General features: G+C 33.8%; 5 protein-coding genes and 1 long non-coding RNA gene across 8 annotated transcripts; 3 read left to right on the forward strand and 3 right to left on the reverse strand.

Moving 5' to 3' along the window:
• Positions 1-38512: 38512 nt before the first annotated feature.
• LOC112287104 (uncharacterized) lies at positions 38513-50088 on the reverse strand. Its single transcript, XM_073536432.2, has 23 exons — positions 49949-50088; positions 49122-49248; positions 48668-48889; positions 48378-48491; positions 47601-47964; positions 47331-47386; positions 46837-47089; positions 46598-46653; positions 46103-46367; positions 45644-45825; positions 45218-45360; positions 44836-44937; positions 44369-44507; positions 44045-44131; positions 43725-43886; positions 43191-43499; positions 42603-42761; positions 42284-42486; positions 41469-42018; positions 40800-41018; positions 40018-40648; positions 39448-39876; positions 38513-39149 (listed from the first exon to the last, which is right to left on the reverse strand). The coding sequence occupies exons 2-23, from the start codon at positions 49167-49169 to the stop codon at positions 38989-38991; spliced, it is 4854 nt and encodes a 1617-aa protein (XP_073392533.1). The 5' UTR covers positions 49170-49248; positions 49949-50088; the 3' UTR covers positions 38513-38988.
• Positions 50089-56315: 6227 nt separating this feature from the next.
• LOC112286360 (uncharacterized) lies at positions 56316-58169 on the forward strand. The gene is made up of 3 exons (XM_024528171.3): positions 56316-56601; positions 57250-57292; positions 57755-58169. The coding sequence occupies exons 1-3, from the start codon at positions 56362-56364 to the stop codon at positions 57895-57897; spliced, it is 426 nt and encodes a 141-aa protein (XP_024383939.1). The 5' UTR covers positions 56316-56361; the 3' UTR covers positions 57898-58169.
• On the forward strand, positions 58161-60616 carry LOC112286362 (uncharacterized). The gene is made up of 2 exons (XM_024528172.3): positions 58161-58345; positions 58711-60616. The coding sequence occupies exons 1-2, from the start codon at positions 58161-58163 to the stop codon at positions 58829-58831; spliced, it is 306 nt and encodes a 101-aa protein (XP_024383940.1). The 3' UTR covers positions 58832-60616.
• An 11453-nt stretch (positions 60617-72069) lies between these two features.
• On the reverse strand, positions 72070-76551 carry LOC141045796 (uncharacterized). Its single transcript, XR_012218224.2, has 6 exons — positions 75058-76551; positions 74584-74742; positions 74301-74409; positions 73699-73821; positions 73295-73468; positions 72070-72673 (listed from the first exon to the last, which is right to left on the reverse strand). It is a non-coding gene; the product is annotated as an uncharacterized LOC141045796 (long non-coding RNA).
• Positions 76552-80048: 3497 nt separating this feature from the next.
• On the forward strand, positions 80049-87088 carry LOC112286782 (uncharacterized). Of its 2 annotated transcripts, XM_024529042.3 has the most exons (12): positions 80227-80601; positions 82170-82330; positions 82516-82902; positions 83091-83432; positions 83560-83833; positions 83927-84282; positions 84405-84798; positions 84910-85036; positions 85160-85329; positions 85465-85617; positions 85772-86184; positions 86301-87088. In XM_024529042.3, the coding sequence occupies exons 3-12, from the start codon at positions 82861-82863 to the stop codon at positions 86901-86903; spliced, it is 2874 nt and encodes a 957-aa protein (XP_024384810.1). In that variant the 5' UTR covers positions 80227-80601; positions 82170-82330; positions 82516-82860; the 3' UTR covers positions 86904-87088. The 2 variants fall into 2 exon arrangements, with proteins under 2 accessions (XP_024384811.1, XP_024384810.1); XM_024529043.3 differs by having other exon boundaries at positions 80049-80275; positions 82170-82902.
• Positions 87089-91422: 4334 nt separating this feature from the next.
• Positions 91423-95238, reverse strand: LOC112286485 (ACT domain-containing protein ACR12). Of its 2 annotated transcripts, none has more exons than XM_024528407.1 (10): positions 94683-95238; positions 94333-94390; positions 93971-94081; positions 93657-93754; positions 93362-93446; positions 92931-92990; positions 92551-92603; positions 92243-92348; positions 92031-92099; positions 91423-91851 (listed from the first exon to the last, which is right to left on the reverse strand). In XM_024528407.1, exons 1-10 carry the CDS (start codon positions 94892-94894, stop codon positions 91789-91791), a joined length of 915 nt encoding a protein of 304 aa, XP_024384175.1. In that variant the 5' UTR covers positions 94895-95238; the 3' UTR covers positions 91423-91788. The 2 variants fall into 2 exon arrangements, with proteins under 2 accessions (XP_024384175.1, XP_024384174.1); XM_024528406.1 differs by having other exon boundaries at positions 91985-92099.
• Positions 95239-115052: the final 19814 nt, after the last annotated feature.

Here is a 115052-nt window from a genome sequence, read left to right on the forward strand (position 1 = left end):
AAAATCTAATAATAATTGATAAAACTCAAAAAATATTATACATCTTTGACTGTTTTTGAGATCTTTTAATCTATGATAGTTTGAATTTTCTTAGGATCCATCATAAGACCATCATTTGAAATGATGTATCCTACAAAGTCAATTTGAGTAGTGAGAAATACACACTTTTCTATCTTGGTATATAATCTTGCATCTCTTAGGTTTTACAACACACAAAAAATATAAATTTCATATTTTTTTATATTCTTAATACAAATCAAGATGTCATCTAAATAACAATTATAAAGTTGTCAAGAATCTTACAAAAGATATTATTCATTAGATGATAAAAGTAGTTGGTACATTTGTAAGTTCAAAAAACATGGCATTATATTTAAAATGTCCATACTTTATTTTTATTTTTGATAATGATCTTATTGAATCCTCGATAGTCTGTACACATCTACAAAGATCCATCTTTTTTCTTCACAAATAAGATTAGAGCCTTGGCTGAAAATTTAGAATGGCATATAAAGTTCTTTGCTAAATTCTCAATCATATATTTCTTTAGGGTAACCAACTCGTTTTGCCATAGCCTATAGATTGGTCCAAATGATAATTGAACTCATTTTTGAAGATTGATAGAAAATTATAAGGATGTTGCTGTGGAAGAATATCTATTGGATTATTTTTAAAGATGTCTTGATAATCTTGCTATTGGCTTGGAATGCCACTTAAAATCTTTTCTCTATCAATAATAGATATGACATGTATAACAAAAAATGGCATTTTTTTTGTAGCATGCATAAAAGTTCTTGCACCTATTAATAATAGTTTAAATATATCAATCTTATAGATTTCTACTTGCCTAATAAAATCTTAAAATAAATTATAAAAAAAATCAAGATTGTAAGAAATTTAATCTATCTGAGATATATATCTTTTTAATTTAGATAATCTTAAAACAATTAGATAAGAAAGAAATCTAATCACATTAAATATTACTAAATTATTATGACCACTAGTTATTATTTCTACACAAATAGTTTCATATGTAACATCTTCAAAAGATAATGAATAACTATTTATTACTTCTACATACATAAGTTTGATTTTCTTAATTAAGAATATATCTTGTTTTTTGAAAAAGTCTTCATCTATAAAATAGGCTAAGGCTTCTGAATCCAACAAGGCTAAGACTTTGTAATTTTTTGGTCCTAAATAAACTTCTATTATAAAACAAGATGAAGGATTTGAAGAGAGAATAAGACCTTTACTAGGAATTGCATAAGATAACAAATGCATGGTTTATATTGTAGTTGGAGAAACTTGTTTTTTGACACATTGTCTTCTTTGGCAATCATACTTCTTATTTTGTAATTGCATTGCTTCTTTAGATAATATTGAGTAATGTGCTTGGATTCTCCATAATATAGGCATAAATCTTCTTGACAACAATGAATCTTTTTTTTCTCAATAAAGAATTTAAAACTTATCATATTAATTTGTTTTGGTTTGGACATTGATGAATAAGTTTTTGAAAACTTAAGAGCTATCATCATTACTTGACTTATTCCTCTTTAGTCAAATCTTTGTTCTTGATGCCTTTTAAATAATTCATTATTACATATAATGGCTTGAATAATAAACTATTTAAAAGATTTTACTTTTGATATTGTCAATAACATATCTTTGACATTGTCCTTCAACCCATATCAAAATTGATAGATAAGGGCTTTGTCATTCCAATCCTCATTGCAAGTGAGGTTTTGAAATTCAGCAATATATATGATAGTTGACCATGATTCTTGACATTAAGATCAAAGCTTGATTTCTATTATTCTTTCTTTATTAATTTATCCAAATTTGGCTATAAGTACTTCTAAAAATAAATTCAAATAATAAAAGAGTCATGAATATTTTTCCATCAAAGGTACAAACCAAAGAGGAGAACTTCCAAATAGAAGTGTACTTATAAATCCAACTTGAATAAATCCATCAAAGTATTGGAAGGAATGCAAACCTAAATAGAGCTTGATTTATTGCAAAAATCCTTGAAATATTAAACTTTTTCTATCAAACTTCTTGAGCATACTAATCCTTGTCTCCATTGTACTTGTAGAAATAAAACTTCCTCAATTTAGTTGTGAGATGGATCTACTTACTTTTTTCAACTCTAAAATTTCTTGATATAAACTCTAAACTTTTTCTATAGGTGTAGGATTATTATTTCCTTATTTGGCATTGATAATGTATAAAATTTTCATCTCAAGAGTGTTAAAAAATTTATAAAGATCTATAATAGTTACAAATCTATTTTAATTTTGTCAAGTATAGCATCCATAATTTTTTTTTCTATTTTAAATAATTTAAAAAATCTACAAGTTAAATTAAAAGAAGATAATCCATAATCTTTAATGTTAAATGAAAATTTCTATAAAAGATATAATTTGCTCTCTTCAAGAAAAAAATCAGTATTAAAAAACTAAATGGTTTGTTTGAAAGTGGATAATTTGCAACTTTTAAATATAACAATAGAAGTCGAATAATCTACTCACTTCTAAAATAGAATAAGAACAATGAATTAGGATTATTATGAAACTATCAAGGATATGAACTTTAAAGAATTGAAATGTCAATACACTCTTATATCACTTGAAAAGACTAAAAATTCACTCAAAGATAATATAGTATTAAATTAGAATGGTTATTACTAAAGATAAGAAGATTAGAAAGTCTTAGAATAAGATTAAAGACTAGAAAGACATTGGCAAGAATGAAGAAGGCTTCACTCTTGTCTCTATATATACTATCCAACTAAGAGCTATATGGTGACATCCTATAAATTTTCCAACTTATGTCTAATTTTACAAGACAAATATCTTAACTTGCAAGATAAGTTTTTTATATATGCGTTACATAATTAGTTTATTCTGTAAGCTATCAACACGTGGTTAATTTATTGATCAAGTTTCTAACCTACTAATCAATTACAAATACATATAAAATCAAAGTTGTGTCTAGGAAGCTTTTAAGAAGCTTATTTAAAAAATATTATGAAATAAATCTACTTTTATCTATATCTATTTAATCATATAGGTAAATATTAGAATAAATATGTATGTCCATAACAAGTGCATATATAAGAAACTTACCTTGGAAGTTAACACACATATTTTTTAAATAGGATATATATCAAAGGTCCTATAGAATGTCTTCACATTGTATTGTAGTAACACAACCATTGGATAAAAAAAAGTAGAGAGTATTTTACAATAAAAGAGCCTAATTAAAAAGATATTATAAAAAATATAGATAAAAGATAGGAAGGTAATAAAATCTTATAGTATTAAAATATCTTTTTATAAAAATAACTTCTATTTATTTTATATAGCTATAAATAAGGCAAAATAAGATAGATAAGAAAAAAAAATAATATAGGTAAATATAAGAAGGATTTAGGAGTTGATTTTAGAAAAAATTATCTCAAGACAACAAGAATTGATATTCAAAGAAGATTGGTTGCAAATTAGAATCAATATCAAACCTTGAAGTACAAAATTGAGTTTATATGCCATTTTTGGGATTTTTTTATATATCAAAGAGTAGAATTTGAAGGTTGAGCAAGTTAGGCTTTTTTGAGTATCAAATTTGAGGGATTTGAGTTTATAATGACTTTTTAAGAGCTTTAAAAAGTTATAGTTTGTTTGAATAATTCTGAATTTTATTAAATAAAATAGAATTGTTATTTTAGACAATTTTATAAATTTTGTAATGGATTTATATGTAGAAATTTATAAATTTGTAAATATAACTATATTTAATTTATATTGTAAATTTGAGCTTAATCAAATGGTTAAGATTTTATTAAGATTTAATCTAAGATTTGATTAAATTTTTTTCTAAGATTTGATTAAGATTTGTTTAAAATTTCATTAGGCTTTGTCAAGGATTATATTACAATTTGATTAAGATTCAATTAGAATTTATATTTTTGATATTTTTTTAAGGTTTTTTTATTATATATTTCTTTAAGATTAATTTATGATTTCTTTATATTTCTTTTGTAAGTTCTTGAGACTTTTTTTGGAATTTAGTTAAAGATTGATTAACATTGTTATAATTTAATTGAATTTTTTATATGATTCTATTAGAATTATTAAAGTTGTCTTATTGCAAGTTTTATTTTATCTTCTATAGTCAAGTGTCTAGTGCATTTTTAAGAAAACTTCACAAAATACAACATAATTTAGTGAATTTGACATGAAAAGCTTGAAGTAGAAGGTGTTTGGAATTTATTTGGTTTCTTAGAATTATAGAAAAAAAAGGTAAGAGAAAAGAAGAAAGGGCTTTGAGTAGTACTTCAATTGATACTTCAAGTAGAATTAGAAGTAGAGCTATAAGTAGAAAACAAGGTATACATTTTAATCACAACTTTGTAAGCATACTTGAGGCTTTTGCTCTATTCATATAACAACAAAATATTAAAGATTGTAAGGAAAGTATGGAAAATAAGGCTTTACAAGTAGTTATTGATAAAATTAATTCAATTGATATTATAAGATATTCAAGATGTTATATTAAAAAAATAGAATTGAAGCATGTTTTTAAGATGGAGATGGTTTGATTATTTGAACTAGCTTTTGCTCCAAAAATAAAAAAAAAATCATATAAAGTCTATTATAAGATATTTTAGAGGTTTATGGAAGAAATTTTTTCAAGCATTGAAAAAATAAATTTTTCTTGGAAGATAGTGACTAGATTACAAAGAAGTCTTTTTTTTAGGGGATAGAAAGATCTAAGAAAGATCATCAAGCAAAAAAATTATTTAAAGAATTTAAAAGATAATATTCTCATTTATCAAAGAATGAGAGACAATTATTAGATCTTACTAAAATGGAGCTATTTTTTTAAGCAATTGATAGAAAATTACAGGAAAATTTGGAAATTTTGCTTGAAGATTAAGAAAAAGAAGTAGAAGAAGAAGAAGAAGAAAAAGAAGAAGAAGGAGGATTGATAACAAACTAGAAGGAAGTAGAAGAAGCAATAAAATTGCTTTTAAAAAAGAAAAAAATAAAATAAAATAAAATAGATATTTAAAGACCATTGCAAGTATTTAAGGTAAAAAAACTTATTAATCATTATATTTCTATGATTCAATCTTCAATAATTTCATCAAAAAAAAAAAAAAAAAAAAAAAATTGATGAAATTACACGAGAGATGAAATATTTTCAAATAAAATTTATAAAACTTGAAGAAAAGAATCAAACATCAAAAACATCAATAAGATAATAATTAGAATCAATGGAAGGTGTAGTTTATAGGTTCATGTGATGTGATACCATGGATTATTTAAGTAGAAAATGTAAAGATTTTATAAAGGTACTATGCAAAGGAGTTTTTTTTTTTTTTTCAAAGGTAGTATGATACACTTAAAAAAAAAAATAGAAAAATTGTAGAAAAAATTTAATAAGGGAGAGATGAAGGTACTTACAAAAGAAGCATTTAAAATCTTAAGCAATGAAGCATCAAAATATGAAGTAGAAGCAAATCCTAGCAAATATTTAAACATAAATCTTGAATTTCTAAAAAAATCTGGTTTTTTGTAATAAAGTGCAATGAATTATGCTAAAAAATAATTACTAGAGATGATTTAAAACATGTTGGAAATAAAATTTTGCAAATTATTGGGTGGAATAATCCAGTAGATGGATTATTAATTCATACTTATATTACAAGGAATCAACATAAAGCATTAATAGAAGAAAAACAAAAGAGAAATGAAAATACTGAAGGGCCATTAAAAAGAACTATAAGAAGAGAAAAATCATGGCAATAAAAGAATCCTATGCATAAAGAAGAAATAGAGAATATTTCTATAAAAATAAATAAATAAATAAATAAATATAAAAGAAAAAGCAAAGGCTTATTTTTATTAATTATAATTGGATATTGAAACAACTATAGATTTGAAGAAGATATTAGAAGAATGGATTTTAGATCAAAATATTGAATTTATAATTGATAAAATTCTACAAATTGTAAAATGTGAATTTCATGAAATTATTATTAATACAAAAAAAAAAAAAAAAAAAAAAAAAAAAAAAATCTATATGTGATATTATAACATCAAATACAAAAGGAAAAAAGACAATGAGAAGTAATGTAGATAAAGAGGACAAAATGCAAAATTTTGGAGATGTTTCACAAGTTAGATTTACAAAAGAAGAAGATATGATTCAACCTTTTAGTTATTATTTTTGAAATCATTTGACAAGAGCTACTATGAAAAATGTAATAAAATTAGAAGATTTAGAAGAATCAATTGTAGTATTAATTGATTATGGTTCTAAAATAAATTTAATATTAAAGAATTATATAAAAAGAAAAAATTACCTATTAATATTAAATAGGGATAGATGATAAGATCAGCAAATAATTCAAAAGAAGATTTACGTAGAGCTTTTTTAAATATTAAAGTGACAATAGAAGATGTTATTCATAAACAAAATTCTTTTGTATAAGATATGTTTACATATTCTATTATATGAAGACAACCATATATTATTGCTACAAGAATGGAAATAAAAGTTATGAATGATGGTTTGGCCTATGTAAAGATAAGAACTCAAGATAAAAAGTGGATGATGTAATTTTTGATTATTTGTGAAAAATATAAAAGAAATTCAAATAATTTGAGGAAGCATCATTTGTCAAGGATATATAAAAAGTTTAAAGATCTTAATAACTTAAAGGATTTTTACTAGAGACAATTGTAAAGTACGGTTGCAATAGTAGAAAGGGTGATGGCTTCTCACTGAGTAGAAGAAATGAAGCTGTTATAGGATTATTATAGGATAGATATATTTTATTAAAAAATATAAATAATTTTAAAAAGATAGAAAAGAAAAATATTAAAAATACAAAACATGAGTTGAAAAAATGTAGGATAATTAATGAAGATGAATGCATATCAAGAATATTTGAAGAATCTTGCTTTGATGATATTATAGATAATTTAAAAATATTTTTGAATTTTAATTTTGAAGGTAATAAATGTGAATTTTAAGCAATTATATGATAGATGAAATAATATATGAATAAGTATGAAATGAAGATGAATAAAAAATATAAGACTATAATAAAGAAAGTTAAATCAATGGCATTGCTACTGTCATTGGATTTTAAAGAAAGAATTGAAAAGGCTTTCATATAATGAATTTAAGAGATTGAAGAAAAATAGGTCTTAAATTCAAGGATGAATTGACATTAGATAGTTTGAAATTTGGCTGTGAGAATTTTTTGACAAAACATGAAGAAGGTGATTGGATTTTAGTTTATAATAATAGTTTGGATAACCAACATAGTACATTACAAAGATTTTCTAGATATTGATTTGAATCATATGTTATGATAGAAGTCTATTAGAATGGTATATATATGTTATGAAAACTTGATGGAATGAAATTGAAGACACCTAAAGCAAAAAAAAGAGTCAAATTACTTAAACAAAGAGAAGTATGTACATATTTTGGTGAAGAATAAAATCTATTAAGTGACAGTAAAATAGGAGTGGAAAATCAGATTGAAGATTAGGAATTTGATCAACATGAAGAGCGTCCTATATCAGCATATTGAAGCATCATATATAAATGTCGAAAGATATATAAGTTTAAAAGAAGGTGGATGTTATGTAATAATATGACCAATAGGTAAATAAAATATTTCTTATTTTATTTTTATAATAAAATAAAAAATATTTTATTATAAAAAGCCTAATTAAAAAGATATAATAAAAAAATAGATAAAAGATAGACAAGTAATAAAATCTTGTAGTATTAGTACTATCTTTCATAAAAATAGATTCTAATTACTTTGTACAATTATAAATAAGGCAAAAAAGATAGAGTAGAAAAACAAATAATAAAGGAATATTTAAAAAAGAATAAAAAATTTATTTTAGAAAAAATTGTCTCAAAAAAATAAGAATTGATACCCAAAGAAGATCAATTGCCAATTAGGATCAAAATCAGACCTCAAGGCACAAAACCAAGTACCTATATTGTTTTCGAGGTTTTTTACAAATCAAAGATTGAGATTTGAGGGCTAAGTGGATTGGATTTTTTTGAGCATGAAATTTGAGGGATTTGAGTTTATAATAACTTTATAAGAGCTTTGCAAAATCATGGTTGTTTTTAGTGACTCTACCATTTGTGAAATAAAATAAAGTTGATATTTTGGATAATTTTGTGAGTTTTGCAATAGATCTATAGATGGAAATTTATAAATTTGTAAATATAATTATATTTAATATGTAGTATAAATTTTAATTTAATCAATTTCTTAAGATTTGATTAAGATTTAGTATAGGATTTGATTAAGATTTGATCTAGGATTTGATTAAGATTTAGGATTTTATTAGAATTTGATCTAAGATTAGGATTTAAGATTTGATTAAGATTTGATTAAAATTGATTTAAGATTTTATTAGGATTTGTTGAAGGTTACATTAAGATTTGGTTAAAATTCAATTAGATTTTTTTTTTTGATATTTCTTTAAGATTTCTTTATCATATATACTTTTTAAGATTAATTATTTATTTCTATATATTTTTTTGTAAATTATTGAAACTTCTCTTGGAGTTTAATAAAAGATTGTTTAACATTGTTATAATTTAATTGGAGTTTTTTTAGGATTCTATTAGATTTATTAAGATCATCTAATTACAAGTTCTATTTTATTTTTTATAGCCAAGTGCCTAGTCCATTCTCAAGCAAACTTCACAAAATACAACATAGCTTTTAATTAGATAGTATATATGGAGGCAAGAATGAAGTATTTTTCACTCTTCTCAATGTCTTTTTATTCTTTAAACTTGTTTTAAGATTTTTTAGTCTTCTTGTCTTTGGCAATAGCCATTCTAATTTAATAGCATATTATCTTCAAGTAAACTTTTATTCTTTTTGAGTGACACAAGAGTATATTGATTTTTTAGTTTTTTGAGATTTATATCTTTAATATCAAGATAACATAATAAAAATAAAGATTTTCAAAAACAACATATTATTCTTTCAATAGATAGAAGATAAAATATGTATAGTATCACAACCTTAGAATAGACTCTTAATATTTGGTGATAATTTTGAAGATGAGGATTTCTCTTGATGATATTTTAAATATTTTTTATGAAGAAAGTTATGAAAGCATCAATAATGATCAACTAAAATGGTACTCTTCTTACTCTAATATAGAATTCTATTAAATATTGAAAGGATCAATCAATAAACTTTAACAAATATAAAGATCAAAAAATGTAGCAAACATAATCTTTGATAACTTAGACTTTTTCAACATAAGGCCACCGTTGTCGAATAACATGCTATCTTACTTGAGAATGCACCAGGCGTCTGGTTATAAAAGATAAATGATGTTTTGCAAGTATCTAAGTAGTCTAGTGGGTTTCAACCATCTAAATACAAACTATTTCGGATTTCAATTTAAAAGCTTAATCCCAATACAAAGTGCTTAGAAACACTATTTTTAATAACTTTAAGATATTATAAGCAAAAATTCTTTTGTTATTTTTTATTTTTATTTTATTTTATTTTAATTAGTATTATTTTTATTTTTTTATTTTTTTATTTTTTTATTTTTTTATTTATTTTAATTTTTAATTTTTAAACTTTAATCCTAGTCAACGAGCTTTGGCAAGCTGTAATTCTCAATCTGACCGTCCGATTGTTGTAAAACTTCTACCACTAGTGTCTTTATAAGGTTTCTAAATGCTCAAGAAGTTTCAATCCAATCTAACTTATAGATTGTAAGAAAATGCCGTAAATCCACACTAATGTCCCTTGACCGCCACCTAAAAAGTTGATGACAAACCTTAACTTGCAATTTGTCCTTTTCCAACTATTAATTCTGATTCAAACCTTGTGTATAGCTTCGCCTTTAAGTCCTCAACTTATTACATCAAAATTCATCTTATTCTAGTTGATAGATCTCCAGATATTACAAAAATCCTAAACAACCCCAATATGTCGACTTCTGATACTTCTTTACACTAATGATCAAATATCCTCTATCCGTACCGTTAGATTAACACAAATTTTTGCATGCACTTGGCATACTCAACCATCTAGACATCTCTAAAATTTCAACTACAGATGTTTTTCTAATTTCACAAAATAGTCAAGAGTACTAGCCTTAATTTTATTGCAAAAAATCCAATTCACCAATACAAATATTAACTTTGAGCAACGATTGTAAAGTCCTTCCAAATCCTATGAAACCAAGTCCTACACCTTTCAAAGGAGCTTAAAGCTAGCTCTTCGATCTCAAAATCTTGATCTCCAAATGCCCTCTTCCTTTTCTTCTCTTTCTTTTTAACTCCATGAGGTTCCCTATTCTTCAGCCCTGGACTCGAAATTGGAACAGCAGACCGTGCTTCCATGGAATTCTCTCCTCTAAGAGGATCTTTCCACGGAAAGGACGTTTCTCTAAAATGGCATAGAGAATGGAATAGCTTGAAATGGAACTGAAGCCTCCATAATCGGGACCTCGTTGGGTTGCCCAACCAAGTCAGGTCTCATATTGGGTAAGAGGCCCGTAACATGACTTGGATTGGATGACCCCGTAATTAGGTCAAATTAGCCCTTTACATCAGGCTCATCCGAATGTTGAATTGGTCTTTTCCCCTTTTGTCGACTCTTGGTAAGAACGGCTTGGACACATTTCACTCGATTTACCGGAATATCTTAAGGATCTCGATTTATTTCTTCAATTTTTCCTTGGCTTTGGATCTACTGATCCCGATTATTGAAATTGAACGAAGCATTACATTGCTGATAAGTATACTCCGACTGCTTGTAATTTCCACACTCGTATGTAATCGTCATTGATTCTGGGATAGGAACATTCACTAGTATAATGACCAATCTGTCTGCAACGGAAACAACAAAGTGGTCTTTTTGCACTCCCATCAGGCATATTGGGTGTCTCTACCAGTATGTACCTACTAGGCTTGTTCCATGTAGAGTTAGAAAATAATTCTAGTTGTCCTGTTGGTATTGAAGGTACTTGATTCGATGACATCGGTGGAGCATATTGCAGATGTCACGTTGTCAAATTATGTACTTTTTTGCTCAAGAATGCGCCGGGCGTCTGGCTGTAGAAGGTAGTATGGAGATTTGCCAATATTCAAGCAGTTTATCGGTTTTTGACTGTTGGAATATAAACGACTGCAAGAATACATCGTAAATCAATACGAATGTCCTTCGACTGCTTGTCGAAGTCCTTTTTGCCCCAGCCGGTAGGTCTCTAGACGTTATAGAGAACCCCGAACAACCCAAACTGCTAATCTTCGATACCGCTTTATACTCACGATCTTGTATACACTGACTATCTTGTTAGATTAATCCAATAAATTTCATTCACTCTGCATACTCAATCCTGTAGACACCCTTTTAACTCTTCTTCACAGACATAACTCGATTTCATAAAACAGTCAAGAGTAATCAAACCCACTTCATTAAAAATCCCGATTCACCATTACAACACTGACTTCAGCAACGATTGCCTCAGTCTTCCCAAAACCCTATGAAGAAAAAAAATCCAATTCTCTATCTTCTTTCCCCGCCCGAAGCATGAAGCTAGCTCTCCTCCCACAAACCCTAATGAAACCAAACTAGTAACCTTGAAAAAAGCTTGAAGCTAGCTCTTCGATCCAAAAAACCCCATCTGAAAAAAAAAACCCCCCAAAAAACTTATTCTCTCCCTAACCTTATCCTCTGAATTTTTTCAATCTTCCGTCTTGGATCTGAAATTGGCTTCCACTGTCAGAGCTTGGATCCAAAATTGGCTCTCGCCGTCAGAGCTTTCTCTCCCATTTTTATCTTTAAGAGATCTTTTTATCAAAAACAACGTTTCCTAAAAAGGCACAGAGAACAGGACAGCCTGAAACAGAATCGAAACCCCGTAATCGGGACCACATTGAGTCGCCCGACCAATTCAGGTCTCATATTGGCTAAGTGTCCAGTACTAAGACCCGGATGTTCCGAAAATTGGCTCAAATTAGTCCTTCGCGTCAGATTGGCTGAGGCTCGTAGTAAGACCTGGATTTTCTCGTAATTAGACTGCATTGGGTTGCCCGACCAATTGAGGTCTCATATTGGGTAAGAGGACCCAGATTGGATTCTTGAAATTGGATCCAATTGGCTCTTCGAACCAGGCTCATCCGTCATGTGAATTGGTCCTTTCCCTTCCTGCTGACTCCCGTTATTGGAATCGAATGGAGCATTTCAGTATGCCCCGGCTGACTGTAACGGGGTGACTGAACCTGGCCACTCAGTATTTGCATTGGAGTTGGTCGTTGCTCCCAATATTCGAGGTAACTGAACATTAATAAAAGTCTCCTTTCTTTATATTTTCATGGTATACTCGTGTTACAACACGACATCCACCCCCTCTGAACATGTGCATCCTCCGGTATGCACCAATTTACCCAATTGCTGTTTGATTTAAAATATATCCTCTACGTCTTTGTCCAGTTCGTCTTCGTCACCTTCATTATCCAAATCACTTTCATCTTCTTGCTGCGAAATCTCTATACCTTCATTAAGGTCTTCCATATTCATCTCCGCATGTCTTCGTTTAAATATTTTTACTCGCTTCCTTGCAATTGGTATTTTCAATTGTGTACCATCTAACTCCCGTAATGAGTAAGTCGCATTATCATGAACAGTTGTTACTACATATGGTCCAAACCAACGTTTTGAAAATTCCCGCAAAGTACTATGTTGATTATCCAGACTATTATCATAAACAAGTACCCAGTCACCTTCCTCGATTGTTTTTGGTCTCAATCGATGTTGCTTATCGAATCGTGCCTTGTTTTGTAACCTTGCTCTTTTTAACCTTTCCAATGCTATCTGGACATCTTCCGTTCTTTGCTCCAATTGTCGAATCCTAATAGCCAGAAGTTCTTCTCTTGTCAATCCATCTTCCCATGGTAGCATACACTAAGTAAGTACATTTTCTTCAATCGGCATAATTGGTTTTCGACCTGTCATAAGTTCTACTGGCATATATCCTGTCACCGAACTATGTGTTGTTCGATCAGCCCATAATGCAAATGAAAAAAGCCGTGGCCACTCTTTAACTTTCCCATTACAAGCTTTAACCAATGCTTTCACAATCGGCGGGTGACCACGTTCGCTTTTCGCATTCTCTTTTGGATTATAAGCAGTAGTCAGTGATAGTTTAACTCCACATCTTTCAAAGAACTTACGAGCTTCTTGTGCATTTAATTTTCCACGATCTGCAGTGATTTTTCCTACGCATCCGTAGGAGCAAATGACATCTTCAAGCAAAAACCTACAAATCCCCTTTGTAGATTTTGTCCTCAATGCTCTTCCTTCTACTTGATTTGATAAATCTTCACGAGCTAAAACCAAATATCTCATCTGCCATAATCCAACCGGCATAATAACCAAATCAACAACCCATTTAAAATGAATAGCCACAGGATACATAGGATGAAGACCATCTCGATGTCGGATATTAGAATACGATTGACAGATTTCACATGACTCTACAAATGAGAGCACATCTCGATACATATTTTTCCACCAATATCGTTCCTTGAGTTTAGCAAAAGTAGCCCAGATTCCTCTATGCCCTGCCCATAAACTATCATGAAACTCCTTTAATAATTTTATTTTTTCTTCCCTTTTGCCTATCACTCGTTGTGGCATCCCAATTCCTTTCTTCGGTCTCTTCCATAAGAATCCATCTCGAAGTAAAAATCCATATGCTTTTTTTCTTATTTGTTTGAATTTTTCTCTAGACCAATTCCCCTGCTTAGACAAGGTATTCAAATGATGACCAATATCCAATAATTCTCCTTCATAAGATTCTTCAAGAAATAGCTTGTCTTCTCTGTTGAGATTTGATATTGAATAGAATTTCAATCCGACGTCATCAATGTCTTCAACCATTTCGTCCTCCCTCTCGTATCTTGCTCGAGATAGCATGTCTACTACTAAATTGTTCTTCCTAGTAATATGCTTAAATTCTGGATTTAGTGACTTAATATAAGCAATCCATCTCAACATTGCAATATCTGGCGTTGAACAGTTAGTAATCATTCCAAGCAATGGCAAGCAATCTATTTCAATTACTACTACTGCCCCAATCAAATAGTCCTTTTCAGCTTTCATAGCCGAAACGACTCCCCAAAGTTCTCTTTTGACTTGCGAATATGCACGCTGACGAATACTTAAAACTTTAGCCCCAAATCGAACTGCAAATCTATTCCCATTTGAATCATCTTGACCCACAGCCCATCCAATGGCAATTGGACTAGCGTCCACAGTAAGAATCACTAGTCTATTGCACTTATAATCAACTTTCCTCAATATTGGAGGTGACATCAATAATTTCTTCAATCTTTGCATTGCCTGAATATGCCTTTCTTTCCATTCAAATCGTTAACCCTTGCGTAACAGTTCATATAATGGATCCGCTATGTGAGCAAAATGAGGGATCCAGATTCGATAAAATACACATGCACCCAAAAACCTGCGAACCTCTGTTAAAGAACCACAATCCTCTTTCATCCTTCCAATTGCATCAACTTTAGTCGGATCTGGTTTTCTTCCGTTGTCGTATTACGTGCTTTCCTGCTCGAGAACGCGCCGGGCGTCTGGCTGTAGAAGGTAGTATGGAGATTCGCCGATAGTCAAGCAGTCTATCAGTTTTTGACTGCTGGAATATAAATGACTGCAATAATGTACCGTAAATCTATACAGATGCTCTTCGACTGCTTATCGAAGTCTTTTTTTTTGCCCCAGCCGGTACGTCTCTAGACGTTACAGAGAACCCCGAACAACCCAAACTATTAATCTTCAATACCCTTTTGTACTTACGATCTTGTATCCACTAACTGTCCTGTTAGATTAACCCAATAAATTTCATTCACTCCGCATACTCAATCCTATAGACACCCTTTTAATCCTTCAATCACAGACGTAACTCGATTTTACAAAACAGTCAAGAGTATTCAAACCCACTTCATTTAAAAATCCCGATTCACCATTACAACACTGACTTCAGTAGCGATTGCCTCAGTCTTCTCAAAACTCTACGAAGAAGAAAAATCCAAATTCTATGTCTTTCCTTCCCCGACCCGAAGCATGAAGCTCCTCTCTCTAATTCCCTTGATCTTCAAAACCCTCCAATGAAACCGAACTGGTAACCTTGCAAAAGCTTGAAAACTAGCTCCCCCCCCCCGATTCCCCCGAAAAAAAAAAAAAAAACTCCCTCCCTAAAACTATATTCTCTCCTAACCTTATCCTCTGAATTTCTTCAATCTTCCATCTTAGATCCGGAATTGGCTCCCGCCATCAGAGCTTAGATCCGAAATTGGCTCACGTCATCAAGGCCTTTTCCTCCGTTTTTATCTTTAAGAGATCCATTTACCGTAAACAACGTTCTCTGAAATGGCACAGAGAATAGGACAGCCCGAAACAGAATCGAAACCCCGTAATCGGGACCACATTGAGTCGCCCGACCAATTCAGGTCCCATATTGGGTAAGATGCCCGTAGTAACCTGGATGCTCGCGTAATTGGGTCAAATTGGTCTTCGCGTCAGACTGGCTGAGGCCCGTAGTAAGACGTGGATTTTCCCGTAACTAGACTGCATTGGGTTGCCCCACCAATACAGGTCTCATATTGGATAAGAGGACCCGGATTGGATTCTCGAAATTGGATCTAATTGGCTCTTCAAACCCGTCGTGTGAAATGGTCCTTCTCATCCTTTCTAACTCCCGTTATTAGAATCGAACGGAGCATTTTAGTATGCCCCGGCTGACTATAACGGGGTGACTGAACCTGACCACTCGGTATTTGCGCTGGAGTTGGTCGATGCTCCTAATATTCGAGGTAACTGAATATTAATAAAATTCCCCTTTTTCTTTTCTTTTTTTATTTTCACTATATATTCGTGTTACAACACGACATCCACCTCTCTTGAACCTGTGCATCCTCCGGTATGCACCAATTTACCCAATTGCTGTTTGATTTAAAATATATCCTCTACGTCTTTGTCCAGTTCGTCTTCGTCACCTTCATTATCCAAATCACTTTCATCTTCTTGCTGCGAAATCTCTATACCTTCATTAAGGTCTTCCATATTCATCTCCGCATGTCTTCGTTTAAATATTTTTACTCGCTTCCCTGCAATTGGTATTTTCAATTTTGTACCATCTAACTCCCGTAATGAGTAAGTCGCATTATCATGAACAGTTGTTACTACATATGGTCCAAACCAACGTTTTGAAAATTCCCGCAAAGTACTATGTTGATTATCCAGACTATTGTCATAAACAAGTACTCAGTCACCTTCCTCGATTGTTTTTGGTCTCAATCGATGTTGCTTATCGAATCACGCCTTGTTTTGTAACCTTGCTCTTTTTAACCTTTCCAATGCTATCTGGACATCTTCCATTCTTTGCTCCAATTGTCGAATCCTAATAGCCAGAAGTTCTTCTCTTGTCAATCCATCTTCCCATGGTAGCATACTCCAAGTAAGTACCTTTTCTTCAATCGGCATAATTGGTTTTTGACCTGTCATAAGTTCTACTGGCATATATCCTGTCACCGAACTATGTGTTGTTCGATCAGCCCATAATGCAAATGAAAAAAGCCGTGGCCACTCTTTAACTTTCCCATTACAAGCTTTAACCAATGCTTTCACAATCGGCGGGTGACCACGTTCGCTTTTCGCATTCTCTTTTGGATTATAAGCAGTAGTCAGTGATAGTTTAACTCCACATCTTTCAAAGAACTTACGAGCTTCTTGTGCATTTAATTTTCCACGATCTGCAGTGATTTTTCCTACGCATCCGTAGGAGCAAATGACATCTTCAAGCAAAAACCTACAAATCCCCTTTGTAGATTTTGTCCTCAATGCTCTTCCTTCTACTTGATTTGATAAATCTTCACGAGCTAAAACCAAATATCTCATCTGCCATAATCCAACCGGCATAATAACCAAATCAATAACCCATTTAAAATGAATAGCCACAGGATACATAGGATGAAGACCATCTCGATGTCGGATATTAGAATACGATTGACAGATTTCACATGACTCTACAAATGAGAGCACATCTCGATACATATTTTTCCACCAATATCGTTCCTTGAGTTTAGCAAAAGTAGCCCAGATTCCTCTATGCCCTGCCCATAAACTATCATGAAACTCCTTTAATAATTTTATTTTTTCTTCCCTTTTGCCTATCACTCGTTGTGGCATCCCAATTCCTTTCTTCGGTCTCTTCCATAAGAATCCATCTCGAAGTAAAAATCCATATGCTTTTTTTCTTATTTGTTTGAATTTTTCTCTAGACCAATTCCCCTGCTTAGACAAGGTATTCAAATGATGACCAATATCCAATAATTCTCCTTCATAAGATTCTTCAAGAAATAGCTTGTCTTCTCTGTTGAGATTTGATATTGAATAGAATTTCAATCCGACGTCATCAATGTCTTCAACCATTTCGTCCTCCCTCTCGTATCTTGCTCGAGATAGCATGTCTACTACTAAATTGTTCTTCCTAGTAATATGCTTAAATTCTGGATTTAGTGACTTAATATAAGCAATCCATCTCAACATTGCAATATCTGGCGTTGAACAGTTAGTAATCATTCCAAGCAATGGCAAGCAATCTATTTCAATTACTACTACTGCCCCAATCAAATAGTCCTTTTCAGCTTTCATAGCCGAAACGACTCCCCAAAGTTCTCTTTTGACTTGCGAATATGCACGCTGACGAATACTTAAAACTTTAGCCCCAAATCGAACTGCAAATCTATTCCCATTTGAATCATCTTGACCCACAGCCCATCCAATGGCAATTGGACTAGCGTCCACAGTAAGAATCACTAGTCTATTGCACTTATAATCAACTTTCCTCAATATTGGAGGTGACATCAATAATTTCTTCAATCTTTGCATTGCCTGAATATGCCTTTCTTTCCATTCAAATCGTTAACCCTTGCGTAACAGTTCATATAATGGATCCGCTATGTGAGCAAAATGAGGGATCCAGATTCGATAAAATACACATGCATCCAAAAACCTGCGAACCTCTGTTAAAGAACCACAATCCTCTTTCATCCTTCCAATTACATCAACTTTAGTCGGATCTGGTTTTCTTCCGTAAGATCCGCATAAATGTCCAACAATTACAACCTCTCGCACTCCAAATACAGACTTCATACCCGATAATGTAAGATGAACTTCTCCAAGCCGAGTTAAAATCTTTTCACAATCTTGTATATGATCAACAACATATCTGCGACACCCCCTCGTATCTAAAGTTTCATCCTTGTCTCCTTCTCTGCACCCTTTTATAGGAACATCATCCAGAAAAGGCATAGTCTTTTCCGGAATAAAATCTCTCAATACCTTATTCATCCCATTCATCATATGCGCAACTGAGTTGGTCGCGCCTTGAAGAAGAGTACACATTCTAACCAATCCTAGCGGTGTCCTCATTGTTGTCATATCTCTACTTCCTTCGACAAGTTGAAATTGATCATAACCTGAATACAAGTCATCCATTGAATAGATCGCCCTTCCAGCAAACGCCTCAGCAAATTCATCCACAATAGGTCCAATTCCTGCATTTCTGACAGTTACAGCATTCACCGGCTGTATATCTTGAATAAACCGTAGTGACCCATTCTTCTTAGGTACCGTAAACCATCGACTAGAATACGGCACAAATGAAGGTTCTAATATTTTCATCTTTATCTTTTCTTTCAATAATTCCACCAATTTAGGTAAATGTGCCCTCGGTACTGGAATCGGTCTTAGATTCCAAGGTACATGCGGTACAGCGAAGATAACCATAGGTGTTATAATATTTGGATCCACACACCCAATTTCATGAGATTCGAAAGCAAACGATCTACCTTGTTTAGCCAACATCTTTTAGAAGCAAGTAATTTCCTCCGACAATAAAGAACCATCAGAACCAATCTTCAATTCTTCAAAAGTCTCTTTAGTAAACTGATGTCCAATACTCATTGGATCTCTTAAACTTGCTTCTTTTGATGCTTCTCCCATTTGTTCTTTAGAATCCTCTGGTAATGGTCCGGCAACAGGCTTTACCTTCTTATCTGCCGTTTTATATCTCGTCTCTACAGTGACTTCTGGTGCTTGAAAAGATTCAAGCATGGTATAAACCTCTCTCGAATGAATCTCAACAATCTTATCACTATCCCCTAACCCAATAGATGTAATCAATTCCAATGAATCTTCCAGTCCATTTTCTTCATAAACATCCAAAATCCTCTCATCATCTTGCAATGTACCTATCTTGCGTAACTGTCCTTCAATATCATATAATCTTTTTCTTTCTTTTCTTTTAAAATCATCAACTTTCTTATACTTAATATTTCCATTCTCCAATATACCAATAAAACTCGCATCAAAGGCACCTTCATCTCGCGAGAGTACTTCCTCTTTTGTACCTCCATAATCTCGCTTTACAGTGGTACCTCCCCAAAATCCTTAAATCCTTCAACAATCTTTGGCAATGGTTTCTCCCTCAACCTATCTCGATTCCGTTCATGGTTAGGAGGTACTGTTAGAAATTGTATAGCTTTCCTCCCATCTTCGCTACGTATCCTTGCATAAGCAGAACCATCGTCAAGTATCTTTGTTTCCATCCGTATTGCCGTGATATAAGGTTGTCCTAAAATCAACGGATAAGACGTTGTATCTTGAACGAAGAAATGTTGCTCCATCGCAACATCCCCAATCCGAATTTTGACATCTGGACAAGCTCCATATAATTCGCCTCATGTGTTATTAGCTGCTCGTATTGCCTATCCATGTTCCATATCAATTGGCCATTTTTACTTCTTATAAAGATCTTTAGACATGAGATTTATTTCAGAACCATGGTCCACCAAAGCAACTATTGGTTCTTCTATATCTCCTACCTTCACCAATACCTCAGTAGTTGCCCTTGCCCAATGCTTTCGAGTATAATGGCTCAAAGTTTCCATTTCCTTGTCACTAGAATCTTCGAAATGTACTCGTTGATTATACCCATTCTTTTCATTTGTTGGTTGCTTGTAACCAATATCAACCTCTTCTTCATCTCTACATATTCTTGCATCAATAGCATGACTCATTCCAGTTTCGCTCATTAATAGCCTCTTTCGCTTAATGCTGTCAATGATAATATCATGAAACTCCTTCTTTGTAATTTCCAAGACTTCTTTCAATGTGAATTCCACCTTAGCGTTTAATATACGTTCTTCCAACACCCCTTTCAAATTTGTTGCCGCTTCAATGTGAGAAAGTAGCTTATAAGCAATTGATTTGCCTTTATCTTTTGTCTCCCTTGTTTTTTCTCCCGATGATGCTGAGGTATCCTTTACAGGCAATTCTTGTGAAGCTGCCTCCCGAGCCTTGTCTCCTCGACTTTGCCTCTTAAAAGAATTTCCTTCTCTAGTATCATCAAAATTTCCTCGTCTTTTTTCTTCCATCAAAGCTTCATGTTGGCTCTTAGCAATATATGCATGAACTGAAAGAGACTCAACAGGATCCTCCCAACCTGTTCTACCTCGTATTGTAGCTGCAGTCCTCAATAACGCTTTTCGAGGTAATTTCCTTTCTTGCATTGTAGAAACGGCAGAAGCCCAAAACTCACTAGTTTTCGTACTTCCACCAATTTCATCATCTACTCTAGCACCATAACTTGCACTTTCTCGTGCTGCTGTTTCATGCTCTTTTAGGTAATCTTGAACCAATGCTCTCATTTTTTCCTTGCCAAAATTGGTTTGAAGAAGATCATCCCTATCTTTTAATGCTATCTTCCCATCTTTCCAGCAAATAATTCCCTGCTGTATCATATTATTAAATTCATTGCAATCTTTTCTAGTGTGTGAAGCATCATCACACCAAATGCATCTTTGTACATATCCTTGTTTTGAAACATTCTTCGAATTGTTTATAGAAGTATTCTCTTCAAATCTTGCCAATTTTATTTGAAGATCTCGCATTCCTCGTATAATTTCTTCCATCACCATATCTGCTTTCTTCGATAAGGATGTCGAAGGTTGAACTGTAGGCATTGTCGGTGGTGTTGTACGTACTGGAGCTTTGGATGCTTGTACTGTTTTTGGAATATTGCTCCTATCCTTCCTCCTTTCTTTTTTTGTAAGCAACCCCACCGCATCTTCAACGTTCTTCCACTTCGTCGTCAATCCTTCATCTTCTTCTTTGTCTTCAAGAAGGGGTTCTAATTTCTCTTGCAATTCTCCATCAGCAGCTTGAAGAAATAAATCAACTTTCTTCGACTCCAATGTCAATTTTTCTACCTTCGATAATTGAGAGTACTGCCTCTCAAATTCCCTTCGTAGCTCTGTTGCTTGCAAATTCTTATTGGGCCGTTCAATCCATCCCAAAAACAGCTTCTTAGTAAAGCGATCAACATCTTCCAAGAAATATTCGTCTTTCAATGCATGTAAAAATCCTCCCATGAATTCCCACAACGATCCGTAATCGATGTAATGTGGTCTCTTATCTACGGTATCATGGCAAGTCCAAATAGTGCAACCATTTTCTTCTCAGAAACCCGATTTAATTCCATTTCACGAACATAACATCTTAAATACCTTGAAATATTCCTCCCATCAAATTGATCAATTTTATTGACCACTGCTTGCAATGCTTTGGTTGCCAAAGCTTTCTTTCGATCATTGCTTTGCTGTTGCTGCATTGACAATGAGAAGGCTTGAAACAAACTAGCAATAGACGGATCCATGTGCATACCTTGTCCTTTAGAAGACTCCCCACCAGAAACTTCTCCCAAAAATCCTTCAAAATTTTTATTTTCGTTTTCCATAAAAATAAAGATAAAATCAACCGAAATCCAATACCTTCCACCTCAAGCTTTCACGTCGGCTTCACCACTTATGTCGTATTACGTGCTTTCCTACTCGAGAATGCGCCGGGCGTCTGGCTGTAGAAGGTAGTATGGAGATTCACCGATAGTCAAGCAGTCTATCAGTTTTTGACTGCTGGAATATAAACGACTGCAACAATGTACCGTAAATCTATACGGATGCTCTTCGACTGCTTATCGAAGTCTTTTTTTTTGTCCCAGCCGGTACGTCTCTAGACGTTACAGAGAACCCCGAACAACCCAAACTGTTAATCTTCAATACCCTTTTGTACTTACGATCTTGTATCCACTGACTGTCCTGTTAGATTAACCCAATAAATTTCATTCACTCCGCATACTCAATCCTATAGACACCCTTTTAATCCTTCAATCACAGACGTAACTCGATTTTACAAAACAGTCAAGAGTATTCAAACCCACTTCATTTAAAAATCTCGATTCACCATTACAACACTGACTTCAGTAGCGATTGCCTCAGTCTTCCCAAAACTCTACGAAGAAGAAAAATCCAAATTCTATGTCTTTCCTTCCCCGACCCGAAGCATGAAGCTCCTCTCTCTAATTTCCTTGATCTTCAAAACCCTCCAATGAAACCGAACTGGTAACCTTGTAAAAGCTTGAAAACTAGCTCCCCCCCTCCCCGATTCCCTCGAAAAAAAAAAAAAAACCTCCCTCCCTAAAACTATATTCTCCCCTAACCTTATCCTCTGAATTTCTTCAATCTTCCATCTTAGATCCGGAATTGGCTCCCGCCGTCAGAGCTTAGATCCAAAATTGGCTCACGTCATCAAGGCCTTTTCCTCCGTTTTTACCTTTAAGAGATCCATTTACCGTAAACAACGTTCTCTGAAACGGCACAGAGAATAGACCAGCCCAAAACAGAATCGAAACCCCGTAATCGGGACCACATTGAGTCGCCCGACCAATTCAGGTTCCATATTGGGTAAGATGCCCGTAGTAACCTGGATGCTCGCGTAATTGGGTCAAATTGGTCTTCGCGTCAGACAGCCTGAGGCCCGTAGTAAGACGTGGATTTTCCCGTAACTAGACTGCATTGGGTTGCCCCACCAATACAAGTCTCATATTGAGTAAGAGGACCCAGATTGGATTCTCAAAATTGGATCCAATTGGTTCTTCAAACCCGTCGTGTGAATTGGTCCTTCTCATCCTACTAACTCCCATTATTAGAATCGAACGGAGCATTTCAGTATGCCCCGGCTGATTGTAACGGGGTGTCTGAACCTGACCACTCGGTATTTGCGCTGGAGTTGGTCGATGCTCCCAATATTCGAGGTAACTGAATATAAATAAAATTCCCCTTCTTCTTTTTTTTTTTTTTATTTTCACTGTATACTCGTGTTACAACACGACACCATAAGATCCACATAAATGTCTTACAATTACAACCTCTCGTACTCCAAATACGGACTTCATACCCGATAATGTAAGATGAACTTCTCCAAGCCGAGTTAAAATCTTTTCACAATCTTGTATATGATCAACAACATATTTGCGACACCCCCTCGTATCTAAAGTTTCATCCTGGTCTCCTTCTCTACACCCTTTTATAGGAACATCATCCAGAAAAGGCATAGTCTTTTCCGGAATAAAATCTCTCAGTACCTTATTCATCCCATTCATCATATGCGCAACTGAGTTGGTTGCGCCTTGAGGAAGAGTGCACATTCTAATCAATCCAAGTGGTGTCTTCATTGCTGTCATATCTCTACTTCCTTCGACAAGTTGAAATTGATCATAACCTGAATACAAGTCACCCATTGAATAAATCGCCCTTCCAGCAAACGCCTCAGCAAATTCATCCACAATAGGTCCAATTCCTGCATTCCTGACAGTTACAGCATTCACCGGTTGCATATCTTGAATAAACCATAGTGACCCATTCTTCTTAGGTACCATAAACCATCGACTAGAATACGGCGCGAATGAGGGTTCCAATATTTTTATCTTTATCTTTTCTTTTAATAGCTCAACCAATTTAGGTAAATGTGCCCTCGGTATTAGAATCGGTCTTAGATTCCAAGGTACATGCGATACAGTGAAGATAACCATAGGTGTTATATTATTTGGATCCACACACCCAATTTCATGAGATTCGAAAGCAAACAATCTACCTTGTTTAGCTAACATCTTTTAGAAGCAAGTAATTTCCTCCGACAATAAAGAACCATCAGAACCAATCTTCAATTCTTCAAAAGTCTCTTTAGTAAATTGATGTCCAATACTCATTGGATCTCTTAAACTTGCTTCTTTTGATGCTTCTCCCATTTGTTCTTTAGAATCCTCTGGTAATGGTCCGGCAACAGGCTTTACCTTCTTATCTATCGTTTTATATCTCGTCTCTACAGTGACTTCTGGTGCTTGAAAAGATTCAAGCATGGTATAAACCTCTCTTGAATGAATCTCAACAATCTTATCATTATCCCCTAACCCAATAGATGTAATCAATTCCAATGAATCTTCCAGTCCATTTTCTTCATAAACACCTAAAATCCTCTCATCATCTTGCAATGTACCTAACTTGCGTAATTGTCCTTCAATATCATATAATCTTTTTCTTTCTTTTCTTTTAAAATCATCAACTTTCTTATACATAATATTTCCATTCTCCAATATACCAATAAAACTCGCATCAAAGGCACCTTCATCTCGCGAGAGTACTTCCTCTTTTGTACCTCCATAATCTCGCTTTACAGTGGTACCTCCCCAAAATCCTTAAATCCTTCAACAATCTTTGGCAATGGTTTCTCCTTCAACCTATCTCGATTCCGTTCATGGTTAGGAGGTACTGTTAGAAATTGTGTAGCTTTCCTCCCATCCTCGCTACGTATCCTTACATAAGCAGAACCATCGTCAAGTACTTTTGTTTCCATCCGTGTTGCCGTAATATAAGGTTGTCCTAAAATCAACGGATAAGACGTTGTATCTTGAACAAAGAAATGTTGCTCAGTCGCAACATCCCCAATCCGAAGTTTGACATCTGGACAAGCTCCATATAATTCGCCCCGTGTATTATTAGCTGCTTGAATTGTCCATCCATGTTCCATATCAATTGGCCATTTTTACTTTTTATAAAGATTTTTAGACATGAGATTTATTTCAGAACCATGGTCCACCAAAGCAACTATTGGTTCTTCTATATCTCCTACCTTCACCAATACCTCAGTAGTTGCCCTTGCCCAATGCTTTCGAGTATAATGGCTCAAAGTTTCCATTTCCTTGTCACTAGAATCTTCGAAACGTTCTCGTTGATTATACCCATTCTTTTCATTTGTTGGTTGCTTGTAACCAATATCAACCTCTTTTTCATCTCTACATATTCTTGCATCAATAGCATGACTCATTCCAGTTTCGCTCATTAATAGCCTCTTTCGCTTAATGCTGTCAATGATAACATCATGAAACTCCTTCTTTGTAATTTCCAAGACTTCTTTCAATGTGAATTCCACCTTAGCGTTTAATATACGTTCTTCCAACACCCCTTTCAAATTTGTTGCCGCTTCAATGTGAGAAAGTAGCTTATAAGCAATTGATTTGCCTTTATCTTTTGTCTCCCTTGTTTTTTCTCCCGATGATGCTGAGGTATCCTTTACAGGCAATTCTTGTGAAGCTGCCTCCCGAGCCTTGTCTCCTCGACTTTGCCTCTTAAAAGAATTTCCTTCTCTAGTATCATCAAAATTTCCTCGTCTTTTTTCTTCCATCAAAGCTTCATGTTGGCTCTTAGCAATATATGCATGAACTGAAAGAGACTCAACAGGATCCTCCCAACCTGTTCTACCTCGTATTGTAGCTGCAGTCCTCAATAACGCTTTTCGAGGTAATTTCCTTTCTTGCATTGTAGAAACGGCAGAAGCCCAAAACTCACTAGTTTCCGTACTTCCACCAATTTCATCATCTACTCTAGCACCATAACTTGCACTTTCTCGTGCTGCTGTTTCATGCTCTTTTAGGTAATCTTGAACCAATGCTCTCATTTTTTCCTTGCCAAAATTGGTTTGAAGAAGATCATCCCTATCTTTTAATGCTATCTTCCCATCTTTCCAGCAAATAATTCCCTGCCGTATCATATTATTAAATTCATTGCAATCTTTTCTAGTGTGTGAAGCATCATCACACCAAATGCATCTTTGTACATATCCTTGTTTTGAAACATTCTTCGAATTGTTTATAGAAGTATTCTCTTCAAATCTTGCCAATTTTATTTGAAGATCTCGCATTCCTCGTATAATTTCTTCCATCACCATATCTGCTTTCTTCGATAAGGATGTCGAAGGTTGAACTGTAGGCATTGTCGGTGGTGTTGTACGTACTGGAGCTTTGGATGCTTGTACTGTTTTTGGAATATTGCTCCTATCCTTCTTCCTTTCTTTTTTTGTAAGCAACCCCACCGCATCTTCAACGTTCTTCCACTTCGTCGTCAATCCTTCATCTTCTTCTTTGTCTTCAAGAAGGGGTTCTAATTTCTCTTGCAATTCTCCATCAGCAGCTTGAAGAAATAAATCAACTTTCTTCGACTCCAATGTCAATTTTTCTACCTTCGATAATTGAGAGTACTGCCTCTCAAATTCCCTTCGTAGCTCTGTTGCTTGCAAATTCTTATTGGGCCATTCAATCTATTCCAGAAACAGCTTCTTAGTAACGCGATCAGCATCTTCCAAGAAATATTCGTCTTTCAATGCATGTAAAAAAACCTCCCATGAATTCCCATAACGATCCGTAATCGATGTAATGTGGTCTCTTATCTCCGGTATCGTGGCAAGTCCAAATAATTCAACCATTTTCTTCTCAGAAACCCGATTTAATTCCATTTCACGAACATAACATTTTAAATACCTTGAAATATTCCTCCCATCAAATTGATCAATTTTATTGACCACTGCTTGCAATGCTTTGGTTGCCAAAGCTTTCTTTCGATCATTGCTTTGCTGTTGCTGCATTGATAATGAGAAGGCTTGAAACATACTAGCAATAGATGGATCCATGTGCATACCTTGTCCTTTAGAAGAATCCCCACCAGAAACTTCTCCCAAAAATCCTTCAAAATTTTTATTTTCGTTTTCCATAATAAAAAGATAAAATCAACCAAAATCCAATACCTTCCACCTCAAGCTTTCACGTCGAGTTCACCACTTTTGTCATATTATGTGCTTTTCTACTCGAGAATGCTCCGGGCGTCTGGCTGTAGAAGGTAGTATGGAGATTTGCCAATATTCAAGCAGTTTATCGGTTTTTGACTGTTGGAATATAAACGACTGCAAGAATACATCGTAAATCTATACGGATGCCCTTCGACTGCTTGTCGAAGTCCTTTTTGCCCCAGCCGGTAGGTCTCTAGACGTTATAGAGAACCCCGAACAACCCAAATTGCTAATCTTCGATACGGCTTTATACTCACGATCTTGTATCCACTGACTGTCTTGTTAGATTAACCCAATAAATTTCATTCACTCTGCATACTCAATCTTGTAGACACCCTTTTAACTCTTCATCACAGACGTAACTCGATTTCATAAAACAGTCAAGAGTAATCAAACCCACTTCATTAAAAATCCCGATTCACCATTACAACACTGACTTCAGCAACGATTGCCTCAGTCTTCCCAAAACCCTATGAAGAAAAAAAATCCAATTCTCTATCTTCTTTCCCCGCCCAAAGCATGAAGCTAGCTCTCCCCCCACAAACCCTAATGAAACCAAACTAGTGACCTTGAAAAGAACTTGAAGCTAGCTCTTCGATCCAAGAAATCCCATCTGAAAAAAAAAACCCCCCAAAAAACTTATTCTCTCCCTAACCTTATCCTCTGAATTTCTTCAATCTTCCGTCTTGGATCCGAAATTGGCTCTCGCCGTCAGAGCTTTTTCCCCCGTTTTTACCTTTAAGAGATCTTTTTATCGAAAACAACGTTCCCTGAAATGGCACAAGGAACAGGACAGCCTGAAACAGAATTGAAACCCCGTAATCGGGACCACATTGAGTCACCCGACCAATTCAGGTCTCATATTGGCTAAGAGTCCAGTACTAAGACCCGGATGTTCCCGAAATTGGATCAAATTAGTCCTTCACGTCAGATTGGCTAAGGCTCGTAGTAAGACCTAGATTTTCCCGTAATTAGACTGCATTGGGTTGCCCGACCAATTGAGGTCTCATATTGGGTAAGATGACCCGGATTGGATTCTTGAAATTGGATCCAATTGGCTCTTCGAACTAGGCTCACCCGTCGTGTGAATTGGTCCTTTCCCTTCCTGCTGACTCCCGTTATTGGAATCGAATGGAGCATTTCAGTATGCCTCGGCTGATTGTAACGGGGTGACTGAACCTGGCCACTCAGTATTTGCATTGGAGTTGGTCGTTGCTCCCAATATTCGAGGTAACTGAACATTAATAAAAGTCTCCTTTCTTTATATTTTCACGATATACTCGTGTTACAACACGACAACGTACAGTGGTATAGCTTGCAATGGGGTGACATTAACATTAATATTGGCACTAGAATTGGCCATTTTTTCTAACATCCAAGATGACTAAATATTAATAAAATCTTTTTTATTTATATTTTCACCATATAGTCATGTTACAACATGACATTCACCTCCTCTAATCCTGTGCATCCTCTGGTATGCACCAAATAACTTAATTGTTGTTTGATTCATAATATGTTCTCCAAATCTTCGTCCAAATCCTCTTCATAACTTTTGCTATCCCAGTCAAATTCATCTTCCTGTTGAGAAATATCTATGTCTTCACCAAGATCTTCTATATTAATTTTTGTATATCTTTGTTTAAATATTTTTACTCGCTTCCTTGCAATTGGTATTTTTAACCTTGTTCCATCTAACTCCCACAATGAATAAGTTGCATTATCATGAATAGTTGTTACCACATATGGTCCAAACCATCGTTTAGAAAACTTCCTTAAAGTACTATGTTGATTGTCCAAGCTACTATTATAGACTAAAATCCAATCACCTTTTTCAATTGCTTTAGGCCTCAATCAATGTTGCTTATCAAATCGTGCCTTGTTTTGTAACCTTGCTCTTTTTAACCTTTCTAATGCTATTTTCACATCTTTCGATCTTTGCTCTAATTATTGAATTCTAATAGCTAGAAGTTCTTCTCTTATCAATCCATCTTTCCATGCTAGTACACTTCAAGTAGGTACTTTTTCTTCAATTGGCATAATTGGTTTTTGACCTGTCATAAGCTTAATAGGCATATATCCCGTTACTGAGCTATGAGTTTTCCGATCAGTCCATAATGCAAATGACAAAAGTTGTGGCCATTCTCTAACCTTCCCATTACAAGCTTTAACTAATGCTTTCACAATCGGTAGGTGACCATGTTCACTTTTTATATTTAACCCATTTAAAATGAATAGCTAGAGGATATGTAGGATAAAGACCATCTCGATGTCATATATTAGAATATGCTTGACAAATTTTACATGACTCTACAAATAAGAACACATCTCGATACATATTTTTCCACCAATATTGTTCCTTAAGTTTAGCAAAAGCAGTCCAAATTCCTCTATGTCCTACCCATAAACTATCATGAAACCCCTTTAATAATTTTTGTTTCTCTTTCTTATTGCCTATCACTCTTTGTGGCATTCCAATTCCTTTCTTTGGTCTCTTCCATAAGAATCCTTCTTGAAGCAAAAATCCATATGTCTTATTTCTTATTTGTTTAAATTTTTTTGTAGACCAATTTTCTTGCTTAGTCAAGATATTCAAGTAATGACCAATATTCAATAATTCTCCTTCATAAAATTCTTCAAGAAATAGCTTGTCTTCTTTGTTAAGATTTGATACTGAATAGAATTTTGATCCAACATCATCAATGTCTTCAACCATTTCGTCTTCTCTTTCATATCTTTCTTGAGATAGCATGTCTGCTACTAAATTATCTTTTCCAGCAACATGCTTAAATTTCAGATTTAATGACTTAATATAAACAATTCATCTTAACATTGCAATATCCGACGTTGAACAATTAGTAATCATTCCAAGTAATGGCAAGCAATCTATTTCAATTACTACTGTTGCATCAATTAAATAATCCTTTTGAGCTTTCATAGCCGAAACAACTTACCAAAGTTCTCTTTTGACTTGCAAATATGCACGTTGATGAGTACTTAAAACTTTAGCTCTAAATCGAACTGCAAATCTATTTCTACTTGAATCATCTTGACCCACAGTCCATCCAATAGCAATAGGACTAATATCCGTAGTATGAATTACTTGTCTATTACAGTCTTAATCAATTTTTCTTAAAATTGGAGGTATCAGCAATAACACCTTTAGCTTCTGCATTGCTTCAGTATACTTTCTTTCCCATTTAAATCAATAACCCTTACATAATAATTCATACAATGGATCTGCTACATGAGCATAATAAAGAATCCATATATGATAAAATATACAAGCTCCTAAAAACCTACATACTTCTATTAAAGAGTCACATGAATCCTTCATCCTTCCAATTGCATCAAATTTGCTTGGATCTGACTTTCTCTCATAAAACCCACACAAATGTCCAACAATAAGAACTTCCTGTACTCCAAATATAGATTTTACTCTTGAAAGTGTAAGATGAACCTCTTCAAGTCGAGTTAAAATCTTTTCATAATCTTGTATATGATCAACAACATATTTTCCACACCCCCTTTCATCTAAAGTTTCATCTTTTTCTCCTTCTTTTCATCTTTTGATAGGAACATTATCTAAAAAAGGCATATTTTTTTCAAGAATGAAGTCTCTTAATACCTTGTCCATTTCATTCATCATATGTGCAACTGAGTTAGTAGCACCTTGTGGGAGAGTACACATTTTAAGTAATCTAAGTGGCGTTCTCATTGTTGTTAGATCTCTACTCTCATACGCAAGTTGAAATTGATCATAATCTGAATATAAATCACCCATTGAATAAATTGCCCTTCCCACAAACGCTTCTCCAAACTCATCTACTAAAAGTCCTATACCTACATTTCTTATAGTTATTGCATTCATTGGCTACATATCTTGAATAAAACATAACGATCCATTTTTCTTAAGCACTGTAAACCAACGACTAGAATATGGAGCAAAAGAAGGCTCCAAAATTTTCATTCACATCTTTTCTTTCAATAATTCCACCAATTTAGATAAATGTGTCATCGGCACAAGAATTGGCTTTAAGTTCCAAGGCACATGAGGTACTATAAAGATAACCATATGAGCAACAACATTAGGATCTACACATCCTATTTCACGAGACCTAAAGATAAATGATTTACCTTGTTTCATAAGCATTTTTTTAAAATATTCAATTTCTATTGGAAATAAAGAACCATCACATCCAATCTTCAATTCTTCAAAAGTCTCCTTTATAAATTGATGTCCAATCTTCTTTGGATCTCTTAAACTCTCTTCTTTTGATGCTTTTTCCATTTGCTCTTTAAAATCTTCTGGTAAAGGTCTGGCAATAGGTTTTACCTTTTTATCTACTGCTTTATATTTTGTCTCTACAATAACTTCTAATGCTTGAAAAGATTCAAGTATAGTATAAACCTCCTTCGAATGAATTTCCACAATCTTATCATTATCCCCTAACCCAATAGATGTAATTAATTCCAAAGAATCTTCCAATCCATTTTCTTCATAAACATCTAAAATCCTCTCATCATCTTCTAATGTCCCTAACTTGCGTAATTTCCTTTCAATACTATATGATCTTTTCTTTTCTTTTCTTTTAAAATCATCAACTTTCTTATACATAATATTTCCATTCTCCAAAATACTAATAAAATTCGCATCAAAGGCACCTACATCTTGCGAGAGTACCTCTTCTTTTGTACCTCTATAATCCCGCTTTATAGTAGTACTTCTCTAAAATCCTTAAATTCTTCAACAATCCTTGGCAATGGTTTCTCCCTCAATCTATCTTGATTTCGTTCATGATTAGGAGGTATTGTTAGAAATTGTACAACTTTCCTTCCATCTTCACTATGTATCCTTGCATAAGCAGAACCATCATCAAGTACTTTTATTTCTATCCGTAGTGCTGTAATATAAGGTTGTCCTAAAATCAATGGATAAGACATTGTATCTTGAACAAAGTGATATTATTCTATTACAACATCTCCAATCCAAATTTTGACATCTGGACAAGCTCCATATAATTCACCTCGTGTGTTATTAGCTACTCGTATTGTCCATCCATGTTCTATATCAATTGGCCATTTTTGCTTCTTATAAAGATCTTTAAAAATAAGATTTATTTCAAAACCATGGTCGACTAAAGCAACAATTGGTTCTTCTATATCTCCTACTTTCACCAATACTTCAGTAGTTGCTCTTCTCCAATGCTTTCAAGTATAATGGCTTGAAGCTTCCATTTCCTTATTACTATAATCTTTGAAATGTACTCATTAATATAAATCCATTCTTTTTATTTGTTGATTGCTTATAACCATTATCAACCACTTCTTCATCTTTATATAATCTTGCATCAATAGCATGACTCATTTCAGCTTCACCTATTAATTGCCTCTTTCGCTTAATGTTGTCAATGATAATATCATAAAACTCCTTCTTTGCAATTCCCAAAATTTCTTTCAATGTGAATTCTACCTTAATATTTAATACACGTTCTTCCAATATCCCTTTTAAATTTGTTGCCACTTCAATATGAAAAAGTAGCTTATAAGCAATTGATTTATCCTTATCTTTTATTTCTTTTGTTTTTTCTTCTAATGATGCTGAAGTATCTTTTATAGGCAATTCTTGTGAAGCTGCCTCACGAGCCTTGTCTCTTCAAATTTGCCTCTTAGAAGAATTTCCTTCTCTTGTATCATCAAAATTTCCTCATCTCTTTTCTTCCATCAAAGCTTTATGTTTGCTCTTAGCAATATATGCATGAACTGAAAGAGACTCAACACAATCTCCCAACCTGTTGCACCTCATATTCTAGCTGCAATCCTCAATAACGCTTCCCTAGGCATTTTTTCTTTTTGCATTGTAGAAATGGCAGAAGTCCAAAATTCATTAGTTTCTATACTTCCACCAAAGTCATCATCTATTCTAGCACCATAACTTGTACTCTCTCATGTTCCTATTCCATATTCTATTAAATAAGCTTGAATCAATGCTCTCATACCTCCTTTGCCAAAATTGATTTGAAGGAGATTCTCTGTATCATTTAATGCAATCTTTCCATCTTTCTAGTAAATAATTCCTTGCTGTACCATATTATTAAATTCATTGCAATCCTTTCTAGTATGTGAAGCGTCATCACACCAGATACATCTTTGTACATACCGTTGTTTTGAAATATTCTTCAAATTATTTGTAGAAGTATTTTCTTCAAGTCTTGTCAATTTGATTTGAAGATCTTGCATTCCATATATAATTTCTTCAATCTCTATATCTCCTTTCTTCAATAAAGATGTTAAAGGTTGAACAGTAGGTATTGTTGGTCGAATTGTATGTACTGGAATTTTAGGTGCTTGTGCTGCTTTTGAAATATTACTCCTATCCTTCCTACTTTCTCTTTTTGCAAGGAAACCTACTACATTTTCAATATTTTTCCACTTTATTGTCAATCCTCATCTTCTTCTTTTTCTTCAAGAAGCAACTCTAATTTTCCTTGTAATTCTCCATCACTAGCTTAAAGAAATAATTCAACCTTGTTTGGCTCTAATGTCAATTTTTCTACCTTTGATAATTGAGAATACTACCTTTCAAATTTCCTTAGTAGCTCTTTTGCTTGCAAATTCTTATTAGGCCGCTTAATCCATTTTAGAAATAATTTCTTAGTAACATGATCAGTATCCTCCAAGAAATATTCGTCTTTTAATGCATGTAAAAAAATCTCCCATGAATTTCCATAATGCTCCATAATTGATGTAATATGCTTTCTTATTTCCAGTATCATGGCAAGTCTAAATAATTCAACCATCTTCTTTTCAGAAATCCAATTTAATTCTATTTCTTGAACATAATATCTTAAATACTTTGAAATATCTCTTCCATCAAATTGATCAATTTTATTGACCACTATTTGCAATGCTTTGGTTGCTAAAGCTTCTTTGCGATCATTGCTTTGTTGTTGTTGAATAGATAATAATAACGCTTGAAACATACTAGCAACAAACGGATCCATGTACATACCTTGTCCTTCATAAGAAACCCCACTAGAAGCTCTACTTGAAGCTCCTCCCAAAGCTCCTTCAAAATTTTTATTCTCGTTCTCTATAAAATAAAAATGAAAATAAACAAATTCTAATACCTCCTACCTCAAGCGTTTTACATCGGGTTCACCACTTATGTCGTATTACATGCTATCTTGCTTGAGAACACACCTGGCGTCTAGTTGTAGAAGATAAAATAATGTTTTGCAAGTATCCAAGTAGTCTAGTGGGTTTCAACCATCTAAATACAAACTATTTCGGATTTCAATTTAAAAGCTTAATCCCAATACAAAGTGCTTAGAAACACTATTTTTAATAACTTTAAGATATTTTAAGCACAAATTCTTTTGTTATTTTTTAGTTTTATTTTATTTTATTTTTATTAGTATTATTTTTATTTTTTAATTTTTTTTTAATTTTTAATTTTTAAACTCTAATCCTAGTCAACGAGCTTCGGCAAGCTGTAATTCTCAATCTGATCATCCGATTGTTGTAAACCTTCTACTACTAGTGTCTTTATAAGTCTTCTAAATACTCAAGAAGTTTCAATCCAATCTAACTTATAGATTGTAAGAAAATGTCGTAAATCCACACTAATGTCCCTTGACCGCCACCTAAAAAGTTGATGACGAATCTTAACTTGCAATTTGTTCTTCTCCAACTGTTAATTCTCATTCAAACCTTATATATAGCTCCGCCTTTAAGTCCTCAACTTACTACATCAAAATTCATCTTATTCCAGTTGATAGATCTCCAGATATTACAAAAATCCTAAACAACCCCAATATGTCGACTTCTGATACTTCTTTACACTAATGATCAAATATCCTCTATCCGTACCATTAGATTAATACAAATTTTTGCATGCACTTGGCATACTCAACCATCTAGACATCTCTAAAATTTCAACTATAGATGTTTCTCCAATTTCACAAAATAGTCAAGAGTACTAGCCTTAATTTTATTGCAAAAAATCCAATTCACCAATATAAATATTAACTTTGAGCAACGATTGTAAAGTCCTTCCAAATCCTATGAAACCAAGTCTTACACCTTTCGAAGGAGCTTGAAGCTAGCTCTTCGATTTCAAAATCCCGATCTCCAAATGCCCTCTTTCTTTTCTTCTCTTTCTTTTTAACTCCATGAGGTCCCCTATTCTTCTGCCCTGGACTCGAAATTGGAACAGCAGACCGTGCTTCCATGGAATTCTCGCCTCTAAGAGGATCTTTCTACGGAAAGGACGTTTCTCTAAAATGGCATAGAGAATGGAATAGCTTGAAATGGAACTGAAGCCTCCATAATCGAGACCTCGTTGGGTTGCCCAACCGAGTCAGGTCTCATATTGGGTAAGAGGCCCATAACATGACTTGGATTGGATGTCCCCGTAATTGGGTCAAATTAGCCCTTTGCATCAGGCTCACCCGAATGTTGAATTGGTCTTTTTTCCTTTTGTCAACTCTTGGTAAGAACGGCTTGGATACATTCCACCCGATTTACAGGAATGTCTTTAGGATCTCGATTTATTTCTTCAATTTTTCCTTGGCTTTAGATCTGTTGATCTCAATTATTGAAATTGAACGGAGCATTACATTGTTGATAAGTATGCCCCGACTGCTTGCAATTCCCATACACTAGCATGTAATAGTCATTGGCTCTGGAATTGGAACATTCACTAGTATAATGACCAATCTGTTTGCAACAGAAACAACAAAGTGGTCTTCTTGCACCCCCATCAGGCATATTAGATGTCTCTACCAGTATATACCTATTAAGCTTGTTCCATGTAGAGTTAGAAAATAATTCTAGTTGTCCCATTGGTATGGAGGGTACTTGATTTGATGACACCAATGGAGCATATTGCTGATGTCACGTATGGTGGTATAGCTTGCAATGGGGTGACATTAACATTAATATTAGCACTGAAATTGGCCATTGTTTCTAACATCCAAGATGACTAAATATTAATAAAATCTTTTTTATTTATATTTTTACCATATAGTCGTATTACAATACGACACCACTATTTATAGAAATTATTCTTAAAAATATATATATTTATATATATATATCAATATTTATCTAAATAAAGAGAATTAGATAGAAGTATGTAAATTTGATAATATTTTGTAAAGAAGTTTCTTTGAAGCTTTATACATACAAATTTGACTTCTTAAGTATTTATAAGTCGTTGATAGGTTGAAAACTTATCAAATAAGCTGGTTACATGTTCCACCTCTTTACCACTTCCTTCACAAGTTGGCAACATATCATACATATTGGCCATGTGGCACATATGTTGGAAATTTGACTTTCAAATTAAACATGTATTCTACAAGTTAGAAACGTGTCGGACAACTAATAGAATGTCAACCATAGTTCCTTAATTAGATAGTATATATAGAGTCAAAAGGCAAGGCCTTCTTCATTCTTATTAAGTCATTTTTTACTTCTAGTCTAGTTTCAAGAATATATGGTTTTTTTGTCTTTTACAATAGATATTCTAGTTTTTTCTTGAATATACATATTTACTTATTTCTTTTATATCATCTTTTTTTAAGATACATTACACTTATTTAATTACATTCTTCAAGTTCTTTTCCTTAAAATCAATGTTGTTTTTATATTTCAATTTGATAGAATATTTATAGGAGCATCTCAAATATTATTTGAATTCTTAATTACTGCAACTACCTTAGATGTTGAAATTGTTAGAGAAGTTGGAGAACTAATATAAGGAAATTAATTAAAAGGTCCTTTTTAACCTTATGAATATCATGTTATATTGCATAGAGCCAATTTTAAAGGCAAAACAATAGCCAACAAAGTATTGACTTACTACTCAAAAAATTATTTTTATTTCCTATATGTACATATTATTTCATTATTCTTTATTGATGCAATCAATTGTTATATATCTTTTAATAGTCATGAAGGTCAAAATATTTAATTCACCATTTGAGCAATAATTTATATGAAACTATAGAGGAGTTGCAACAAGATAAGACATAGATTAAGTACAAATATTGAGACAAATTTTTAAGTTAGTGTAATTTTAATATGTAAATATACATATTATATTAATAAAGTAGAAAATTAATTTTTAATTATTGAATATACCTATATATATATATATATATATATATATATATATAAAATACAAAAATTATTTATCTTTTAATTTTTATACTAGCACTTCTATGGCTCAAAAAAATTAAATGAAAATAATAATTGTATGTAGGATTCTATTTACTACAAAAGATCTTAAATAAAACTTAAGAATTTAATGTTGATTTATAAAATATATTAATACAGAATGAGATTAAATCATAAATACAAATTATTCTTGTAGCCATTTATTTAATAATTATCTAATATGTGTGTATAAAACTGTAAATAATTTTATACTTTTAAATTAGAATTTGATACTTTTAACAATTTGAATTTGATACTTTTAACAATTTGAATTACTTTTAAATATAAAATTCTAATATAATTTTTTATTTCTAAAATAATTGGTAAAAATTAAAAGCTATAGAAAATATATTAGGATTTGTTAAGTTAAAAACAATCATTATTAAGTTGAAAGCCAGATAAAACTTATTTTGAAAATTAGAATATTTTTAAATTGATCTATATATTATTTAATAAAAAAAATAACATCATTAGCTTTTGAAAAATAAAACATGTCTAATTTAGAAATTTTATCACAAACACAATAAATCCGTATTTGTAATATTTTACTATACAATGTTATAAAAAATAAATTCAAGTAGATATAGAAAAAATATAAAATTATCTTGTTGTGTAAAAATACATTCAATATTTCATCTGATATAATAAATTTTTATCACTTAAAAAGTACACGTTTTTATCATAAATTTGTAAATATTTTTTAAAAAATATGATGATTGATCCTTATTTTGTTATTAATTTTTTTTATTGAAGTATAATTTAATGTAATTATAAAAAAACTAAACTTCTTTTTTTAATTATAATTTTGAATTCGAGATTTTTTTAAATTGATAATTTTTTACAATAATAGGTTGTTTCAAAGAAAAATCAAATTCTTACACAAGTGAATCATTTTTTGGAAATGTGGAGTACATCAACACTGCGTTTGTAATTAAAAATGCACCAATGTACAAATGTAATTACTAATGCACTAATGTAATTTAAATCGTATGCAATTTATGAGTGCCCGATGAAGGATATAAAGAAGAGTTAATGCACAGAGCTGAGGTATAAAAGTAGAATCAGTAGAGAGCCCTTGTACAAGCATGGGCTAATACTACCATATAGTGATAACATGCACAAATTAAATGCATCGGAGTAAATAATACTTCTAGAAGACAATTATACAATTGGGAAAGTAACAAATGTCAATTCGAATTAGTTCCAAGAATTCCACTTTCTACTAGTGTGTAACGGGGTGTACCGTTTTCAAATAATCACAACCCTCATTCGCAAAGAATAATCTTAAACTTCATTCCCAGAACTTTCCCCGAAGAAGCCTTTACACTCCCGGACCACATTCAGTGATCCACGCAATATGTGTCTACATTACATTTAGATAAGGATCTGAAATCTATCTATCAAAAGATTAATAGTAATCCTCGTTTCGATTCCAGTCCAGAGTAAACCTAGAAATTTGCAGCTAGAAACTGCAAGTCAAGTGTTTTCTGATACAAGTGGCACCCAAAATGAAATATACAAGTTACCAAGTTCTTCAATATGGATACCAGAAACTCTTCCAACAGAAAATTCTCCTTGTATCGAGACAGAAGGTGTTGATATGTGTATGTTGGGATACTCATGAGAATTTAGAAATTTCAAGAGGGCGCAGAGGTTGCAAGAGATTTTTGCACCAAAGCAAGCACCTGGCTAGCTAAATTCTCGGAGTATCGTGAGATGAAGTTCTCCATATCCACGGAAGACAGTACTGAATCTATGGACGCTCCACTGGCCCTCCATGACTGCCGGCCATTGTCCCCTGCAAACATGCGTATCAGTGAGTACTGAAAGCATTAGCAAAGGTACAGGTGGGGAAGCTAGTTGTATACGGATTTATCAAATACGCAGCCCCAGTCCATGTGCAATAAGCTCTTACAAGTTTGATCCGAATTAATAGCAGGAAAATCCAGGAAATCGTTCAAAACATGGCAGTTGGACACTTGTCCAGTGAAGAACAAGATGACCATGGATTTGGCGAACATACACATTCAGTCAAATTAAAAACAATAACGCATAATGTTTCTGAGCAGTACATGAACATTCTACACAGGTCTCACCGTAGTCAGTGCTTTTGTGGAAGGAAAAGTCGCAAATCGTAGCATTGTCGGGTGACTTTAAGCCATCTGAAGAACCTGAAGGAAAAGAACAAGCTGACACTTTATCTGCAAGTTTCTGGATCACTTGTAGAGTGACTGGTGCCAACCTTTGATAAGCTTGGCCAGAACGCACTACATCCGGTGGCAGACTTGACGTTGGAATATTTACAGAATCAAGTCTAGATCCAGTCGGGTTACTTTGGTAGCAGAACGAATAAACCTCGTCAAAAAGAACGGAAGCCTTGCTTGCTGCATCCATTAGTTCCTTCAGGGCTTTCTGGTAGTCCTCCACAGGGCGTGGTAATGCTTTCATTGTGGACCTTCTTGTATTGTAGGTTTCCCAATGTGACGAATGACAAGGTTCTGTGTCACTTCGGATTGCAACTTCACCTGATTCACACAGTAGTCAAGGAGGCAGCAAAAGATTATGTTACCAGAGAGGACTCTGAATTCTTCAACACAAATTAGAGAACAGAAAGACAGTGCTTATCGAAAAAGGAACAGACGGTTAGAATTTTCAAGAAATTGTACCTGTCGATGAAGGAGAATCCCTTTTCTCGTCACATGGTTTGTCCTCAGATTGGAAGTCACGGTCACAGGTCGCTCCCATCAATGGACAGCCATGTTCGCCAACAACACCGTCTACAGCTTGGTAACATATGGTATCCCCGGAATTTTGAAGTTCAGCGACGGTAGGCGCAGTTGGAACTTCATACTTTACTGACTTAAGGAGATCGTTAGATGCGTTACCCAGCTTGGAAATCCCAAAGATCGACTCATCTTGGATCCGACTCTGTTGTGCTTCACGTCTTAATCTATAAATCGATTGCTCACTGCAGTCAAAAACCATTTTTTCTAAAGCTTCGTCTTGCAACTTCGGGGAAAGTGAAGATGGAGCTGGAGCTGGAGATGGTATTGGAGTCCTAGATTTGAACTTCAGAGAAAGACGTTCGCTTCTTTCGTGCTTCAATTGAGGACTTCTAGACGCCAAAAGATCTGGCATCTGTAAGGACCCTTCCCCGTGCAAGTGTTCTGATCTTTCCTGTGCACCTTTCTTTGCACCGCTCCTGTCTGCCTGTACTGCATGGCTCGTTGGCCAAGAATCTTCGTCATTCAACTTGACTAGTGATTCATTCTTGAGCTGAACTTCAGTGATGTCCACCTGTTGCAAGATCACATGTTAGATAGAGAACGAACCGGAATTCCATTGGAGCAAATCAAAGAAGATCAAAACACTTATTATCGACGTATCTCAAGATTGGACGCAATGAAAGATCCGACACTTCGATGATGCAGCATGCCGGAGTCATCACCTCTTCTTCGTGCAATCTGAGCCGTTCTTCCTTAGAAATAGATTTCTTCTCTAAGAATAATTCAGAGACAACACTGTCTTCCAACAATGCGTCAACATTTCTTCCATTTTCTTCTCCGTTTTCAGCAGGGGAAGAGGGGAAAGAAGTCGATCTTGGTAGTTTAGGGTTCGACTGTGCAAAAAACCGGGCAGAAAAGCTCCTTCTGACGGATCCTTCGACCTATTCAAAGAAAGAGGGTTATCAACGTTTCGGAGTACGTCCAATGAAACGATGTTAAATAGGAAGCTTATCTCCATACAAGCTCTTACGACTTGCTATACGGGATTACACAACTGTGGAACAGCTGAACAGATTTATGGCAGAACAATGTTTGTCAGATCTTAATTTTAAAACACAAGATACTCAAACACCGGCGCATACTTGGCGTCGCAATAATTTTACCATTTAGATCACAGGAATGATTTTTAGGAAAAACTCTTACATCCAACAGAGTGCGTCCCATCATTTAGCACCTCACATTCAGAACGGGTATAGAAAGATAAACATTTAGGTGATAGCTTTAGCAAACTAAGTGCCGCACAACAAGACCTGAAAAATTCAAGATAGTCATAAAGCTTGTCAACACAGTTAAATAGAAGAAACTGCTGAAAACAAGGTAAGGTTGCTGACCTTAGGATCTGATGCTAGCTTGTAGAAGTGGGCACTGAAAAGATCCCGGCACGGACTGAAAGAATCATCCTCAACAATTTCATCTTCTTCACTTTCGAAGGACAACTTCCCACTGTCTTCCCTGGCTAATCTTTTCTCGTCTCCAAAATTTTCACCATTTGTTTTAGGTATGTCCGATGGACTCATAGGGGCTAAATGAAAATCTTCCATCGCCTCATTTTTGTCTTTTGAGGACACCTTAAACAAAGTCCTCTCCCCACTTTGGACTTCTACACCGGCAGATCCAGGTGTATAATAAACAATATCTTCCGCTTCACTGGCACGTTTGAAGTCAGCAGTCTCTCCTTCGTCATTTGAGGGGCCAACCTTCGCATCACCAGTTGCTTCACTCTTGTGGTTTCCCGCTACAACACGCAAAGGGGATTTGCGTTGTGTAGTTTGGGGATGTGTCTGAGCACCATGAGGAAGCGCGACTATTTTGGGACTGATATCGTCGAAATCTGAGTCATCCAAGAATACAGTATGAACTGAAGTCCAGTGAGTTTCCTTCCTGTATCCAAAAGGCAATGAAATTTTAGATCTTCGTAGATACGTCTTGATAATTTCAAATCCACACAGAACTCTAGTCTAGAAGTTCTCAATGTATTTGTCTTCTAATTGGCGTTGAGGTTGGTGCAAGTATCCAAACTCAATCGCTGTTTGGATTTAGCTACAATGAAGTTGAAAATCTTATGCCCTAATGTGCATAAATAAAGTCCACAGATAACATAATCACAAAATCATGAAACTAATTAGCAAAGTAGACCGTGACTTACCTGGGGACTAAACTGGGACTAGAGGTTGGACTACTCGGAAGCTGAGAGGCTGTACTTTCAGGAGTGCTGTCTGAATCTGCTACACTTACTCCTTCGACGGAAAATCGTCTCTTAGCTCCAAATCCACTTGGGCGTATTGTTGCTGGCGGGGTGGATTCTTCCATGAATTCAGAGAACAACTTGTATCCATCACGACCTAGACGCTGTTATGGTGATTCTTAGAGTTAGAATGAATCGCGAGCAGAGACATGAAGTTCTTCTAATTCAAACATGATCTTGCTAATGCTAAAATAAGACGAAACTGTAGGTTGCTTAGTACCTCTGTCCATCTGGACTGCAGTGCCTTATTTTTATTCTCGGTTGTATTCGGCTCCTCACCTCCAGAAGGAGGAGCTTCATCACGTGCAATTTTCGCTTGTGCCCATGGAGGTAGCCTTGACACGCTGAACTTAAAAGCTGCGGGAGTCACTTCTCCAACCTGAGAACCAAGTCAAGAGCCATGACGTGAGCCACCAACGTCGGGAGAAATCCAGCATAACGCTAATCAATCTCCACCTGTGAGGAACTAAACAAACAGATGCATATTCTTTTCACATACATCCGAATGATTGCGTTATTTGGTGTTAACCACGGTATCGACACTGTCCACGCAAGCCTCCCTTAGAAGACTGGGTTTGGAAGAAAAGGAAACCAAGAGCCGTTGCCTACACAATGAGTCTGACACTACAATCTTTTTTCCCACCACAGCGCAAGGTGAATAGGTGCTCTGAACCAAGTTAGACTTTAAAGATACGTCCAGAAAGAAATTGTCGCAATCCTAGTGATAACAATATTCAAGCATAGTTACACCTAAGATTTCCGGTGTATATTAACCAAGCTGAATACAGCAAGTTGAGCAAGCTCATACCGCTGATCCTTCCGTCTCTTTACATGGAGTGCCCGCATTGTGACGCTTCTTTCCATCTGGATCAGCTTGATTTTCTTCAAGATCAGGACATACGTTCTCATTAGTCCGATCCAAAGCTTCTCCTTTCATTTGGTGGACGCGTGGTATCTTTGCAGCTCTGGGGATGTCTTTGATATTGGATCGAGGCACGGATGATTTAAGCGTTTTAAGAGGTGGTCGAGGGTCAGTTACAACGCTGCAACGTTTACGCATGACCCGTGAAAGATTAATAGGCAGCCGCCACACGAAGATGCAGCTATCACCACTTACCTGAAATTAATTTCCATGTTTCAGCATTCCAATTAATTCAAAGTTGATATCCTTACCATCGTATTTTGACTAACATTAGCAGAGATATACAACTTAATCTCCAATTTTCTTATAAACTCGACGTGTCCAAATAGCTGATTAGAACATCTAGCTCATAACTATCCGTGCTACTGCACTACATATGCATGATGCAAAAGTTCCAGTCTGCTAATTTAAAATACTTACAGAAATGAGACGCCGACAATCGGGAAGGAATGTTACTCCAGTTATCACTTCTGCATGACCTGAAGCTTCAGCTAAAGGCTCTCCAGTTATGAAGTTATAGATGCGCATACATCTATCCGAGTGCGAGCAGACCACGTAAACCCCACTTGGATCCATCCGCACCTACATCCCACAAGTATTTAAAACACAACAAGGATTTCTTCCAAGACACATGCAGCGTTTCTACTACAGCAAAATTTAAGATTCAATCCAGATTCGTAACTACTGATCAGTCGAGAGCAGACTTCCAAATAACTTTTTACTCAAACATTGCAGTGTACCTTGATAGGTTCTCCAACGTCACCTTCCGGTTTGAAGCATCGCACGGGCTTACCAGTTGCTAGGCTCAGGATGTTAAGTTTCTTTTCCTGCATCCCCAGCAGACAACAACATGAGGGGCTATGCATTGGTACTAAAATAAATGATCAGAGAAGTGGCACGGCATCGAGCACAGAAATTTCATGTAGGAACATTATTAGCTATACAATTTTAAGTTATCTCTTTGGTTTGCCGCAATTTTAAGGATAAATTAGAACGCGTTATACAAATGAACCTGAGTAACACAACCAACACAACCTCGACCGACAAATATAAAACAGTATAACCTGGCCAACGGTGACGACGAGCTTATCAGAAGCATCTATGTCCATGTCGTAGATAGTGCCTCGTGTGGCGATTTCCTGATGGTAGCGCGAGGCCTTGCATCCCGACTTTGTCATTGCAACATCTCGAAACACAACTGACCTGTAAGACAATCACAAAAATAAAAAACGTGAATATGGGCAAATTTTCGAACTTTCAAGATCTATTAGGAAGTTACGCAGCGCATAATGCATATACCTTTCAGTAGGATTACATTACTTGCCAAAAAGTATTGCCCATTCATAAAAAATAAAAAAAAAAAAAAAAAAAAAAAAAAGTAACAAAATATTCGAGGAATTCAATTTGTCGGAATCAGCGCCGTCATATAGAAAAATCAACGGGTTCAAACATAGGGCATGATACATTCAAAACAGATTACAAGGAGAATTTCTGTTTGAATTCAACTCATTCTGAATAATCGTTCACTTACTTATCGGCGCTGCAGCTTAAAAGTTTCGACCCGTTGCAAGCGAATCTGACTGTAGTGATAGACGACGTATGATCATCCAAGGTCTCAACCACATCATAGTATCTACAATCGTTCACGACAAGAAACCCGTCAGGAAAAGGCTCCCAAATCGCAGGTTTTATTGCGCAAGCCAAAAGAGCTGCTGGACAACTTTAAAGGAATCACTCGATTAGCACGAAGTAAATGCCCCACTAGAACACTCATGTAGTTGTTCTATCCAGCATTTTCATGTATCACCATAATAAGTTGTTCGCTGGAAACTGTATAAAAACCACTTTCCATCAAATGATACTTTTAAGAATAGAGTTTCTGAGGACGCGTGACGTAATGACATGAAAGTCACCTGTTAACATCATAGACATGAATAAGTCGGTCACGCCCTCCAGAGGCCAGCAAAGAATTAGATGTGAGAGCTGTGTCGCAAGGATTGTTCTCATTGACAATAGTGGTATAGGCCAAAGATAGGATTTCGGCATCATGCGCTTCCTGTAAAATTCGATGATGTAAACATCTTAAGGCATAAGCTACCATAAATTCCACATAAAAGTTACAACGAAATGCCAGTTATCTAAATTTAAAAAAATGACCAGTAACAGTTATTGACAGATTATTTAGGGCTAGCGAATTGCAAGAGAGGGCAGTCATACAGAAAGAAGAAAGAAATATTCTACCCAATAGCTCAAGTTCAGAACAGGGGGAACTATAATCCACGTCAAAACCCTGTTGTCACAGGAATTATCTAAGAATACAGTACCGTAGCCGTATATACCTGAAAACTGTGAAGAAGCAGACTATTAAGGTCAAAAATGCGAAGATTTCCACTGCTGTCACCAGCTGCCAGATGATTCCCATCAGGGCTCACAGTAATGGACCGAAATCCAACGCTTGTATCAACTGCTTCTTCACCTGCACCAGAAGTAGAAAGCCTTCCCTTGAGCTCTCCCGAAGTATCTGCCGTCAAAACAATACAAAAAAAAACAAAAATCACATTAAAGTCTAGCAGGTTACACATTGAAAACTGGCGACGCATTAGAAACAGGAATGGGGCGATAGCAACGAGTCACTTAAGGAAATACAAAGCACAAGTCATGAACGCAAACGGAAATTCAAGCGTAACTACAGGAGCAATCATACATAAAAACGCTCATCACAAGCCATAATTGTTTTCGGGAACATAGATATGTAGCCATGTCACATATAATACGAGCTGAGAGTGCTGGTGCGAAACCTATGTAGAGAACTCCTAAAATATCCTTGTTGTACACATTTTGTGGGCGTGCATTGTCACTTGATGAGTGGATAGGAGAAGCTTCAGATGTGTCATCATGACCAAGATCGAGGTGCCACAGTCGAATAGATCCGTCGGCTGAACAAGTTGCGAAGGATTCCCCACGGGGCACACTATTTACACATGTTGAATGAAACCGGTCAGGTAAGCTCACTACATCCCAAATGCAGGAACTGTGGGGAAGAAAGGTGCGGTATCTCCCAATCTGGACATGCCTCACAACATAATGTAATCAATACGTAATTTACAAGATACATCCAGTCTGGATTGGAGTCCTGGGCAGTTAAAATCAAATGAAAACCGTTGAGACATATGCCTTGTTCTGAGCTCCAATATCTTTTAACGAGGTTTACAATTAAATTTATTCACAGCGATTGATTGCACTGACCAATATCATAGCTAGAGCAAAAGTGATACACTTGGTTAGAAAGTGACCTTTGAGTAGCTCCGAACATCCCACACGTACAAGCTATGATCGGCATAGATAACAGCTGCAAGCCAAACGAATTGGTAAACATTTGGAATGAGAAATACAGCAGGGATCAATCAATCCATGTCTTCTGACCAAGTTAACCATCAAGCTAAACACTACTCGCTTAAGACTAATTAATCGAATGCGTACGTGAAAAGATAACTGCTATAACCTGTTTTCTCAACGTGAGCGAAAGTCTTACCAATATTTTGGCCTTGCTGGAGATAACTGCACGCAATTGCATCTGGAAACCTTATGCCATCTGTTACGCGATTACCCACAGCCAAGTAGGCACCCACGTTGGCGTCTGTGAGGCCATGATAGCCATGGGGTGCAGGCCGAGGAAGAGTGGAAGAATATTCGAGACTACCTTGCAAGAAAATCCGAACTATACCATCGCTACATGCACAAGCTACATAACCCTCCGACGCTGCCAATGCATACGCTTGTCGCACCTGCTCACAGAAAATCATGTCATTTTAAGGCATCATGCGGCTGTTTGCACATACAATTAACGAACCACAAACCGACGGGCCATCAACTCAACCAGAAGTATTCTTACTAATCAAACTAAAGAATGACGTCATATGGCTACATTCAGCAGAGAGTATTTGTGTACTGTGAAAGCAATTTGAAAGGTAAACCAAGCCAATACAATTCATAATATTTTCACATTCAAGAACCGTTCCAATTCACCTGTAAATCAACCCACTTTTCAATAGCCGACCCAGAATGAAGAAGACAAAGAACACCTGCACAAGTGCAACACACATTTCAATGCCAGTCAGACACTCCTCAAATTATCCCATCTGCCTACGTATGCTGTACACGCAAGCACGTGCAAAAGAAGAAAGGACGATTCTTAGGTACTCTAAGACCGTCAACCACAAGGAGCTATACAATAATAGTGACCCCAACCACAAAAACTGAAACATACAATGGTCTCTACAAGAGAGGTTCTATTACCAGAAGATGTCAACGCATAAATAGGTTGATTTGCAGGAGCTCCGGCATTCTGTTCTCTTGAAGTGGCTGGGGATGACAGAGAGACAAATATGCTCTCCTTCTGACTGCCCAGTTTAACAGGCCTTCCATCCATGCCAGGATTGGTAGTCATACCAGATGACGATCTTGCTCGAGGACCACCGATAGTCCATTGCTTGAGGTGTTTCGCCCCACCGGACACGAAATAGCTGCCATCTGTGGCGAACTGCACAGTAGACGCTACCAAGGAACCGGACGCTGCTCGGGTTTTCATGAGCAGAGTTCCACTTTTCCAATCCCAGAGACACATGTATCCATCATGTGGCAGACCAAGTGATATCAAGTGCTTACCTACAACACGCAACACAATAACAAAAGAGCGTCAGAAACCGGGGCTTCAAAACTTAAGCAGGGCTTCCAAGTGAGAAACTAGAATAATAAGAGTACAGGGATCACCACCCAGTTATACCAAAAGCAAAGCAATCATTTCTAGCAGAGATAGAAATGCATCCAATTGCTCATGCATGTGTTGATATATATCGGGAATCGGATTACGTTTAAGCATGACAAGAGAGCTAGGATGCAGGTTCGGAAAAATGGAAAAAAGGAAAGAAAGATTAAAAGGGCCTTTTCGCAGCAACAACTGATCGTGGCCGAACTAGAAAGAAAATTTGCAAAATGAACGATAGCGCTAGCCAGCAGATTATTCTTAACCAGCTCAATCCAGTACATATGTAAAACCTATGGTTCTCGGTTAACCTTACCATTTGGAGAAAATTGTACACATGAGACTCCGTACTTGTGTGTCTTCATTTCAACAATGCACGTGAGAGTGGCGACTTCCCAAACCAGAACAGCCGGTTGGTGCCCTGACTGTTGTTGGACAAACAAGCATTTTATAAGATTGTGAGTCATCAATGTATCGGGAGCGGGGCAATTGATAGAGCCGCAAACAGCATCCTAGTTCCCATTACTGGAAAATTAAAAAACTGGTACACCGACATGAAAGCTGAGATATAAGTTGGGAGCATCGTTTACAAAGACATCACCTCTCCAGCAGCAATGAATTTTCCTCCATGGCTTGAGAATGCGACACAAGAAAAAGGTTTGGGGTTCCCGTGTGCTGTGAGGAAACGGGTCTGACAGTTCGTCCTTGCATTGTATACAACTATTACACAACCAGCAATGTATGCTAGCTCTTCATTCACACCGTTGCATGCTAACCCATTTGGGTTTGCTGTTGTCAAGCCAATGACTCGTTCTAATTCAAGCTGCAGAAATTCGTACCGGACATTAAAATGCTGACTACATCAAATTCCCAATCAGGTCTGTAGGGAAGCCCAAGATCTTGTAATGCGCGAACACTAGGACCCGAGTGCTCAATCACAACTGTTGAAGACGCTATGAGAATAGCCACTGTGCAGGAGGATGGGACACGTATAATTGTGCTCGCAAGGGTACCGCAAAAAAATTCAAAATCAAGATAGTATTGGTTAAAAGAACCTTCCCACAGCCATCTGGCTTCCTCTGTTTTCGCCTGACGAGCCTCATATTGGTTGCAGTACAGTGCGTGCTTGTATAATTAGGGTGAGCTAGGGCTGATGTCCCAAGTCATTCTCACTCTGTTGCCCTGTAAAAAGTCAAATCATCTTAACTCTGCGAAAATGACAATGCACTCCTTGAGCAGTAGTGCATGCGATCTCACTAAGCTAGAGTCACGCAGTTGGTGGGGAGAAGTACAGTAGAGACGGCGCAGAAATTCACACCAACTACAGATAACTATCTCCTGTTCTCAGCTCAATTCACATGTCCAAGAGAAAATTCCATAGACATCTGCTCATGAGAAACCTGAATACTGTTTGCACGTAATTAGACTGAGACGTCCTTCTTGAAAGAAACGCGTCGGACCAGGAGGAACATAAATACAGGGAAGAAGCTTTTCAGAAAAGACATTCTCAATCAATTGATGAAACCGATCGAAAACTTGTCCTTCTTGGCAGAAATGGATCATAGAATCGGAGACTCTTACTCCCGACAACACCCTTCGAAACATCCTCACAACCTCCTCGGAACATTGAAAACTAATCAACCACTCGGCGACACTGCTCTATTACTATCACAACTGCATTGAACCTCACCTCCTCGAGAACACACTGTGATGCAGAACCATTCCATCAACCCCCCTAGAATCCACCAATCCGACATTGAACGGACAAGGAGACGACAGAAGGCAACAAAGACGAAGACAATGCGAGGACGAGAACGCAAACCATATCACAAGCCCCCCTTGCCGACTCACCGACCGCCCGAAGGAAGAGAAGGAAACGTACCGGTCACGAGGAGCAGCAACGAGATGGGCGAAGTCAGAGACAGAGAACGGCATTTGAAGATACAGAGCAGCAGCAGCACCTGGCGAGAGGAGGGAATGGAGCCCCCACAGCTTCAAAATTGATATGGAACGAAGCGAGGAGGAAGAGGGAGGAAGAGGAGACCCGATCAAATGCAAGGCTGGGGAATTCAAATGCCGAAATTGGAGGGAGAGAGGGGAGGGACCTTTTCCACTCAAAACGGTCTCCAGTGCTTCTCAGCCCCGGGCGTTGCTTTCCCCTGACCACGGCACCCTCCATTGTCAGACCCGTACCCACACGTGATCAACGTCATTCGGGAACGCCGTTCCCCTCCCCTGCCCCTCATTAATTGTCGTCACAACCAATAAAATAAAATAAAACAACATATATGTTTCTATTTCTATTTATATATATATATATATATAGTGTGGGTGGCCGAAGCTTTGTCAATGCAATTTTCAAACCCCGCACTGGGTACCTCCGAAATTGCTCCCCCCTCTCTCTCTTTAAGGAAATTCTTGTGTCTTCTCAATCCTAGTCTTCTTCTTCTACCATGAATTTTCCCATTTTTCTTTCAATCTTTGTGTTGTAGAATGGATTTAGGATGTGAAGTATTGGTTGTATTTCTTTCTTATTAAAACCACCTTGGTTGTAAAGTGATTACTAAAAATGATGTCATTTCCACTTGTTGTTCTTTTATCAATAGTAACGTGGGTATAAACCCTCAAATGGTTTTGTTGTCGTTCTGAATACATGGCTTCTCAGTTATTATTATTCTTATATTGTTTTTGTAAGTCTTCATCAAAAGCACGATATTTATTTTTAAGGATCAAAACTAACATATAAGAATCAGGAAAACAAAAAAAAACAAAACAAAACAAAACAAAAATGATTCTATTCACATAATAAGTACACAAAAACAATATTTATTAAGTTTTAAGAGAACTTTTTTGTTGTTGGTTACAGGTTGCCTTTACTTCTTACAGAATTGATTGTCTTTGCTTTACATAAGCATTTTTTTACTATTTTTTTTTTCAGATCAACATGCAATTCTAATTTAAAAACAATACAAAGTGATTTGATTGAATCATTGAATTAGAGTGCCTCTAAATTTAAGAGAAGAAAACTATAAATTGAAGACATGAAATTTTATCAAATTTGTAAATTCTCTTACAAAGTCATAAAACAACTCTTCACAAACTTCGGAAAAAAAAAATTATTGGAAGTTATGAAGAAATATTTGTATCATAAACACAAAGACCTACAATATATAAAAAATAATGCTTTTGGTAATACTAATCAATTCTCAATTTTCAATTCTTCTCAATTCTCATGCATGTTGTGACTGACCAACTATGCTATCTCTCACTTTGGTCACTTTAGCCATAAATAAAATAAAAATAAAACTTAAAAATAGGTTTTATATCAGTGCACCACGTTCAGGAGAAAGATTTTCTCACAATGTCAATTTTGTTAATTTCTTAAACATAAAATTTAAAATAAAATACTAAAAATTGGTCATGAATTCTTATTATATGGGTATTATGATAGTAATAAAGATATAGTTGCAACCAGCAGCATTCATATTTAGAATAAAAATTAAATGATCTATAAGTACAAAAACCTTGGTTTGTAGAATATCAAAGATGAGAGGAAACTGAAAAAGTCAAAGTGGTCATTTTATTTCTTTACTTTCCATTGTTCCAGTTTACATTTGAAGCAATATGCTTTGAAAAAATACAAATATTTAAAATCACAATCATGTGAAAAGAAAAAAAAAATTAAAATAAAATCTCTATCACACAAGTTTATATTACAACATTCATTTATAAGACAATGTGGATTTGTACATCCTTTTGTTATTATTATTATTATTATTATTATTCTTTTCTCATTATTTTTGTCTTGCATATATATATATATATGTATATATATAAAGGGGAATGATAAAGCAACCCAAATTTTTACTAAAGTGATCCACCCATCATCACAATTTTGTACATGGATAATACAAATCTTCTTCATCATTAAGACAATTATCTACATTTGGATAAACAAAATTATTATTTTGGATATAATTTCCAACAATTCTCAATAGTTTTCAATGGCTAGTAATAATATCTTTCTATTGGTCTTTCCCTACTTACCCTATACGTATGTGTATACTCAATTTACTTCTTCATGTGATTCTAGTATATGTTCTTTTCCAGATTGCCTGTAGTGGACAAAGGAGAAGAAATTGTATATTCTACAATTTTATTGCATTTTGCATTAGAAACTGAGGGATATATTTGTGTACCACTAGAAGGATATTTGAGAGTATAGAAGAAATGAAATGAAGTATTGATGCATTTATGTACAATCAAGGCTATGTTGTATGCAAACAATGCTCTCATACAGATTGCATTGATTGTAAGTATAACAAAGGAGAGGTTTTCTAAGATCATAATTATCATACTCACAAATAAAACAGTGCAAGTCATCTGATAGAATGTCTATTTGCATTGCATGCTCCATCATTTGCATAATAGTATTTAATGGCATTTGATTGTTCAAAATACTCTTTATAAGCATAAAACTTCTTTTTCTCTTTAAGGCAATCCATTTGCTTGCCGTTTGCAACTAGTCAGAAAAGAACTAACTTCATAATTGCTAGTCATAGGAATTCCACCAAAAAATGTTGTTGTTGCCTTATATGAGAGTGATGTTATTAGCAAAGTTATTGCTCAAACAATTTAAAATGAATAATAGAAATTATGTTGTATTGTACTTATTAGATGATCACATATTATATGCTGTATGGAAACTTTATAAGAAGCTAATTACAATTTTACTTATCATTATGATAAAGAGGATAAAGTTACTTGTTTAATTTTTACACATTTTGATTTTGTTTAATTTGCAAAAAGATACTACTTTTCCATTGCCATGGATTATACATATAAAAAAAATAGATTTAGAATGCCAATGTTATATGTTGTAGGAATGACAAGTTTTAATATCTCATTTACCATTGTCGTTGTTTTTTTCCAAGAAGAAACAAAATTCTTCTTTTGTTGGGCATTAACTCAATTTTAGCAAGTGTATGGAGAAATTCAACCCATTTTCATAGGTGTTGATAGAGATTTAGCATTGATAAATGCCATTGAATTAATATTTCTCACTTCAAATGTGTTACTTTGCATTTGGGATATTCAAAAAAATATGTTAGCAAATTTCCAAATATAATTTTCAAACAAGGTAGATTTAGGATGGTTTTCATTTCTTACAGATTGGACAATTGTGATTACTATATGTTCTTTGGAGCTTTTTGATTTGGAGTGGGCTAATCTTTACAACAAGTACATTCCAACTGTTGTTCATGTAGCTATTTAATATTTAAAGAATACTTAGATATCACATAAGTAGAAATTTTTTAAAGCTTGGACAAATAATCTACTTCACCTTGGAAGTGTTACTACATCACAAGTAGAAGGTCAACATTCAACATTAAAATCCTACTTGAAAGTCTCATCAAAGACTTTAGAAAAGTTCAAATTCTTCTTTTACTTTTTTGAAAATACAACAAGAGAATTGAAGACTCAAGAAAGTTTAGAACAAACCCATATTAGTCATCAATACAATATTGGTTTCTTCACCAATGTTATGAATTGTGTATCTTTACATGCTCTTAATCTTGTCCTTGAGTAATATAAACAAGCAAGAGTAGAAATTGATGAACTCAATTTCTTGTGCACAAGGACAATGACAAATATATTAAGTATACTATGTAAGCATTACATACAAATTTTATTGAGAATAGGAGATGTTTTGTTAATTAGTGATTTTCATCATCAATATTACTTAGTAAATACTTTTGACCAGTTTATTCTAATACCACCTATAATTTCATTCTCTTCTAAAAATTCACGTCTACTTTATGTTGCTATTAATCAAACTTTCAATGTTTTATCAATTCACAAACAAAAGAATCTATGTAAAAGATTAGTGTAGCTTTCATTAATAATTGTGTGATTGGAAAATCTGCAAGTGAGTTGTCCAAAGGGAAGACCACAAGGAGCAAGAAATAGAACTAGAAGTGACATGCATGTAGAAACATCAACACAATGATTTGCATCACAGTTCAAAACTATAGAAGCAAGAATAAGAAGGCACTTTTGCAGCAACTGCAAGTCAATGGAACATAATATCCTTACATGCCCTACAAGGACAAATTTTTACTCACAATTGTCTTTTTATATTTTACAAATAGAGTAGACTTCAATAATATGATAGCAAAACTATTTTGGAAAAATATTACATATAGTCATTTGAAAAATTATAGATGGTTATTAATTCAAGTAATATTAAATATCAATTTATTTCTTACTAACCAAGTAAAAATGATGTAATTAACTTCATTTTCTAATTAAAATTTATTAACATTTCAAAAAAATATGAAGATGCAAGTTTTATTTATGTGATATTCAAATTTTGTTTGAAGAAAAAGTTAAGTTTAAATGAGTTTGGCCATATAGAAATTATGACACATTGTAGGAGCCTCAAATATAGATTCAACAAAGGTAACACTACAAAAGACTTGTTTATAGCTCATCCACCACGAATATTGTTTATACTTGCTGATGTATGTAAAGGGTAGGCACTTACACCTATATTGACCCTTAAGAAATCATATACTCCTCTAAGAACTGCAAGCCTTTACAATGAATTATAAAATACACAACCATGTAGTCAAACCTGATGGCAGTGTATAATCTAGAACATTCATGTCATTATAGCAAAAATTCTAAAGCATAGAATAATTTGCATTGCTTATTTGCTACATTGCATGATTAATATACACTATAAAGAAGATACATTAATCACCTATTCTTCACAACTCTATAAAAAATTAAAAAAAATGTTTTACATTTTTGATTGCAATGGCCTATTCAAATGACTAATTAAGACACTACGTAGTAAGATCTTCCAATAAATGATAAAATTGAAGATTACAAAGTTGGAGTCAGATAGTGTATTATCTCAATTTTAGGGTGAATGGGTGGAAATACTAGTTTTGGTCTACCTTGCTTCGAAAGGACTACAAAAGAGTCATCCATCCAACTCCCTGTGAATGTGCTTCCACTTCTATGTACTGATGCTTGCGCTCCTAATGTCAATGCCAACATATCAACAATCATATAAAACAAAATTATCTCTTGTCCTTGTAGGAGCACAATTTATAGTTTCAGCCAACTACAACTGATCAATTCTTTCAAATTTGACAAAAAATCTTTGAATAACTATCAATAATTGTGCTAAACTAACGAGAACAAGAAACAGACCTAGATGCATAATAGATTCAATTGCAAAATTGCTTTGTACAAATGTTTGCACCAATGACAAAAAAACAAATGCTGACACATTTGGCAGAGCCATCTTGACAAAGAAAAGTCATTAAATTTATATTTGAGCATGTGCAAGTTTCAATTGTATTCTTCTTGTAACAGTCCTAGGTTTGGTAAATGTGTCAATTGTCATCGTGGACTCCAAGAACAAATTACCATCACATACAAAAAAACATCACAAAGAGAGGAGGGTTGCATGGTAGCAATACAGAGAGAGGACAAACATAGGGTAGTAATGCAAAGAAAGCAAAGGATTGTAGGGTAGCAATGTAAAGAGAGGGGGATTACAAGGAATTAACAGAATGTAAAGGCCAAGAAAGCGAAGTGGCTCTTCTTGTAAAGGAAAGAAAGACTAACCTTGTCCTCATTCCAACAAGGAGTAAGGCAGTGAGATAGATCTATAGCAAGTCCCTCCTTCATTTAACAAATAATTAGTGTTCTACAATTAAGGACTACTTCAGCTATTATTATAGATGGCCCCAATGAAGATTAGATTATCATGATTGTGGATGAATGTGCTTTCTTTTTATTGGTTCCAGATCTAGTGATAGAGAAATGAATCTAGAGGTAATTATTTTTTTCATGATTGTGATGATGGGTGGATTGCTTTAGTAAAAATATGGGTCGTTTTATCATTCCCAAATAAAAATATATATATATATATATATATATCATGTCCATAATTGTGGGTCTTGAAGTTCAACTCCAACCTTCTAACCAATTATATACTCACAGTTTCTTACTGTTCCAGAGTTTCGAATTCCCCATGTGCCACGTAGGAACATACGGGTCATATATCAATCAAACAAATCGACATGCTTATGTGTATATATATATATATATATATATTTGGTCTGGGCAGCCACGGGCAGATTAGAGCACAGAAGGGAAGGGCAGGGAAGGGAAACCCGAAGTGGCCTTGAAGGCCAGAAATGTGAGATTTAGGGTTTTGGTTTTCGGGAGTCCTAGTGTAGTCGTGTTGTTGTTGTGGTTGGAGAGGTTTTGGCGATGACGACGTCGAGCTCGTCCACGATGCTCCTGCTACGGCGGGCTATGGCAACTGCCGCCAAAAACGCTGGAGCTGCAACGACGGAGGTTGCGAAGGCGCCAGGCACAGGGAACCCGAAGAAGAAGAATTTGTTCGATGTAGCTAGGCTACTACCTGGCTGGGGTATCGGTCACAAAGTCGCGAAGTCGCATTGGAAGCCACATTCGTATTATAAGCTCTACGACGTTAAGTTGCGAAAGGTTAGTTGAAGGTCCCTCTTGAATTACTATGTCAGTACGGACGAAGCTGGAATTTGCAGCTGGATCGTTGTCGATTTTCTTTTTGTCTTTTTTCTTTACTAGCGTGCGGTGCTTTCTTTGGGCGCTATTCTTGATTTTGAATTTTTGAAGGAATTCGGAATTAGATTCGCAAGTCAAGTTGAAGAAAACGGTTCCTATGTTTCACATTGCTTCTGGTTAGTCTTTCGTGGATTGTATGTTTGTGTGGCGCTCCCAGTTTATGTTATTCAAAAGCGTTTTGAACCGCGTGGTGCACGAAGTAGAGGAGGGCACTTGAGTACGTGAGTATGCATGATAATGCAGCAAACAATACGCTATGCTTTTGAACACGGACTTTCACCCTTTAAATTAGAACGTTGAGCTATGACTACTTAAGTTGTAACAATCAGGGTAACCGATCGAGAAACAAAAAAATTACGGGTGTACAGATGGGCTAAGAAAGATTACGCTAAGAATGGCATGTTTTCGAGCGCTTTAGATCATTGATTGAGCAATCTTACAAATCCGTAAGGCGTCCTTCCCTCAATAACATACTGCAGGGTCTTTGAAGAGCATTTCTCCCCTTGTTGTTTGCGGCTCGAGCTAATGTGGAGTTTCCTTGGTGTGAAGGATGCCGGACATGGCGTCGCATGGGGAATTTATCATGAAGAAGGTAAGTGTTATCTCGTTCGTATCACTGTTCATTGGACGAAGGAGTTAAGTTAGCATGTGAAAGGTGACAACTTCTGTAGAACTGCTATTTAACTTCTACAATGAACTGTTCGGTAGTTTCAAACTTGTCCTCACGGTTATTGGATTTCGGAAATACATTGCATTAGTAGTTCTGTAGTGGTTTTGTTTATAATTGTATGCTATTCCGAGATTAAACCTAGTTTCATGCTCTAGTTAGGGATGGTGCTATGGTTGTGAAGTTCAAACATTTTATCAATCACCAGTTTTGGCTAATTAGAAATCCGACTTTCAGTTCAGTAGAGATCCGGCATCTGGTGTGCATCTTATGCTCCCGCCTTGACTTTTATCCTTTAGAATGCCGAAGTTTCAGTGAGCCTATTTAGTTCTTCAATCTGTTCTTCCTATGGCTAACTATAACGTCGTGTATTGTGTGTGTGTATAGGTGTAGAGGCAGGGAAGCTACAGAAGATTAGCGGAGCAAACAAACGTTGTTGGAAGTATGTAGCAGATGGACCAGAGCGAACTTGGCAATTTGTAGCTTCACAGAAGACTGTGGTACCCGACAAAGAGAAAATGGAGTCTTAGCTTAGCATCGTTTTATTTATTTTTTAAAACATTTTGAGTAGTATCACCTTACAGTTTTCCACGTATCCCTTGGCCATTCTCCATGTGGCGTCTTCATGAATTCTATGATGACAGCTGGATGGAGTAATCGCTCTGACAGCATGTGTTTACGGGAACATTCCACCCTGCCTTGAATTTCTTCCAGATCCTGGGCATGATAGGCTTTGATCTTAACAGAAGCATGTCTAACTGTTAGTGAAGCGTCTTGATAATCAACTTATGATATGCCTGTACACTTTGACGTTTCTCGACTAATCTCTGTTTTATATCGGTGTGCGATGGCACATGTAAGTGAGATTGTTCTGCAGAAGGCGCCGCTTCTGTTTGTCTGCCAAGGCCGAATGTGTGAATTTGGGGAAGTTGGTCACAGATTTGTAGGCGTACAATCTGGCATTCAATCGAATCCTATGTAATCATCACCTTAGTCGTGCTCCATTGCTGATCATTGCATCCAGTGATTCTGTCCACATTTTTTGCGTCAGTGACATTGAGACCCCGTGCAGAAGAGGTGGTAAACCAACTAAAGGAGTCTTTTGAGAAGAATTTGAAGTGCCTTTGTCAAAATTAAGGAAATCCTCGTCACTCAGTATAATCTACTTTCTAAATTACTTAGTTTTAAAATTGCTGTGGCGCTTCTGGGAATCCGAACTTTTACTAGATACATGTGCTGCAGTTCCGACGTCGAAGTGTCTCAAGATTACGGTAATTTGAAATTCTTACATACTTTTCTTGAGTCCTTGAAAGCTTTCTGATCCAGTGGTTTTCACCGCACAGTGACAAGGATTGCATGGCAGCAAAGAAGCTTCAAGTCAAGGGTTTTGCCCAGGTCACTGCGCCCAAGGTAATGAGCCATATTCTCCTGGATCGTGCACACTTGAACTGTGCCCCTGCCTAACCAACAATTCGTCCCAAGGAGCAAAGCAGAGCAGTGTGAAGGTGACAAACTTTTGTGGATCAAACAGGAATCCCCAGATTTAGAAACTGTTCACGAAAAGATATCTGAGAGGAAAAAAATGACCTGTACTTCAGCAAAACTTGAAATGCAGTGTCGGCCTGTGTATGAACTAAATCTCAGAGGATTAAGTGAACGGGTAGATTGTCACTCTCTGCTCTGCTCACACAGTACACACAAGACCACAGCCAAGCTCAGTGCTTGCTCATGAAATAGAGTGCATATAACTTGTGGAGGTTCAGATGTCTGGACCACAACTGATGATGTTGCTGGTCCCTTTCTATCACGCAACCTTCGTCCAGCCTCTTTGTGGCAAGTACTCTAGGAAAGCAATCCTTTGTACTCTCTTGAAGCAGACAACAGTATGCCCTCTCTTCCCTGATAAGAACCCTATTGATGCGAGGAATATGCAAATGTGTAGTGTGGCTGCTTTGATCACAATTGAGTCTTCTTAGCTGGGGATAGTATCATCAGTGCTCTAGTTCAACTGTAAGTGTCAGAATGAATAATGTGCTTGCTGCAGATTGGGATATATATATATATATATATATTTGAAAAGCTCACAGTTCCCTAGAAAGATGCACCTCAAGCTACACTTGCCGTCATTCTCCGCCTGCTCAGATGCCAACCTCCCACCTCTTTCACAGAATGCTGGCAGTCACCTTTGTGATCATTTAAGTGGAAACTTCAACGCAAGCTCCGAATGTCTGAGAGCTTTTGCCCAGTTCTATCAGATGTGGAAGATCTGTTGGAGATGGATTATAAAATAGAGGCATTATTAAATTTCATCGTTAAAAAAGGTTCAATTAATGATATGGTTGTGAATAAATAGGATATCCAGTTTATATCAAAATAGTATTGTATACTAACATCATCTTTGTTTATTGAGTTTTATTAAATTTTGGATACTTTGTTGTTCTTTTTCCAAATATGAATCAAGTCTAAAAACACTGTTGTATAAGTTAGTTCCCAAATGTAAAATCAGAACATAGGTTTGAGTCATTTAACTATAAAATTAATCACAAAATTTGTTTTGAACAAGAATTAATTCTCTACCAGGACTTCCTTTATTTTTATTTTTTATTTTTTTCTGTACAGAAAAATTAAAATGAAAAAAATATGAATTTTCTTGCTAAAAAACATAATGTAGATTTGTTTATAAATGTGACTGTAACATAATTAATACATGATTATTTAATTTTGAGACACTGCATATATTGGAATAAAATACATGTAAAGAGGTTTAATCAAATTATTATGCCCATTGCATACAAGTAATTTGAGAATATAAATCATGAAATGTAGTTCATGCATTCTTACTACAAATAAACTAGTTCAATTAGTTTTATAACATAAGAAAATATTTAATTTCTATTTTTTTTTTTGCTTATTTAAAAATAATACTATCTGATTTAAACTCATGCATGGAAAAAAATTATATTTAATAATATATAAAAACCTTGCTTTGTGGTGACATACATGAAGTTAATAAAATAAAGTTTCAAAATATTTAAAAAACTAAATTACATAACAAATATCTATAAAACTTGTAAAAACATATGATATAAATTATAATAAAAGTTAAAATTTTAAATTGATGATATCCAATCTAAAAAATCTATTTTAAAAATTATATTTTTAGTTAATTTAATAGTTTTAATTTCTATACTATATTATATTATATATAAACAGATTTTAATTTAATTTCTTTTCTTTCCTCATCATACATTTATAACCTAAATACCAAAGCATTAAAAAAATACTAAACATATAACTATATATTTTAAGAAATGTAAAAAATTATGTATAACAAAATACAAGATAAAAAAATCAAAATAATAATTTAATCATGAATTAAATAATTTTATTTTAATGAAAAAATACTCACACACACACACACATACATGTGTATATATATATATATATATATATATATGTATACATATATGATATGATTTTAGAGCGGAAATTAGCTAATATTATTGAAAAATATAGTTTTTAATAATAATATTTTAAAAATTTAAAATTTTAATTTTCTTCATGTAATACCTATGAATATCCAATAACAGATAGTATTATTTTTAAATTATTATATTAACTATATTATTTTTACAGGTTTCAAATTGAAAATTTTAAGTTACTTGATGTAAATATATAATAATAATAATAATAATAATAATATTTATAAGAAAAATAAAGATTGTATCAATGATAAATTCTAAAGCTCATGTCTTATAATCTAATTGATTTTTTCAAAAAAAATTATAGTCAATATGGTTAATTTTCAGTTAGTAAAATTATAGTCTAATTTTATACTTTATTAGATACAAAATATTGGTATTTAATTATATAAAAAAGTTTTAGGATAATTAAAAAAATACTTATTATTTCAGTAATTATTTATATTATAATATATTAATAGATATACATTTCAAAGAATAAGATGAAACTATGTTAATATACATATTTTATAATAATGACTTTTACTTATCATTTTTTATTTTTTATATTTTTAGTATTGAAACTAATAATTTTATTTATATAAGTTTTGAAATACATATTTAAAAAAAATATTATAATAAAAATAAATTTGTGAGACATAATTTAATTAATTTTAATTTAGAAATTAATTAAATTACTATCTACTTATATAAAAAATTGTGACTATCTATTTGTCTACAAAAATCACTAATTGGTTAAGGTTTTCAGTATTGTATATAATCACAAATTTAAATTATTTAAAATAAATTTTACTTCACCTTGAACCATTTTTTTTCTCCATTTTCAACCTTTATCTCTTGTCTCCTATATTTCTATCCTTCTCCTAATCTCCTATCAGAAATATATATATATATATATATATGTATATATATATATTTCTACTTAAATAAAAAATATTAGATAAAAGATAAATGAATGTGGGTTTAATAATATATTGTTGAGTAGCTTCATAGAATCTTTATAGACTTGAATTTGATTTTAGATGAAATAGGACCGGACTATCTCAAAAATCTAAGACCCTTTTAAACCACAACAACATAAATCCCACCACAACTTAAGATAGGTGACATTACAATAAAAGAAAATAGAATAGAACTAAACAAGAAGTTCTAAAACCAAACTTTATTAAGGAAAAGAGTCCAAAGCCATACTTGACCAAATGCCCAAATGGTCCTAGTCAATCTTATTTACTCTTTATCCAATCATCTTAGAACTTTTTAAAATGTTCTAAATGATGAATCCCATCTAAATAATCATCTTAAGGTCTTTTTAGAATATTCCATGGTGGATCATGTATAGTCCACTAATCAAGCCTCAAATATAGAAACTTCTATGAACTTCTTAAATATGGCTCTAACTATCTATTCTTATGCATCAACAGTACAAATATCTTATCTATACTCTACTATGGTTAATCTTCCTCCACTAATGCAAAACATCTTTATTTTACTTCCAATGGTATCTCCAAATTGTTTCTTAGCAATGAATGAAATTTTGTGCATGTTCCTACATTGCATCGTGGATAGAATAACCTTTCTAAAGGACTTTGTATTGAAGTTGTGGATATCCATTGTCACGATGAAGGTAGCATTGCTCCAAAATATTATCCACTTCATACTCTTCTTGATCATCAACTATAATTGGTAGTGGTGGTAGTTGGTATTGGTCCAAAAAGTATCTTGGCTTGATATGAAATTCCTTGAGTTGTAAAACATGAAAAATTGGATGGACCCAAATATATGGTAGAAGCTTGAGGCAATATATGACATCAAAAATCATTGCCAAAATGAAAAAAGGTCTAAGCCACCAAAGTACTAGTTAACGGATTTGGATTGCTATAGTAAGTAGCAAGTTGGTAGTAAAGAGTAATACTTGATTACCATCTTAAAAGGTCTTGTATTGCTGAAGGTTACTTGCATGCTGCTTCTATCAATTCTAAATAGTAAAGAGGTGGTGTTGTACCTCCTATAAGGTCATTGTAAGCCATTGTATGAATTCTTCCATTGTTGGATTATTGGTGTCAATGGCATGATAGAGAGTTGTTGAAATAATTGGATGTTGTCTAGTGTTAAAAAAGAATGGTAAATGACCAATACTTGCTTGAATACTATCATTGTAAGTTAATTCTAAGGGCATCAAATATTTATCTCAGTCATTATGATGAATTGCCACGAATGCATATAGCATATCTTCTAAGATCCAATTTATATATTCTATTTGTTCATCTATTTAGGAATCAAAGACCATAGACATGGTAAATTATATGCTTAGTAATTTAAATAAGTCATGCTAAAAACTTCCCATGAAGCATGGATCTGGATCTAAAATGATGACTTGAAGTAATTTATAGTAACAAAAGATAATGTCAAAGAAGATCCCTACAAGTGCTAGAGCATCAATATTTGAGCGCACCATAATCAAGTAAATTTGCTTCAAGAGTTGATCCACAAAGTCAACAACCATGATGGAATTGTGAGGCGTTTGTGAAAAATACATAATAAGATTCATAGTTATCTGCTCTCAATGTACCATAGGTAGTGGAATTGGCTACAATAGTCTAGAAAATGGTGCGTTGTGTACTTTATTATATTTGCATGACTTGTAGGAGCTCACAAAAGCTCAAACATCATAATCCAAACCTATCCAAAATCATATTCTAGAGATCCGTTTTAAAGTCTTCTCATGCCCTAGATATCTTTATATTGGAATTTCATGTCCCTCTTAAAGTATGCATGCCAGAAGTATAGCATTATCAGATACATAAATCTGTTTTTTGAAATAAAACAAGCCATCACTAAGATTTTAATCTTGATACTATATATCATTCATATTTAGTCAATTGCTAATTATCTTGAAATAAGCATCCCAATACATAGTTTCTTTTTATTCTGCTTCTTTGGTTAGGTTTTAAATGACACTATTTATGGTAGCAACTTTCGTTTTGTCTTCCAATTTGGCCTTCAAGTCTAGTCTTTGCAATAAATTATCTAACACAATATGTTATCATCCTTGCTTGTACTCAAGCTAAATGTCAAAAAATTAAAATTGTTCTTTTTAATAATGATGTTGTGATTTCATATTTTCTAAATACAAATTGTGTAGCAAAGATCAATGGTTAATCCAAACAATCACTAGCTACTCCAACAGATAGTATCACCACTTCTTCGTAGCATGTATAATCACTAATTGCTCTTGATCATGTGTAGAGTAATTTTGCTTTGCCCTTTTGAGCTTACATGATTTATACACTAGGGTTTAAAAGCACCTATCAAAGTCTTGTTGAAGAACTGCTCCAATAGCAAAGTCAGAAGTATTAATGTCAAGTGTATAAAGAAGATTGGAATCATATGATTGCAATAAAGATAATTACATATTTTTCCAAAAGGTCCCAAAACAATATGTTCATGTGACTCATGAAGGAGGCTGAAACATTGGTGAGGCCAAAAGATAAAATAAACTCTTCAAAATGTTCATAGCATGTACAAAATGTTGTCTTTGCTATATCCTCTTTGTGGTGTCAATAATCTTTACAAAGCATCAATCTCTATTGGCATTGGTTGTTATAGCATACTATTAGATAGTAGTATAAGACTTCATGCTATAGGTCATGCTCTATAATTTCTAAAATTTATAGCATCAAGCTTCTCTGCAATCTTAATTGCCTCTCCAAATGTTTGTGGATTCCTAAGTTCTACCTCTCGTTGGACCCCACGTTTCAAGCCTTATAAAAATTGATCCATCATCTCCACCTCTGAAATATTACTAATTTGGAGATATAAAAATTTGAATTAAGAGACATAATCTTGCACTAATGTGGATTGAGGAAGATTTATCAACTAATCGTGTGCTATCTTTTCTACATTAATAGACCAAAATTGATTCCAAATCTAGGTTTCAAACTCCTCATTACTACAAAATCCACCTTGGACTCTATAGCTTTGAAGTCGTTACCAAATGGTTGTCACATCTCTTAAATAATTGATTGCATACATAATTCTTTCAATGGTATTTGTCCCAAATAGTTTGACATATTGTCGCATGTTGAAGAACCATTGACATATATCTTCTTGCTTTGAAGTCTTAAAGTATGTATTAGACTTATTCAATTTCAGCCTAATAAATGTTGACTACCTTGTCTTAAAGGCTTCTATTTGTCCTTGTAGAGTAGCTAACTGGCCTAGGAGGTGTTGTATCTGAGCCTTAGTCCGGGATTACTTTGCTATATCTTCTATGCTTCAATTTCCTTATTAGACTCCACTATTATAATGCCTTCTCTCCATGTAGCTAACTTCTTAAGAGTAGCTCGTGGTAGCATCAATACAATATCCATCATGACCACAATAATTGATCTCGAACTACACTGTGGCTATCAACACGCTATCAAAGAATAATCTAATATTTACTTTGATACTAATGAAATCAAAATAAACTATCTCAAAAATTTAAAATCTTTATAAACTACAACAATATAAATTCTATCACAATGTAAGATAAAGCAAACTACAAAAAAAAAACAAACAAACAAACAAACAAACAAACAAACAAACAAACAACCAAACAAACAAACAAACAACCAAACAAACAAACAAACAAACAAAACAAAACAAAACAAAAAACAAAACAAAAAAAAGAATTAAACATGAAGTTATAAAATCAAACTTTATTAAGAAAAAGGATGAAAATTCATATCTGACGAGATGCCCAAATGGCCCTAGCTATTCCTATTTATACTTTGTCTAATTATTTTAGAACTTTCTAGAATATTCTTAGTAGTAGATCCTACCTAAATAACTGTCCTAAGCTCTTTCTAGAATATTCTATGGTAGATCCTACATAGTCCATTAACCTAGCTCCAATTCTAGAAACTTTTATAAACTTCTCAAATATTACTCTAATTATCTATCTTTATGCATCAACAATATGAATATCTTATTTATACCTTATTATATTACACAATTTTATCATTGATTAATAGATTAATAATTTGGTAAAGAAATTAGATACAAGTCACACATATTAGCGACTTATATCAAAAATTAGCTATATACATGCATAAAAAAACTTGCCTTGTAAATTAAACATGTGTTGGAGGCCCTATAGAAACGTAGCTTCTAATTAGATAATATATATGGATAGAAGAGTAAAGCCTTCTTCATTCTTGTCAATATCTTTTTTGTTTTTAGTCTTATTTCTAGAATCTCAACTCTACTTATCTTTGGCAAAGCCATTGTAATTCTAATGTATTATTATCTTTGAGTAAATATCTATTCTTTTCAAGTTACCTAAGATTGTATTGAAGATTTTTTTATTTGTAATTATTATCCTTAATACTCTCTTATTTCACATTCTTATTTCTAATCTTTGTCTTGAGTGCTTGTGTGCTTGAGTGCTTATGTGCTTGATTTATTCAATTGGAATAAAAAAATTTATCAATTTGATAATATATATATTATTTATCTATATATATATATATATATATATATATATTATTTAAGATCTATTATTATTTGAAATGATTAGCATATGATAGTACAATTGTCATAAATTTAAAAAATTAAAATACTAAAGTAAGTTTTAGAAGTTTTAAAATTATTTTCTTTATATGTTTATTTTTTTGAAATGAATAACATTAATTTGGATAATTTTATCTATTGTGTTGTTGTTTTTTTTGTTTTTTTTTAATTTATTTTATTTTTATTTTTAAACACATCTCTTATCTAATCTGTATATAAATTTGGATTTTTTTAATAAAATTTTCTAAAATATATATATATTTAAGATAAATAGTATTGTGTTTATTCATCATTTTATAATTTTTAGAAGGTATAAATTATTATGAAAACCTCATTTTCAATTTAAAAAAAAAAAAAAAAAAAAAAAAAAATGAAAAGTAAATCTTTTATAGATTCCAATATTGTTTGTTAACTTTTATATGATACATTTTCATTGCAATAATATCTCTACTATATTCAAATATCAATAACTTAAGGTTATTGCAACAATTACATAATCAATTAACTTGCTAAATGGGGTTCTTTTAGTATATATATATATATATATATATATCTTTTAGATTTTTTTGGTATACACAATGTTTTTTTTTACTGTGTGTGGTTCTGATAGTTGTTGTACCTTACATTCATTTATGTATTGATAGTATTACAATGTGACTATTTCATATATATATATATATATATATATATTTATTTATTTAAAATAAAACATTAAAACTGTCATTAAAACATTTAAACTTTTTGTGTGATTTTGGTTTTCTTCTGAGATTGGTACATGCCTAAATAATTTCTTTGATATTTTTATTTTCAGAGCATAAAATACTCTTTGTAATGGTTCTCATGTAATAATTAATTACATGAAAATTCATCAAGTTCTTTTTTATTTTGTAATTAATTAACGTTCTATCCTATTTTCATATTTCTTCATTAATTAAAAAACCTTATGTAATGGTTATTTCACGATAGTAATCAAATAGAAGGTAGTTGAAGCAAACAATTATCAATATTTTTATTAATTTCAATAAAAAATAATAACATAAAAATATATATAATTTTCGTTTAAAATCCGCTTACCATCTATATTTTTACCAATGTAATGAAGTATGAAGATTTGTAGATATAGCGGTTTTTATCATTTGAAGTATTAAATTTTCAATTCTTCAGCATCACAAGGGATCTTGAACAAATGAAAGGAACTAATTTTTTTTAATTAATTAAAAAAAAATTCAGAAATACAAATTTTGCAATCAGCATTTTTAAAAGATGACTTTGTAATTAAAATTCACTTCAGTTAATACTGCGTTAGTACAATAACGCCATTTTAAAATACATATATACTGTGTGTTTTTATAATAATCAATTTATTAATATTTTATTTGATTCTTCAGTCAAATTTAATATAAATTTATTTTTATATAGAATAATGAAACATACTTAAATAAAAACTTATTGCAATACTTGCATAACATGTAGAAATTTCGTGCCTGTTTTTATTATAATACATATGTTAGATTACTTATGTTTTATTTTAATTTAAATTAATATTGAAGCTTTCTTTTTCATTTACTTAATGAATTTTTAGAACGTACTTTATTAATTTATTACAAGGTAACACATATCATCTTTTTTGTAGGTATACTAATTTAAGTATAAGAAATTGATTTATTATTTTAAGCTAATATTATTTGTAAGATCTTTATTAAACACTTTCTAAGATTGATTTATAATCCAATATATAATTAAAATATACTAAAAAAATATTTTGTATTTATGTTATTTACTTTAAGTAAATCAACCTGAATACGTTTTTTTAAAAGATTAATAATCAAGACCATATGTTAGAACCAAATTTTTATACAATTATTATGAAACTTCATAAATATTTTATATTCTGCTCATAATTGTATTCTAATTTTTTTTATTTTGAAAAGGTGTGATGAAAAATAATTTTATAATATAAAAATTAAGTTTTTTATTATTCATTTAATTTTATTTAATATAATACCTTGGTCTACACCGATTATAAGAATATAAAATATTTTTCAGTAAAAATACACCAAAGTTTTGACAATTTAAACAAAGTATATGGTAATTTTTTTACCTTTAATATGTACAGTAATCAAAAACCATTTTTTTTTTTAAACTCGACACTAATCTGTAATCTTCTTATTTGGCTTTTTAAAATATATTATATACTGAATCAATGTAGTTTTTATTTTTGTTGTTGAAGACTTTTAAATAATAAAGAGTAATTATTTTAAAAATTCAGCATTTATGGTTTAACTCATTTGGGTATTATAATTTCTACTAACTCAAATAAGAATATTTGTTTTAGTTATTTAAAAAAAAAAAAAAAAAACATAAATTAGTATTTTAAATATCCTTTTAGCATTAAAATATTTTTTTAATTCAAATATTTATTATTTATAACATTTAAAAGCTTCATATATATATATATATATAATGTTTTAGAAGAGCCCCACTTAAAATGAAGCCAAATTTTATTTCATAATGATACTAATATTTAAATATTAACTTCAAATTGTAATAAGTAAAAACTATAATTTTATCACTTATTTATTGAATATAACATATCTCATTGTTGTACTTTATAGTTTTTACAATATATTTAATTTTTAGTTTAAAAAATTATAATCATATTATAATTATTTTATAAATATATAAAAAGACTAATACATTAGTTTTATAAAGTAAATCACTTGTATGCTACAAAAAAAATGTTTTTTAAAATATCAAAGTAAGATAAAATAATTTATATATATATATATATATATATATATATATTATAAGGATTTACAAAACCTCATTCAAAAACTATACTTATGCAAAATTTTATTAAAATTATAATATTATATAAAATTCTGTTATTTCTAAAATTTCAATAATTATAAAATATTTATACCTAATTTCTCTTAAAAGAAATTATTTTTCCACATAATAGTAGACTTTATGTGTGTGTTTTAAGTAATTGTAATAAATAAATCCTATATAAGAAACATATATGAACATCATTTTTTTCTTAAATTTGTTATGAAATAATTCATAAATTCATTGTGTTCTGCATATTTGAATTTAGTCATAGACATGTGATACATCTTAGCTGTCAAAAGAATCACAGCCACAATATAAAAAAAAATAGTATCTTTAGCTTATCAAAAAAGTCAGAGATAAGACAATAACTACAATCATAGTATATCATCGACATAGATTTAATAATACTTACATTATAGTACTAGATTTAATAATAGAGATAAATACACAAAACAAGAAATTGGTGACCTTTTTTTTGTAGATTATATTTTTAGAATATGAAAAGTTATCAAGAACGTATTTTAATATTAATTTATAGAATTTTTTAATACTTTTATAATAATTTTTATATTATTTTAAATATATAATATATATATATATAGATATGTATATATGTATAAAATTTCAAAATGCATGTTTATGTTTTTTCTAAGAAGTTTCTATAAGAAAATATAAATATAATTCATATATTTTTTAATCGTGTAAATTTTTTTTAATATTTTAATCAAGCTACTTATTTTATATAAATAAAAAAGAATGTTGAATAGATTCATGTTTTCACTCAATCAACCCACTTAGGATGAATAATATGATAATCATGATGAATGTGGTTGGTTTTTGAATGTTGAGGATCCAATAGTAGTGAAATGAATCTAGTAGATATTTTTATTTATTTATTTTTATGATTGTTACAATGAGTGGATCAATTTAGCAAAAGCTTGGATCTATTTAAAATTCTCCTAAATAATACATATTAATTTGAACTATCTAATTTTTTATGCTTTTATTTATTATTTAGATTTTACATAACGTCCTTGTATATGTTAAAACAAGAAAATTATTAGATGTTACAAAGATCTATCACAATAGTCATATAATTTTTTTGATGGTTATTTCATTTATTTTATAAAAATAATATTTAATCTAAGAGTAATTTTTTTTATCTTTAAGTTATTAAAATACATGGTGTAGCTCTAAAGTTTGATATACAATCATCATCCAATTCACACCTAAATTATAAGAATCCATAGTCACATAACATAGTATATTATCAAATTTATTATTTGAAAATAAAAAATTAAAATATTAATAAATTTTATGTATAAATAATAAAAATATAATTACAAAATCTTTTATATATTAAAAGTAGAATAAAATTAATAATTTATTATTTTATATAAGAATAATAAGATTTTGAAGAAAGTTTAGATTAAGTGTATATATATATATATATATATATATATATATATATATTGTATTATTTGATTATTTATAAATAAATTATATAGAAAGGGTAAAAATAAAGTGTATTATTATAGAGTATTGGTTTACAAAATAGATCAAATTCAAATTTTATTACTAAAATATATATATTTTTTAATGTGAACAAAACATATTTTATACTAATTTTGAATTTAAAGAAAATAAATAGAATCAGATAAAAAATCAGAATAATAATTGAATTTTAAAAAATAAATAAATAAATTAGAATTTACATTTGAAAAAATATATATTTAGTATAAAAGATTAAAAATTAAAAAATAAATTAATAAATTTATTTTTATTATTTTAATGTACCAAGATTTTTACTTTAAAAAAAATTATCATAAGAATTTTATATTTCATATTTAATTTTTTTATTAGTTGTTGTAAATTTTTTCTAGCCACATGCATTGTATCTTTGTTCATTGTGCAAATAAAAAATCTACAACTAATATTATATATTATAAAATGTTCTATTAACAAGAAATGATTCAATAGCTAAATGACTCTAACAATCATTTAGTTTGCTAAATGAGTTTATTTTAAAATTATTAGAATAAGATAAATTATTATGAGATCCATATAGGTTCACATTAACATTAATTGTAAATCAATGTGCAATTTCATGCTTATAAGTGATACCTCCAATGTCATTTGCTATTAAAGACATGAATTTTAGAAAACTAAAAGATCAATATACTCTTGTGTCACTTGAAATGACTAAAGAATCACTCAAAGATAATATAATATTAAACTAGAATGGCTATTACTAAAGATAAGAAGATTAAAAAGTCTTAAAACATGACTAAGAATTAGAAAGGTATTGACAAGAGTGAAGAAGACTTCACTCTTGCCTCCATATATATTATCTACCTAGTAGCTACGTAGTGACATTCTATAGGACCACTAACATGTGCCCAATTTACAAAGACACATACCTTAAATTACAAGGGAAGTTTCATATATGCCTGCTACATTGTTAGCTTGTACTACAAGCTATCTATACATGTAATACATGGCTAATTTTTTTGCTAAGTTTGTAACCTACCAATCAACTATAAATATGTATTGAATCAAATACACATCTATAAAGCTTCTAAGAAGCTTCTCCATAAGATAGTATTAAATCTACCTATATTTATATTTTATTTAGTATTTCTTATTGAGGTAAATATATATATCTATGATATTTATGCAATACAACTTATTATTTGTAACAAATAACATGCACAATAATACTATTGTACCAAAGAATATTTTTGTATGTAATCTATTTTTTTAGGTTGAGTAAACAAAAAGGATTTAGATTTGATCATGCTTCCTAATACTTTGCAAAGTATATCTTAGGTATTAGTGACTGTATAGAATTTTTAATTAATCACAACATAACAATACAAATCCAAAGTTCAAATTTGGTCTTAAAATCATACAATGCAAAAAATTTAGAAGCATTGATAGATTATGTTTCTACTAGCAAACAATGTTGTATGTGACGATGATGAAGCTATGATATATGGAGCAAAGTTCTTCAACTTTGTTCTCTTGCCAAGTATGCCACCTTATAGATTGGTGTTGAAAGTAGGTGTTCTAGTAATACTATTGCACAATCTTAATGCATCAAGAAACTTCTACAATAGCACATGTATTATCATTGTCTATCTTGGTCAAAGATTAATTATTGCTAAGTTCCTTAGTTGGGCTTATAAAGCTAGGAGAATAAATATTCTACAAATTACAACTACATTACAAGGAAATAGTTATCCTTTGACATTTATGTGACGTCAATTCTTAATTCAATTAACCTTTGTAATAACAATCAACAAAGCGCATAGACAAACTATAGGTACAATTTGCATGCACCTTTATAACTTTGTATTTATCCATGGTCAATTTTATATTGTTCTTTCTTGAGCCATAGACGTTGGAGATATCTTTGTTTGTTGAGCAAATAAAAAATCTACAACAATATATATATATATATATATATATATATAAAAAAACTTTTCTTTAGTCTTAAATAGTTTTAAAAACATTCAAGTGAAAAAAATAGTAAGCAAAAATTTATAATTGAATAAATAACTAATCGCTACATGTACAAAATTTCTAAATAGAAATGAGAAAGTAATTTGAAGTAGAAAGAAAATAATTGTTGCACAATGGCTTGAGAAAAAACAATTGCAATATCCATAGAATTTGAGTTAGTCTATAAGTTTTAGAAGAAAATTTTATATTAAGATTTTTAAAGCATACAATAAAATATGATTACATGTGCATATATATATATATATATATACTTTTTCACTTGTATGTACACTTAAATTATTTTTAGCTTACATATAAATGGGAATATTTGATTACTAAGAACTAATTCAATATAATGATTCAAATAACTGAATTATCAAAGTGTGACTTTCTATGTACTTTTGAGTTGTCAACAACTGATTACCAACAGTAAACTGATTCTATCCTTAAAATCACACAAATCAATAGTACCAAGAATTACTAATATACTTCAATAATTATCCTCTGATGACAAGTATGGTAATTTTAGGTTTATTCTGTATAAATGATAAGTCACCTGTGAAAAGTCAATTCTTAGGCAACATATTGTGATGAAGCCAGCACATCAGTTATCAAGTGTCTCCCTTTAAATGAGGACATTCTTGCATACTCAAAGATTCTTGTGACATCAACCCCCTCATAATTAATCATCTCCAGCATCATACATTATTCAATAATAACAGGGATTATTCTGTAGAAAATCATTCACAAATATTGAAAAAAAGTTACTTCTGTGTGATTAAACACACAATGTTACACAGCCACAGAACATGCTTACTATCATTATTCACACACACACATTCACACACACAGATAGAAATACATATATATATATATATATATATATACATATTAACATATTTCATGAATTGCAGTTTTTCAACATCTACAAATGTTAGGGTTAGAGCCAACTTCCCTGACCAGGTATGAGTGAATTGGGGAAGTAACTTAGTAGTAATAGTAGTATTGGGGGCAGCCATTGATGGGGTCCAATCATGGCTTGGGAAGTTGTCTCAAAGCTGGACTCCATTACTCCCCTTGAATCTGGGGCAAGTGATTGAGGGTCATGGATGAGTTAATCAATTAATTAATTATCTAATTAAGCAGTCAATGAATGGGGCAAAATGGGCTGAAGGGAATGGGGGTTGACCATGACTGAGACCAGTCAATCACATGAGAAAATGGGTCCATGTCAAAGGGTGTTTGTTATGGGACCATTGCCCTACCAGAGTGAGTCCATTCCTCCAACTGGACTTGACATTGATTGGATATATACTTCTGACTTCTTCTCTTTCCCTTTTTTTATTTTAAAAAATTAAATTCAATACGGTGCTCTAGGAAAATCGATATATCTGTTGGAAACTAGATGAGTTGACTAAATTGTTTACCAATTTGTAATTTTGATTGAAAGTGTAAAAGAAAATTACCCAAATCCACTTTGCTTTAGCTAAAGAACATGCTGCAAAAGAAAAACATGACTTTATCCAAATAAACAGCAAATCATTGTTGATGAATATACTCACACTAATTGAACTTTAGCTGTGTTGAAAATTATAGTGATTTTTTTCTTTCCCATAGAATAAAATAATTAATTGCCCTTAATATTCCAATCATTGATGTGATTGAGAATCTCTGTCAAAAGCTTCATGTATATTTATAGATGTAATGCCAAATACCAAGCAATCATGTATAGTAATCACATTACCACAATCAAAAATCACTCTTCTGAAAAACAAAAATATGGTAATACTGTATAATATTTCATCAATTTTCTATTAAAAATTTCACTCAAATGAACACTCTTACTTTTACTGTCTGAGATATAAAAAGTCAGTTTTCACTCTCCACATTTATTTGCAACAATAATTTCATGAAGCACAGGTCATTAAATCATGCACAACTGACTATATTTCTGTTGCAAATTCATGTTGAATTTCAAATTTTGCACTGAACCATTTACACATCCTGCAAAACCAAACATCAAATAATAAAACAATCAAATCGTCTAATAAACACCACCATCAAGACATAATACTGAAACACACATTGAATATGTACTGAACCTCTTGTTATGCATTTTGAAAGTTTGTAATTCCCAAAACATAACAATAATAATAATAATTATAATAGAAAACTCAACCCAAAATAATCTAACACCTCCAACAAGCCATACCTTTCTCTGCTCTTTGAAACACACAAACACATCAAATGACTTCAAATCTTTTCAAAAAAGACAAAATTGAAGCTCCAAAGGAAAATAGGTTGGGAAGAAGATCATACCATATCCATCACATGTTGCAATGGGGTCTTCAGTTTCAATACAAGAGAATTTATTTATCACCAGCTTTTAGGTTTAGTTTTGGTTTGACCTTGACAAGTGGGTCTTTGCAACAACAGTCAAAACCACACACCATTGACTTTGCCTTTGTCTTCTTCGTCATCTTTGTCTTTGTTAATATATATAGCCAGCGATTTGTGTTTACTATTTCTGTTCCTATTTAAAGACACTCCTTATCCTCATGGGAATCGAATCTGAAGGGGGTTGAAACTTGTGAGTGGATGAGTGTGGAAGTTGTGTGAGTCAATGGTGCACATGGTGGTGATACATTGAGTATTACACAAGGAAGGAAGGCAATGAAGATAACTGCAAGGAAGAAGACAAAGGCGAAGAATGGCAACAAGGGGTTGAAATTCTTGAGCTGCTGCGTTTCACTGCTGCTTTTGCATTTGCTTCTGCTCTTGATTTCTGTACGAATATTAGCTACTGTAAGCCTGCAATCATCAAATCTCATGGATTAAAAATGCACCCAATAGTAGGAGAATTAGTGTCCAATGATTTACTGTCAATTATTTGATACTTTGTGTGTTCAGAGTCTTAAACTGCCTTTTTTTTTTTTTTGGGTTAAATCAGAGAAATTGGACACGAGTAACTAGCTACAGAGGTAAACAATTAAAAGTAATTTAGAACCTTCACATTTTCGTTTTTTTGGTTTTGGATATATTTTTATTTTTTATTTTTGATTTAATATCATTAAAAATATTGGATTTGAAATTTAAGTGTATGAATTTTAAACATAATCTAAGGCTATATCTTGAAACAGTAATGACTATTATGTTATGAGTATGAATAAGAAAAATCTACATGATCTGAATTTGTAAAATGAAATTTGATCATTTTTTACCACAAAATAATTTTAAAATACTTTGTAAATAAATAAATCAACATACGAAAATTTCCTAGATATAAAAATGAATTTGTATATAAATATATATATTGTTTCTTTAGTTTCTTAGACTAGTTATAATATATTTTTAGAGATTATTAGTTGTTAAATATAGCATAAATGTATTAACTGGAATATGGTTATAAGTTTAAAAACTTCAATATTTCTCTATAAAACATTTGGCAGCTTTTAAGGTGTATTACAAAGGATTAAAGACAAAGAAATATTTTAAAAAAATATCAAAGAGAGAATTTATATTTCATATATTATCTTTGTGGAAAAGAAATAAAAATAAAGAAACAAAAAATGTTACACCAATTACAAATTGATTATATAAACTAAAGACAATATTAAATATAATTATATTAAAAGTATAACTTTATACATGGCATTGTTTTATACAAATATCATATATACTGCATTATAATACAACATTAGTTAATTATTCTTAAGGCTTTAAAGGTGTTTGTGTAAAGATTTAAATACTTGATACCAATGCAAGTTTTTGAATTTTAACTTGTGTTGATTGTATTTGAAACTAAAAGAAGAAGAAAAAAATAACAATACAAAAAACTATAATAAATTATTTTGATACTAATATATGCAATCGAACAACAATTTTTTTGTTAAAAATCAGTGAAAGGCAAGTGGAGCATATTTAAAATAAAAATAAATGTAAATAAGTTAAAAAAATGATTACATTGATTACTTCAAATAATTAAAAATATAATAAAGAAAATAAAGTTTGTATATACCAATCTATCTATCTCTATCTACATTGGTTATTATAATGATGAATAAAAATACTTAATAAGGATATTTGAAACAAAAAATATTATTTCCATATATATATATAATAATTATGTGATTTATTCTGTATTTTTAATGAAAAACACTTATGTACTGAAAATTTTCTATATATATATATATATATATATAATATTTTAAATTTTTTATGCAATAAACTTGTCTTTAAGATAGCTCTGATTTATATGTATAAAAAATAATTTTAATTTGTATCTTTTAGAAAATATAGTACTAAAAATTTGTATTTATTTTACACAATCTCAAAACTTTTTCAAAAAATGATTGAACTTATCTGAGATGTAGTGTGGCATTAAAAAATTTAAGATAAATAAGTGCTACTAGTAATATTAGGCATTAAAAAAACGTTCAGTACTTTGAAAACTATGTATCCTAGTAAATTGATAAACTGTGTAGAAATAAGTTTTGGACATAAATAAAACCAGAACAATTAGAAGCAATGAATGGTCAGAACACTCTAAATTTTATACGAATGACAATGCAAAATAAGTGGATTAGAAAATAAATCTAATAATATTAAGAGAAAGTTTATTAAAAACATAGTGGATATTGATTTGAAAAGGACACTTACATGAATAAATATACATGGTAAAAACATAATAACGTTAATATTTTTTAAAGCTATATAATAATAATAATAATACAAAATTGGTGACATCATTTCATAAAAACTTTCATAAAGCCTACTGAATATAAAATTCCATCAAAATCATTGAGCAGTGTGATTTTTTTCCACTTCTATTAATACAATGACGTACAAATTTTGAAGAACGATTCCCAATATTTTGAGATATCAAGAATTTTATATAATATTAATAATACTTTATTACCATAGTTTATAAAATCATCTACAAAATATAACTCATGAAAAAGAATGCGTGGAAATTGGAACTAGAACTGGGACTTAGAAGGTATTTATCAATGTATGTATTATTACCTAAATCATTCAATAAAGATAAATTTTAGTTAATAATCCAGCTACTACTAGAGCTTGTGAATTTGATAACAGAAGCAAATATGAACACCTCAAAGTAAAAGACATGTAATATTTGGAAAAATATGCAATTTATCATAAAATGGTATTGGCATTGCACTTGCTCAAATATGTATTGAGGGATTTATAAATAATTTTTTTATATTATATATATATATGCATTGAATTTACTTAATTGAAGTATACATAAAAACATGTTATTACTATGGTATGAATAAAGTTGTATCATATTTTTTTATTCAGAATTTAATTTAATTTATATCTGTGAGTTATAAAATATGTGATATTTAGTAGGTTTTATGCATACAAATATGTTCAATAAAAATACCATATAATAAATTAATAGTTAAAAAATTTAAAGATCATTAATTGAGAGTTAAATATGTCACTTTATCCGCCTTTTTTAGATTACACTTATTTGAGTAAGAAGAAGATTTATTGGCTAAAATTAATTTTATGATCTCTACACAATAGATTTATTTTAAAAAATGTAGATAGGATTCTTTAAACTCAACTATTTAAGTACAATTAAACATTAAAATTGACTTGAGTATTATGTAGAAGCTAGGTTAGTAGAGCCTTTTTTTATGATTTGTTAGAGATAAAGCATCATCAAGCTGCATAAACACTGATGGGTAAAATTTAATGCATATGCTATATGTAAAATATGTATTTTAAAGTAAAGTTCTAAATATAAAAGGGTGCTAAAACATATAATTTGATTGATGTTGTTAAAAGTGTTATAGTTGTTATACTTGTGATTTCTACTTCTTTGTGAGGAATGAGATAATTATATTTATGTAAAAATATATTAAAAAATAGTAATAAAATATATTTTCAATACCTTAGCTATATTAGGTGATTAAGAAAAGCCATTAAATTTTTATAAATATTAAATAACAAAGTGCTGACAGTATGGAGTTTAATTAGGTTAGAAAACAATCTGGTGTCTTTTCAAGCTTATAGACATAGCTGGATTTTTGCACTTAATTTCAAAAAGTTATACATATCATACTAAAAACACATCTTATCAATATATATTTTTAAACCCCAGAACTTAAAAACATAAAAATGTGATACATTGATGTAGGAAAAAAAGTAAAAAGTAAAAAGAAAATGTTATTTACAACTCATCTTGAATATACTTTTCAATTTCAACGTTAAAAAAAGAAAAAGAAAAAGGAAACTGAGAAAAGAGTACAAATTGTGTCTCAAGTGCAAAATACAAGAAGTAAAACATAAAAGAAATTCAAGTAAGAAGGGAAAGAGAAACACAGCAGCCAAAAAGAGGAGAATGGCCCTTCTTTGACCCCCACAGTCCCAAAGTGGGCTCCGAATCGGATCTTAAAAGTAAAAGACAAGAAAGGAAAAGACAGAAAAGTAAAAGGAAGCATGCGAGCGGAAAGCGCCATGGGCAAAGGGGGGCAGAGCGGGCAGAGGCGAAGGGCTGTCAAGAACATCAGCCCCAGCCAGCGGAAAGAAAAATAAAGGGCACATAAATCCCGGGTGGGGGGAGCCACGACACTCAGTCCGCTCCAGCAGAGAGAGAGCTTTGCATGGCACTTGTATGAAGGGTCTGTGCGGGACCAGAGCCGTCCCGTCATTCCTTCCTTTTCTTTTCCTTTCCCTTCGTCTCTCCTTTCCCGTGCTCCGCCGCACTGTGCAGTGCAAAATCCAATCCTCCTACCTCCCTTTCCCTTCCCCGGTTGCAGCGGGCGGGCCATTCTTCTCCTTCACTTCGATTTCGCACATGCCGGTTGCGGGTCCCGGCGGCTGGTTGGTGCATTGGAGAGAGATAGATAGAAAGATCGATCAGTTGGTCGCAACTTGCTTCGCGAGGTGCATCGATGCCGCATCCTATTCCCCCCTGCTGCCGTAGCTTCTTATTTCTTAATGCACCGAATTGGACGGAGTGAATGGATCTCGTTGCGATGCGACGACGTTTGATCGTTCGGGTGGAGTAGTAGTGAGTGAGTGGGGGGGGCACTTCCTGGTGGAGGTGGTTGGTGGTAGTAAGAGTTAATTTCGGCGCTCGGGCGGGTGGAAACTGGTTGCACGTTAGGGGGAATGCGGAAAAGGGGATAGTGCAGGGCCCTTTTCAAAGTGTGTGTCCGCGAGTGACGTCGGAGAGTTCTGTACGCCCCACCCCCCCCCCCCCCCCCCCCGGAGTTTGGCGATTTTGATAGACATTGGGGCTGGTAAAGTGACTGCTGATTGTCCTTGAGGGTGAGGGATAGTGAGTAAACGCGGACTCCGTAGTTTTGCCTGTGCCTTCAACTGTGTTGTTGGCGGTTTCGTTCAGAATTGGCGGGCGTGGAGTGATGAGCTTGAATAGTTGCCAAGTTTATGGATTAATTTGAGACATTTGCATGAGAGGAGAGTGAAGAGAATAAGAGAAGGGGAGAGAGAGAGAGAGAGAGAGAGAGGGAAGGAGAAGAAGAAGAAGCAGAAGAAGGTTAGTCGTCGTGAGGCCAACTGCTTCGGTTTCGTTGGATGTTTCCCAGGAGAAATCTTTCTGAAGTGTTTGAGTGAAAGTCGGCCATCGTTAGCCTTGTCACTTGATCGGCTGCCCTCCGTGTTCAAAGAAGGACTTGTTTGAGGTTTCTAGTCTTGATGCTTTCAACCTTCTGTCATAGATATGTAAAGTTTGTAAATGTGTAAAAATATAAGTAGCCGTGTTCGCGTTGAATAACGCCTGTATCTATTCTTGGAGTTGAAGAGCGTGTCTTGCATATCACCTAAGCTGAAGGCGACGGAGACTTGCACTTACGAGGCAGTTAGGTAAGCGATGAGGGTACAAGCGGGTCTCGGGTTTGGTACTTTTGAATGTTGACTAGTTGGATTCTTGGGCAACGTCACAGAGGTCAAGAACCTTAAGTGATTGGAGAAGGCGGCAGTCTTCAATTACCTGGGTTAGAAAGGTTAAGTAGGTTTTTATTTGCCATCTCCTGACACGGACGAGGAGCTACAAAGTAATGGATTTATTGTTGATTGATTTTGATGCGTCGTCACCAGAGTTTCTGTCGAAGTATTGCCAGAATTTGATGACCTATGAGAGCATGACTTCAAGCAGTGAATGTGCTGTGATTTCAGCACTTCCCGACTCTTCAACAGAATTTATATATATATAAATGTAAATATATATATTTTTTGAATATTTATTTTATGATAGAACCTGACAGTTATCCAAAAATGATCACTTTCCTTCAAAAGTCGCTTACTTTCGAAATAGGAGAGTAGTGTAAGCCTCCGTGTTCGTTTGAGGGTTTCTATACAGTCACTTTTGAGCAGTGTCGTGCTTTGGCGTTACCGTTACAAGAGAACTTCGATGAACTGCTTCTTTTTTGTTATCGTCCTAGAAACATCCTTTGTGTAGTCGTAGCATCAGCCTCTCATTTTCAGTGGACGATTAGTCAGAGAGTTTTTGCTTATCAAAGAGCGCTTAATGGTGATGTTAAAGCTCGAGCTGGATTTGAACGTTTCTTTTGCTCGTGCCTGTAGAAGAATAAATCATGGTTGCAGGACTTGGCGTTCAGATTGTTAGAGATTCTTTGAAAATTAGATGTAACTAAATTTGCTAAGGTTTCATGCAATTGAATAAGAGAGTTTGAAAGTGAGGGTATGTTGTGTCGTGAAGGCTTTGATGGGAGGGGTTGTGTTATCAGTCTCAGCACAGCAAGAAGAGCGACGAATTCAAAATTGCGAATGAGCATCTTGACGGTCTTGGATGTACAGTTGGGTGATTCCCATTGTTTGGGTTAATTGGAAGAAGCGCCGTATCTTTTGAAGCTATTGTCAGCGAGTGTATTGCGTTTTTGTCGCTCAGCGATGGGTGGTGTTTAGGGCAACATCTGGAGTTTTGAATCATAGGTTATAGGATTCCAATTCTGATGCAATTAACAACTGGTGAATGAAGTAGATAAGCGTTGATCTTTGACCAGCAGCACATCAGTATATATACTTTTTGATTTTTTGAACTGCAACGGTTGAGTAGGAAATTTGCTAGCTACATTCATCTTCATTACGTGCAAGATTTGGTGTGCTTGCATCCTCGAGAAATTCTAACACCTACTATCCAGTGTAGCTGTGTTGCTCGACTGGTTACGCACCTTCCTCATACTTTAAGAATGAGGTGATTAGATATGATCTTAGTGTTAGGGATATGGTCTTGAAGAATTCTTGGTGTTGACGTGTTCTTTGAGCTTAGGGATTATACAGCAGTTCTCCCTTTGCTCAGTGGATATCATGGCTTCATGCTTGCTTAATACTTATTAAGACAGTTTAGGGAATTGAATGATTTTTTACGTCCGGTAAGGGATACGCTCTGATTTGGTGATTGGTTGCTGCAGGTTGTCACAGCAAAAATTCTTTGCACAAGGTTGTTGTCAGCCGTGGGACCTATGAAATCGCAAGATGTGCATAGTACAGAGGCCTCGGCATAATGTTACATAGACACCAGCCACATTCGTTGGTCTTGCCTCCCGGCATTTGCAGATTCTGAGTGCAGCAGGTATCAAATTCACAATTTTCAACGAAGAATGAGCAGAATACGAGGAATTTTGAATGAATGAGAAAATGCGATAATATGAGGAGTTGGATTTTCGAGATTAGCAGCTGTGGTGTCGTTTCTAAGCGAAGGTGCACTTGTGAATCATTTGCGGATTATCTTACGTGAATGCTAATCTCCTGCGGCAGCTGCATGCTATTCAAGATTGACAGCCAGTGATCACAATTCATCGGTCAAAACTATTCTAATGTTTTGCCTCACCGAGTCAAGACTGCTTGGAGTGTCGGCAGTTCGAAGAATTTGCCGGATTCAGCTGCTGATTTTGGCAGCAAGTGCAAGGTGACACTCGGTTTAGTCGTTGTGTTTGGAAATCGGGGATATCAGAACTGGTGCAATTGAGTAGTTTCTGAGGTGCACTGCGTATAGTCGATGCATTTCATCCGAGTAACGTGCTCCTAGATGCCGGCTTCGTTTAGAGAATGGTTGCATGCCCTACATTCAATACCAGAAGGTGACTTCGTGAATTGGCGGGAATGCCTCAAAAGTGCTCAGTTTTCCAGCCGATTTTCTTTGAGGTGTGCACCCTTTCTCTTTCTTCCCTTGATGCGTGAGGAAACACTGTGCTCACTGCCGGATTTCTCGTATGATTTGCTTCCGTATTCTGCACTGGGTAATTTTTACAGCATCAGATTTTGCCTTGCTACGGAGTTTGTTAGCATCCTAAAGGAATCTGTCCTGAATAAGTCAACGGATTTGATTGCAGGTTCTGGTGCTACTACTATGGGTTGGGATATTTACTTCTGCTGAAGAACATAGTCATTCACATTGGCGTGATAGGAAATCTACCAGCAAATCTCTACAGACTCACTCTTGCATCCATGATAAAATCCTAGAACAGCAGCGCCGGGCCGGGGTGAATCAGTACAAAATCACACCCCAGGTCTATGACTCTAGTGCCGAACCACTGGAGGATGAAACACACGGGCGTGTATTGCTAGAACAGTCAGATGTCGACAAAAGACAACCTATCAGGATCTTTCTTAATTATGACGCCGTGGGACTCTCCCATGATCGAGACTGTCGGGCTCCTGGAGAGATTGTGAAGGTACGTGATCTCTCTCATAGTTCATTTATAATATCTCGATGAACTTGACATTTTATCTAATTGAGCATCATCAGTTTAGTGTCTTTATCTGGTAACGGTTTGATAATGAATCGGTATTTGTTTTCAGCTCGGGGAGCCCACTTCTAGCAGCATACCTGGATTTCCAGCGTGCAACTCCCGCGTTGAACCACCTATATACGGAGACTGCTGGTACAACTGTACATCGGACGACATTACTGGAGAGGACAAGAAGAACCGCTTGCACGAGGCGTTAGGAGAGACAGCGGCATGGTTTAGAAGAGCCCTGTCTGTGGAACGAATCAAGGGGCCATTACGTCTCAGTGGATACTCTGCTTGTGGTCAAGATGGAGGTGTCCAGCTTCCTCGTCAATACGTTGATGGTGAGTGTCTTTCCTTTCGGTCTGATTCCTTTCAGTTGAAGTTTATTACCTGCAATCAATTAGCTAAGAGTGCTATTCCGGATTGAATTGCAGAGGGTATCGAGAATGCCGATCTTGTGTTGTTGGTTACAACGAGACCCACTACAGGCAACACCCTGGCATGGGCTGTAGCCTGTGAGCGAGACCAGTGGGGCCGCGCCATTGCAGGGCATGTGAATGTCGCTCCGCGGCATTTGACTGCCGAAGCTGAAACTCTTCTGTCCGCCACTCTCATTCATGAGGTCGTGCATGTGTTAGGATTTGATCCGCATGCCTTCGCTCACTTTCGGGATGAGCGCAAGCGGAGACGCAGTAAGGTAGTAACGCAAGAATTTGACTCGAACTTGGGGCGAATGGTGACACGGGTCGTATTGCCCAGGGTGATAATGCATTCACGGCAGCACTATGGGGTATCTATCGATCTCTTGCAAATGCATTCAAATTTTGAAGCTTTAGAAGCTGAGAAGGAATGTCCTGACTGTCCTTGAACGTTCTTTCCCTTCTTACTTATGAATGCTGTGACTGATGACAGGCGTACTCCAAGGATTTTAGCGGATTGGAACTGGAAGACGGTGGAGGAAGAGGGACGGCAGGGTCGCATTGGGAGAAGCGGTTGCTGATGAATGAAATAATGACGGGGTCAGTGGACACAAGATCGGTCGTGTCGGCCATGACACTGGCATTGCTGGAAGACAGCGGATGGTATAAAGCAAACTATAGCATGGCAGAGCAGCTGGACTGGGGTAGAAATCAGGGCGATGATTTTCTCTTCTCAAGATGCGACGCTTGGAATGGAGCCTACCGCTGCAACAGCACCACCCCGTCTGGTTGTACTTATAATCGTGAGGCTGAGGGTTACTGTCCTATTGTGAAGTACAATGGCGACTTGCCTACGTGGGCGCGTTACTTTCCTGAGGCTAATAAAGGTACCTTTCCGTTCGTCAATTCGTTATCTTTAATGTAATCTTTTGAAATTCAACACTCATACATTGGTTTTGTTATCAAAATTTTGACTTTGAGAGGTTTGTGGGATGCAGGAGGCCAATCTTCGTTGGCAGATTACTGTGCATACTTTGTGGCTTACTCTGATGGGTCCTGTATAGATACAAATAGTGCCCGGGCTCCAGATATAATGCTCGGTGAATCTCGAGGCCAGGATTCAAGGTTAGTTGGCTATCTTTGGACTACGAAAGTTCATTAGATGTTTTTAAAAATTTCGCTGGAGTTTTTCAAGCAAGTTCTGTGCGTACATTGTCTAACTGTGATGCCGTAAATGGCTTGTTGCAGGTGCATGACATCTTCTCTAGTGCGCTCTGGGTTTGTGCGTGGCTCTATGACGCAGGGAAATGGATGTTATCTGCATCGATGTGCAAATGATGTTCTTGAAGTTGCCGTGGATGGAGTATGGAAGACTTGTCCACGAGAAGGTGGACGGCTGAAGTTTCCAGGTTTCAATGGTATGCATCTTTATTATACTCCTCCCCTCCGCTTCATACAGATTGAAATATTTTCGACCTTTTCCTTGGATGGTAAAATTCTTATTTCTGATTCCTTAACCACCGATTTTGACATGTCTACGTGTACTTGTGCAGGACACTTGGAATGTCCTATGTACCATGAGCTTTGCGATGACTCGCCTTTGTCAATATCTGGGCAATGCAACCAGAATTGTCACGGCAATGGGGAGTGTATCGAGGGAAAATGCCACTGTTTCTTCGGTTTCGGTGGTGACGACTGTCGCGAACGTACGTAATCCTTGAGATTGAAATTTGTCTGTTCCAAAGCTTCTTAATCTGCCATCTGTCAACCGGAGAAAAGATTCGTAGTATTGAATGTATAATCATATGCAGAAGTGAAACGTAAAACATTTCTGAACTTTGTTGCCCCTTTTACACACAGGCGTTTGTCCAGGAGGATGCAGTGGCCTCGGGATGTGTACAGAGAACGGATTGTGTGAATGCGAAGCAGGTTACACTGGTGTGGACTGTTCCACCGCCGGATGTGACGAGCAATGCAGTCTACACGGAGGCGTCTGTGACAACGGAGTGTGCGAATTTCGTTGCTCAGACTACGCAGGCTACACCTGCCAAAACAGTAGCAATCTCATTTCCAGCCTTGAACTGTGCGGGAACGTGCTAGTCGGTGAGCCCCAAGGGCAACACTGCGCCCCGAGCGAATCCTCAATTCTGCAGCAGCTGGAGGCAGCAGTGGTGATGCCTAATTACAACCGCCTTGTCCCAAGTGGTCGCCCTTTCTTTAGGATGTTTGACAACGGCTACTGCGCCACAGCGGCCAAACGCCTTGCTTGCTGGGTGAGTGCTCCTCGTCACCGTGACTACTCATCCCATTTCTTGTAAAGGGAACACAATCAATCAAATCCAAAACCATTTTTTACTCCAAATTCTGACAAAATCAGTTTCTCTCGCAGATTTCAATCCAACGCTGTGACACAGACGGGGACAACCGGCTGCGCGTCTGTCACTCCGCATGCGAGTCCTACAATATCGCGTGCGGTGCAAGGCTCGACTGTTCCGATCGCACACTCTTCAGCGGCACTGAAGGGGATGGAGAGGAGGTCTGTACAGGTGACGGCACGATGGGCTCATGGTGGCATATGCATTTCACCACCACTCTCCTGATCGCCGTCTTTCTCCTGCTTATGCTCATTACATTTTCCCTGTGGACTAAGCTGCGGCACCAGGGTGGAGACGTCTTCATCCTGCCATCGTCCGGGGGGCGATCCCCGGTCTACCACCACCAAGACTTGTGGTGGGCTGCGGTAGGGGATCCTACACGAGACGATATGTTTGGGCTGAACCCGCTGAAGCTTGGACCTTACATCCACGCGCCAGACGGAAGCGAGTGCCAGCGGCCGCCCCTGTCGCCACCTTCAATCTCCGTAGACTCACCCAAGGTGACGCGGACGCCGTCCCGGGGCTTGATGGCTGAAATTTTGTTAGATCGAGCGGGTCAGCTGTTGTCGCGTGGCTCGCCTAGGAAAGGAGATTACATTCCAGTAGATGGTGATTGAGAAAGCCGCCTTCCTCGACGAGACCTGAAGGGAATGATATTCTTCGCTTCAACGATTGTTTTTGCTAACTTGGCAGAAATCTTGCATTCCGGTGACTGAGCAGACAATCCATTATTCATAAGATGGGGTGCATGCTCCCATCTCAACTGTAAATTAAACATTGCATTCAGAAGCTTTTTTTTTAACCCCTGGCTTCACACTGTCCTTTAGGGGCTGTCAACATTGGAAATGCTCCAAAATGAGGGGTTGTGATAGTGTGCCCCTGTTGCAATCTAACACGACTAGATTGGAATACTGACTTAATGGCGCGTTCCGAGTGATTCTAACTTAGTCATCAAGATCTCCTTGCTGATCACCAAAAAAAGTTTAGTATTGGCATTCATATCACGCAGTTTCTGATTCTACACACTTACTTTTCTGGATTCGTACCGCACATTTCCAGAAAGTGAGTGTGTAGAATCAGGTTGAAATTGAGCTACAGTAGATATGAGCACAAGTCTTCATGATTTCTGATTCTGAAAAACTCTGCGGTAGGTCACACTAGCATTTGTGACTGGCCCGTCATTCAATTTCCTTCCCCACATCGGATATACTAATTTACAGATCGCAATAGCAAAGATTGGCACACAAAGATGCAATTGAGAAGTTCAATGTCATGAAATGATACTTCAAGGTGGAAGTTTGTCTTGGCATAAAATTTTATTTCAAAGTATATATTGACCATATAAGGCCAATTATAAACCATCCTTAGGTTGATACCTGTGGAGGATGAAATTTTACAATACATGTTTATCTAAATCAAGAATTTGGGCATGTTTAAAATTTCCCTTGTTATGTTTGCTTATCTTAGTAGTTTGAAGGTAATGAAGGTGATGAGTCCAAATGAAAATATATTACCTCAATACAATATAGCATTCATGTGGTAGACAATAACAAAGAAAAAGTAAATATAATAGTGCCATAGTAGAGTATTATAAATCATTCAATGTAATACTCAAAGTTAAAGTAAAGATGATGAGTTCAAGTTTAAATTCAAGACCTCTTTGAAAACAAGAATCTTGCTTAGAATCTATGTTAAAATTTCTATGGCATTGATTTATTTTTAAAAAATTGAAATAAATATGCAAAAAAGGTTTTTTTCTTTTCCACTTATAGGATAATATAGAGGTATACAATCATGTGTTTAAATATTACTCTATGGATAATAATCCATAAGGTAATATTTATCTAAGAAAGATGGTTTTGGAAGTAGTTTCTTCCAAGCAAACATTTAATAACTAATTTTGATAATATTATCTTATTTTAATTTATGACATAGTTAAATTATAAATTTAACAAGAAAAGATTTAAATATGTAGATAGGATGTCTTATCTACTTTTACATAGTCAAATATTGGCTAACAATGGATAGTAGGCATCTTCAATGTAAAAAGTCCATTTCAAGGTATTTTTACTTTAACCTATATCTTTTGATTTGTTGCTTTTTTGATTTTTTTTTCTCCTTAGGACTATCCACTTGAGATTGGCTAAGATTGGGTATATTAGATGTAAAATTTACACATATCTATTTTTATTTTATTTTTAAAAATTAAATATCTAATTAATTATAATTTAAGTAAAAATTGAATTGCATAGAAAGAAACTATGCACGTTGTTCTATTGAATTGAGTTAGAAAGAGAGCATTCTTCTCCAAAAAATTATAAAATTCTACTCTAAATATTATTTATTGCAGATTTTTACTCAAAACCTTATTTTCTTTTTTCTTCTTATTTCCACTTCATGTATTTTTTATGAATTTTTATTCCTGTTTTACTTTTTATTTTTTTAGTATTTTATTTGAAATTGATGTTTTCATTTTGTTTTGTTTTGTTTTCTTGGTCCAATTAAAATACCAAGGTTATTTTTAAATAATTTTTTTGTGTTGTCTTTTGTGTAAAAATCCTATTAAAGTTAAGAATCTCACTTTGTTGCAAGTTATACCAATAATAAAAAAATAACATTAGTTATGAAAGAATTACATATATTCTTTTAATAAAAGAATAAAAATAATTTTAGATCTTTATAATATTTATAATTACTAAAGATTAAATTATAAGAGGTTTTGTTTAATTTTATATAATAAAATTTAAATTTTAGAAGTTATAAAATGATGATTATATATTTCATTTTTAATTTTTGATTTTTTTTACTTACATTAATTATATATATATATATATATATATATATATATATATATATGCACTTGATCTTTTGTTAGTTGGAGTTTAAAGTCTTTTTTTGTAAAAACCTACAACTATACCAAGTCTTATTGGAATACATCAAAGAATTAGTTAAGTGATTTTATATGATGGTCATTAAAAAAAAATACATATGTATCTTAATCCTTGTGTCATCTTAAAAATATCATTAATACTTATTACTTATACATGGATAATAAAAAGCTACATAGTTTTGTTTCAAACAAAGAAGTAGAAGTATTTGCATTCCAAGCCTTTAAAAAACTTAGTGTATTTGTAATAAATATATTTTGGAACCATGGTTTGTAAAAAAGAATAAAAATATGAACTTTTGAATTTTTTTTAGACCTAAATCTTTGTATGTATTTTGACTTATGTTATAGATTATTCATTTATTTTTTGTAAACATGTCAAATAATGTGGTGTATAAGAGTATTAAATTTTCATTCATTTATATGTTTTAGCTCAATTAGTATAATAGTGCTATAGTAGAGTATTATAAAATATAATATAATACTAAACATACAAGTTTAAAATGTATGATATTTTGTTTAATTTTAAATAACATTAGAAATATTGAAGAATATAAGAATAATATAGAAGATTAAGAAACAAGAAAAAAGAAAAGAAAAGAAAGTAAACTAATAGAAGAAATATTAGAAAAGACTTTTTTAAAACTTTAATATAAAATCTTTTATAAAAAGATATAAAAAATTGGATAATTTTTTTCTATTCTTTTAAAAATAGAAATATAATCTTAGTACATTTTTTTATTTATTTTTTATTTATTTTTTATTTTCAGAAAAAAATAACATTTGAGCAAAAAGAAATTGAGATTAAATAAAACCATAAATTCTACAAGTACAAATATGGTTTCCAAACTTGAAATAAATAATATTGATGAATCTATTAAATAAAAGAATAAATAATAAAATTAATGTATAATCTTTTGATTTAGAAGATAATAATAATCACATCTTATATTTTGCAAAAGGTTATATTAAATATAAAACAAAGAAATTTGTTATTTTAGTTATTATTATTTTTTTATAAAACTTTTGAAACCAAAAAAATATATTAGAGAATCTACCATTTTACAAATATTTATTATTATTTTTAAAATAAAAAATAGTAATTTATTTTTAAAAAGTAGAGTATATTAAAATATGATATAATTAAAGGACTATATCTTTGTTTAAACAACTCTAAGAAATTATTGATTATTATTTTAATTTAATTATTAAAAGAAGCACAATTATACTTCCAAATGAAATTACATTCGTAGTTAAAATGTCCATCATTATTGTAGAAGATCATTTTTAAGTTATTAACTTCTATAGCTTATATGAAGTTGTAAATTGATTTTAGACTAATTTTAGCTAGAATCTTTGATTATCTAAGTTATTTTAGCAACTCTAAATTTAATAGTAAAAAATAAAAACCTTACTTATTTATATTATTCAATCTTTTAATAGTAAACTAATAATTTTTAATATTTAATATTTTTTATGTTTCATAGTTAAAATTTATTCTTATATTAAAAAATTAGTTTTTAAAATTTTATAATTAAATAAAAAAATAAAAAAATAAATCCATTAGATTAGTGATTGGATTTTGAATTTTAGACTAGTTCAAATGGCATGTTGGCATAAATGATGTTATAGTAACTAAATTCTACAATCAAGAGAGTGATTGAAATCTTAATTGTTTAATTTTGAAAAGTAAAATTTTAATATTAAGAATTCTCAAACATATAACAATATTAAAAGGTTTCTTTAATAATCATTCTTAAATAATATTTTTAATGCTTGTGTAATTCTAATAAACCACTTATTACTAAAAATAGGATGCTTATCTATTGCTTTTTTAATAAGAGAAATTTATATTTTTAGCCGCATTATATATTTGAGAAAAAGAATCTACTGTATATATCATAATTAAATTTACAGTGTCTAAAACTGACGTCATCAAAAATAATTATTCTTCGGCACTGTTAAGTGCTTTGAATGAAGCACAATCTATAAAAAAGTGAAAAGTAAAATATTTCAGTGTTTTAGTTTAAATTGATTTACTCACATTTTCCATTTGCTGATTATTCATTTAAATTTCGCATTTTCCTCACTACAAATTGTCTACATTGTCATTAGTTATTGGAATGGAAATTTACTATTGTGGTTTTTGCCACGTCCTTGACAGCTTTTCATGAGGCGTTTTTATTAACATTGTCGATTATATTAGCTGGGTCAAAACAATACTTCTGTGAGACTATAAACAACTATCATGAATTGAACTGCGAACTTTTTATGACTTTCACTGGTAAAAATACAGCATGAACACCCACAAGAGTAGGCAAAACTGAACTCAAGAGTTCAACCCATTTGACTGGACAAATCTAGCAAAATGTTTCTGTGTTTAAGATACACACAAATTTACACACTAGGTCTATATATCATTTAGCAAAAAGTGTTAAAACTGAACAGAAGTCTAATCTTTAATCCTCACTATAGTCGGTTGCTACTAGTCCACACCCTGCCAGGCCCTATGCAAAAGCCGAGAGATGGTCAGTCTTCTGTATTGCAGTTGCAGTCTAACATATTGTTCAAGTTAATAAATGTGCTCATAGTTACAATCCACCTGCAGAACGAGCTCAATAACTGTCCTCCTCGGTCTCGGGTCTCCGCAGATAGTAGCGAAGAGCATTCGTCAAAACCTGAGATTTAAAAAAAAACAGTTGACTCAGTACCACATAAACTAACAGTAGATTAACACATCAACTTCCACGTTACGATCACACAGAGTACACGCAATAAGTTGTGGTCAACAAATCAAGGAAAAATTCAAACCATGATCCAGAATGAAGCCCTGTGTCATCAGGGAAGAACAAGTCACCTCCTCCATAGATTTGCTTAAGACATCTCCATGATAGGTCACATAGAACTTATCCTTCGCAATTAATCCCTGCCATTCAATTCCATTCTCCACATCAAACACTTGCAAATTGATAAGCAGAAAGGCAGTCATACAAAGGGTATTCATGCAATGCAGCTCAAAGAAGATCCAAATCGTGGTATGAGGTGACAAAAACTCTCTAGAAAATATACCTCGGTATCAATCTCTGCCGACTCCACAAAAATGCTGATGTCGCAAATGACCTTCAGAATTTCCAGCAGCAATCCTGGCCTATCTGCGGTCTCCACTAACAAAAGACTGCATGTCCCAATTGTGCAAATCACCATTTTCAAAGTTAACAGACAAGCAGTGACTTCCTAGTTAGAATCAGGTGTTAAACATGCATAAATCAAACACTACACTCAAGACCTGTAGATCACAAAGCAAAAATAAATAAGTAAATAAATAAATAAAATCAGGAAATGTTAACATGCAAAGTCTGCAAGAGTACTGGCGATACCTTCGAGAACCTTCCCTTGTAACCGTGACATGAGTAGCCACATCCACATCAATCTGCATAAAAACCTCGATCATTTACTCCAACAATGTCGAAAACAATGATCTACTGGGCTAAAAGCAATGATGCAGCATTGCTGGTATCAGTTCCTAGCTCTGCGTTAGCTTCCTTCATCAATCATCACTAACAAAAACAAGATTCCTGCAGATGAGCTGATAACGAAGGGTAATAACAACAAAATTTCTAAACTTTTGATGGAAATGAACTCCAGCCCCATCACATGCTGAGAAGGCGAAGACACGTATCCTAATTTCTCTCTGAACGAGACGCATGATGATTCCTGACACCAATATGCGTTACAAGAATTTGTCAGTAAGGACAACCTGATTCTTTGGTGGGGTATCGCTAAAAGCAACCCCCATGGCCAACTGCTCACTCGATTCCTGCAGTCTCCAATAAATACCAAATAAAAATCATCGCCTCTAACGTTGCAAGTACTTCTGACTCTAAAACACTTCTGGCGCTTCATTAAAGCAATAAAAAGTTCTTGCAGTACTTTTAGGTGTAACGCCCCCTCTCTTTCGACTTCGCGGGCTCAAATATCTTTATACTCGATCTAATAAAACTTTTATTGAGTAAAAATAGAAAGAAGCAGGACAAGTACTGAACTATATAACCGACGACTTAAAATAGGGAAAAAGATTGTGTGGCTTCATTAATACAAATTATGTCCCCAAAACTCAGCACGAAGCTGATATAGGAGAAGGAGTGGGTACCCAGAAAACAACAGAAGAAAATTTTAGGAAATTCGTACAGGATGGTACTGAAGCAGATTGTTAATGATGGTAAGCCGTATGGCTTCCAGCAATTCCGGGTCCTCCACTTTTTTATTGTTAGCCCTGCCAGAAATATGTGCTGCATGATTAAATTGACAGGGGAGATGTGTGCGAACGATCCGTAACACTCTGGAACATCCGGATTCAAACTAGTCACCCTTTCAAAGGCAAGATCCGAAATCGCAGAGCCCTGAGAAAGAGTTCTGAGGAATACAAGTGCAAATCCTAGCATACTATTAACCATGAAGAAAAGGAGGGCATTGCTGAACAGACGATCGAGTAACTAGAAACTTTTTGCGCCGCAACCTAGAACCCTCCGTAGTGACAACTCCCCTAATAACATTAAGTCCCAGGTCCTTGAGGGCCTTTATCTGCGCACAAACAAGAGATCCAATATGATCACAGACGAAAAGTAAGAGAAGTAGCGATGAAATGAGGGCAATTTTTTAAATCTCCAACAAAGAGCAAGGCAATATAACTAAATTATTCTCGCATCAGGATAATGCAGGACATGAAGAGGACTTCAGATCCATTTTACTCAATTCCAAATGGGGGGAAAAATAAAGGTTCTGGAATTGATTGCCAACCGTGTCGAGAAGAGCACCGAGCCTGTCCCCAAAGCTAATCTCCACAATTGTGGCCTCTGAATCCGACTCCTGATCGATCAGCACGATTGGCTTTGGTTCCTCTTCACTAGCCTGAAAACCAACAGTCGTCCTTTAAAGCCCGGAATAGTTGTCGCTGCAACGATGTCTTCATGGACTAATCATGAAACGACGTGATAATTCTTCCTCAAAAATCCAAAGATGAGCATGATTGGTGGATGCATGAAGACCACAGCAGACGACTATGCAGTAACTAGCAAAGACCTTGTTGGAATGCTGTAGCGATGTTAAACACGAACAGATAAGAGCTGGTGTAATGCGATCGAATCATTCGTTGCCCTTACCATAGATTCCATAGAGGTCACAGCACCTGCAGAATCATTGGACGCGCAGCACACCATTCTGCAAGCACTATTCCAGTGAGATTTCTCATTCTCTAACACATTCATCATTCCACGTAGCAACATAAGTTCACTAATACTCTATTGTCGAACAAATACACTAGTAGGAGACAATCACAGGCACAAAATAAGCCATAAGATTTTGAGACGCTGTTTCTTTCTAGTACAATCAGATTATATATATATATATATATATATATATATACATGCGCTTATTTGCAAAGCAGAACATTCGAATCAACTAATGTGTCAATACTCCTGATAAAGCGTTGCAACCATTAACGACGGCTGACCTGCAACATGCAAAACGACGACGCTCATCCGTCCAACTCCGCTCTTCCCCGATCAACGACGACAAAGGCGACGATGCTCTCTTGAAGACGGCAGCCAAAGAGCAGATCGCAGGCGTGCACGTCCAGCATGAACGCCTCGACAGAGAATTGGTGTTCGCAGGTGACACTAGAGCACCAATTCCAGCTCCGATACCACTACAAGCGACCGCCATTGAGCTCGGCTCTCGCCTCAACCCCTTCCTCCTCTATCTCTCTCCCTTCGAGCTCACACCAGACTACAATCTCCTCTGCAATCTACTCCCTCTTCGCTCCACGTCGTCCGAACTGCTCCTATCCTGGATCCAGTTGCTCCCCTCTCGCACAAACAACTCCGCCGCACGAGAGCTCAAATTTATCACTGCGAAAAGGGAGATTGATCAACGATGCTGCTGCCAGAGCAGCAACGTCGGATCACGAAGATTCTCAGCGAAGCATCATCGGCGGGTGACGAAGGCAGAAACGTCGAAATCTGAGCACCGTTACACACATACACAATCACACACACACAATTATACACACTCACTGCATGTTCAGCGAAGTAGAATTACGTGCAACGAGTTCCCGCGTCCCGTCATTGTTCATCCGTTTCCGTTTCTTCATTCATCCACGACGTCGTGTGCCATGCAATCATGAACTCGACGAAGATCGCCTTTTTTCGTCGGCGTTGCCGATAATCGTTCTTTCGTCCAGTGTGATATTTTTAGCATATTCCGCACCGTTACCACAAAAAAGCTACAATTGACGGGAAATAAAAAAGGTTAGGTTGGAGAAAACATCAAACTTTCCACTTTTTGGGTTGTTGGCCACTCTAAAGCTCACAAGATTGGATGGCAACATCATCGCTTTAACTTTTTTGTCTATTTCTACAAATAGAGTGTTTTTATCTTATGCTTTTTTAATTCCAAATTTTGGTTTGAGAACAATTAGAACATTTTTTTGTAGCATTGTGATTAACATATTTGAATAACACAATAGATCTTCATATGCAAATGAGATGTGATATGGGTTATTTTTATTATTATAATAAGGTGTTATTTTATCTAGTATTCTTAGCTATACTAGTGCTTGATGTTGCATGCAAGTAAAATTATTACTTTTCTTTTAAAGGATGTAATATTTTGAGTGAATAAATCAATCAATCAATGCCAACCAATAACAAAGTATGATTTTATATCAACAATCAATTCCGATCGGTATGATAGCATTTAGGTAGAAGAATGTAGATTTGGGATTCTACTATAAAAGAATTACAAAGATTGTTGTGATATTTTATGTTTTTGTGCTCTAGAGCATTCATGGTATTAATGGATCTCGTTAGTTTCTTAAGAATGTTATTAAAATATTTAATGGACTTACAAGCTGCTTCTTAAAAAACTTGAACTTCAATTCTGGTCAAACTTGTACAAGAAGTTTTTAGAAGCTTCCACCACAATTATCTAGAAGTTTGTTTTAGTTCAGTTGTTTTTAAAAATACAAAGTAAAAAATTTACAGTTCTGTGTGTGAGGAAATAAATGTAAAAATGAAGTGTAAAGTAATTATAAAATAATAATAGATTTTAACAAATTATATATTATAGTTTTATAGTCTTCTATTGATTTTCTTCAATCTTTATCTTCAACACGATTATAGTTTTATAGTCTTCTATTGCAATTTTTATCTTCAACACGATAAATTCGTAGTGAAAAATATTTCGCAACAATTGATGATTTAGCAACCGAATTTCAACATCTTTATTATTTTAATATTTTGAAAGAAATAAAACACACACACATACACACATTGAAGAAGCCAGTTAATATTTATAAATGATGTTTCACACGATGCAAAGGTTTCACCTTCTTAGATGTCTGTACTCCTAGTCAACCTACCATGCATTACCTCAATGGAGCTTATCACCTTATTGTGATTTACATTGAAACAAATTTTTCATTAAAGTGAAAAGACACACCAAATAATAAAATACCCAAATCAATACCTACCCGACCTGTTCAATCATTTTTTGTAAACTTTTAGGACACAATTTCCATGAAACCACTTGTAAAGGTGTTTTGAGTTATGCACATATTTTTCATTTTATTACTATAATGATAAAAAATTCAATTGGTTACTTTCTTCTATGGGTACAAGAGTGTATTTCTCTCTTTCCCAAGGGCAGAACCTCTCCCTCATTGTACTTTGCCCACAAGTCTTGTGCTTTGTATGGGTTTGAATCAAACGTGCTCCAACCTTTTGTAGGTTCTCCGTCCTTTGTAGGCGCCATGAGATATTCACTTGACAAGGATTCCTTGCTCACATCTCCATTCACAATGTGGGGTCCAAATTATATATATATATATATAAAATTTAATAATTAGTATTTCTAAGATTTTCTATACTAATATACTATTCCCCTACAAACCACAAGAGCAGTCCCCATGTTCATCACATTCAACAAAGCTACTCTTTGTGTATATAAATTGCTTTTGGTCTATTCTCATAATATTCATCATACATTTTTAATTATAAGAACAATTTGAAAATGTTTTGAGACTTATAACCTTGAAGTGCAGTCAAGAATGTATAAAAAATGTATGAATTCACTATATTTAAACAAATAAATCATTTTCAAGAATTATATTTTACTAATTAAGTACATAAATAAGCATTCAATCCTTATGTCAGAATCTTAAAATGTAAGTTTACAATAATTAAAATTTTAATTGAATGATGTATTAATTTAAACCTTGATTATTTTTATAAAAAATGATATTTATGAGAACCACCAAGCATCATACTTTTATCATAATAATGTAATCACGACCTTGTATTCATTCTAGATAATTTGTTTTTACAATTATTCATTAAATCAGAATTTTGGCATAATTAATAATATTTTCTTTTAACAATTATTCATTACAATTATTCATTAAATTTAAACGTAATGTAATCATGACCTTGTATTCATTCTAGATATCAATTATTAAACACATAAATATATACACATAAATACATTTATTGGGCTTATCATGTGAAATACATAAAACTTTTTAATATATTTTGAATACAATTCCACACAAAGACACAATCACAAACTTTAATGCTAAAATATAAACACAAACTTTAAAATTCAACATTTCATTCTATATATATACATATACATATACATACATCTCATAAAATTCAAGATATTTTTCACCTTCTTTTGAGCACCTCTGAGATTCTAAATTAAAATTTAATTAGTTTGGCATTGCATTAAATGACAAAATCAACATCCACCAGCACCATGTATAATTCATCATACTTGTCCTTTTTTTATATATATGATTGTAGTCATGATTTAAAAAAATTCAATGAACTTGTTTATATATATATATATATGTATATATTTGAATTTATTATTAAGAAATACCAAATTCAGAAATTTGGGATACTTACTTATATGACATTATTCAATTAGTAAATTAAAGTAATATACATAAATTGAAATAGAATAAAGTTTTATGTATATGGATTTTCTTAAGTACATCCTAATTTGAAGTAAAAAATTCAATAAAATCAAATATAATCTCAATATAAAATGATAAATCATTATTATTATTATTATTATTATGATAAAATTTATGCATTTTATTACTGATAAACTTTAGTGTGAGTACTTTTTAAAAATACTTATACATCCAACTACTTTTATTTAAAATATTTTTGTTTTAAAATCTTATTAAAAAGAACTATATATAGTCCTAAACAATTTCACTTTTTTTTTATGCAATAAATTTCTCAAACATTTTTATTGTACCAAACTTATTGCTCTTTTTTATAATATTTTTTTATTAGATAATAAAATCTATTATTTTTTAAATATATCAAAATAAATAAATAATTGATTATACATCAATTACAACATAACTTGATATCCTAAATTTTTTGTTACATATATTACGACTGCAAAAAAGATACATAATAAAGTATTAGTTTATTCACTATTTCTATTTAGATCTCCAAAAATATTTATGGCAATAGTATCTTATGTATAAGTGTAATTATGCCATAGAATTGCTTAAAAGTGTAATTATAAAATTTACCTAAAATAATAACTAATATTACAATAGTATAGTTTTAAATCTATATTATGATTATTAGTATTATTAGAATATTTATTATAGTCTAACAATACTTAAGAACAAAATTCTTCATAAAGTATGTGGTTTTTCAACTGTCAAAATAACAGGAACAAAATTATAAAAGATTAAATAACCTTATTAAAGTAATTAAATTAAGATTTTTTTATTAATATCATTAAATTTAATTGTAGTGTTTCTTGTTCTAAGAATAAAAAAATTCTAATAAGAAAATACAAGAATTAGACATTTTTATAGCCAACTACTAGATTATGTATTATAAAAAGTTGTCATACCAAAAGAAATGGATTGGAATATTAAAAATGGAATGAAATTTATAGTCATATTTGATAGGTTTTAAGTGAAACCCTATCAAATAGGATAGTATTTTGTAAGAATATTAAATGATTTACAAGATTAATATGAAAGTTAAAGTATTTTATCATCTTGCAATATAAATTTCTTCTAAATGTCTCAAATATTACTAATAATGTTCTTTTATAAAAAAAAATTATTCTTCTTCAAAAATATTATTATTCAAGCCTAACTATAAAAATATCATCTACAAGTAAGAATAAAATTTATCATTAAAATAATTAAAAATAATATAATATTTTAATAAAAAGATCAACAAAATTTAAATATATACATACATACATACACACACACACACACACACACACATACACACACACATATATATATATATATATATACACAAAGAGAGAGGTAAAATATTGTTTTCTGTAAAGCATGCCTAAGTTAAATTCTAGTTCTTGAAGCTTCAGAATCCAATGTGCTTAATAAAAAAAAAAAAAAAAAAAAAAAAAAAAAAGAGCTAATTTAACTAAATCAATACAAAAGAAAATCAAAATAAGATAAAGATTAAAGTTTAGCATTAAAAAAATATTTACAAAATATATATATATATATATATATATATATATAAATTGTTTAAGTAAATATATTCAAGAGCTTACTTATTTAACCTAAGAATAACCAAAGATATTTTTATTATATTCAAACCAAGTAGATAATTTATCCTAATAACATTATTTAAATTTATTAATCACTTAATATTCCTCAAAATTTTCTTTATAAGTTAAAAATCTATGATTAAATTATACGATTATTAAAATAAAAATGAAATAAACAAGATTTTCATGGTGTTATTTTTTTTATATTTTTTTCAAAAAAACATAAAAATATTAAAAATATTGTATTGGTAAATAGACTAGGTTTCAAGGATAAGAACTTGATAAAAACAAATAAACAAATGAGACTTTTTTCAAAGAAAGATGATAAAATAGAAATAACTCAATATGTATATTAAAAAAGAAACTAGAATGGCTATTGCCAAAAGCCAAGAAAACTAGAGACCTTGAAACTAGACTAGAAGCAAGAAAAGAGTTGACAAGATTGAAGAGGGCTTCACTCTTGTCTCTATATATACTATCTAATTAGGGGCTATGTGGCGATGTTCTATAGGACCTTCAATATGTGTTGACTTTATAAGACACATGCCTTGACTTACAAGGCAAGTTTTTCTACGTGTGGGCCACATAGTTAGCTTGGTCTTCAAGCTAACAATATGTGTGGCACATGGTCAACTTGTTGACTATGTTTTTAATCCAAAAAAGTCAATTAAAGATACCTATAAAGTCAAAGCAACGTCTATGAAGCTTCTAGAAAGCTTTTATAGAAATATTATAGAATTAACTTACTTTTATCTACTTTTACTTATTTCTACTTATTTATACATGTAATTACTGGCTTACATACATATGTCTGTGACACTATCTCTCCTCTAAGACCGAGTTCCACGAGGAGCGGTCATCATATGTTGAGAAAATCTATGTGACAAATTATATTTGTGTCAGGGACAAGAACTCGATGAAAGCTAAAGAGTAAGTGAGACTTTTCTCAAAAAGAAATAGGACAAAATAGAAATATGTATATTAAGAAAGAAACTGGAATGGCTATTGCCAAAATACAAGAAAACTAGAGACCCTTGAAACTAGACTAGAAGCAAGAAAGGAGTTGACAAGAGTGAAGAGGGCTTCACTCTTGCCTCTATATATACTATCTAACTAGAAGCCACGTGGCGATGTTCTATAAGACCTCCAATATATGTTGACTTTCTAGGCCACATGCCTTTGCTTGCAAGGCAAGTTTTCTATGGATAGACCACGTAGTTAGCTTGTTCTTTAAGCTTCCAACATGCGTGGCACATGGCTAACTTGTTGACCAAGTTTCTAACCTAAAAGTCAACTATAGACTCCTATAAAGTCAAAGCAGCGTCTATGAAGCTTCTAAGAAGCTTCTCTAGAAGATATTACACAATTAACCTACTTTTACATACTTTTATCTATTCATATAGGTAATTATATGTATGTCCGTGACATTACCCCCCCTTCTAGGGACGAGTTCCACGAGGAGCGGTGATTATATATTGAGAAAATCTAATATGCGGCGAATTGTATTTGCTACATACTCTGATCTTTGTTCTCTTCGAAGACAGTTGATGGGTCCTCTTAGCCATCGATAGTGTCCCATTCCAGGGCGAGAAGACCACCCTGTTATTTGATCACTGTTGAGGCCTTCATAACTTCCTTCAAATAATACATTTGAAACACCATCAGGAGTCGTTCTTATCTCCAATAATATCACCAAACATCGAGAATCTCTTCCAAGGTCGTGATACCAAATGCGTTGTATCTCACCATCTATTCGAGGAAGAACATGTCGTTCTTGAGGGTCTTCATTTCGGTTGCGTCGTCTTGAAGGTTGTGACAATCGCAATGTCTCATCCGGTAAGTCAGCAAACGAAGGTTCTTGATTTGAATCCATTGGTTGTTGGCTCTCCATCTAATTAGCGTCACAAAATGCAAAGAAGTTACAAACAAGGATAGGAAATTGAATGTTATCTTGCCTCAATCTTGTCTCTTTTATAAGAGAGGTTTTCATCTTGGTTTTGATGGATGTCGTTGATGAAAAACTTTGACTTTAGCTGATGCATTTGCTAGATTCCTGGATGGCTCCCATGTGCGCTCACTAATATCATATCCGCACCAATGAACAAGATATTCCAGCTTATTTCGGCGCCGCCTTGAGTCTAATATCTCTTCCACCTCAAATTCTTCATTATTATCTACTTCTATAGGAGGCGGTGGCATTTGTCTTCTTCCTTGTATATCCACTGTCTTATATGGTTCAAGAAGAGACACGTGGAATACAGGATGGATCTTCATTGACTCCGGTAGATGTAACCGATATGCAACTGGGTTGATCTGTTCAGAAACAGAAAAGGGGCCAAGCCTACGATAGTCCAATTTATCACAAGGTCGAGTGGTCTTGATATTGCGACGAAGTAGCCATACCTTATCACCCACGTTGAGTTGTGGTTGCTCTTTACGATATACATCTGCATTTATCTTTTGTCGTTCTTGAGCTTTCTTCAACTGCGCCTTCATTATTGCATGTAACTCAGACAACCGATTTGCCATATCTTCTGCTGCAGGATTATCAACTTTTGAAAAATCAAAAGTATCAAGTCGTGGATGATAGCCATAATTGGCAAAGAAAGGTGTTTGTTGCGTGGAGGAATGTACCGTATTATTATAAGCAAACTCTGCCAATGGCAGAAGGTTTGTCCAATCATCTTGTTGGTAGTTGATGGTACACCTTAAATACTGTTCCAAGACTTGGTTTACGCGCTCTGTTTGTCCATCAGTTTGAGGATGGAAAGCTGAAGATAGCTTTATGTCCACTTTTAAAATCTTGAAAAGAGTCCTCCAGAATCTCGACACAAATTGAGTTCCCCTATCCGATATGATATCTTTAGGTAATCCATGATAGCGATAGATATTATCAATGAAAAGCTTAGCTGTTTCTTCACCTGTGATAGATTTTGTACATGGCATAAAATGTGCCATCTTGGTGAAACGATCTACTATCACAAATATAGAATCATAAGATCTTGAGTTTGGAAGATCTGTGATGAAATCCATAGAAACAGAAGACCATGGTTGTTCTGGTATAGGTAATGGCTGAAGAAGTCCGTAAGGTCGATGTCGAGGAATTTTTGATCTTGAACAAATATCACATGATTGTACAAAGTTTTTGACTGACTTCCACATTTGTGGCCACCAAAAATCTCTTGATATGAGTTCCAGAGTCTTATTATATCCAAAGTGCCCTGCTGCTGGAAAGTCATGACGTGCTTGAAGAACACGCAAACGTGCTTTTCCTTCTGGAACATATAGGCGTCCTTCAAAATATAATAGATTATTCTTGAACTCGAACTTAGAAGAATCATGAGACTTGGAAGAATTATTCTCGATATCGTAAACAAGAGGGTCTGAGGACATACTGGACTGGATTTGCTTGAGAAAAGTTGAATCAATAGTCAATGTTGATTTCACTGCTCGAAGATGAAATTGCTCCGGTTTCAAGAGGACCGTTCTTTGTTGCTCAAAAGCTGCATCTCCTTCTTTTGGTGCAAAATAAGAACGTCTAGACAGGGCATCGGACAAACCTTGTTGTTTTCCTGGCCGATAAGTGATAATGAAGTCGAATCTTGACAAAGACATACTCCAACGAGCTTGACGACGATTCAACACGCGTGCTGACATGAAATACTCGAGGTTCTTGTGATCTGTATACACAGTGACTGGACTAGAAGCACCTTCTAGATAATGACGCCATTCTTGAAAGGAATCCACGATTGCAAGAAGTTCTTTATCGTGGATTTCATAATTGATCTCGGCTGCTGAGAATTTTCTTGAATGAAAAGCTATTGGATGAAGTTTGTCATCTGTTCCCATTTGTGATAAAACTGCACCCAAGGCAAAATCTGATGCGTCTGTTTCCATAAAAAATGCCTTGGAAAAGTCAACACGATATAAGACTGGTGCAGAGACAAACGATGTCTTCAAGGCTTCAAATGCTGCTTCCGCTTCTTGATTCCATTGGAATTTATCTTTACTAGTCAAGCGTGTAAGTGGAGCTGCAACTCGTGAGAAGTCTTTGATGAAGATCCGATAGTAATTGGCAAATCCCAAGAAACATTGGACATCTCTCACAGTCTTTGGAATCTTCCAATCCATGATTGTTTGGACTTTCTTAGAATCCATCATAAGACCATTATTTGAAATGATGTATCCTAAAAAGTCAACTTGAGTAGTGTGAAATACACACTTTTCCATCTTGGCGTACAATCCTGCATCTCTGAGTTTTTGTAATACTTGACGAACATGTATTTCATGTTCTTCAACATTCTTAGAATAAATCAGGATATCGTCTAGGTAGCAGACGACAAAATTGTCTAAGAATTCACGAAATACATCATTCATGAGATGTTGAAAAGCAGCTGGTGCATTCGTGAGTCCAAAAGGCATGACATTATATTCAAAATGCCCGTACCTGGTTCGAAACGTAGTCTTCCATTCATCTCCTTCTTTGATCCGTACTAGATTATATGCTCCTCTTAGATCTATTTTTGTATAGATCTTAGCTTGATTTAACTGGTCAAGGAGTCCTGATATCAAAGGTAATGGATACCTGTTCTTGATTGTGATCTTGTTGAGTCCTCGATAGTCAACACACATTCGTAAAGATCCATCTTTTTTCTTTACGAATAAAATTGGAGCTCCTGCTGGAGATTTTGAATGGCGTATGAAATTCTTCGCTAAATTCTCGTCAATATATGTCTTGAGTTCAGCCAACTCATCTTGCGATAAACTGTAAATTGGTCCAAATGGTGGCTGAGTTCCTTCCTTGAGATCGATTGAACAATCGTATGGGCGATGCTCAGGAAGAATATCTGCATTCTTTTTCTCAAAAACGTCTTGATAATCTTGATATTGACTTGGAATGCCACTTGAAGTCTTTACGCTTTCAGAAATAGGTGCAGCATAAATAGCAAAAGTTGATCCTTCTTTTGCTGCGTGTATAAATGCTTTTGCACCTATAAGTGCAGGTTTTACTATACTAGACTCATGGTTTTTTACTTGATTAATAGAACTGTTACTAATGCTCCGAGGAAAATCAAGTTTACGAGAAATCCAATTTATTCGAGGATTATACTTTTCTAACCATGATAAGCCTAAAATTACTGGATTAGAGGGAGATCTAATTATATTAAAAATTACGCAACTACTATGACCATTTATTACTACATCTACAGGAAGTGTTTCGTGAGTTACATCTCCAGAAGACAATGGACGACCATCTATGACTTCTACGTGTACAGGTTTAGTTTTTTGTATTAATGATATTCTATGACATCTAGCAAATTCTTCATCTAAAAAACAAGATGAGGCTCCTGAATCTACCAAGGCAGAGGCTGTGTAATTATTAGGTCCTAAACGCACATCTATTATAAAACAAGGAGATGGTTTTGAGGAGAGGATAGGACCTTTATTAGAAGTTGTACAAGATTCCAGCCGCACGGTCCCTATTGTAGCTGGACGTACTCGTTTTCCGACATACTGTCTTCTTTGACAGCCCTACTCCTCATTTTGTAGTTACGTCGCTTCTTTGGACAATGTTGAGCAGTGTGCTTAGGTTCTCCACAATATAAGCACAATCCTTCTTGTCGACGACGAGACTTTTCTTGCTCAGTAAGAGGTTTGAAACGTACCGCATCAATTTGCATATCCTCTACTTCCGAAGGTATGTATTGACGAGACGTCGGTGTTGCCATTGAATTGTAGTAACGTTGAGGCCCACTTGTGCGACTCTCGGATCGAAATTCAAAAAGTCGATTGTCGCACTTCACAGCAAAGTCAATTGCTTGACTCAATGTTTGAGGATCAGGTAAATTAAGCATCAATTTCTTTACCTCATATTGTAATCCGTAGAGAAATTGACTCACAAGTGCGGCATCATCCCACTTGATATCAGTTGCAAGTTGTCGAAATTGCGAAGCATATAATGTTACTGATCGATTGCCTTGTCGCAAAATACGGATCTTGTTGGTTGCAACACGAATTGCATCATGTTCTCCAAACATGGATCGAAACTCCGCCAAAAAAGCCTCCAGATTATCCAATATTGGATCTCGTCGTTCAAGAAAAGATGAAAACCATGACAATGCTGAACCTGAAAGAAGTGTACCAATGAATCTTACTTGTGACCCTAGAGTTGGATAGCTCTGGGGTTGAAGTTCAATCACTAGTTGGACCTGATTGATGAATCCTCGAAACTTGGATCTGGTACCATCAAACTTCTCGGGCAAGGCAACTCTCGGTTCTCTAACACTCGAAGGGTGTTCCATTCTGGGAGAAGGGACATGGTTTGGTGCAGATGTTGAAGCAGCCCCAATCATCTCTATATCTTCACTTCCTACCATTCTTGTTGCTCCTTGTGGTGGTAAATTGAGTTGATGCATCGCAAGCATTAACTCCCTCAATTGTTCTTGCATCTGTGCCATTGCACTCTTCATTTCAACAAGCTCTGCCATAGTAGTACTTAGAAAAGAGAAGATGTCTAACAACGCTCAAAACAAATAGAAGAGAGGAATTGATAACAAAGAAAATACTAAGAACAATATCAGTTTAAAAGAGGGTAATCCGCAACTTCTAATGCGCTTATGTCTTATCAAGAAAAAGGGGTAATCCACTCTTAATCAAGAAAAGACAAAGCTCTGATATTGTAAGTGTACTCTTGTCAATCTGTCAGGGACAAGAACTCGATGAAAGCTAAAGAGTAAGTGAGACTTTTCTCAAAAAGAAATAGGACAAAATAGAAATATGTATATTAAGAAAGAAACTGGAATGGCTATTGCCAAAATACAAGAAAACTAGAGACCCTTGAAACTAGACTAGAAGCAAGAAAGGAGTTGACAAGAGTGAAGAGGGCTTCACTCTTGCCTCTATATATACTATCTAACTAGAAGCCACGTGGCGATGTTCTATAAGACCTCCAATATATGTTGACTTTCTAGGCCACATGCCTTTGCTTGCAAGGCAAGTTTTCTATGGATAGACCACGTAGTTAGCTTGTTCTTTAAGCTTCCAACATGCGTGGCACATGGCTAACTTGTTGACCAAGTTTCTAACCTAAAAGTCAACTATAGACTCCTATAAAGTCAAAGCAGCGTCTATGAAGCTTCTAAGAAGCTTCTCTAGAAGATATTACACAATTAACCTACTTTTACATACTTTTATCTATTCATATAGGTAATTATATGTATATCCGTGACAATTTGCCACATACTCTGATCTTTGTTCTCTTCGAAGATGATTGATAAGGCCTCTCAACCATTGGTAGTGTCCCATACCAGGGCGAAAAGACCACCCAATTATTTCATCATTGTTGAGGCCTTCATAACTTCCTTCGAATAAAGCATTTGGAACAACGTTAAGAATTATTCTTACTTCTAGCAAAACTACCAAGCATCGAGAGTGCTTTCTAAGAGCGTGATATCAAACACATTGTATCTCGCCATCTATTCGAGGAAGAACATGTCATTCTTGAAGATCTTCATCTCGATTGCATCATCTTGAAGGTTGTGACAATTGTAATGTTTCCTCTAGCAAGTTAGCAAACGAAGGCTCTTGAGTCGAATTCGTTGGTTATTGATTTTACATCTCCTTAGCATCACAACTACAAAGAACCTATAAACAAGGATTGAAAGTAGAATTTTATCTTGCTTAGATCTTGTTTCTTTTATAAAGAAGGTTTTTATTTTGATTTTGATGGATGTCGTCGATGAAAAGCCTCCATCGCCTTTGCTGCATTTAAAAGATTCTTTATTAGTTCATATGTGCATTCACTAATATCATATCCGCACTAATGGATAAGATATTTCAATTTATTTTGGCGCCACCTTGAATCTAAGACTTCTTCCACTTCGAACTCTTCATTATTGTCTACTTCTATAAGAGGAGGTGGAGCTTGTCTTCTTCTTGGTATGTCCACTGTCTTGTATGATTCAAGAAGAGATAAGTGGAATACTGTATGGATATTTATTGACTCCAATAGGTGTAAACAATATGCAAATAGATTGATTTGTATAGAAATAGAAAATGGTCCAAGCTTTCAATAGTCCAACTTGTCACAAGGACGAGTGGTAACCATACCTTGTCACTTAAGTGGAATGGTGGTTGTTCCTTTTGATAGACATCCGCATTGACCTTTTGTTGTTCTTGAGCTTCTTTTAACTATGCCTTTATCGTTGCATGTAGCTCTGACAAATGAATTGCCAAATCTCTCACTGTAGGATTATCAACTTTTAAAAAGTCAAAAGTATCAAGTTGTGGATGATAACCATAATTGGCAAAGAAAGGTATTTTTTTGTAGAAGAATGTATTGTGTTATTGTAAACAAACTCTGCTAATGATAAAAGAATTGTCCAATTATCTTGTTGGTAGTTAATGATACATCTTAAATACTGCTCTAAAATTTTATTAATACGCTCTGTTTGTCCATCAGTTTGAGGATGGAATGTCGAAGATATCCACTTTTAGAATCTTGAAAAGAATCCGCCAAAATCTTGATACAAATTGAATTTTTCTATCTGATATAATATCCTTGGATAAGCCATGGTAGCGATAGATATTGTCAAGAAAGAGCTTAGCTGTTTCTTTACCTATGATAGATTTTGTACATGGTACAAAATGTGCCATCTTGGTAAAATAATCTACTATCACAAATATAGAATCATAAGAACCTGAGATTGAAAGATTTGTGATGAAATCCACAGAAATAGAAGACTATGGTTGTTTTGGAATGAGTAATGGTTGAAAAAGTCCATAAGGTCAATCACGAGGAGTTTTTGATCTTGAGCAAACATCACAAGATTGTACAAAATCTTTGACTTCTTTCTATATTTGGGGCCACCAAAAGTCCCTAGATATTAGTTCCAAAGTTTTATTGTACCCAAAATGTCCTGCTACTGGAAAGTCATAACGAGCTTGAAGAACACATAATCAAGCTTCACCTTCTAGAACATATAGGCATCCCTCAAAATATAGTAGATTCTTCTTGAATTCAAACTTAGAAGTATCATGAGACTTTGAAGTATTTCCTTTAATATCATGAATAAGAAGATTAGAAGACATACTTGACTGAATTTGCTTAATGAAAGTTGAATCAACAATTAGTGATGATTTCATAACTCAAAGATGAAGATGCTCTAGCTTCAAGAGAATTGTCCATTGTTGATTGAAAGCAGCATCTCCTTCCTTTGGTGCAAGGTAAAATCGTCTAGATAGTGCATCTGACAAACCTTGTTGTTTTTCTGGTCGATAAATGATCTTCAATTCAAATCTTGACAAAGACATATTCCAACAAGCTTGGCGACGATTCAAAATACGCGCTGCCATAAAATATTCAAGATTCTTATGATTCATATACCCTATGATTGGACTAGAAGCACCTTCAAAATAATGGCACCATTCTTGAAATAAATCCACGATTACAAAAAGTTCTTTGTCATGGATCTTGTAGTTGATCTAGGTTGCTCAAAAATTTCCAGAATGAAAAGCTATTGGATGAAGTTTATTATCTGTTCCCACTTATGACAATACGACACCCAAAGCAAAGTCTGATGCATGTGTTTCCATAAAAGAATGGCTTAGAAAAATTAACGTGATATAAGATTGGTGCAAAAACAAAGGTTGACTTCAAAGCTTCAAATGCTACTTCCGCTTCTTGATTCCATTGAAGTTTGTCTTTATAAGTCAAACATGTAAATAGAGCTGCAACTTGAGAGATGTCTTTGATGAAGATCAGATAGTAGTTGGCAAATCCCAAAAAGCACTGGACATCTCTTACCGTTGTCGTATGGCGTGATTTTCTATCTGGAAATACACCGGGTATCTAGCTGTAGAGAGTTTAGGTTTCTTTTTTATATAATGCCTTAGCTTCCAAAAAAAAACTCCTTGCTTTGTATAAAAATTCAAAATATCTTAAAATTCTTCAAAATATATTTCTTCCCGCCAAGGACCTTTTTACATCAGACTTTGAAAATTCATAAAAGCAAATCGAACCGTTCACTTTGTTTCAAATGTCTACATAAGCTAGATGCTGTACTTAACTTTTACCACAAAAAAATTGAACCGTACATCTATCACCGATCGTTCGGCATCTAAGAAACCCTAGCAGGTGCACAAAACCCTAACTTACAAGCACCCAAAAACTATTTTCCTCATATCTCTTAAACCCAAGCTCCAAATCACACAAAACTTGTATAGAAAGCTTTACAACAAGATTACACTCAATCTTGAAAATTTTGAGCTAAAACCTCATCAAATTGTCTAAGATATAGCTCAAATCACAAGCACAAGTAATTCGGGCTACTTACTACCCTTAGATATCAAGCGCTGACTTCAACTGCCAATATCTCCTTCATAAAAGCTTGGAATTCGATAAACAGTATGCACAAACTGTAGCCGAAAAAGTGTTCTCTTCAAATCCGGTCGCCGATCCTCGTTTGCTGTCCATACGCGTGCGGTATGCTCAAAAGAGTGACAGTACGTTGAAAACTTATACCTTAACTTTGAGCGCCTATAACTTCTTCATATAAACCCCAAATGACACAAATTTTGCACCAAAACCATATCCAAAAACCTAAACCTTCTGATCTTAGCCTCAAAAACTCGAATGGCCTCCGGAAACTAACCCTAATCCCTAATATGGCCTCGGGCAGCCTCCTCAAAGCCCATTGGTCATGATTTTTGACCAATAGGAATGGAGATTTTTATTTTTCATCTCCATTCATCTACATTGGTGCCCTAATTCCTCCCTTTGCTACCAAAATCCTTCTTCAATCCTTTTTCTTATAAGATTTACATAATGTATGCTCTAAACACCAAATAAAAGAACCAAAATAGTTTTTTTAAATGTCACCAATGTCTAACAAAGGTGACTCTAAATATTTAGAAGTTACTATCAACCAAAACCAATCTTAAAAGCCACTATCAAAAGAAATTAAAGTTATAAAAATTCTATAGTAATCTTTTTAAACAACCACTTCTCAAAGTAATAATCAAATTATATCCTACAACCAACTAAAATCTACTAACATGGCTCTTACCATGTTACTTAATAAATTATATATTAAGTACATAATTACATTATTTTCATATAGTAGCCGAACCACAACACGACACCGTTTTTGAGATCTTTCAATCCATAATAGTTTGAACTTTCTTAAGATCCATCATAAGTCCATCATAAGTCCATCATTTGAAATGATGTATCCTAAGAAGTCGACTTGAGTAGTGTGAAATACACACTTTTTTATCTTGGCAAAGAGTTCCATATCTCTTAGTTTTTGTAATACATGACGAACATGAAGTTCATGTTCTTTTATGTTCTTAGAATATATTAAGATGTCATCTAGGTAACAGACAACAAAATCATCTAAAAACTCTCAAAAGACATCATTCATTAGATGTTGGAATGCTGTTGGTGCATTTATAAGTCCAAAAGATATGACGTTGTATTCGAAATGTCCATACCTTGTTCGAAACATAGTCTTCCATTCATCTCTTTTTTTGATGTATACCAGATTATATGCTCCTCGTAGATCTATTTTCATATAGATCTTAGCTTGATTCAACTGACAAAGAGTCCAGATATCAAAGGTAGCGGATACATGTTCTTGATGGTGATTTTGTTGAATCCTCGATAATTGACACACATCCACAATGATCCGTCTTTTTTCTTCACAAATAAAATTGGAGCTCCTGCTAGAGATTTGGAATAGAGTGTGAAGTTCTTGGCCAGATTCTCTTCAATATACTCCTTGAGTTCAGCCAACTCATTGTGAGATAAATTGTAGATTGGTCCAAATGGTGGTTATGCTCTTTTTTGAAGGTCAATTGAGCAGTCATAGGAATGGTGTTCTAGAAGAGTATTCGCATTTTTTTTCTCAAATACATCTTGAAAATCTTGATATTGGCTTGGAATGCCACTTGAAGTCTTTCCACCAGTAGAATCAAGTGTGGTATAAATGATACAAGGTGATCCTTCTTTTGCTGCATGCAAGAAAGTTCTTGCACCTACAAATATAGGTTTAATTATACTAGAATTATGACTTTCTACTTCATTAACTATGTTCTTAGTTATACTTTCAGAAAAGTCAAGACTATAAGAAATCCAATCTATTTTAGGATTATATTTTTCTAACCATGATAAATCTAAAATGACTGGATTAGACGGAGATCTAATGTTATTAAATATTACAAAGCTACCATAACGAATAGTTATTACTTCTATAGGAAGGGTTTCATGACTAACATCTCTTGAAGACAACAGATGACCATCTATGACTTCTACATGAACATGTTTAGTTTTCTTCACTAAAAGTATGCTATCTCTTTTAGCAAATTCTTCATCTAAAAAATATGTTGAAGCTCCTGAATCTAGCAAGGTAGAGTCTTTGTGATGTTTAAATCCTAGAATAAAATTTATCATAAAACATGGAGAGGGTTGTGAGGAGAGGATAGGACCTTCACTAAGAGTTGTATAAGGTTCCAGCGGCATGGTCCCTATTCGAGCTGGACAAATTTGTTTTTCGACATACTATCTTCTTTGATTACCGTACTCTTCATTTTATGGTTGTGTCGCTTCTTTGAGCAATGTTGAGAAGTGTGCTTTGGTTCTTGACAATATAAGCACAATCCTTGTTGATGTCGATGAATCTTTTCCTACCGTTTAAGGACATACTCCTTAGAACCTTCTAGAGACAAGTTTCTAGAACCTTCTAGAAGCAAGTCTCTAGAACCTTCTAGAAGCTTCTTAGTTGGTAGAAGATGTTAGGAACATAGTCCTTAGAACCTTCTAGAGATAAGTTTCTAGAACCTTCTAGAAGCAAGTCTTTGGAACCTTCTAAAAGCTTCCTAGTTGGTAGAAGTTGCTGGAGAAGCTTCCTTAATATGAGTATATATTGGAATCGAGGCTGAAGAGTTCTTCACTCTCGACAACACATCTCTTGGAGCTCTAACTCTCCTTTCTGGTGTTGTTCTTGTATTCATCTGATTAATCTAGTTCTTGTCAGTTCTTGTTGAACTATTTGTTAGATCTCGAGTCTGTATTTTTGTGTCCGTGAGAGTTTGTCAAGACTCCACTCACCTCAGATATCATAGTTAATTTCTTCTTCATTAGAGTGCAGATTACCCCTCTGCTCGGAAGTGTACTAGTATTTTAGAGGTTGCGGATTACTCTCCTCTAAACTGATACTTCTTTTGTTACAATATTGGAGTCTTATTCTTCTTGGAAAGAGTTGATTACTCCTTTTGTTGTAACTCTTAAGGCATTTTAGAGGTTGCGGAGTATCCTCCTCTAAACCAATATTGTCTTCATGTAGAGTCATTTCTGTCTTTCTCTTAGAATTGCCAGAGGCCAAGACATTAGTATGACAAAAAGTTTGGAGTCCAAGTTGGATGCTATCATGAATGCCCTCGCTACGTTATCGCAAAGAACTGCAGAGATTGAAGGAGTCGTGGCAAGGCTTCATAATGATGGAGCATCTGGGATGGCACAATCTAGGTTGCACCAGCCTCAAACTTTTGCACTTGGAGAAGTAACTTTGCTTCGGGTTCGACATGCACTGTTGGTTCTACAACATAAAGAACCCCGAGTTAGCCTTCCGGACAAGTTCAAAGGTACGCATTCCAAGTTTCGAGGATTCATCAATCAAATCAGGTTGATAACAATTTTATAGCCCGAACGCTATCCAACGGAGGAGTCACGTGTTGGGCTTGTTGGAACCTTACTTACAGGGCAAGCTCTATCATAGTTTGCTCCTTTGTTTGAAAAACGATCGTCCATACTAAATAACTTTGAAACCTTTTTGGAGGCGTTTGTGGAAGCATTTGGTGAACACGACAAGGTTCGATGGGCTACAACAAAGATCCGGTCACTACGACAAGGGATGCGCTCTACATCAATCTATGCATTAGACTTTAGGCAATTAACATGCGACATCTATTGGGACGAAGAAGCATTGATGAGTCAATTCTATTGGGATTTAAAGGATGATGTGAAGGATTTGCTGTTAACTCTTCTTGATCCACAAATGCTCAACGAAGCTATTAGCCAAGCTGTGAAGTGCGATAATCGCCTATTTCAACGCCGCCAAGACCAATGTTGAAGACAACATACGATTTGCCACACCCCAACTATGTCGGCAAGCAGTATGAATTCACATTCAGATATAGAAGACATGCAAATTGATATAGTACGTGTCAAATCTCTTACCCTAGAAGAAAAAAAGCGGCGTATGGAGGAAGGTCTATGCTTGTATTGCGGTGAAGAAGGCCACAAAGTTGGAACTGTCCCAAGAAGCAAAATCGACGTATTGTGAGGATTAGGGACACGTTTGTTCAGGAAAACAAGGATGCCCAGCCACAATAAGAACCATGCGGCTCGATAGTGAAATATCGTAACAATAACCAAGTTCCTTTCTTTTCGCTCAATCTGCCCCTTGCTTTACAATCTCTTTGCTTATTGGCCCTCAAAAATTGAGAACCTTAGCATTATTAGATTCAAGAGCATCTGCTTGTTTCTTAGATGAAGAATTTGCGAAGTGTCATAAGATCCGTTTAGTACAAAAAACCAAACCTGTTCACATTGAGGTCATAAATGGGCGACCTTTATTGTCTGGTAGTGTCACCTATGAATCAAACCTATAGAAGTGACGTTTAAAGGCCATAGTAGTCATATTATTTTCAATATTATTAGAATCCTATCAAATCCTGTTATTCTTGGTCTTTCCTTGTTGGAAAAGTATAACCCATCCATAGATTAGAGGTTGCGGAAGATGACCTTTCCCACAAAACTACCCAAGAGCAAGCCTAGTAGAAAACCTCGAATAGAGAAATCCTTATTCATTGGAGCAAGAACGTTTATAAGATCGTCTAAGGAAGGCACACCATTTGTCATTTAAGCGGCTCCAACTACCGGGGAGAAGATCTCGACAACAAGTATACTTGAGCAATATAAGGATTTTAAAGATGTGTTTCAAAAGAAGAATGTCAACATGCTATTGGAACACCGACCATATGATTGTGCCATAGACTTGCAGGAAAGAGCACAACTGCCTTATGGCCCAATCTACAATCTATCGCAGACGGAGTTGGCGAAGTTACGGAAGTACATCGATGAGAATCTAGCCAAGAACTTCATCTGTCATTCAAAATCGTCAATAAGAGCACCCATCTTATTTGTGAAGAAGAAAGATGGCTCGTTGTAGATGTGCATGGACTATCGAGGCCTCAA

Source organism: Physcomitrium patens, chromosome 9 (assembly GCF_059467195.1).
Source record: "Physcomitrium patens ecotype Gransden chromosome 9, ASM5946719v1, whole genome shotgun sequence".
In the NCBI taxonomy this organism is placed as follows: domain Eukaryota; kingdom Viridiplantae; phylum Streptophyta; class Bryopsida; order Funariales; family Funariaceae; genus Physcomitrium; species Physcomitrium patens.

Excerpts from the sequence above, each read along its gene's own strand:
- LOC112286362 (XM_024528172.3), top strand. The coding sequence starts at position 58,161 with ATGCCTGTACACTTTGACGTTTCTCGACTAATCTCTGTTTTATATCGG. Across the intron at positions 58,346-58,710 it reads GGCATTCAATCGAATCCTAT|TGACAAGGATTGCATGGCAG; the intron begins GTAATCATCACC and ends TTCACCGCACAG.
- LOC112287104 (XM_073536432.2), bottom strand. The coding sequence starts at position 49,169 with ATGAGGCTCGTCAGGCGAAAACAGAGGAAGCCAGATGGCTGTGGGAAG. Across the intron at positions 46,368-46,597 it reads ATGTTCGGAGCTACTCAAAG|ATTGGGAGATACCGCACCTT; the intron begins GTCACTTTCTAA and ends AGGCATGTCCAG. Across the intron at positions 45,361-45,643 it reads TGCTTCTTCACAGTTTTCAG|GAAGCGCATGATGCCGAAAT; the intron begins GTATATACGGCT and ends CGAATTTTACAG.
- LOC112286782 (XM_024529043.3), top strand. The coding sequence starts at position 82,861 with ATGCCTCAAAAGTGCTCAGTTTTCCAGCCGATTTTCTTTGAG. Across the intron at positions 82,903-83,090 it reads TCCAGCCGATTTTCTTTGAG|GTTCTGGTGCTACTACTATG; the intron begins GTGTGCACCCTT and ends ATTTGATTGCAG. Across the intron at positions 83,834-83,926 it reads TCCTCGTCAATACGTTGATG|AGGGTATCGAGAATGCCGAT; the intron begins GTGAGTGTCTTT and ends ATTGAATTGCAG.
- LOC112286360 (XM_024528171.3), top strand. The coding sequence starts at position 56,362 with ATGACGACGTCGAGCTCGTCCACGATGCTCCTGCTACGGCGGGCTATG. Across the intron at positions 56,602-57,249 it reads ACGACGTTAAGTTGCGAAAG|GATGCCGGACATGGCGTCGC; the intron begins GTTAGTTGAAGG and ends CTTGGTGTGAAG. Across the intron at positions 57,293-57,754 it reads GGGAATTTATCATGAAGAAG|GTGTAGAGGCAGGGAAGCTA; the intron begins GTAAGTGTTATC and ends GTGTGTGTATAG.
- LOC112286485 (XM_024528406.1), bottom strand. The coding sequence starts at position 94,894 with ATGGCGGTCGCTTGTAGTGGTATCGGAGCTGGAATTGGTGCTCTAGTG. Across the intron at positions 92,349-92,550 it reads ACAAGGGAAGGTTCTCGAAG|TCTTTTGTTAGTGGAGACCG; the intron begins GTATCGCCAGTA and ends TGGGACATGCAG. Across the intron at positions 91,852-91,984 it reads GGGCTTCATTCTGGATCATG|GTTTTGACGAATGCTCTTCG; the intron begins GTTTGAATTTTT and ends TTTAAATCTCAG.